General features: G+C 37.1%; 8 protein-coding genes across 11 annotated transcripts; 2 read left to right on the top strand and 6 right to left on the bottom strand.

The window, feature by feature from the left end:
- Positions 1-54,340: 54,340 nt before the first annotated feature.
- gja1b (gap junction protein alpha 1b) lies at positions 54,341-59,538 on the bottom strand. The gene is made up of 2 exons (XM_079583796.1): positions 59,326-59,538; positions 54,341-57,134 (listed from the first exon to the last, which is right to left on the bottom strand). Exon 2 carries the CDS (start codon positions 57,116-57,118, stop codon positions 55,976-55,978), a length of 1,143 nt encoding a protein of 380 aa, XP_079439922.1. The 5' UTR covers positions 57,119-57,134; positions 59,326-59,538; the 3' UTR covers positions 54,341-55,975.
- A 390-nt stretch (positions 59,539-59,928) lies between these two features.
- On the bottom strand, positions 59,929-71,141 carry gja13.2 (gap junction protein alpha 13.2). Of its 2 annotated transcripts, none has more exons than XM_079583798.1 (3): positions 71,006-71,141; positions 62,168-62,232; positions 59,929-61,142 (listed from the first exon to the last, which is right to left on the bottom strand). In XM_079583798.1, exon 3 carries the CDS (start codon positions 61,119-61,121, stop codon positions 60,282-60,284), a length of 840 nt encoding a protein of 279 aa, XP_079439924.1. In that variant the 5' UTR covers positions 61,122-61,142; positions 62,168-62,232; positions 71,006-71,141; the 3' UTR covers positions 59,929-60,281. The 2 variants fall into 2 exon arrangements, with proteins under 2 accessions (XP_079439924.1, XP_079439923.1); XM_079583797.1 differs by lacking the exon at positions 71,006-71,141 and adding an exon at positions 63,001-63,166.
- gja12.2 (gap junction protein alpha 12.2) lies at positions 71,035-71,902 on the top strand (the record flags this gene model as incomplete). The annotated part of the gene is made up of 1 exon (XM_079583801.1): positions 71,035-71,902. The coding sequence occupies one exon, from the start codon at positions 71,035-71,037 to the stop codon at positions 71,767-71,769; it is 735 nt and encodes a 244-aa protein (XP_079439927.1). The 3' UTR covers positions 71,770-71,902.
- Positions 71,903-73,394: 1,492 nt separating this feature from the next.
- Positions 73,395-75,809, bottom strand: gja12.1 (gap junction protein, alpha 12.1). 2 transcript variants are annotated; one of them, XM_079583799.1, is made up of 3 exons: positions 75,699-75,809; positions 75,123-75,188; positions 73,395-74,694 (listed from the first exon to the last, which is right to left on the bottom strand). In XM_079583799.1, the coding sequence occupies exon 3, from the start codon at positions 74,658-74,660 to the stop codon at positions 73,899-73,901; it is 762 nt and encodes a 253-aa protein (XP_079439925.1). In that variant the 5' UTR covers positions 74,661-74,694; positions 75,123-75,188; positions 75,699-75,809; the 3' UTR covers positions 73,395-73,898. The 2 variants fall into 2 exon arrangements, with proteins under 2 accessions (XP_079439925.1, XP_079439926.1); XM_079583800.1 differs by lacking the exon at positions 75,123-75,188 and having other exon boundaries at positions 75,699-75,760.
- Positions 75,810-77,611: 1,802 nt separating this feature from the next.
- gja13.1 (gap junction protein alpha 13.1) lies at positions 77,612-79,774 on the bottom strand. Its single transcript, XM_079583795.1, has 2 exons — positions 79,620-79,774; positions 77,612-78,891 (listed from the first exon to the last, which is right to left on the bottom strand). Exon 2 carries the CDS (start codon positions 78,867-78,869, stop codon positions 78,015-78,017), a length of 855 nt encoding a protein of 284 aa, XP_079439921.1. The 5' UTR covers positions 78,870-78,891; positions 79,620-79,774; the 3' UTR covers positions 77,612-78,014.
- Positions 79,775-80,986: 1,212 nt separating this feature from the next.
- On the bottom strand, positions 80,987-83,368 carry gja11 (gap junction protein, alpha 11). The gene is made up of 2 exons (XM_079583794.1): positions 82,883-83,368; positions 80,987-82,213 (listed from the first exon to the last, which is right to left on the bottom strand). The coding sequence occupies exon 2, from the start codon at positions 82,191-82,193 to the stop codon at positions 81,297-81,299; it is 897 nt and encodes a 298-aa protein (XP_079439920.1). The 5' UTR covers positions 82,194-82,213; positions 82,883-83,368; the 3' UTR covers positions 80,987-81,296.
- Positions 83,369-83,796: 428 nt separating this feature from the next.
- hsdl1 (hydroxysteroid dehydrogenase like 1) lies at positions 83,797-87,783 on the bottom strand. Of its 2 annotated transcripts, XM_079583793.1 has the most exons (5): positions 87,474-87,783; positions 87,339-87,379; positions 85,032-85,477; positions 84,721-84,939; positions 83,797-84,621 (listed from the first exon to the last, which is right to left on the bottom strand). In XM_079583793.1, the coding sequence occupies exons 1-5, from the start codon at positions 87,506-87,508 to the stop codon at positions 84,550-84,552; spliced, it is 813 nt and encodes a 270-aa protein (XP_079439919.1). In that variant the 5' UTR covers positions 87,509-87,783; the 3' UTR covers positions 83,797-84,549. The 2 variants fall into 2 exon arrangements, with proteins under 2 accessions (XP_079439919.1, XP_079439918.1); XM_079583792.1 differs by having other exon boundaries at positions 83,799-84,621; positions 87,339-87,756.
- Positions 87,784-87,799: 16 nt separating this feature from the next.
- Positions 87,800-129,211, top strand: tbc1d32 (TBC1 domain family, member 32). The gene is made up of 34 exons (XM_079583791.1): positions 87,800-88,121; positions 88,629-88,824; positions 88,914-89,075; positions 90,904-91,081; positions 91,218-91,289; positions 91,401-91,526; positions 92,744-92,822; positions 92,908-93,011; positions 93,093-93,154; positions 93,255-93,405; positions 94,140-94,199; positions 94,906-95,008; positions 95,995-96,132; positions 96,241-96,330; positions 97,096-97,238; positions 98,358-98,485; positions 99,201-99,402; positions 102,157-102,236; positions 102,403-102,541; positions 102,894-102,981; positions 103,266-103,384; positions 103,825-103,944; positions 104,936-105,024; positions 109,114-109,236; positions 109,422-109,530; positions 111,319-111,412; positions 111,883-112,008; positions 113,137-113,220; positions 115,591-115,660; positions 117,328-117,443; positions 118,876-119,030; positions 120,557-120,697; positions 124,757-124,945; positions 127,291-129,211. The coding sequence occupies exons 2-34, from the start codon at positions 88,670-88,672 to the stop codon at positions 127,408-127,410; spliced, it is 3,915 nt and encodes a 1,304-aa protein (XP_079439917.1). The 5' UTR covers positions 87,800-88,121; positions 88,629-88,669; the 3' UTR covers positions 127,411-129,211.
- The last annotated feature ends 14,968 nt before the right edge of the window (positions 129,212-144,179 follow it).

The following is a 144,179-nucleotide window of genomic DNA, read 5'->3' as shown; positions in this document are numbered from 1 at the left end:
TTCAAAAACTTGTAATACATTTTTTGTATGGACTTGTGTAAGTAATCAACTGAGGAAGTTTAATGGTGATATCTATTATTTTAAAATTGTACCCTATTCACCTGTAATGTCTCAACTTAAGGACCTATCAGCCTGTGCCATCTAGAGTTTCATGACAGATCTTTGTATGGTGTATACTTTTATGGGCCTTTTGTGCCTGTCTGCCTTAAAAGCTTCAACCCTTGTTAATTGTTATTGCAGAGAGGAGAACATATCTTCGAATGGTCTCATTGCGTTCATGTAGAGGTTTGGGACGTCATGAGGGTGAGTAAATGATAATATAATTTTTCATTTTGGATGAACTATACTGTTAAACTGAGAAAATCTTTCTTACAACATTTTAGAACCGCCTTAGCCCTTAATGCTGGCACTCATAAAGTGGATAAATGTGAGATCTCACTTGAGCTTTGCAGATGTCTTTGTGGATACAGTGTAAGGTGTTAACACAGAGCCAGCTCACAGGTGTTTGGCCAAGACCTCGGTATTTAAAAACTCCTCAAAAATGGAACAGAAAGTTTAAAATATCAGGCACTGTTTTCATTGTGTAAACCTGTAAAAGTAGGATAAAGACCTAAGCTCAGTTCAGTAATTCACCCTGAACAAACGGAGGTCAGCTCAGCATGATAACATGCCTTTCACTTTCCCAGAGTTCCTACACTGACTTCTGAGCAGTTGCCACGTGGCGGGAAAATCTGCCTTTAGTAGGTTAGGATAAAAGAAAGCTACGTAAACAACATGAATGTCAAGCATTGCTCAAGTATAGTGGGGTCCAAAAGTCTGAGACCATGTTGTTTTCTTATTTAATACATTTTATGTGTCTGTCTGTCTGTCTGTCTGTCTGTCTGTCTGTCTGTCTGTCGAAAAATAGAAATAATAAAAAAAAGTAATCTAAGATTTTCAATGTGGTCTTATAATTGATATTGAAATGACTATGGAAAAAATCTAATTTGGCCATATAGCTATACATAAAGGAAAATGGCTTAATTAAGCGTATTGTGTGGATTTCACGTTAAATTAGGATATAATTGTGGTCAATCAACAGCTGTTTAAAATCTGCAAGTGTTCCCCTCTGTCCAATGGCGCCAGGCTCTTAAAGCCTAAGATTGAGCTAAAGCCTATGTTGACCCACATAGTGTACATGAATGTCATGTGAATGTAAATAAGGTCTAACTGCAGGCCCAGGGTCAGTATATTGTCTCACATTTCTCCAGTGTTAGATCATTAAAGCCTCCTAAGCCAGATAGGCAATGCTTTAGGAAGGGTTTCGCTAGGGTTGGCCCCTGGTCGCTCTCCAGCAACCTGACAGCCCTACTCCACTCTCTCTAATACGTGTTAATTGCATTCCCTCTTACTCACTAGATGGGAAAAATGCGCATGTTATTTCTGCACCAGGGACCATCAGCAGATTCCAGCTTTGAAAGTAAAAAAAAAAATGGCTGCTCAGAAATGTGCAGGGAAGGTACAATATGAAGCACAATGATTTTTACCTTCTGAATTTAATTGAGTGGAAAGTCTATTTACTGTTTTGCAATATTTACTGTCTGTCTGTCTGTCTGTCTGTCTGTCTGTCTGTCTGTCTGTCTGTCTGTCTGTCTGTCTGTCTGTCTGTCAAAGGTGAGGTGGTTTCTTAGAGAGTCAAAGAATGGCAATTATTATTTTAATTATTCTGGCCATCATTCATTGTACAGGTAAAACTATCTAAAAGCAGTTGAGTGACATAATCGTATTTTTATGACAAAACATAACTTAAAGGACGATTATAAAAGTTGGGAAAAGTTTGTTTTAAAAATAGAAATGTCATCATCATCAGCTTTTCACTCTTGTGTCTTTTGAAACTTGACTTTTTCTCTGAAAAATGTTGTACAAATTATGAAATGCATGTTATTTAGCATATCCATGCTCCTCTGAAGTAATTTTCAGTGTATATATATATATATATATATATATATAATGTATGTATGTAGGCTATATACTATGTAGGCTTTAATTTTTTTAATTTTAGTCTTCACACATATGACTTCAAGATACTTTCATGGAACTTTATTCACTTTATAATGTAAAGAGCAGCAGGGATGCTTGATTAGTTTTGTGTTTCACAGATTTCACAAATTTGTTTTATTATTATTAATATTTGTATTGTTAATTGAATATATAAGTTAAAACCCACATATTTAAAAAATATTGTATGTTTACTGTATGTATTACCAGATCTGACTGCTTGACCAGTCTTTGCTTTTAACATTTCAGCATATATATTTTTTTAAAGTGCATAGGGACACCAGTTCAAGTTTGTAGATCCAGGGCTATTGAGCTTCACAGCACAGGGATTTTCCAGTTATTTAACACATCTGGTTTACCTGCCTCCTGTGCTTTTTTTAAGTGGCTGGATTTACAGTAAAAGGTTTAAAGATCAAATTTAGATCAAGGGGTAATCATGCCGTTGTTGAAGGTAGGCTTATCTGGTAAAGGAAAGTGTAATCACAAGCTTTTGTGATGTTAAGGCTCACCAACCTTACCATGTTATCATGGTCCTGCAGAGAAATAACGGTTGACAAAGGGGAAACAATTATTTGTATAAGGTTTTGCCATTAGACTGAATCCCACTGGAAAACACAGGATTTTACTATAGGATGTTCAGAAGGAGGTCAGTCAGTCATGTGGTCTTTACTAACTCAGGACGTTATTCTAGAACAGAGATGGACTCAAAGCTCATGACTTTGATTGATGTTAGGCTTGTTATTCTGATGACTTATGGCTTAGCAGATGCTAGAATACTTGAGACTGATATTGAGTCGACAACTTTTCTTTGAGGTAGGGGGGGTCTTTTTTTTTTTTTTTTTTTTTTTTAACATATTCTCCACCTACAGCATACTGTACACTAAGTTCTGAGGTTTTCTGCAATATTCAAATAAACAAGTTAATCATATTAACACCACTGTGACAGTTACAGCTAATGCTGGCACTGTTAACAACTATTAAGTTCTCAGTTTTATTATTTACAGTTATGTTGTTGGCTAGCAATCAACATAGCTATATTTAATATTTTATTAATATACACACCCACTGTCATAGATATGGACTCCATAAATCAGTGTATTATAATTAACTGTTAATGTTTCCATTTAGTCAACAGCAAGCCAGATTTTTTTGTTTTCTCTTTTCTTTTCCCACTAATCTGTATTTTCCCAAAACCTTTCGGGGTGTTGCTAAATTATTTGTGTGTACCTTGAGGCATTTTTTTTTTAAGAAGAAAAAGAAAGTCTCTTATGCTCACCAAGGCTGCATTTATTTGATCAATAATACAGCAAAAAATTATAACAATTAAAAGTTTTTTTTCCTTCTAAATTCTAAAATGTAATTTATTCCTGTGATGGCAAAGCTGAATTTTCAGCATCATTACTATCAATGTTACCATCAAACATTATTATCAATGTTGAAAACAGTTGAGAAGCTTAATATATTTTTGTGAAAACTGTGATTTTTTTTCTTTGATAAACAAAGTAGCAACAGATAGCATTTATTTGAAATACAGTAGTAACAGTAAACGCCAATGCAAATTTGCAATTGGTCAGACAACCAAATTGCAGGACCAAAAACGTCCTGCCCTAATGATGCTGTGATGTTAGCATACAAATATGACACCCTTCACCTTTCATGCCTTATTTTTAGACATTGTAAAAGCAAATTGTCATGAAATTGTTGGCCAAATAAAAAGTGCAACCAGTGATAAAATGCTACGCCGACAGAAGTCAACATTGACTCTTATTCAGGAAGGTTTAACATAATTACTGTGTTTTGGTTTCTTGATTAAGTTTCTAGTTTCTAATTATTTCTTATTTGGTCTACCATGGTTTGGCTCTCATCATCTGCTGATTTGTCATGTCAACAGGATGCGGCAGGGTTTGTCATGTAAAAAATAAATAAAATTGATTAGCCAACTATGTCTCAGATGTAAACGCAAGGAATAAAAGGATTTCTGGTAATAAATGTAAAATACAGACACTTGACTGACTCCCACAGTAAAACAGTCTTGTGCCTTTGGTGAGCATGGTGCCATATTTTGTTTTTAGTGGTCCAACACACAAGCTATCCTCAATAGCAATTTGTCCAAACGCAAGTTTCATATTTTATTTTAAGCGAGTCTAAATTACAGACTGGTCACTGGTGCAGAAACAAAAATGCTGCTTTTTGTGTGGTAGCTGCTTTTTCCTCAAACCTTGGTTGAAATGCATTGCAGTTCGTCTAATCTGGGATCTCTTTGCACTTTCTCCAATCATCTAAGTGAGTGATTTGTACATATGCCAGTTCATTCAACTTCCCATGAAAATGTTTACCGAGCCATTGCTAATCTTCACAGTTAGGTGAGTGAGCTTTATTTAAAACTCGGAGGAAAGCGGTCATGGAACTTGTGAAGGAACGTATTTGCGGATATGTGGATGATTTATATTTTGTAAAAACAGACCATGATTAAATGATTTTCCCATTATCTAATGAGAAATTACGGCAATTTACGCAGATTGTGATTACAATGGTCATTCAAGAATGTTTCTCGAATCAAAACAAAACCATTGTCTGAAGGCCTGCTCAAACATCCCTGAATGCTGAGTACATTGTTTTCATAGCATGGATTTGTAGGAATCACAGCGCTGAAACTCTTCTCAGAAGAGAGGATTAGAGGAAAAATGCGATGGCATTCCAGAGGTGTTGCCGTAGAAACCGAGGAGTTGGCCAATGTAACGGGTCAGTAGCTTCTGGACAGGTGATGTGCTCACCCAGCAGCGAGGCACATTGAGACTCCCAAAGCACACCACAATGGGCCGCAAAGTCACGCTTTTTACACAAGACACTTTAACGCCTTTTCGCTCACAGGGGTGAAGGACTCAGGATCATAGTAATGTTTAATAATGCTACGCAATGTATGATTTGACGGTATTGTTCTCTGTAACCGGGTGAACTCTGTGAACTAGGGGTTCTTTTATGTCCCAGGGGTGGATTTTTATTAAAACTTTTTCGTTTCGTTATATGATTGTCATCTGGGAAACATTTAACCATGCCTTCATCATTTATTTTTGTTACTTTTTAAATGTCTTTTTGATTTAATCTTTGTATTTAATATTATTTATTTAATTATTTCATTTTCAGTTTTTTTTATATATATTTTACTCTTGACCCAGATACAGACTTTCCATCTTAAATTTGGGTTGTCAAATCTATCATCATGATTAATCACATTTAACATAAAGGTTTGAGTGTGTATATACACACACACACACACACACACACACATATATATTGTATATTTACAAACTTTTATGTTAGATGCGATTAATTGATTTGACAGCAAAATATGAAAAACCATCATAGAATTAGATTTTTTGTTAACTATGATAATCTAAACAAGGGGTAAATTAATAATCATAAACCATATTAATATTTATTTTTGTATTATATTAGCTATTATTAGTTTTGTTTTCCCCCCAGTGAAAGTTAGACATGTATAAAGAAAACACAGGAAAAAGGTAAGTAACTTGTGAACAGAATATTTTTATTGTGCATTATTTCCAATCATTCAGAATATGATTCAGTAAAAAATAGTGTGAGAGCATTATTTAAATCTGTGTATTTTAGATGCATAAAATGCTAACTATGAAATTAGATGTAAGATGTGTTGGAAATGACATTTGCTAGTTAAAAAAAAAGAAAGACCACTTTTTTTGAAAGTCCACAGGGACAAAGGTGTCCGTAGTTGAAGAAACACCCAGCCAAAGAGAAAATGTCAAATAGAATAATCTGGGATTATTGTAAAGATGAAGGTGGGGGAAGCAGTTTGGAGTTTTGCACATTTTTTATCCAATTAATATGGATTGTGTGCATGGTGATTCCCTGTATTGTGCTCCCCTCCGGAGCTGGAAGATTAAAAGTGTCCTGCTCATTCAGCTACCGCTCAAGAATCAAGAATACACAGAGTAGCACACAGCTGAGTCAAGAAGAAGGGGGGAAAAGAGTGATTACACTTTTATGGGAACACAACTCTTCAACCTTTTGTTCTCACAATGAAACTTGCCTCCCAAGGTCTGTACCTGGGGGCCCGAGAGAGACGGGGGGAGGTACCTGGAAAAAAAACCCCCAGTATATCTTGGCTAGCAAAACAATAATGGGAAGTCCAATGAGGTTGTCCCCGTGTGGGGTCTCTCAGTTATTTTTTTTCCACAGTGCTAAAGACGTGAAATAACAGAGAAAGAAAACGAACTTTTGCATCCTTCCTGGTGACAGTTCCATATTCACGATAGATTGATTTGAGTGCGAATACGATTCTTAACAGTGAGGGAAATTGAAACAATGCTCATTTACTGGAATTTGCAGATGGGCCAACAGCTCTCAGGAAGCCATTGAGGATGTTTCGACAGCCACTAGAGAGTTTATCGACTGATTCACCATTCCCACGCGGTCAAAAGCTTGGAACAGAACAAGCATGAATCTGTGTTCATAAGTACCTTGGCTTCGGCGATAATGGCCCTTGGCGTATTGCCAATGATTCATTTCGTGTTTCAAGGATAGCTAAATAGATATACTTGAAGATCAAAGGTGAAACGAAGGTTGAACGCTGTGTTTTCGAAAATCCTTTTTGCCGAGTCACATGGCAAATGTGCCAGTGACGTCCGGATCGGAGCTCAGGGAGCACGGGTGCGGTCGGGCCTGCTTATGTTTAGCTTCCTCCGGAGTTGTCTCGATTGTGTACTCATAAACATGTGCTGACAAATAGTCTTGGCTCTGGACACGTTTATGGGCGGTTTGTAGCATTTTATTATAAACAGATTGAAGACGTTTCTGTTAGATCAGGCTAAAAAAACTCGCAAGACCTAAAAGAGATGCACATAAATAAGGTTTAACCTTGGCCTTGAGATTTATTATGCAGTGACCCTAAATGTATTAATGGGTTAGTTCACCCAATTTTTTTTTAATTCTGTCATTAATTACTCAGCCTCATGTTGTTCCAAACCCGTAAGACTTTCGTTCATCTTCGGAACACAAATGAAGATCTTTTTGATGAAATCTGAGAACTCACTGTCCCTCCATTGACTGCTACACAACTGACACTTTGACACTTCGAAAAGTTCGAGAGGTTTAGTCCAAATTTTCTGAAGAAACTCTTCATAAAAGAGTCAGATCCCTTTATATGATGAACAGATTGATTTTATTTACATACAGTATAAACATTCATCCACTAACACATCTGTTGTGGTAAATGGAAGCTCAAGCATGTTCGCTAGATGTGCGAAAACCAATGAGATTCATTCTCGCGTTATACAGCACGTTTGAGCTTCCGCAAGAACCAATGAGGTTTATTATTGTGCGTCAAGCTTGGTTGGTATAGAGTATGTGAGAATACGAACGCTATGTGTTTACTGATACGTTAGTTCATTGACGGATTGATGCTACAGCTAATGGTCATGAAAAACTTTTTTTCGGTAACGTTAAATGTAGGCTTGTCAGTGATGAATAAAACTTTACACTCACTTCTTCTGGAGGTGCAGCAGGAACACGAATAGTTGGTACCGATTCTTTTTCAGGAGCAGCTTCTTAGCAAAACCAGCTTTATACTGACCCTCGGTTATAAAGCAGTCTGGTGAGAAATGAATCGCGCAAACATGAACTATGGACTATGATGACAGCTCGCTTTGAGACGGGAAAACATATAAGGAGATTGAAAAAAAAAACACTGGATGGATTTTTATCATTATTTGATGGTTGTGTACAGGCACTGTCAACACACATTTCTGTACAATCAACTTGTAAAATTGCATATACCATTATTTGACCCCTTGAAAAGATCTTCATTTGTGTTCCGAAGATAAACGAAAGTGTTACGGGTTTGGAACAACATGAGGGTGAGTAAAGACAGAATTTTCAAGTTCATCTTGTGCTCTTTTTTTTTTTCTGTGCCAGGGTTGACTGCAGTGGTTTTCAGAGCGGGCACAGCTTTTTTTTTTCTGAAGGGATTTACAGTGAACTGCAGGTGTCGTGGCCCTGTGGACTGTATGGTACTATTGTGAGAGGAACAATGGCGCAGAAAGCTTGGGAACCGCTGCTTTGCTTTGTTCTCGGCTATTGTCTGTTCCCAGGATGTCCTTCAGGAAAATGACAAAAAAGGTCAAGCTGACAAACTGCATTACCTTCACAAGACGATGAAATGATTGGCAGGGGAAGACAAAGGAAAGGCTTGATTCTTTAATCTTACACAGTCAAGATTTTTGAATGTTGGTTTTAAGATACAGTGATTCTTAGATGTTAAAAGTGGAGAGAAAAGTATACTGGGGAAAAAAATGCCTAGGAAAAATTCCTAGGGAAAAAAATTCCAAGGATGCTAGGGGTTTGTGGATGGTTTTGTCTAAACAACTCAAGAAACATGTCAGTCAGATTAAACTAATACAAGTTTAGCTAAATACAAGTCTTCACTGAGGTGGAAGATATTGAACCAGCCAATCATTACTTAAGCTACATTAGGGTGTTGAGATGTTATCTCTGTGCTTTTCAGGGGCAGTCAGACATTGCAAACTCAGACCAAAGCTGTACAGCAATATTGGCACAAGGTCAGTCAGTCGATGTTATGTAATTCCTTGCACATGCATGCATGGCGGAATATATTTTAAATGGAGGAAATAACTTGTTTATAACCGTTCATAAGATTTTGTTCTTTTTCATTTCAACTTTTATTCCAAAATGTGACAGTACCTTCTTTTTTTTTTTTTTTTACATTGATGTGTGTTTCTTTGGACAGAAATCCAGTGTCCCTTAGTGTGACACTGAGCATGTTTACATCCACACCAATGCAATGATAACTCACAAATCAGCTTATTGAAATAACCCGTTGTCCCGGTTTACATGCAAACCAATAACCCGGCAATCCAAGTCAACCGCGTTTACAAGACTTTATTAATAAATCAGTTTATTTCCCATTTGTGATGTCAAAACATAACCATATGTGTATCTGACTCTGAATATTCCATTTGTTATGTCTGTTGTGATGTTAAATAAAGCATTAAAAACCGAAGAGTGCCAACAAACATGTCAGCGGGAAACTTATGGATTCAAATTATCCTCTCATGCAGTAACAGATGCAGCATTTTGACTCTGGCACTTCTGCACGAGATAAGAGCACATTTGTATCATTTCTTGGGTCAAGAACGAGTCAGAGTTTGGGATGTATTTCCTCCTCCCCTATACAGTGCTTAAATTCACAGTAAGGGCACTTTCCTGACACTTAGTTATCACACATGCACACTCCAAAAAGCAGACAGAACACAGGTTAATGCATTTACATGTCAGGAGAAATCAAAGCTGTGTCGACTGGCTTATGCTTTTATGACTTTACTCCGACAAAGGAAAACTGGTTAACCCGTTTACATGACCACATGCACTGTCGGCTAATTAAGCATAATCGGGGTAAGAACGTGCATGTAAGTGCGCTCATTGAGAAACCCTTCTGGGTGTCCCTGCTTTTGTAGTACTGAGCATTGTTAGAAGACATCTATCTACGAGTACTATTCCTCCATTTTTTTTTCCAAAGGAAATGATGCCTTTCACTCGTCAAAGCTATTTATAATCCGGAGTGACTGTTGCATGTTGGGAAGGCAATTACAACAGGATGTGACCCGTGTCAGCGTTTACAGTTTTCAAAGCAGGGCGGAGAGAAGCACAAATGAATCAAAACATTCCTCCCAAGTAACAAGTGCCTGGTAGCAAAGCTCAATGCTGTAATTCCACAGAGAAAGGGATTGGGGTCAGAGGTCAGATGTTATACTAAACTACTTTAAGAAGCTCATTATGGAAGAAAATGATGAGACATCAACTTCTTAGAACAGCTGACAGCACACATTTCTCAGAATTTTTTTTTTCAGTTAATTTAATCAGTTTATTAAATTTAAACAATAATCATCCTAATTAGTATTTTGTCCTATACAAAAACGAAATCTGAACATACTCAAAACAAAAAACGCAAGAAAGGCTTGTTTTCAGACAATATATCTGCAATTATTTTCTATTTTTTTTACCCCACTGACAATTTTTTTTTCTTGTCTTAATATTATACCTCAGTAATTTTTAAATGACTTCATATATGATTAAACTGAACAATTTGCCCATTTGAAAGAGAAAATGAACCAATTTTTTTGATGAACATGTAAAATATGAAATTAAAATGAAATATCAGTATCTATACTGTTTTGGATCCTCCTACAATTTAAAAACAATCATCCAAAATCTTTATTTGTGTTATATAATGAAAGGTAGTCAATTTTAGTTAACTAATGTATTGTTTTTTTTTTCTTGACCTTTAGCCTACATGCGTTGCTATAGACCGAAAGATGGCTGCCGCTCCTCAGACCGTTCTTATTCAAGCACAAGTCATAAAACCCAAAAACAAAACAAACACGAACAGTTGTGGGCGACTGACCTTGCCAAACTTTTTTTTTTTTTGGGATAGACAGCTGGAACAGTACTTGATGTCATTTCAACAAGGCCGCCTAAGAAACTGGATGGTGACATGAAAAGCAAGCTTTTGTTTATTAAACATTTCCTAGTTTATTTATTTCTGTATAAGTAGCGCTAGTTATTCTTTCATAATTGAAAGGAACACTAACACAACAAAAGCATGATTCCCGAGCGAAAATGTATGCTTCGGCACCAAGGGGTGATTGGGAATGCTGGGATACGCACCTTGAAGCTCTTGTTTGTGTCTGGCTATCATCAGTATCATTACAGTGCTAATCTGGGTGTGGTTGGCAGGAAGAGACTCGGCCCAGTGTACCCATAACAAAGACTGGGGCAGCTAACCCAGCTTCAGCTTCCACAAAGCACAAATCTGCAGGGCTGATGAGTTTAATGTGAGTTTTCCCAAACATTTTCTTCTGAAATGATTATTCAATGCGAATAAAGATGTTGGCCAGAGCATGGATGCTAAGACACAGTTCCACAGTTGGCCATGTTATAAGATAAAATTATGGTAAACCAGTACAAATGCTGAAAATAGACGGGGAGAGGAGTCTATTGCAGATGTGAGATAAATGCTCTTCCTCTGAACGAAACCCACGGGATTAAAAGAGAGACATTTCTGGTTAGATGGCAGAGCCAAACCCTCAGAGACAAACAGCGCACCAAAGGGAATCTAAACTGTAAAAAAAAAAATGTTGGTTTAACTTAAAAAAGCTAGTTGCCTTAAAATTTTGAGTTCATTGTAATTAAAAATTTTAGTTAATACAATGAAGAAGAATGGTTTAATAAACAGACCTCTAAATAGTATGTTATCTTCACACATTAGTTATCGAAGGTGATTTGACAAAAGATAAAAAGTTGTGATAACAAATCATGAAAACATTTTTTTACAGTGTGTTGCGCTGATTCTCAGTCTTTGCAGTGAGAGGGTGAAGTGAAATTATGAATTGAATTTATGCCAAAAAGCAGCTGATTTGATTAGTTCTGCATACAGTACATTTTACTTTTCAACCTTGTAGTATCATACACTTAATAGTTGAAATTATCTATCTTTTGAACCAAAAAAAGAGAAAAAAAGCTGGATTTGTATAGATTTTATGGTGAAGTTGTTTGGTTGTAAAGCTGAAGTGTGATATTTCTGCATTGGACTGCATGATGTATGGAGATGTGAAAACAAGGTAATTATGACTTTATTTATACACTGTATACAATTATATGATCAATAAGTTATGACAACATATGTTTTTACATTGCTCATTTTACACAACTCATCAAAAAAAGTTAAGCAATTTTCAAGATTTATCAAAGTCAGTTTAGTATCATTTAAGTTGAAATGACATACACATCCAAGTTTTTTAAAAGAAATGTATACTTGTATTATTCAAAATCACATTAAATTGATAAAAAGTGATATTTACATTAATAAAAAAAATAATGCTGTTTCAATAAATGCTGTTCTTTTGAACTTTGCAAGATCAAAGAATCCTGAAAAAAATGACTGTTCCCACAAACATATTAAGCAGCACAACTGTTTTGAACATTGATAATAATAAGAAATGTTTCTTGAGCATCAAATCAGCATATTGGAATAATTTCTGAAGGATCATGTGACACTGAAAACGAATGATGCTGAAAATTCAGCTTTGCCATCACAAGAATAAATTCCACTTTAAAATATATTCAAATAGAAAAGATATTTTAAATTGCAATAACAGTTCAGAATATTAATGTTTTTACTGTATATTTGATCAAGTATATTCAGCCTTGGCGAGTCTAAAAGTTTCAAAAGGATTTAAAAAAATCTCTCAATTGCAACATTACTTCTTCAATTTGTATCTTTCTCAAAAAAAAAAAAAAAACTTCTATCTGCGGCAAAGAACCCTTACAAAAATAAAGAGATGTCTGTCTTAAAAATGTTTGTTTCTGATATCACAGAATATCTTGTTCTCTCCGTATAAAGTTTCTTGTAAGCTTGTGTCATTATGAGCAGAGGAATTCCTTGTTCCACTGTTCTCACACAAACAACTCACCTATCAACTTCATATCAGGAAGTTCATATCCTGACAATGTGATAGCTAATGATATACCGGCAGTGAGCACCTCTTTCCTTACCTCTTTGTGATTGTTTTCAGTATGACTACTAGAGGATAAAATATATTTCCCTCTGCTTTCATTGTAATAACAGTGATAACTCTGTATCAACATGATAACATTGACATATTGTCACCCGAGGGAGGCTTGAATCAGACATCGTCACGTCCAGCTTCATGAGTTCTTTGGAAACCTGCCCTGATGTTTCGCACATCATCGGTCATGGCGCTCACTTATTAGTCTTCATTCAAATAGTTTAGACTTGAAATTGCCTAATGGTTATGAGGGCTTTAGAATGATTTAAAAGATTTAGCGCCACGCTGGGAGAAAAAACCCTTAAACAACAATTTTAGTTTGTACCGATCTGCTAAATGACTTTTGGCAAACAGGGGTGTGTGTTGCTTTGCTGTGAGTTGTAAAAACAGAGCGTCACTGGTGGGGTCCGGTCGTGATCTGAACCTCTTATCGTCATAATTACATTAGTTCTTAATGGGCCGAATTTTGCCAATTACTGACGGAACAAACGACAAAATAAACAATGCTGGGTTCTTGTTTATTATATTATCGCACTAGAGATGTCATGTTATTGTGCTATAAACAAATTGAAAAATAATTGAATTTAGATTGTATCAGGGCGGAAAAACTTGTTCTCACCCCACTATCTCATTTCTAGCATTGTTCTGACTTTCCATTGTGATTTACACGTGGCCAGGGGGGATTAAAATGAATAATTCTTGAGCAAAAGTTCTGTTTATTTTATTCGAGTGTATTCAGCATGTGAAATATGAATGGGACCGAGGCTATTTTGTCATGGAATTTTAGCTCATCACATAACACTAGTGTAACCTTTTCTTTTTGGTTCCTGTAAGGAGTGCAGTCACCAAGTTCACAAAATCACATGATTGAACCATTCAATTATACAAAATTACTTGACTCTAATTTATATAGTCATTCTTACAATGGTTAGGAATGTTCCTTTCTCTACAAACACGACACAATGGTCATTTGAAATGAATGTAATTGAAATTTAAACCCTCTGTAATGAGAACAATTAAATGTACACAAACTCTCAGTACACAAATTAACTAATCAGTCAATCAATCAATCAATCAATCAATCAATCAGTCAGTCAGTCAGTCAGTCAGTCAGTCAGTCAGTCAGACAGACATCTGTCTGACTATATCTATCTATCTATCTATCTATCTATCTATCTATATATCGTTCTATCTATCATTCTGTCATTCTATCGTTCTATCTGTCATTATATCTATCTATCTATATATCTATCGTTCTATCTATCTATCTATCTATCTATCTATCTATCTATCTATCGTTCTATCGTTCTATCGTTCTATCTAACGTTCTATCTATCTGTCTGTCGTTCTATCTGACTGTTGTTCTCTATCTATCTATCTATCTATCTATCTATCTATCTATCTATCTATCTATCTATCTATCTATCTATCTATCTATCTATCTATCTATCTATCTATCAAGAAAACCACTCTGAATGTTAAAGAGAACTGTTATCAAACTCAATAACATCATACAATATAAACATTATTTTGGTGATTTTCACACATAAACACTAATTTAATTTAGCTCCATTACAGTAACCCGTCATGGGGATTTTTTTGCACGACACATCTCAGAGTTTAATGACTTTACTCCACCCCCACTCTCTCTTTCTTTCTCTGTTTATCATCCCCAGTCAATGCCGTGGAGCTGTGTACATACAAACGGGAAACGTGTGGTGTCACACACATATGCACACCAAACCTGGCAGAGTGCGTCTCTTTGCTGTGGCGAGGGAGCGCTGACGTGTGTGACACCAGTGTGTGAAGACCAGTAAGGGTGAGTGGGGCTGTTCCAGTCAAGTGCGTACGAATTTGGGAAGGTAATGATGTGTCTGATTGGTGTTTGGTGTGTGCGTGCGTGTGTGTGTGTGTGTGCAGTCCAGCACGTTTAATGTACATTGTCCCAAGTGCACTCTTCTGCACAAGTAGTTCAACTTCCTGTGGCTGCTCCTCTGTGGGAAGAAAAATAAAGGCCCGCTGCAGAAAAGGCCATGGGAGATGTCGGTGTCAACGACAGACCTTCGGGTTGTTGGAAAAGTTGTTTACACTTGCAAAATCAAAGCCAAAAGAAAGAAAATACTAAACATTTGAAACTGTTTTTTGCCAATTAAATTCCCCAGTTGAAGTATTTGTTCCTCTTTTGGTGTTTTTTAACAAGCTTTCAGAGGAGCAATTAAAATATTTGTTTAGCACTCACAATGTAATTTAAAGATGCCAGATTTCTTGTAGTGGTATTTTTGCACAGCAGAGTTTGAGGTTACAACTAATTGTTTGTCTTGAATAAAGTATGTTCAATCTCACAGCCGGTCAAAAACATTGCTGGGTCACATTTCACCCCGAGATTAAAAGGAAAAAAATATATTAAATATAAATATATTTTTTTATATAATATAAAAAAATATTGCTAAAACATGTTTTAGGAAATTTCCATTACAATTAAGTGTTTTTTGCATTATGGTACTAACTGTTGTACTGCCTTTTACAGTATATACTATTTTTAATTGGCCATTAAGTATTTTTGCATGATGGTAGGCTACTATACTTTGGTGAATTTCTACGAATTTAAATATAAAGATCAGTGTATTACAACAACATACTTGAGTAATACATACAAAATTTGTATTATTATAGTAATGAAAAACACATCATCGGAGTTGCAAAAAAACATAAATTAAAATGAAATTCCGGTGGGAAATATTCTTAATTGTCATGAAAATTTATTAATTAATTAATTATTAATTAGTATAAAGATGATTATTTAAGGACAAAATCGTTCACTAATGTGTTTATGTGTTTGTGAATGCAGGCTCGTCGTTGGAGAGCGTTGTCCCGGGACCTGTGAAGAGTGGGGCCCTCTAAATGTGTCCTTCCGGACTCCACGAATTCAAGTGATGGCTTTAGTGAAAGGCCATTTCGGTGCACAACCTTTTCGCAGATTTCTCCAGCTCAAGCAAATGGAAACCGCACTGAACAAAGACCGAAATAGAACACAGAAGAAAGAAGCACTGTCATTTTAAAACCCTGACAAAGCACGCTTTTAAACCTCTTCTCTGAGGCAGTCCAGTAACATTTACACAGACATCCCAAAAACAGTCATTCCCGGCGAGAAAATATGGAGGCTTATTTTGGCGACCAGACGTTCTTGTCAAACAGTGAGCATGTGCACATCCTCACTCTTGAGAAGTGCTGACGTAACAGAGCATTGACACTTCTCGCTCCAGCGACTGTCAGCCATCAGCATTGGCTCTCTTTCCTTCCCATTACTCGGAGAAATCTGATCCCAGGTCAGGTGTTAGGGGGAGGACGTCAGCCAGGGGAATTTAACATGCTGAGGAGATCTTGGCAGGACAAAACAGTGCTTTCGGGACGCACTAAAGCATCAGCGCGGTCACCCTTCTGCCGTGCGACTGTGTTGATGAGCTGTAAAGTGAGATTCAAAAGCCTTCCCCTAGTGTGGCTGTACCTTCATTCTGGGACAGCGCTGTTGTAAGGCCACCCATTAGTCCTGGAGCGCTTCGCCCAATCACGGCTCTCTCTCAGCCGTTGCCGGGAGACGGCGTCTCTCAAGCTGAGGAAGAGGATATCACGCGTGCTGGGGTTCAGTGTCGTACATGAGAGGGAGAACCGACTCCAATCCTCTTCCTGTTGATTCCACTTAGGATTCCCAAACTGCCTCTTCCCACGTTGACACAAATACTCAGGCCCATGTGACATCCTGTGTGGAAGAGGCGAACAATAACGGACTAATACGTCAAGACCTGGGAACTGCGTTGTGAGAGATGTACCATCACACCTCAAACACATCAAGCCAGTTCCGCACTTTTTAGCAGTGTTTATTGTCTCGTCATCACGGTTCATTTCCCTCAATACTGTAAAAAGCGTTTATTTCATCTGTCAATACTTGTAGTATAAAAATCGAACTTTCCATGAATAGGGTATGAAATAATTAATTTATGAAATATAATTGGTGCTTATAATTTATAATAATAATAATAATATTTTTGATATCGATAACATGATAACTTTATTAGCAGTTCTGTTTATTCGAAGCATTTTGCAGTTTTGTGTCCTGCCGCTTTAAATGCTCGTGCTCGTTATGGCAGGATGGATTCTGATTGGCTGTCAATGTTTTTATCGTTCATCAGTTGAAAAAAAAAAACCTCGGGTCAGAGGTCACTCTTCCGCCAAAGCTGGACTTGTGTCCGGAAACCAGTAATTATAGTTTTTAACGTTATAAATATGGATATAGAAGTCCCTTATTAACCACCTGAAGCTTTATGGATTACTTTTATGATTGATGAATGTGCTTTTTTGGGCTTTAAAATGTAAGTTCCCATTCTCTCCCATTAAAAAGCTTGGAAGAGCCAGAATATAACTCTGATTGTCTTTGGCTGAAAGAAGAAAGTCATATACACCTAGGATGGCTTGAGGGTGAGTAAATCATGGGATCATTTTCATTTATTGGTGAACTAACACTATTAAACAACATTTAATGTGTTTAAAAGTTCATTCTAGGTTAATTTTCTTAGAAAATTGTTAATATTACATATCTAATTGTTAAATAAAAGAACTTCGAGCCTCTAAAGCTTAAAAAAAAGGCTCCTGGGACATAGTGTGCCATATTAATGTAAAGTGCCAGGTGCATTATAATCACTGTAAGTTGTACCAACAACAACAACCAAAAAGAACACATTTTACGCCTTAGTGATTGCAGAAAGTATTAAAATTGTGAAAGCTACAGACCTTAAGTACCCCTCAGTTGTTGGTACATTGCTCAATGCTCTAAAAACGTGTTGAATAACAGCGCTGGAGCCAGAGTACTTATGCAGTAGATTTTCTCAGGAGCAATTAGCTTTTTATGCCAGATCTGCAGATAAACAACCTAGCGCTCGATTTGTTTACAGAGGTGGCAGTTTTCTTTCGACCCCTCTCTTTCTCGTCGTCCTTTCATTAAATCTCACTTTCTCTGTTTTGCTCTTGTTGTGTAGATGGAGTGGAAATAGTAGCGCTAATGATGCTTGTGATTTAGTGAAATATACTTCACCTTTGAGCTCTGATGTCACCCACAATAATGTTAAAGGGATAGTTTCACTCAAAAATCGAAATTCTTTCATCATTCACTCACAATTTGCTTCTTTGACTTTACTTTTTCTGTCTAAACAAAAAAGAAAAATGTAACAATTTTCCCCCCCCCCATTAAGAGCGATGCTGGACATTCACAACATTGTGAACAATATCTCAGTTTTGTTTCACAGAGGAAAGTCTGTGAAATGTTCACTATTCCTTCCAAAACAACACATTTAGGCTCAATCGGATCTCTGTGTTTTATTCTATCTATAATAACTGCACAACCTTATGCAAAGGGATTTATTAAAGACAACTTTTTTTTTTCATCATCACAGCATGTCACATCTGAAGAACATGCTTGCATCAAACAGCTTTACTCAGATCTGTTACCCAGATTTCAGCTGGCCCTGAAGAAGTCTTTGGAACATGTGGAAGCACATGTCTTTCCCAGTCCCGTCGGTGCAGAGTGGAGATGTGGCTTTTGGCTGTGATTCAAACCTTTGGCAGATGCAGTTGACATTGTCCCTTTACGTAACATAATTTGTTATGTTAACTGCTTCATATTCACATGCCACAATAAATATACTATACAGTATATGCTCTATATATGACAATGCTGTGGTGGCAGAAATGAGTAGCATTGGCCACGTTCGTAAATTAAGTTTAATTCTAAGAAACACGTTTTGCTTGACTTCACTGACCACAGTTCATTAAATGATTTACTAAAGCTCTTAATGAGGTCTTAGTGAGGTACCACTCAACGCGTTTCCATTACCCTTCAAATTCCGTAAATTGAAATTGCGAATTGAAAATATGCCCAATGGAAAAACGTCAATTGCGCAAAAACTCCCATTTATCGCAAAAAGGTTTTTACGCTCGCATGAGGTTGTTTATCAGGCAATTCGAAAAATAAATAATTTTGCATAAATATATTATGCAAAACTGCAATGGAAACCGTTTTTGCGCATTTACAGGTCACCTGACGTAGATGACGCGGTATGTTGGACAGAATACAAGACAGAGTTCTTTATTAAATTCATAAAAGACAAAAGAATTACAGGAATACTGGATTTAGTGTCCAGATTATCATAAACTGGGTTTCCATCCATGTGTTGTGCACATTTTGCATGAGAAATGCTGAAGCACCAAAATTTGATTAAAATATCAAATTGTCAAAAATATGCACACACACACACTAACCCTAACCCCCCAAAAATTAAAGGGGTGGTTGAGTATGATTTAACTTTTCTAACTTTAGTTAGTATGTAATGATGCTGTTTGAGCATAAACAACATCTGCAAAGTTACAACGCTCAAAGTTCAAAGCAAAGGAAGATATTTGCTTTTAAAGAAAAGGACTACAACAAACGGCTGGTATGGACTACACGACATTCCTCCCAGGTAAGTGACATCACCAACCCTAAAATGTACATAAACCCCGCCCCTGAACACACAGTTCATGTTGAGAAGAGGGAGAGTTGTTGTAGTCGAGCACATTTGTGAGTCAGCTCAAACTTTAGCATCCATCTTTTCACATGCAATAGTAAGTCACTCTGTGTGCATCTCACAACAGTTCCTATACGAGCGATTTATAGATTATCATGACAGAATATGCTAATTGAAGATAGTTAACGCCACATCAGATACATAAATTCATCAACTAACCTTTCAGAGAAGTCCTGTTGCATTCTACATGTTGTCACTTCTTCTTGAGTCTCTCCATCTTTGTATGACTCCGTTTTAACACTAAAGGCAGAACAGTTTCTGTCATTTTAGTGTGTCTGCGTGAGGTAATCGCATCTGCTAACACACGTGAGCTCTTGAAACCCCGCCCTCTGCAGCAGCTCATTTGCATTTAAAGGGCCAGGCACAAAACGGTGCGTTTTTGCAAACCCTCAACAAGTGACAAATTTAACATGCTATATAAAAATATCTGTTTTGGAGGTCTCATACAATAGGTTTACATTCATCTAAGGTCAAAAAAATTTAATTTTCTCATAATATACATTGCAGCGTCACCTTTTTTCTCACAGTGTCTGAAACGGTTCTGTAAAGGATTCGTCTCTATGAGCCCCTCCTTCCCGAGAGTCGACTTGACTCTGATTGGTCATATGGCCTATCCTGTTGTGATTGGTCTACCGCTTACAATGTGTGTCAGAATCGAAACACCCATTACCATATCTGAATTTCAGCTCCGAAGGCTTCCTCAGCACCTTTACACAGTTAATCAAACAGTAACTATGGTGTCGGTTTTACCATATCATTTTGAGTCAAAATCCTTTGGAAGTGCATGCAAAGTTTATTTGCTTTCACAGCGCAGTCAAACTCCCAACCAAACTCTTCCGGGCCTAATCTATACAACAACAGTGTTTAAGAGTCAAAGTAGATGTTGTTTGCTGGCAGCCAATGAAGACCATATGCATAAACTACAATTTACCAACCCGGTCACACTAAATGCGTCTCTATAGCACGCAGTGTGTTTATCGTGCAATTTATACGCGGAAATTTGTTTTTACGTGCATAGGATACGCATGGGTCGGTTAGGGTAGGTTTAGTAGTGGTGTGGGGTGCGTGTGTATTATACGTTTGGTTAGGATTAGTGGTGTGGGGTGCGTGCGTTTCAAAATTCACTAATTTGCGCGTATAAATTGCTCGATAAACACAATGCGTGCTATAGAGACGCATTTTCATGAGATCAGGCTGAATTTACCTATAATAAATTCCTCAAATCATGCGAGTGAAATCATGCAACCATTTTTATTTTCATTTTTCACATGAGTTTAAATTTGCAACTTGATTGGAGGCAATGCTATCAGCAAGTTAGAACCTCTAGAAACCATATAGCAATGCTGAACATCTTAGCATCTGCATAGCGCTATTCCCATTTTCTAAAAAATCTACTTGTCACTTATTGTTGAGCCTTGTGTGTAATAGCTCCTTATGACTGAGACAAATTTCTTACAGTAGTAGGTCAAGTTCTTCAGGCATACTTTCCTCCAATTGAGAATGGACACCAGCCGGGTGGGAACAATGAGCCCAAGCGCTCACCACCACGTTCTTTCTGGGAATAATTGTCAAAGGTTAGTGTCCAGTGTGTATTGTGGTTGTTCAAGAGGCTTGACCCCCTCAACCACAACAGAAAAACCTCAACCACAACAGCTGTTCACTTCAAATATCCCATCATTCCTTCATTCCCTATGGCAATGCGCACGAGCACCAACAACAATGCAGTGCATTTCAGGATACACAGATAATCTTTTTATCCTAAGTACAAGAAAAATGTTGAGCTTTCTCTCACCTTTTCCCAAAATACGAACAAGCTTTGACAAGAGTTTTGAGGAATAACATGCACATTTTTCCCCTCGCAGTTCTTTGTATCCTTGTTCTGTAAACATGGCAAAAATAAGCCTTTGATTTTTAGGTTCAAAGTGAGAGCTGTGCTGGACGAAGTCTCTCAGCACCCACCTCAAGCCCACAAGCTTGGCATTGACAATAAAGTGGATCTACTCATAGCTATACACTTCAAAGATAAAATGCTGCATTTTATGTTGAAAATACCATAATTCATCGTGCAATGTGCTTTTACAGTAAAGGGGAACAGAAGAATACTATGTGGAATTCCTGATTGGATCACATGTTAATTAGTTAGATTTGCTGAACTTTAAATTAACTTCATTAGCTCTTTCTTTGCTGAACTTCAACATCTTTTCTTTTTTCATTGCAAAGGAGCGTGTGAGGAGTTCTTAAAAGAACAGAAGATTTAGTGTCAGTTTATTTCTGAGGATTAAAGCACCTCCTTCTGTCCTCCCATCCCCCTCAAACACACTTTCAGACCGTGTCCGCTGAACTGTTGCTTTCAAGAGGACAGAAGTGGCTTCTATTGCATGCATGGAAAAGAAGCATGACTGAGGCAATTATTGTTGTACACTAATAAACTTATATAATTTTTTATTTTTTAAATTGTGTGAGCGAAATTAATAGCTTCAAAAAGTTAAAAAGTTTGAAGTCGTTAAGATTTTTTGGTGACACTTTAGTTAAGGGTCCAATTCTCACTATTAATTATTAATTAATTAATTAAATAATTAACTTTTAATTCTCACTAAGCAGTTTTTTACTATTTTATAGGTTATACAAGATTCAACACATTTTTAAAAGTCAATTTAATGTAATTTAAGTTAAAGTGTTGATTGTACTTATTTTTTTTTTTTTTTACAATTGAACAACTCTATCAATAAGCAGTAATTAGGAGTTAATTGAGACAAGTCATATATAATAGTGAGAATTGGACCCTAATCTAAAGTGTGACCAATTTTTTCCAACAGTTTCTTATGCTCACCAAAGTTGCATTTATTTGATCGAAAATACAGTAAAAACAGTAATATTGTTACAATTTAAAATAACTATTTACTTATTTGAATACATTTTAAAATGTAAATGGTAAAGCTGAATTTTCAGCATCATTACTCCAGTCTTCAGTGTCACATGATCCTTCAGAAATCATCCTTATGCTGATTTGCTCCTTAAAAAACATTTCTTATTATTATCAATGTTGAAAACAGTTGTGCCGCAAAATATTTTTTGTGGAAACCGTGATACATTTAGTTTTCAGGATAACTTTTTTTTATCAAAAGAACTGCATTGGTTTTTTAACAACGTACATGTGTCTACTGTAACTTTTGATCAATTTAATGCATCCTTGCTGAATAAAAATAATATCTTTAAAAAATCTTACTGACCCCAAAACTTTGAATAGTAGATTGTACAGAGATGACTGATGTACAGATACATTTTTGTTAATTATCACAGCAAGAGAATATCTATTTGTGGAATATGTTTAAAACAAATTATACTGGTAATGTAGGTTACTCAATATTAACTTCTTAACTGTTGTATAAAAGCAATAGACTGTCATATATCAAATAATTACACGCCAAACAGAAATACTTGATTCTCATTGGTCAGTCGCATTCCGTGGTCAAAATTTTTGTGTGTAATGACCTTTAGAAAGCGACTGATTTCTTAGTCACTTTGCGTGGTCCTAATCGCCCTGTCAGTGTTTTTTTATGTGAAAATGACTGTACATTTTCCCTTCCATATTTATAACCCAACAAGACCCAGAAATCGCAGCGTTTGGATGATTCAGCAGCCAGAGGCAGAGCTTTAAATGTTCTCTGAGTTAACATGATACTCTACAGGACATCAACCTCTCTCTCTCTCTCTCTCTCCCTTCCTTTATTTCTCGTTCTCTCCCTCTATTTCTCGTTCTCTCACACACAGAGCTGCTAGAAGGGGGATTACAGCCAATCCACGTTCTTTTTTTTCTGTTTGAACCACAGCCTCCTGTTTTTAGTGACCAATTACACCAAGGCTGGATCAGCACATGTCCAAGCTGCCTTTCATAGACTCTCTACCGCCCGCCTGCTTGGCCTCGCATGTGAGGACATGCTGAACAAACACCACTCTATGCCCAATTATAAGGCCGTCTTTATTAAAGGATGCTTCTGAATCACATAAGAAAAGACCTCTGGTTCTTTAAAATCCCACTCATGTCATCATAAGGGACCCTGGATGCTTTTGAAGGAGAGTTGTAAGTAGCAGAGTCATGGGGACAGGGACTTTTAATTGTTCCTGGTCAGCCACCACAATTACAGTCAGGCTTGTTTGCAAAGCAGTCCTCTTTTTTTATTGTGCAGAAATGTTGCCCTATTGTTCATCTCCACGCTCTAGAAATTTCTGATCAGTTTAGATGAATAAGCTCAGAGCAGCTCTCGCTCGCTCGCTATTGATTGTCGCGTAAGCCAAAGGCAGTTAAAAATAAATCCCTGGTGAACCAAATGAGGTGCAATTTGTTTGTTTCTCTTTAAGCTTGTAAAGTGGAACCATGTGAAGCAGACTTGTATCTCTGAAGACTTTGCAAATAATTCCTGTCTCAATTCCTGGTTGCCACGTTTCAAACATAATTACATGTTGCAGACATAGTTTGTTTTGTCTGATGTGGTTCTTTCATTTGCTTGCTGCCGGTTTCAGCCCCGAAATCACCATCAATAAATTCAGTTTTTCATGTTTTATTTATTTACCCAACATAATGCCATGGCATAAAACTAAAGAGCGAACAAATGCAATCTTTAAAACATTACGTAACTTGCAACACACTCTTGAAATGCATGAATGCACTTCTGTATATGGTTTGCCAAAGAGTCCTTTGGTTGTGCTGAGAGAACCATTAGAGAGTGAAATGCAGCACACAGAACTGCTTTTCTTTTGAGCAGAAATAGTGTGATCAGGTGGTCAGGGCTGACAGTAGTTGGGATGTAATGATGCAGAAGACCTGGGGCGGACCGTTCTCCTTCACATGAGCAGTGTACAACAGCACACACTAACCCACACACACACAACATGACTCCTTGATGAATCACCCAATGCTCTATCTGTATGGCTGCATTTGGACAACACATTTTAAATGATGTATACATTTTTGCACAAGGTCTACAATTCACTGGCCTCATGTCGCCAGTTGTGGGAATTAAAATTACACTGTTATAGTTGATATAGTTGCTAGACTGTGATAGTTTGATTATAGAATACATTTGAGACTATAGGCCCCATTTACACTGCATGGTTCAAGTGACTCAATTCCGATTTTTTCCTCTCATGTGGCACAGATCGGATATGACCGGCAAACGTGTAAGCAAGGAAAAAAGCACATCGATTCCGATATTCTCAGATCGGTTTCAGGCCTCACTCATATACAGTATGTGGAAATAAATCGGATATGAATCGGATACATGCATTTGCGTCTGGCATGTAAGCAGACAAATCGGATATTCCCCATGTAAATGTGAGCCGCACGTCATTAAAAAAGGGACGTCAACTCCAACGGCGATTATTAATGGCGCAATGGAAGACGAAGGCTCCACACAGTGGAGTAATTTTTTCTCCGCCTTACGAGAGCAATGTTTTGCTGACCTATGAAAATAGTGCGAAAAGCAAAACACTGGATAATTAGAAATGCGCTGATGACATCATCCGAATCGCAGCCAAAAACAAATCATCCACCCGCACTAATACTTTTCTCTGATTTAAGTATCCGCACCCGATGGTCAAATTACTATTATTCGTGTTGTTACGCGTGAGGATAAATGGATGATCATCACCTTCAACAGCGGACTCGGCGATGGTTGATGCGCACATGGTATCATAATACACTGATGATTAAATGATTAAATGAGCATTTCATGAGCATTAACACATTTAATTGACAGAATTTCATTTTCTTAATGGCATAAACAGGCTTTACTCCCTTGAAACTTAAACTGGAATGGAACATGCTCATATTTTAGAGTAGCCTAGCCTAGTTAATATTTTCGTTATCCACCCGCGACCCACCCGAAATTAATCAGAACGTTATTTTTATAACTTGACCCGCCCGATCCGCGGATATAACCGCGATCCGCGCATCACTATAATAAATTTGTCTGCTTCTGCATCCATTGCATATCGAGCTGTTTTTACTTCATTTTCCGGGTCAGAACGTCTACATTGGGTTGTTTCAGCAGTGTATAGTGTAAATGCAAATATCGGATACGGGTCACTTTTAAAAGATGATGTAAGCGGGTCGTCAAAAAAATCGGATAGTCAACAAATTGGAAATGGGCATCAAGACCTGCAGTGTAAATGCAGCCTACAGTTTGAATCAATCCCTTTTCTTCGCATGACAGATTGACATTGTAGTAGGCTACAGAATAGCTCTTTCGGCATTATCCTGAACATTGTACAAGCATTCGTTTCATGTGTCGTAGACAGCCCGGTCTCACCCCAAAACGTCATATACTGACGGGTCTTGACCATACGTCAACATACAACGAAAAGGGTACCCCCATGTAATGAACCCCCATCAGCAGCCATATCACCCTGTAACCCAAGACTGGTTTCCCACTGAAGCTAAGCGGGGCTGAGCCTGGTTAGTACTTGGATGGGAGACCTCCTGAGAAAACCAGGTTGCTGCTGGTAGAGGTGTTAGTGAGGCCAGCAGGGGGCGCTCACCCTGTGGTCTGTGTGGGTCCTAACGCCCCAGTGTAGTGACGGGGACACTATACTGACAAAGAGCGCCGTCCTTCGGATGAGACGTTAAACCGAGGTCCTGACTCTCTGTGGTCACTAAAAATCCCAGGATGTCTTTCGAAAGAGTAGGGGTGTAACCCCGGCATCCTGGCCAAATTTGCCCAGTGGCCTCTGTCCATCATGGCCTCCTAATCATCCTCCTATATATACTGATTGGCTTCATCACTGTCTCCTCTCCACCAGTAAGCTGGTGTGTGGTGGGCGTTCTGGCGCAATATGGCTGCCGTCGCATCATCCAAGTGGATGCTGCACATTGGTGGTGGTTGAGGAGATTCCCCCCTTCTATGTAAAGCGCTTTGAATGTCCAGAAAGGCGCTATATAAATGTAATGAATTATTATTTATTATTAATTACCCCTATAACGTCAATATGAGACGCAGACATAAGCGCACCAGCAGCGCCTCCTAGCGGTTGTTATGAGGATAGCAGATGAACCCAAACGCAGACAGTATGAAAGCACACAACGTTTATTATAACAGAAAAACGGGAAAACAAAACCCACGAGGGGGCAAAACAGAGGCAATACAAACGAGGGGTAACTAACTGGATAACACGTGACAAAAACTAGACTATGAACAAACAGCAAACACAAGATCAAGACGTTCTTCTCAGACAAGGTACTCACGGGTAGACACTCACAAAATGTGATACATCAAACAATGAACCGGCACAGGACAGCAAACACATGGGGATAATATAGGGAACACTAATGACGAAGACAGGTGAAACTGACTAGACAATAATCACAAGACGAGGATAACAAGGGGGTGGGGTTACGTAACGAGACAACACAAGCACATGGCCCAAACAGGCCATGTGCTTGCACACAAAACATGGGTCTGTCATGATCCTGCCTCAAGACTAGAGAAAATCAAGGACACGAGGGCAGAATCATGACAGAACCCCCACCTTAAGGAGCGGCTTCCAGACGCTCCTCAAGGGGACATTAAACACGGGACAAGACAGACTGTGACAAAGACACAAACCAACAATACATGACAAATAATAACAAAGGCATACACGAATACACAATGGCAGGGTTAGGGTGAAAAATTAAAAACAACAAACATGGAAGGGGAGGTGGAGGAAACACAGAGTTCATGGGGGGTGGTCCAGGGTGGATAGGAGGACTGGGGGTCTTAGGTTTGCAGGGTGAGGACTTAGGGCGAGGAATCCGGGCAGACTTGGAAGGGGACACATGAGGAGAAGCCCTGGGGGAAACAGTCCGGGGTTGAACAGTGACAGGGGGTACAGTGGAGGACTGAACATTACTCTTGACGGGGGAAACAACAGGTAACAAAACAGGACACATGATAGGGGGTGTAGCAGGTGGCTGTGGAGCGGGAACAGGAACAGACACAGACTCAACGGCGGCCATCTTGTCAGGGGACACCGGCTCGGCAGACGCTGGCTCAGGAACCGTCACCGGCTCAGGAACAGCAGTGCGAGCGGCAGACTTAGGGACAGCGCTCTCTGCAGCAAACCCAGGAACGGCACTCTCCGCAGCAGACTCAGGAACGGCGTCGACAGAAGCTGACTCTGGAACAGCGTTCACTGAAGCTGTCTTGGGATCAACGCTCTCAGACGCAGTTGGCTCGGGGCTAAAAGACATGGCAGTTCTGGTAGGAACATCCAGGATCTTGACAAGACTCGACAAATATTCAGACAAAGTTTTGGCAGCAACGACAACTGGCATCTCTTGACGAGCTGATACAGCCCGCAGTACCGCTTCTGCAGCAGAGTCAGCCGCAGCTCTCTCCTCAGCCAGCTCAGGAACAACTCCCTCCAACGCAGACTTAGAAACTGCGCTCTCTGCAGCAGGTTCAGGAACAGCTCCTCCTGCAGCAGACTCCGGAACCTCGCTCACAGCAGCAGGCTCGGGAACAGCGCTCTCTGTTGCAGCGGCGAGTGGGAGAACTATCGGCCAAACAGGCCATGTGCTTGCACACAAAACATGGGTCTGTCATGATCCTGCCTCAAGACTAGAGAAAATCAAGGACACGAGGGCAGAATCATGACAGCGGTACCCTAACGCATACCTAAACCCAACCATACCCGAATCGTCACACATGGACGTTAAAGGGTACCCTTTTCGTCGTATGTTGACGTATGGTCAAGACCCGTCAGTATGTGACGTTTTGGGGTGAGACTGTGTTAGTCGTAGAACAAAAAAATAGGCTCTCGGGAGCATGCGTCAACGTCACATCCTTTTCATTTTCCTGGCAAAAACACCCTTCACATAAAAATCAGTCTACAGGATTTTAAAAACAGGAAACCGGGGAAGCTCTAGTTTTTTAGGTTTCATTGCAAAGCTGTTCAAGTGTTGGCAATACAAATGTGATTAATAAATGAAAATTATTACATTAAGCTCCTAAGCCGGAATCAGTAAAATTGCTCTTGTAGCGACAGATGCTGGTTAATGAAATCACCACTTTTGCTAATAATGATTCTGAGGAATTACGTCTAACTATGTTCATCACCATTTACCAGGTGACTGCAGCCCTGAGATAAAACGTTCCTGACGGTCACATAGATATGTCTTTTTTTTCCTGAGGTCTCCCTCAACACAGGAAGAGGTTAATGTTGTGTGGAGCAGGCAGCGGCACTTAACGGATCATTTTCTTTGTTTCGGCGCAGTAATGACTGCATGCAGGACAAACAGAGATCGGCTCTATTAAACAACCTCAAGACCTTTAAGGAAGGTGTTCTGCATGAAACTCTGAAACACAGCGATAGGCATCACCCCCGAAATGTTCCGCGTCTCTGTCCTGAAACTGGTGGCTTACTGGATATCTCAGATCTGTACGCTCAAAAGCGCACGCTAAGAACAAGAGCGTTAAATTCTCTGCAGCTTTACCTGGCTCCTTTAGGAGATCTTTATATCAGCTCACAGGGGACAAAGCGAAGATATTGGGATCTTTCTGTTGTCTGCAACATTAGCGGAGATTGCGTGTAATAAGGCCTTGGATGCCTCTGACAATCAGAGCTGATTGCTTTGGCTGGTCATAAGAGTGCCAGCGCTGTTTGATGTGCTGACCGAAAAGGCCAGAGCTGCTCTCTGATGCCTTGCCTCATCACGATATGAGCGTTCAGCAATGTAGAAGTAATGGGGGAGCTCTTGTCTACCAGGCCTCTGAAAGATAGAAACCAAAGAAAAACCACAATAGAAAAAAAAAAGTAACTTCAATGCCATCTTTAGCTGTATCTTTATGTTGTCGTTAAAGATAATATAAGCAGGTCTTTTGAGAAACCGAATGAGAACTTATTGGTGTATACAACTAATTAAAAGTGTCAGGCTATATGGAGAAAACATTTCTATCCACAAGGACAATCCAGGATCTTCGCCAAAACACAATGCCACACAAAGAGCTTGGGGAAAAAAATAAATGCGTAACTGAAAACAGATATTTGTCTCTGTGGCATCATTCAAATGGTCTGCACATATCCATGAGATGAGAATAGAATAAAATAGGATTCTATGAAATTTCATGGTAACGCATTACAATGAGGTCTCATTTGTTAACATGAGTTAATGCAATAACATAAACTGCATGGCAATGAGCAATATATTTATTAACCTTTCTTAATATAAAGTGCCCCTATTATGCTTTTTTAGATATTACCTTTCATGAAGTGTGTAATATAGCTTTTTCTGAATGTAAAATATCCGCAAAGTTTCAAAGATCAAAGTGCTCAAATGGAGTTATTGTCTCCTAAAAGAAAGAACCAATTCTGCGTACAACGAGTCGTCAGAAATTCCAGTTTTACTTATTACACAAATCTATTATTTAGGTTTGTAAAAAAAAATTGCATAATGCCAGCCTATGGTTTTCATTGGCTGCAAGAAAACGACCCACCCTCAAACACTGTAGTTTTAGCATGAGGCCTTGAAGAGTTTGGTTTGTGTTGTCGACATGTTGAAGACACTGTTTTGCGCTGCGAAAGCAAATGCACTTTGCATGCACTTTCAAAAGATTAGACTTGGGCTTGATTTGATACAACCATCATTACTGTTCATATCACTGTGTCACAAATGCTGAGGAAGCCTCAGAGCTGAAATTTAGAGATAATGGACGTTTTGTTTCCAACACGCAGCATAAGCGGTAGACCAATCACAACATACTTGATTGGCTATCTGACCAATCAGAGCGGAGTCGGCTCCCGGAAAGGAGGGTGTAGAGACCGGATCCTTAATTGAACCGTTTCAGACACTGTGAGAAAAGAGGTGATGCTGAATATTATCAAGTCGAGTCACCTTTATTCATTTAAGCAGCTTTATAGTGATAACTTGAGAATAATGCATTTTGGCTGTTGTTAAGCTGAAGTCAGTTCAGTGTAAAGATCATCAATTCATGAATGAGTTAATTTCATATAAAGCAGTTCTGCACAAAATGATGTCATCGTCCAGCTCAGTTCAGTTCTCATTCAACAGCGTCAGTACAGTCAGATCAATAATATTGTTGAATATTAAGTGAATTATGGAGAAAAGTTATTTTAAAGGGTTATTCACCCCCAAAAAAATGGGCCTTGAAAGTGCCAATTACATTGCAGTCTTTGTGGGGGTCAGAAAGCTCTCTTTTTTTTATCAAAAAGATTTATTCCGAAGATGAACGAAGGTCTTACGGGTTTGGAACGACATGAGGTGAGAAATTAATGACAGAAATTACATTTTTTGGGCAAACTAACCCTTTTATCCTGGGATGCATGTAAACCTATTGCAGGAGACCTCCAAAACAAAAGTAGGAACCTTTAAAATGGGCACTTTAATAAAAATACAATTTTAGTTCACTGTGCATTAACTGTTGTTAAGAGAGAACTTTTGCTCGTAAAAATGTATTGGCAAAGCAATGATTTAATATGTTATATTCACTTATGTCATAATAAACCATAACAGAAGCTCTTTAAATAGGGAGAGTTTTACTGTAAAAAGTGTCTTCTCATGGGCTCCCCGGTGTCTATGGTTTCCAAGAGGAATGTCTAAGAAAAAAATGCCCTCTCAAACAACATAATTCTTATTTAAAGGGCATATCTCTTAGAATCACAAGGAAATGTATGTGTAGATGTCCCAGTCCAGTTTACTTTAGTATATAATACAGTAAATCTTCTAGAAAGACTTTGCATCTTTGTATCTGTTGATGGATTGTGCAAGTTTTAGACTTTACTTTTTTTTTTTTAAATCAAGTGTCTAGCTATTGTGTTGTGTTTTAAGCAGACATGTCCTCACTCTCTGCTGACCACTAATTTACAACCACATAAATAATGCTTTTAACGTGTAATCAAGCACAAATAACTGCATTTAAAAAGAGGCAAACTCATCCCAGATTATCTGAGAGGATCCACCCTATACAGCTGATTAACATGTAGGCATTTTCTGGCATATGTAACTATCGAGAGGCTGCTGCTGCTGGTGGTGTTTAACTTCAGTCATTAGTCATGTTGTTGACATCATAGTGCACAATATGCTATTATCCTGTATTGCGTAATTGCATGTTAGTACTGAAGCCAATCCAGGTATAGACATTACGATAACAGCTTTAATTAGTTGTCTGGTGCCCCTGACTGCCCTGATTAACTGACTAACAGATGTGAGGTAAGTTGTGCCACTTTTTACACAGGTTTTCCTAAAGACAAAGGGAAAGGAAACATAAAAGTTAAATTATGTCGCAATAGTTTTCATTCCAATTAAAAATATTAACGTAAATGAGTTTATGCAAAAAACTATCCCATTTAAAGTCTATTTTGACTGCACATTATTTCCAAATGTTTTTATATATGTTTCTAAACCAGCCAGCAAATGCTTTAAAATTCATTTCAAGACATAAAAAATGTCATGTATCCTTATTTGGTACTTTAAAAAAAAAATTTTTACAAAAGAGATTTATTGGACTTTGTTGAACTGAACAAACTGCAAGGCGTTATCATCCCACATTCGACCATCAAGGTTAAAGGGAAATATGAAATGTTGATCTCTGTTTGCAGTTCCCCCTACTGTGTGTGTCAATACACAATTTTGTGGCATAAAAATCTTTGATTATTTTCTTTGAAAGCTGATTATTTTCTTTGAAAGGTGGGACTCTCTTTATCCTTTGGATACTTCAAAGAAATTTGGACCCGGCTTCAAGTTTTTTCAATGACACCTGTAAGCCGCGCTATATTGGTCCAATGAGGGTTTCCAATAACACGGGAAGGTTTATTGCGCGTTCCGTCTTTCCAGCATCTCAAAGTAATTTGGGTTAAATGCAATACATTTCTCATATGTATTTACTCGTTATTTCATCTGACTCCATAAATGAAAGGTTTTGATAATATCTATGCATCACTAAAAGTGAGCGAATGTTTGATTATTACTTTTAGACTTATTAAATGAACAAGGTCAAAATCAGTTTGAATAATCAAATGTAACAATTTATTAAATCAGGTATCAGGTCAATTGTATAATCAATTCAAAGATAATCAATATAAAGCATGAATAAAAAGAAGAGATGCGAACCCAACCTGATGCAAATTACATGAGGCTGGAAGTCTCGGTCACTTCCAGCCATCACGGGCCAGTCTAGATACAGAAAAAGCCCAGATTCTCCTGCTGCATTCCATTAAATAGCCAAAACCTCTTTCATATGTTAACAATGGGAATTTACATTCGGAGTTGACACCTTTTGGGGGTAGGAGACCATTTGCCAGAGACAACCTTCCTTTGTGTGTCAGTTTCTCTAAACTTCTCAAAACCTGATTTCTTTTTGTTTAATCTAGTTGGAAATGAGACATTTGTACCACTCACTCTGAGACATTTTAAATGATACTAAACATAATAATCATTCACATTAAACCACATATATATTCTTGTGTGAGTCTTTGGTGTGAGAGGGAGTGAAACTGTATGGGGGAGGTCAGATGGTAATTTCCAGCAAGGTCCTTTGTCCAGACCAGTCTATCTCTCTAACCAGTTTCTCCAGCCTTACAGTCCCTCCTTGGCCCCGTGGGTCACATTCGGATGAACACTTACGGGGTCACAGTAAGGCGTTTGTTGTAATCCTTGAGATGTAACTCAAAAAGTGTCTTTGCAATGTTAGCATCTGTAGAAGCTCAGCGGGCTGTGTTCACCTGCAGAACACCTGGTCTCACCAGGTGTATGTAACTTGAGTTCAGTAGGTGGATGAATGCGTTCAGTTTTTTTCTTCTTGTAATCCTGTGATGTAAGCAAAGTTCATAGAGTCAATCTGGATATTTGTGACTTGTTCAGTTCAGTGTCATTCCTCCATGGAGAAACTTCTGCTTCCCTGGCACCTTCTCCACGATGATGATCTGACCCTTCTTGACCAACCCTGTCACCTCCAGCGGTACGGTGGTCTGGGCAGACCTCAGTGGATGAAGGGGTTCTCCTTCGATCCACACTGCTTTTTGTGAGACACCTGAAAAGCATCTTAAATGTCCGCTTCACAATTGAGCACATATGAACTTACAGTCGTAGGGAAATGCATAGGAACGCATAATGCAATAAAGCAAAATCATGTCATGTTCAATGTAAAATACCATGTTCATGTCAGCAAATGTGAGTGGTACATCTGGTCTCAAGTGTTCCTCAAGGTCAGGTAGGGTGGTCCCATTTTAAACATCCAATTCTTCACTACCCCCGTGATGATATTAAATGGTAGTGGAATTTAAATATTCTTGGTCTGACTTACTCAACGGAAATGCAGCAAGAGGTCGGTGTAATCTAAATAATCAAATCGATGGTACGCATCAACAAACCTTGTATTCACAGTAATAATATCTAATCAAAATCATGAATCAATACATATATAATAATCATTGTTTGTTCAGTAATCAGTAATCTTACAATGCATAATACAAGAATGGAGATTGTTCATTCCTTGTATCAGTGTGTGTGTGTGTGTGTTTAGTCATATGACAGTTTGGTGTTTGTGTGGGTGTTTGTGTGTGTGTGTTTAGTCATATGACAGTTTGGTGTTTGTGTGGGTGGGTGTGTGTGTGTGTGTGTGTGTGTGTGTGTGTGTGTGTGTGTGTGTGTGGGGTTTTTTTGGTGTGTGTGTGTGTGTGTGTGTGTGGCTGGCTAAGTCACAGGACAGGGTTGAATTGTAATTTTTTGTAATTGATTGAAGCGTTCACACTTCAGATCTAGTTTGTTTTTATAATGTGTCTGTTATTAGAGGCATTGTTGAGAAATCATGGGCCCTATGATTTTCCAACCACACCAATAACAATCAGTTAAACATTTTTGAATTGTAATAGCAGGTCTGCCTCTGCTTTAGAATTTGTATTATCAATTTGTGACTGTAGCCATTCATGTGTACGTTACAGTGTTTTCCCATGAGTTGGTAATGTGTACTGTCATCATGGGTTCAGCTTTGCCATCCTATGTGTGTGAAGCTGTCTGGATCTGTTCAGTGTGATGATGGACAATAGATCATTAGTGAAGTGTCACTTTTGGGCTCTATGCCATCTTTATCTTCTTATGTGTAGTGTTCAGCGGTAATGGAGGTGTGTGTTCAGTGTTCATGCCTAAGAGATGGGTGGAATCAAATATGATAATTGTGTTGTAAATTTGGATCCAGTTCTAACTGGGAGGCCACAGTTATGCAGTAGTGTGTTACTGTGATGTGTGAGTGGCCTCTTGAGTTGTCTGTTCACCCATCTCCAGAATTTCAGGTTATATTCTACAATCCCGCTGTCCTGCTTTTGGTGCAGGTGGAGTCCGGTCCGTCCTCCGGGGAATTTCAGTGTTAAAACCTGAGACAGAAACAAATGCAGAGAAAACCACAGTTAATTCAGATATTTTCAACGGTTTCAAATTTTTAATTCCTGTTTTCACATGAAACCGAGTTTCATTGACCAGGTCTAAATTGTTGCTGTTTCAGCGCAGTGTGTGACACCTAAAGCTGCTCTTGGAGTTCAGTCTTCACAGTCTGCTTGTGTCATGAGCATTAGAGATCCCAGTTCTGCTGGGGAAATCTTCTGGATTCATCTGAGTTTTTATCACTCATATTGTCATTGTAAGTTGCTCTCATTACAATCAGATCTGTGGGCAGAAATTTGTTCACCTGGTTCGGTGTTGCCTGTTTTATGGTGTCATTCACACATTCGGTTAGTGCAGATATTTTTTGACCTGCAAGAAACTGTGGTACCCATCTGCTGTTTAGCATTTCACACCCTCCTCGTAAATTTAGTTCTCTGATCAGATTAAATTTTATTTGGCTGTTACCTGTGCCACACTTCTAGTCGTGTCTGCAGTGGTAAAAGGCAAAAATAAAGATATACCCCCCTCCGGTTTGGCACTGGGGAGCCCACAAATGAAATTCAATTTTAAGGATGATATTATATTTCGAGTTATAATACAATCGCTATATTTAAAAGAATTCAGATGTGAAACTATTAAGCCATTTGCTATTGAGCTGCTACCCGACTAGCAAATGACGCTAATAGCTGAAGACCTTGAGTAATCCAAGTTGTCAGCTCAGTGAGCGTTTTAGATGCTTTTGAGCTTTGGTTATCTGCAGAGTGCTGTTTTCTGTCAGAGTGTGGTTGTCTGCGTTTTTTGAAATAGGGTGGAGGTCTGCCTCTGTCCAGGGACCAACACTTTTCCTCTGTATGGCCTGTTTTGTGACAGGAATTACAGAATCTGCTCAGTTTGCCACAGTGTGGCTTCCTGGATTCTCCTGCAGACGGATGATTTTCATGACATTCTAACACCGCTACCTCACAATGCATTTGTTTTCGTGACTCAATTCGTGTTGCCCAGCCAACTATATCTTCAAATGTATTTTGAGCTGGAGAAGCACCATACGTGAGCGATTGCTGTACACGCGGACCTGCATTTGTAAGCAGTAAATCAAGGAGAGTTACATTGTTGTGGTTAACATTTTCAATTCCAGCATACTCCTCAAAAAGTTCAAACATATTTTCTGCATATGTCTCAAACGATTCTTCAGGATTCTGTTTCCGATTGAAAATCAGTTCCCATCCAACAGGACTACAACCACGCAGATCACGAAGGCATTGTTTGAGTCTATTAAAGATTTCACTCTCAGGCTCATTTTGACACATTGAATGCACAATGGTGCCTGTCATCAAAACCTGTGGTATCTTGTAGATCAAAACATCTGGAATTGAGCTGATAACAATTTGCCAAATATCTTTTGGTTCGAGTTGAAATGCATGTTTTAGACGTACAATGCGTCGCCACCACGGTTCGAATGGCCCTTTCAAAGGGAATGGTCCGATCTGTGCTTTAAACAAGTTACATTCAGTTACCGTTAAAGGACGTCGGATGCTTGACTCTGTGCCGTTTGGGTGCCGTATCACCTTAAGGGCTGAGACAGGCACTCTTTTCAAAATTTTATCACGTGCTTCATCTGTCTGAAAAGATACACGATTGTTAGAGCAGGCTGCCTCATCTAAGAAGTGCACATTTTTTGTCCCATCGCTGTTGAGCGTTATGGGAGACTTGGACTTTTTAGCATTTAGCTTAGCCTTAAGATCTGCAATGGTGTCTTTGTGATTTTTACACTTTTTAGTCAGGGCTAACTGTTCAGATAGTAATCTATCTAGCTGTGTTTGAAGATCTTGAATCTTTGCCTCTGACATTTGTGCCTCCGCATTTTTAGAATGCACTTCTTCACATTTAACCTCCATAAGCGAAGATAGAAATTTGGTTGACTTATGTAGCTGTTTATAACTTATGAAGTTTAACGCCTCAATTATCTCGCCATGTTTTGATTTCTTCTGCTTACTACCCACTGTTTTCCACCAAGTGAAAATTTCATTGTCAATAGTGTCTATGTTAAGACCTTTTCTACTGAGTTTGCACAGTGTAGGCTCGACCTTTTCGGCCCATAGTTTAAACAGGACATGTTTATTATCCATGTTCCAATTTATATTTGCTTAATTTCACAATGATGGAAAGGGTTTTTCGTTATAGAATTAATGAGAAGCGCGTTCGCTGTTTCTCTTTTTAGATTTCAAATGCCTATTCTTTCATTTTTAGTCTCTTTAAAGACTACGTGTAGGTAAAATTATTATTTTAATGTTTAATTATTCTCTTTTGACTCTTTAATAATATTTTATCCGCTTAGATTTAGGAGACTATATCACTTAGAGGTCCTGGTCTTTCGCAGGTCTCTCGACACAAACTCGCCAGTCCTGGTCATCAATCAGAGGTAATTGGTTATATATCTAGGATTTGCCGTAATTCACACGTACACAATAAAAGATACTTTTTCATAACCTTCTTGAATGCCCCCTCAGGAACTTAATCCAATCATTTACTTTAGTAGACAATTATCTAAAGTAACATTAAACTAAGAACAGAGGTATGAGCGTACCCACATTTAGATTGATCAAATAGCTTTTGCTATTTCTAAACGGAAATTAACCCGCTCCTGCATTCAAGTATACTTGCAATGATGCCAGGTCTCAGCCTGTTGCTGATCTGGTCGCAGAATTGTGGAAATATACGAATCCAATAATATATTTAGGAAAAAACAACCTCAGAGTCATTTAGAATGAATTCAAACGTAACAATGCATAAATTTTGTTCAAGATTCAGAGTTACTGAACCCTAATGCGCAACGTTCTCTGGAACTTTGAATATGAGAGTTTTGTTGTTTCAGGATTAATAAGATGCGCGTTCGTTGTTTCTGATTTTCAAATTCATTGCGAATTACATCATAGCATGGCATAGACACACGTGTTTAATTCAGTTCAACACAGGACACATGGCCTAGAGGATATCTACAGCCTTTACCTAAGTGTTTCAAGTACACTTACAGTAAAGCAATCCCGTGTTTAAAGAATAAACTTAAATTTAGCCTATGCACATTGTTGTACAAACGACTAAATTGTGTTCTATGAGCATAATGCGTTCATACAATTTCCAATTTGAAAATTAACAGAATTATTGCATGCTTTTTAATCTCATATGTGTTAAAGTTCAAGCTTTCAAATGTAGTTTATCAAGATTAGTTTAGGTTTAGTATAGGATATTAATGCTTTCAATGTGACTTTGGGCCTAAACCGGTGGGCCGGCAACACAAAGGGTTAAGCGTTTGGAAGCAGCATGGACATATTTAGCTTAGCCTAAAACTGATTTTTAGCCTGTAAATCATGTCATCCTATTTTTTCCAAACTTCTTTGCTTTTCATAAACAATTAATCGACCTGCCTTTTTATTTATAAAACGCGTTTTTCGATCGTTTATAAACTTAGATTTTTATTTCTGTTGTTTGCTCATTCTCTGTGTTGCTGGTTTGTTTACAAGCCAATGCAACAATGGCAAAAAACATGCGGCTGGTTTTAAAACGTTTAGGCTTTATTTTTTCGGTTCTTCGTCGAGTTTCTCATTATTTGGAAGATGTTATTCCAATTTTAGGTTTCGTTTCTTGTTGCTTAGGCAAACAAGGAGATCTTTCAAATCTATACAAGTGTTTTCATTCTTCATCTGCGCTGCCGCTGCTAATCTAAAGAGCCTTCTGACCCGTAAACAATGCAAACATTTTCTTAAACACTTCTAAAAAGGTAGAAAAAGTTGACTTACCACAGCGGCGGAAGAAAGAGAAGATGTTCAAACCTCTGTGTTGATTTTAGATTCCCAAAACTTTTCTGGAAAAGACTTTGCTCGCGAAATCCATCTGAGATCACGTCTCGGGGTCACCAATTTGTAAGCCGCGCTATATTGGTCCAATGAGGGTTTCCAATAACACGGGAAGGTTTATTGCGCGTTCCGTCTTTCCAGCATCTCAAAGTAATTTGGGTTAAATGCAATACATTTCTCATATGTATTTACTCGTTATTTCATCTGACTCCATAAATGAAAGGTTTTGATAATATCTATGCATCACTAAAAGTGAGCGAATGTTTGATTATTACTTTTAGACTTATTAAATGAACAAGGTCAAAATCAGTTTGAATAATCAAATGTAACAATTTATTAAATCAGGTATCAGGTCAATTGTATAATCAATTCAAAGATAATCAATATAAAGCATGAATAAAAAGAAGAGATGCGAACCCAACCTGATGCAAATTACATGAGGCTGGAAGTCTCGGTCACTTCCAGCCATCACGGGCCAGTCTAGATACAGAAAAAGCCCAGATTCTCCTGCTGCATTCCATTAAATAGCCAAAACCTCTTTCATATGTTAACAATGGGAATTTACATTCGGAGTTGACACCTTTTGGGGGTAGGAGACCATTTGCCAGAGACAACCTTCCTTTGTGTGTCAGTTTCTCTAAACTTCTCAAAACCTGATTTCTTTTTGTTTAATCTAGTTGGAAATGAGACATTTGTACCACTCACTCTGAGACATTTTAAATGATACTAAACATAATAATCATTCACATTAAACCACATATATATTCTTGTGTGAGTCTTTGGTGTGAGAGGGAGTGAAACTGTATGGGGGAGGTCAGATGGTAATTTCCAGCAAGGTCCTTTGTCCAGACCAGTCTATCTCTCTAACCAGTTTCTCCAGCCTTACACACCCTTGTGATACTATCACCTATCACCCTTTTACCCACCTTTTACCCAGATGCAACTCTGACACACTTTAGATACAAATGCAATATACTGTACTGTATACATGAATTTATCTGACATTCTATCTATCTATCTATCTATCTATCTATCTATCTATCTATCTATCTATCTATCTATCTATCTATCTATCTATCTATCTATCTATCTATCTATCTATCTATCTATCTTATATCTATCTATCTATCTATCTATCTATCTATCTATCTATCTATCTATCTATCTATCTATCTATCTATCTATCTATCTATCTATCTATCTATCTATCTCTCTACTACCGACAGAGGCCCTTATTGACTCATTGACAAAACATTAACCTAAAATCACCTGATTTGCAGCAGATCAGTCGCACATGAATGGTTTTAAGATATATTTATCCACATTAATTGATACTTCAAATGTTATCTGTAATGTTTATGTGTCTATTGCACACCGCCGACACAGGTAACTGAAATAGATTTCTTTATGAACGTAATTATGCTGGAAATATTAACCATGAACATATATCAGCAGAAATTGATTTGAATATACATTAGATATTACAATAAATACAGTCGCCTATTACTATATTGCACTGAATTGTATTAAAATCCAGGGTTTACCATGCATCATCTTGCTCGAAACGACATAAATGCTTGGAAGTAAAACTTCACATCTTTAAATACATACGCAGCCAGCGTTATTTCTCTGAATAAGTTGTGAAGTATATTATTTCCTGATTTCTTTTTGTTGACCAACATATACACTTCACACTCTTAGAGATCTAGGAAACCGAAAAAACGACAGGTTCTAAGGCTCTTTACTAGCACGACAGTTTGCATATGAATTAAGTGTTATTTGTGTATTGTTGAGCTAATTATTCATTAACCCAAAATTCTAAATCGTCATGTTTATTGCTTCGGGAAACATGCTGTTAACCAAAACACAGTTGAGTCATTCACAGTTACTGCACAATTAAAATCAAATTATATACATAACTACAGTGAACTACAAGGAAAATTAAGTTGTTTGTACATGCCTTACAAAGCATAAATTCATATAAATTTTGACATGTGTAGAACAAAAAGGTGTCTTGATCCTTCAAGTCTTGTAGGTTGTGAGATGGAGCTGCTGTGGATCGAACTTGCCGGTCCATCACATTCCTCAGTAGACCTTCTGTTGGCTCGGACCAGATGGGATAGCCTTTGTTGGATAGGGATGGGATAGCCTTGGATGCCCAACACCCTGTAGCCATTATGAGGTTTGTCCGTCCTCGGACCACTGTGTACCAAACATTTTAACCACTGCTGACCTGGATTAACCCACAAGCTTTGCCATTTCAGAGATTCTCTGACCCAGTCGCCTTCCCATAACAATTCAGCCAAAGTCAAATTTGCTCGGGTCTTTATTCCTTCCCATTTCTCCTGCTCACCTTCTAATCTACCCAGACCTTAATATGGCCTTGTTAGGAGATTATATATATATTATATATATATATATATAAATAAGCCTGAATTTGTTCTAGTTTTACTGCATTTGAGTTCAACCAATATTTGCTGGATTTGTTTTAGTAATTGTTTTAGCCACTGTTTACTTTCACAGAAGCATTGTATTCTGTGTTTATATATTAGTTTTGAAAACCATTTCCTTTCGCACAAATAGCGTGTGCAGACAAGAATAGCATGTAAGACAACCGTTTTAACAGCCATCCGGTTTGTAAATGGTTTATAGTTTTCCACCAGTTCAGCTTTCAGTCCTTCGCAGCTTTTTTTTTCCAGTTGATATTAATTTTACATTTCACACTTTATGGCCATTTTACGCAGACTAATTCTGCAACAGCTGCACCATTAACTCTTCAATCACTCATGGCGTTCGGTCCAATAAAAAGAGCTGTGAGGCGAGACGCGCCGCGGGCTTGCGGTGAGGGTGACACACGGGAAGACCCGCTGTGGGCTGATGGAGAGGCATTCAACGCTCCCAGGCTTGTTTCTGGCTGGCCTGCTTTTCCAAAAGCCCAGCCCTCCCAGCAGGTGATATGGGTAGCTACTGTTTATTAAGCTGTTTTGTGGGCAGTAAAATGCAAGAAGTGGCCTATTAGGCCTTGTCCATGTCTGACAGACTGTGGCCAAGCAGTTCACTAATTACTGCTTATAAACGCTATAATTTCATTACTTATCGCTGAGCCCAGCAAAAAGGAAAGACATTATTTGTTCAAATCGACCAATACCACTCATGCAAATCACAGTTTGCTCTCCATCCATTTGTCCAATTATGCACTCCTGGCTTGTGCTCAAATGACAACCTCAGACACATATTTGCCTACTAATGTGTTAACTTGCTAAAATTAAATGAAAGTTTGACCCATTCTTTCAGAAAGATTTCTTTCCCACCATATGATGACATGAGACAGCACCTATTAGCTCTGTTTACCCATATTTTTTACTCAATGCATGGGAACAGCCACTGGCTGACATGCTAATACCATGTGTATGCATTTAAACCCATTTAAATGTGTTTTTGTCAAAACATGGAACACCCAGCAAGTCACATATCATATAATTTAGGAATTATAACTCATTTAATTTTGCCTGGGTTTAAGTGCTTTTACTTAATTGTTTATGATTATACCACAATAGCGCTTTACTATTAATCAGAATCAAATGTTGTGGTTATTTAAGGGGTTAGACATCAGCAAATCTCCAGAAACCTCAAGGTTTCATATGGCATATTATATTCCAATAATTACAGTAGAAGTGTGAGGAACTTAATCTCTTCTGTGCCAGACCATTCTGGGTTGACTGAAACCAGATCATGCTTCAAACTGGTTTCCTTTTATTTTCGTATTTATTGGATTGTGGTTCAAACCATAACCACACTTCTTCTTTCTTTTTTTTTTGGACTGACAAAGTAATATCAACCACATTTTATATAGGGGGAATTCATACTTATAATGATTTAGTTTGTATTGACAGTCATATTTTCTTAGGTTGAACATTACTATAAATTTCACAGCACAATTCCCAATCTTGTGGACCAGTTCTAAGTGGTTGTTTGCCATTGAATTTTATTTATGTGAGGTAAAAGCGCAACATTAATTAGTGAGAATACAATATTTTTTTGGGAATACAAAAATTTGCATAGAAAGGTGCGATGATTTGCCCTGAAAAGAGCGACAATGACAAGGTTTACTTAAAATAGTTATGGCACAGCCTTATATAAGCTTATTCAGTGCCTGGAAAAACTACTGTGAGTGGCTTGTGCTGCAGGTTTTTACCAATTCATAAGCCATAAACCATAAAGCAAGTGTAGTGAATTTTTGTATGGTCATATGGTGATTTGTCAAACCAAAAAATGACAAACTCATTGTCCAGATTTCCAAATAATGTCAGACAGTATAAAAGTATCAAACTTTGAAGAGATCCACACCAAGAATTTTACAGACAGGAAGGAAGGACATAACATTGGAAGTAAAAGAAGAGCCAAATTAAACACTTGTCTGGCGCTGTTGGATTTTGCTATGGTTACTGCTTGGTAACCGTTCCAAAGGCTTTAAGACCATATCCACAAAAATGAGAGCTTGATAGGCAAAAGAGAAACTGTGCACGGTCCGTTCACACTTAACTCGGATGATGAGCTTGTTTCTTAACGGGAATCTCAATGGAGGTTCTTCATTATTAAAAACGTTCTCCCAGGTGAGCTCATAGCTTCAGATCATCATGACTCAAGCACATCACTTCGGGCATCGGCATTTAAATGATGTCAGCTTCATCTGAGTATCGAGCGGACTTCATTGCTTCTGGGTTGCCTGTCTAATAGCCTCTTTAGCAGAAATAATTGCAATATAAATAGGCTGTGCTGATGAAATACATACTTTTGCATTTAAAGGTGTTTCTTTTAAAGCCTTCATAAAAGCATCCAGAGCTTGGCACTCTGTTTAAGTATGTGTCAAACTCTTTGTTGCCAGTATTGCAGAGCCAGACTCGGAGACGTGCAAAGCAGAATTGGGTTGCATAGGAACTGAATTCCTCCCACGGACTCATGTGGTGAAAATTTGAAAAAGCGTTTAGTTGTGTGGGTTGGAGAGCGTGTCTTTTTGATGTTTTTCTCTTTGTGTTGTGTTTTGCAGCATTTCAAATGGGAACACTGTGTCAATGCTAACGGTAGACACAGTTCATTTGTCTACTATAACCTTTTATAAATACAATTTTTTTCCCAAATGTACAGGTTCACCGCGAGAACAGTGACTCAAGTTCAACTTGTATTGTAGGTGTATCGCTATTGCTCGCATTCGGGCGCATATGAGATTTTAGAAGTTCATATGAGTCATAAACCTTGTGATCAAATGAGGGGGCAGCTGAGGGCAGCCTCGCACTGAAGGCATTTTCTTTCAACTGTTTGAGCCCATTACCCCGTCCTCACCTCAAGTCAACCCCGTGCAAGTGTTTACATCAAGCCTTAATCCAATGTGTGCTGCAGCAGAAGCTAAGAGTGGGTCAAATACCACCCCCTTTCTTGTATTTCAAGTGGGGGAAATGGTGGAATTTGTCTGTTTTGGCTTGGATCATTAGCTTAGCATTCATTCTAAACATTTTCTCACACCTTTTGTCCGTTAGTAGCTCTTAAACATCACAGCATTGCAGATTAAAAACAAAAAGCTAGCGGGGGTAGCAAAGTCCACTCTGCTTAGCTCAATGTTGTGCCATGTCCAAACTCCTACTAAGAGCAGCTCGTTCCGCTGTGAGCTGATTTCTAATTAGCACCCTGTTCATTTTGTTTGTTGTTTTTGCTTGGCATGCTTACTGTGAGTTCTTTCTGCTTTGACTATGCAAAAACGTTCCCAAAATCTCTTGTTTGGTAGTACCTAAATGTTTGCCAGCTGACAACCTCAGAACATTGCAAGTTGATGTTGATGTTTTATGCTTCAGCTTTTATTTAATGATCGATTCTTTGTTTTAATAACGGGATGACAAGCTGATGCAGTGTGAAGAAAAGCCAATACGCTTCTTGTCATAGATAGATCATGCGTCAAAACTCCAGACTGACTTTGGTATGTCACATGAAATGAACATTTACATTTTACTTTTTTTTTTTTTCAAACATATTTGCATACTTCTCAATTGAATTATTGAATTAGATTTATGCAGAGAGCGTCCAGAAACTGATAAGTTTAACAATCTGAGGCACCTTTTCACGTTGGCTTGGAGAAAATCAGTCCAGACCAGAAAAACTATATTTTAAAGTCCATACATACCTCACTTTATTTTTCATTTCCTCAATGAAATAGTTATTTTTTCAATCTCTCTTACTTATTGCCTGTCTTTAATGTAGAGGGCCCTTGTTTGGTTTTATACAGAATGACATTTGGCCCAAATTCTTTCAATCAAATAACTGAAAAAAAAAAAAAAAAAAAAAAAACACATTTGGTTGATCATCATTTGATTAAACTGAACATATATCAATACAGCCTTTACTTTATTATTATTTTTTTACTGGTTGTGTCAGTTTACAATGCAAAGATTTGTAATATTACTCGGTTAATTAATATATATATATATATATATTTGCCAGTGTTGCTAAGTTACAAACAGATCATGATTTAAAGTATTTAAACTAAAGTCAAGCTCTTATGAAAAAATGGTTAGCGAGAGCAAGACTGAACTAGCTATTAACGAAAAGTATTTTAGACTGAAGCTATTTAAAAGGAAATATCTCTCTCTCTCTAACAGCATTCAACTGCCATCTGAGATTTGAATCAGTGAATCATTTCTTTTTGATTCGGTTCAAAAGTTCAAATAAGCAGCAGCTGTATCACCCTGTAGCCCAAGACTGGTTTCCCACTGAAGCTAAGCGGGGCTGAGCCTGGTTAGTACCTGGATGGGAGACCTGAGAAAACCAGGTTGCTGCTGGTAGAGGTGTTAGTGAGGCCAGCAGGGGGCGCTCACCCTGTGGTCTGTGCGGGTCCTAACGCCCCAGTGTAGTGACGGGGACACTATACTGACAAAGAGCGCCGTCCTTTGGATGAGACGTTAAACCGAGGTCCTGACTCTCTGTGGTCATTAAAAATCCCAGGATGTCTTTCGAAAGAGTAGGGGTGTAACCCCGGCATCCTGGACAAATTTGCCCAGTGGCCTCTGTCCATCATGGCCTCCTAATCATCCTCATATATATACTGATTGGCTTCATCACTGTCTCCTCTCCACCAGTAAGCTGGTGTGTGGTGGGCGTTCTGGCGCAATATGGCTGCCGTCGCATCATCCAAGTGGATGCTGCACATTGGTGGTGGTTGAGGAGATTCCCCCCTTCTATGTAAAGCGCTTTGAGTGTCCAGAAAAGCGCTATATAAATGTAATGAATTATTATTATTATTATTATAAACCGATTCACTAAAGCGAATCAGACTTAATGCTACATACGAGAAACATTCTAGGAGAATGTGTTTGATTTTTGTGATGTGACAAGAATGCTTAAAAGTAGTAGGTGTGATAACTTCAAATAAATTGAGTTCAAAAAATTAGTTCCTACATGTTTTAAGTATAATCAATTTGGCTGTGCAAGTCATTTCAACAGCTACCATTACTAAACTGAACAAATTTTGTTGATGATTTACAGTAATGTAAAAACACAAGTTGCAAAGACCTACTGATCATAATTTATAGAGAGCAGGTACTTTTTGAAACAGGAAAAAGGGGAAACTTTTTCCTCTCAAGGTAGCAACAGTGCCCGATGCCTAAAGTTTTTCCCGATCCTCGAATATATAAATTTGAAGAAGAGCAATGTGATCTGCAGATGGAGCAAATGTGCACCTGTGTGCAGAGACAGTTCGGCTCTGAGATTACACGGATTTTAGAAGACAAGGGAAACTGCCATCCCTCGCAAGCTAAGCAAGCTGCAATGTTACACATAAACGAGGAAACCCTCTGTCAGGGAATTGCAACCATCCTCAGTGCTCAAACAGCCATTCATCAAAGTCATTTTATATTACAAAGCACACTATATAATCATACACACAGGCGATGTTGTCTGTTTTTACAATCACCTCGATTTGAGAACCTTGTGCGTTAGCAGGGAAAATCAAAGAAGAATATTTTAGGAAGTTTGTGGATATGCACTTAAGTTTGTTTGTTGAATGTGTCTATAGCAGTTAAATGAGTGCTGTGTCATCCTGCCCTAGTACTTTTTTTTTTTTTATGTCTTAGCAGCTCGAATGCGCCTGAGGAAGACGTGTTTTTGCTGATTTCAGAGTTCCTCAGCATCTGAGAGCCACTACTGCCTTGGCAAGTGTGCAGCCAGCAAAAGCTAACATACAAAGCCTTGTTTTTAACAAGGTTATTAGCTGCTTTAGCATTCCTGATGCGATTGTAAACATGCTTGTGAATTTTCTGGAGATGGAGAGCCAAAGCAGTGGAGGTACGATCAAGAGCTGTAGCTTAGAAGGAAAACCCAAAAGCGTATAGATTCTCACAGGGTTCAGATGTCCTGAACAGCAGTAGTGCGGCATGTCAGATAACAAGAATCACATTACTCTAAATACTGAAGAGGAAAGATCACTCGTCTGTGCATGGTGCACATTTTGAAAATCCTCATAATTTGGCATGCTATTGCTGGAGCAAATGTGTCCATTTCAACACTATAGCCATGTTCGGAATAGAATACCAACAAAGCTATTAAATAAAAAACAACTAACTACATTGAATCTATTTAATGTTTTAAACATAAATAGCTATTTGTTTAATCAGTGCAGCATTTCTGTGGTTCAGAACAATTCGATTTTTTTTGGGGGGGGGGGGGGGGGGGGGGAATGGGCTTTTCATAAATACAATAATTTTTTATTTTGATCCCACTTTTAATTAAATTGAAAGTTTTGGTTTAGTTAAACCAGAGCTGTTCTGCAGCGCAAACAGTAGAGCATTGTCAAGTCCAGTCACCTTTATTTATATGGCGCCTTTTACAATACTGATTGTTTCAAAGCAGCTTTACAGTGATAACAGGAAAATAATGCAACAAAGTCATGGGTTAGTAGTGCCAAGGTCATGGGTTCATGAGTTCAATTCTCAGGGAATGAAAGAGTTGATCAAATGTATATTTTAAAATGCAAAAAATAAATAGAAAAAGGTGTCGGTAACACTTTACAATAAGGTTCATTAGTTAACATAAGTGTATGTATTAACTAACATGAACTAACAATGAGCAATGCATTTGTTACAGTATTTATTAATCTTTGTCAATGTTAGTTAATAAAAATCCAGCTGTTCATTGTATGTTCATGTTACTTCACAGAGCATTAACTAGTTAACAAATACAACCTTTGATTTTAATAACACATTAGTAAATGTTGAAATTAATATTAACTTAAATTAAGTTTAATAAATGCTGAAGAAGTATTGTTCATATAGTTCATGTTATCTAAGGTAGTTAACTATTAACTAATGAACCTTATTGTAAAGTGTTACCAATGTGTCTACCAAATGCATAAAATGAAAATAACCAGGGTTAACATTACTTCCAGTTCATTTGTCACTCTAGAAATGGAAGGTTGAGTTTAGTGCATTGCATCAAGGGAAATTTTTCATACAGAGTGCATGCAATGCATATAAACATACTACTGTATATATAGGATACTGCAGAAGTAGTAAGAGTAATATGATAGTATGCAATTCTGATCAAAGCAAAAATGTCACTAACTGTATTTAGAATAGCATTTACATTTACTGCATGCATTTTATCCAACGCGACTTGCGTTGCATTTAAGGTGTACATTTTATCAGTTCATAATAATTATAAGAATTCGTTACATTTATATAGTGCTTTTCTGGGCACTCAAAGCGCTTCACATGGAATGGGGAATCTCCTCAACCACCACCAATGTGCTGCATCCACCTGGATGATGTGACGGCAGCCATATTGCGCCAGAACGCCCACCACACACCAGCTTACTGGTGGAGAGGAGACAGTGATGAAGCCAATCAGTATGGGGATGATTAGGAGGCCATGATGGACAGAGGCTAATCTATTCATGCAATTCATGCAATCTAACCCATGACTTTGGCGTTTTTCTGCTGTCTGAGAACGGCACTGGCATTTGTACTGGTGTAAAATACTGTCCTAAAACACGTTTAGCTGCCTTGAAACAAGAGTGCTGCAGTAATGACGTATTTTTGTTGGCCAACCCGGAAGTTAGCATCAACCTCAACAAAAACCCAATAGGATTTTCCCATTGGCTTGAGCCGGGCTCAAACTACAGGTGTTTAATAACCGATTGTGAAATCTGGTTGCATCACGCACATAACAAGAATCTTCAAAGATTTTCTTCTTTCAAATCTCAAACCTGCTCACTCCACAAGAATTGAAAATCGTGATACATCACAAACTATACGATACTTTTAAAATTATAATGCCAGATTTAGTACCTCTCGTGATCTCACAGGGAAGCAGATGTAAAGAAAATGGATACTGTGTCATTATAAAGACATTATAAAGTCAGTCGTGTCGTTGCAACATTTTGACCAGCCGTTCCTCCATCTATACAGCTGTTTGTTGTTTCGCGGTCGCCATTTCAAAGGTGGTGACTTCCGTCTCCTTGTAGACTTGTCTCTCATTTGCTGGTGTGGAAGTACTGATGTAATCATAGTTGTAATATTTCCAAATTAAAATCCTTAACGGCCGTACGCACAGCCGATTTCGATACGCATGACGTATTAATGAACACGAAAGCGCAGAGGATAGAGAAAAACAAAGCACCGATCACAAATTAGAAGTCTAAAATGAGGTCAGAAATTTTTTTGATGTGGGAGGAGCTTGAGTTTGTTGCCCAGCTCTATTTGTTTGAACCGCAGGAGGCGTCTACTCTCACTTAAGCTTACGCTACTCCTACATCCTATGTCATGCATCGGGTCAGAGGTCACTCTTCAGCCGGAACTTGACTTGCGTACAGCCATTACCAAATTTATAAATATGGATATTTTTCTTACAAAAACAAATAATTTGCTTCTGAAGGCCTTTATTGGCCGTATTGATTACTTTTATGATGGATGGATGCGCTTTTTGGGGCTTCAAAATTTAAGTTACTACTCACTACAGAACAATAGTACTATATAGTATTCAGTACTATTCACTCTAAGTTACTATTCACTATTCATACGACAAAGTCGTATACACATATAGGACGGCTTTAGGGTGAGTAAATTATGGGATAATTTTCATTGTTGGGTGAACAACAACTCTTTCAGTCTTTGTTTAAAATCCTTTTTGCTGAAAGTTCGAGTTATAATAGTTTGTGAGAGCGCGATTATAAACACAGATTGTATGCACAGATTCTCACTTCTAAGAGCCAATGCTGTTGATGCCACTTTATTGAGAGTTAGGGGTGCAATGGATCACAAAATGAATTGGATCATTTTTCGGATCAGGAACACTTCAAGTACTTCGATACCACAGTAAAAGCTACTAGCCTTACTAATAAAGTTCAAACATTATTATGGATAAGTGAACAGTCAGTTATAAAATCAGAGCAAATAAACAAGCATAGATAAATACAGTTCAATAGAACAAAGATAAATAGTGCCTTAAGTTTTTTTGGTAGCTTACAAAAGCTGCAGAAATTGAATAATCAATCATCTTTTTCACTCAGCAGCTGTTTAAGCAACCCTTTAAAATGATAGCTATTGCAAATACATATTGCCAGAAGAGCAGTGCTGAAAGTGATTCAGACTGCTGCATTCTTTGAATAGATGCTGGTTACAGTCAGGCGAATGAAATATATCTTATTCCCCATTCTTAGAATACTCCTGGCTTGCTTTTCCCGATTTGGACCTCTCAGTGGAAAACCGGGGTGCATCTGGCTAAATTTAGAGTAATGACCATAGTCGACATATTGGACGTTTTGCCGTAAGTGAGAGCCGGTGTGGAAGTGAGGGGAAAAAACGCAGAGCGCCGTTTCGGGGTGAAGCATGGAAATATTTTGCCTATGCCAGTCAACCCGCTATTGACTTTGGATGTGGGCTGCATACTTTCTTCTCTCCTGACCTCTCCGTAACCGATGACAAGTCTCGTAATTTTAGCTTTGGTATGGACCCAGCGTGCCCTATAGTCTCCAAACCCCATCCACCTCAATTAGAGGTATCTTACAGAGTCCCGGTGAACTTTAAAGTCTCTCTTTGAGACGCGCAGGATCCGGCCACATTAAAGGTTTTATGGCCTTGACACTTGGACGAGGGGAGCCGAAGAGCTAGTGCTATCAAAACAAAGGTGGCGCTGGGTTGCAGAGAACAGAGTGGACAGTGGCAGGACCGCCGTATAATGCATCCCACATGGTCAACATCCTGCTCCAACTGCGACACATATGGAAGAACCTCAAGTTCCTTAAAAAAAGAGATGCTGTATCGAGGCCTTTGCTGATTCACCCCGACCAGGCACAGAGCTTGCTATCTGGAATATGCTGCATGTGCGCATACGTCATGCAATATTGTTGTTGGGTTTTGCTGCTCATGTTCTGGATTTGCACTTCATTCCTCCTATAATTCTCTTCATCTGCCTCATTTAATTTGCATGCATTCCTGTGCGCATCTGTCTGCTCTCTGAAGTTGTGCTCTGTTCTTGATATCAGCTAAATAACTTTATTTTTCTGCTCTTCCCTGAGCCTGATGTTTAGTGCTTGTGCTCATTTCCTGTCTTTCATTTCCTGTGTCCGTATTGTGAGTGTCTGTCTGTGTTTTGAGTCAGTCTCTGTGTCTCTTCCTCTGTCTGCAGTGCTATTAAGGAAGCAGCCTGTGAACTCATTCTGTCATGTGTTGTTCTCTAACTTTAAATGTCTAGGAGACTGCTTTTAACAATAAACTTGTTTGCAGGGCATTGCTTTAGTTAAGGTGTTCTGTAGGTTATTGCCAGGGCATTGCTGTGTGGTTGCTAAGGTGTCAGAGTGTCCTTGGTAGTTGCTAGGGTGTTGCTTACTCAAAAGTCAAAAGTTATTCTGGTCACTCCTTCAATGCAAGGTCAATCCTTTTTCTTTTCAGACGTTTTGTTGCCATTACAAATGTCAAATTGGTAATTCTACCAGCTTAGAACAGTAATAGAACATCTCTCCTCAACAAGTCACACGATTTAGCAAACTCCACTAATAACACAGATGCTTCATATTGACGACTTTTGAATATAATTGGAATCGAAGTGAAATGAAGACAAGGACAATTAAAATGACAGAGCTTTTGGGTGTAGCGCTTGCTTATCAGAAACTCCAGGCAAAATTGCGGGCTTTAATACTTTGCGTTGTTTTCCACGGAAGGAATTGGCAAAAGCCTGGGGTCACATGCCTCAGGTCTTCCTGCAGACTTCCCGTTGGTGCCGCAGAGGCCTAACCTAGCAGGGAGGAGCTCACATGGCCTACAGGCAACATGAACTCACTTGGAATAAACAGCAAGGGACTAAAACAAGGCAATAAATGAGGTGAGACTGAGACTGACAGTGCCAGGTGATGATATAGTGAGAAATGAGAGAAAGAGAAAGTTAAATCCTCTTGCTGACAGAGAGAGTCTATTAGTGCTGAGTTCCTCTGACTCTGTGCGTGTTCTTCAGCTTATTAGGCATGTTTGGGAGCTGCTCTTCCATGTTTAATAAAACCACAGCTTTTCTCTCAGCAGTCCCAGACCATCCAGCAGTGGAAAATTTCAAAGAAAAATGCGATGAGGACGAATCCAATTTCTAACCGCACGGAAAACTGAGACACCATTTGGGATTGGCAGCTCTCGCCATTGTAAAATTGGAAGCATCCTATTGTTTTGCTTTGCTTATGCTTATATAAACAGCAGGGAATGGGCAGATCTCTCAGGAAACATGACTGTGCATGATATCCACAGTGCCTGGAGGTGCAAAGCGGTCAGTCCGTGTGTGTTGACCATCTACAAAGCATTGCATGTTTTTCACACCCTGCGTGCTCGATAGTCGGCATTCCACCGCTCTAGCTGAGCTCCAGGAAGAGTCGTACCATTTGCGGGAATCACATGTGATGTTCTCGTGCACCTACACTTGGAACCGCTCCCATATAGCAGCAGGAGAGAGATCAATTCAGAGATTTAATAAACATGTTGGTCAGGAAGATGACCATCACAGAACCAATCCTTTTAGGAATTGTGAATAAAACTCCCCAGAACATTTGTTGCAAACTTTCTCTACATGGATACAGAGGGGGAAACGGTTTATCAAATTGTGAAAGACGTGTCATTAGAAAATAAAGTCAGGCGGGTGTCCAATATAAGATTATGAGAGAAGCAAAGCAGCTGTTTAATCAAACATGGGCGACGTCATAATAAAACGTCCATTGGACATTTTTAGTCAAACTTAGCAGCTTTAACATGGATTCCCAGCACCACCCAGGAGTTGTGGTCTGGGTGGCAGTATGGGCACAGGAAATGTAACTCACACACTGAGGTTTCCAGTAGTGTGGGCAGAAGCCTGCTGTAGCCTATATGCATTTCCAGTGACTCTTTACTGACGTCCCCATCTCTCTCTGCAAAATAAACTGCACCTCAGACATGTTCACCCATCCCTCGAGTGGTTTCTCTGACGTACATTCTGTTTCATTGCTGACATATTTTGTGGTATGAACGGTGACTTAGCATAAAGTATTTCAATTGAAAATGCATAACTACCATTCAGTTTGGGGACAGCAAGACTTTTTTTTCCTGAAAGAAATCAACACTTTTATTCCAGAAGGATGCATTAAATTGATAAACGGTAATGTTAAAGACATTTATAAGGGATGCATTGATATCGGTATCAGGCCTGATACATGTGAAAGATAAAATATGATAGAGCAATAGAATGAACAGTGAAAGTGACAGAAGCTTGTACAGTACATTTTAACAAGCATAATTAAGCATGAAAATAACTGAAGGAAATATATATAGAAAATACAGGTATCAGTATCGGCCTCATTCTGGAAATCGAGGGTATCGGAGCATCCCTATTTATAATGATTGTCATTTTAAAAAATGCTGTTCTCTTGAACTTTCTATTCATCAAAGAAGACCTGAAAAATAAAATGTATGATGGTTTTCACAAAAATATTGGAGTAATGATGCTGATAATTCAGCTTTGCCATCACAGGAGTAAATTACAAAATAGAATTTTACAATATTACAATTTTTTACTGTATTTTTTAAAAATGCAGCTTTTTTGTGAGCATAAGAGACTTCTTTTAAAACATACAAAGCTCTTATAGACCCCAAACTTTTGAAAGGTAATGTATATGTGTATACAGAAGACACTGGACTTCAAGGCCTATTTATTTGTGCACCAGCTGATTTCTTTCTTTTATCTTGTTCTGATGAATAGCTGCAGAATTTATCAGTTCGGCCTCTGGTATATGCAATAGTATTGTGTGATAAATCTGGTCTAAAAAGATCTGCATTAATTAGCATTAGATCAAAGTCTCCTGCTTTTTTTTACGTTCTTCTGCTCTAGCCACATGTGGTCCACAGACTCGGCCCAGGCATATGGTTTTATTTAGCTTTGTGGAAAGGTTAAATAGGAAACTTGGATAAGAGAAAAGGCTCTGAATCTTTTTATATGATGAAATTTTGAAAGTTTCTGGGGCATTTTAAAACATACATGTAAAAACTTATCAGTCTTTCAGTTTGCGAGTCAGTCTTGGCGTAGACCGATCTTGGCCGTTACACTGCGTTTGTCTCTATTGCCTGTTTAAACACGGTGGTTTGTGTAGGGCTAATTCTCTTGGATAAAAAGCCTGCACCAGACTCCTTTAGATACTGGCACCAGACAAATTGCAGTGCATTTTGTCTTCTTTTTTTTTTCTTTTTTTTGATCATGTGCATGTCTCGTTGGGTGTAAACAAAAATACTGAAATGAGTAAGTGTATATTGGAAAGCATTAGTGTGGTCATATAAAAGAGTCTGACTGAGACACACAAATACAAAATGACAAAGAAAAAATCTTTATTGGTTAAATTGCTTTTTCACAGATTTGATTAATGTCCGTTTTTGTTTGATTGCTCGGTTTTTCCACTGTCATGCACACCGTGCGACAGCGGATTCCCATGGAATGGCATTACATCAGTGTTGTTCTGATTTAAAAACCCAATATGCGCTATTTACCAGATGCAAAATCTTGCCTTTAGCCACTCAACGGCCCAAACCCAAGGATTCTGTGAGAGCACTGTTAAAGTGTAGTGATTTTACGCCTCGTAGTGTGTTGTAAAATAAATTAGTTACGTGCATAACAGAGAACTTCTCGTCACTTTTGCATCAAATAACACCCTAGCCAAAATCTCAGTGCAAACACCATTGTAGCTGAAAAATCCATGAGCCTCTGCAAATGAGTACCAATACTATGATGCACAATTTGAAAAATCAAAACAAAGAATGTCCATAATGAAATTTCATCTACTAGTGTTTGGTAGTTGTGGAGCTACGCTGGCATATATCTCTTAATATAACTGACTAAATATTAGTCCAGCTCTAAAAAAGCAGTCTTCTAAAAAAAAACAACAACTCACATTTGTGACATAGTTAGCTTGATTTACAGTACTAAAACTCTATCTCTCAAGCAGCAATGATTACATTGAGTTAAAAAGGTCATTCACTCCAAAGGTAAGACATTAATTCTACTCATTCTAATTCAAAACTAATTCATTCCGTCTGCCCTCCACAGAGAAAAAAAAAGAAAATAAAATGACAAAAAAAAGAGAAAAAAGAGAATCTTTCTCTCACACACTATTTAGGACAATTTCAGTAAAAATGCAGAAAAGAAAATCAAGCCGTGTACCAGTTGGTACAGCAGCTCAGTCCACACATAGATATTTTCAATTCATACCACCACCCAAAAAACAACAAATATAATCAAATAACAAAAACCGACACCACATAAATTCAAAGTTTATCAGGAAAATGACAGTCCACTGTGATTAATAAAAACAAAAAAAAGTATTTGCTGATGAATGTATTGCTGAAATTTGGATTATTGTCAATAAATATGCACTTGGATGGTATTAATTATGTAGACATGACCTTGAGTAGTAGTCAATCTTAATCTAGTGGTGGATATCCTGTTAATTTTTATGAATAAATAAATATTAACACCCTGTTGGGCAACAGGGATTTGATGTCATGCAAACGAGTGACGTATAACCGTAGGGGGGGTTAGAACACAAATCTACACGTACTGTAGGAGTGCAACATGTTAAAGTGGAATCATTGTGTGGCATTTTAATAAACCCAATACGAACAAGCAAACAAAATCAATCACATCACCAAGGCATATTCTGGTGGGCAGAATCGAGAGGCGCCCCAGGTTTGGCCCCCGCTTGTGCCCCTTTGAGCCCCCCTATAGCTGTTCGGTTGTTAGGGCATGTTAGCTCTGCTAGTTTCAACATCATTATTAATGAATAGTACCTCCAGCAGTGTGAGTAATTTTATGTCTCTGTATCGACTAGAGTCTAGAGTGAGGATCTTGTGCGGATGAAATCCCGCCCCCCCTCCCTCAGCACAGGAGTTGAGCGCGTCTCACTGCCTGTGTCAGTCTTTTAGCGTCGTGACGCGGCACCAAGTCGCGCGGCTAGACGTCCAGGTCGTCGGGTCTCGCTCGACTGCTCATGCGGCTGCTGGTGCGGCTGCACGGCCGGGCGTCTATCAACGCCAACGGCTGCAGCTCGTGGCCTGGCGTCAGTTTCTTGTGCTCGTGCGTGTCGTCGGGGAAGTCGAAGGCCTGAGCGTGCGAATTGGAGATGGTGCTTCCGTTCTGGCCCAAGCGGTTCTGTTCGGCGCTGTAGTTGGCCCAGTTCTGCTCGTTGGCCTGCTTGTTGTAATTGCGACAAGAGTTGGTCCGCTCGCCGGTGGCTAGTTTATAGCCCGGAGGCGACATGGGCGAGAGCGGTGCGGTCGGCGAGGAGCAGCCGTTGTAGTAGGCGTATTTGGTAGTGGACAGTTCCTTCGGTGTAGGGCTCATGGTGCCGGTGTGGTACTGGTTCTGTTGGCCTTTCACACGGTCCTTGATCCGTTTGAAGAGCACGTAGAAAAGCTCTATGATGTTGAGCAAAAGCGAGACGAGCGAAACCACCAGCATGAAGATAATAAAGATGGTCTTCTCAGTCGGCCGAGAGAGGAAACAGTCCACCCGATGGGGGCAGGGCGAACGCTCGCACGTGTATACAGCGGACAGGCTGATGCCATAGATGTACCACTGGATGACCAGGAAGCCCACCTCAAAGACGGACTTGAAAATGATGGTGACTATGTAGGTGCGCAGCAGGGCGCCTTTCATCTTCACCTTGCCGTGCTCCTCTAGGCCGTGCTTGAACTTCTTGTGCTCGATCTTCTTCAGGTGGACCTCGACGTCGCCGCCGTCGTTCTGCACGGCCTTCAACACCTCCTCTTTGCGGTTGAGCTTCTCCTCCTTGCGCATCAGGTAGAAGACGTGCGCCAGGTACAGGAGCGTAGGCGTGGACACGAAGATGATCTGAAGCACCCAGAAGCGCACGTGCGAGATGGGGAACGATTTGTCATAGCAGACGTTCTCGCAACCGGGCTGCTGGGTATTGCACTTGAAAGCCGACTGCTCGTCACCCCAGGCCGACTCCACTGCTGTTCCCAGAACTAGGATCCGGAAGATGAAGAGCACAGAGAGCCAGATCTTCCCTCCGGCCGTGGAGTAGGCCTGCACCTTGTCAAGAAGTCTTCCCAACGCACTCCAGTCACCCATCTTGAGGGAGTTCTAGCTGAAAATAGAAACGCTCAGATGTAATAAAACGTATTCAGACAGTTTCGGACACTTCGTGACACTTGAATAAGTCTGAATGTCTTTGTTTTAGATGCAAAATATCAAAGTGACATCTCTGAGCAAATAACACAGTGATTTTTTACTATTATTTTTTTAAACAAATAGTCCATCACTTTTAGTGAATGTATGAAGTCAGTTCCCCTCAAGTTCATACCAGCATAACTGCTATAACATAACATAAATATATATATATATACATTTGGATTAAAAAGTCACCTGGTTTTAGTAGTTGTTGTGTATTGCTAAGACATTCGTACATTATGAAGTGTGGCTTAAGTGTCCAAATACTTTTTTTTGAGGCCACTGTAGTGTATTTTTTTCTGCACATGAAGCACATGATGAAAGTGTTAGTTTCAGGACCTGCTGAGGATGTTATTATGAAAATAAGCATGAAAACTGACCTCAAGATTATCATAATATAAACTACACCTGGTCTCAGAAAGCTCACATAACAAACATGTGGCTCACACACACACGTAGGGGTTAGGTTTAGGGTTGTAAAGATAACTGCCAGCACTTGCTGTCTTATGCTTTGTGAAATCAAAGTTCTCAAGCGAATGCTACCATGACAGTTTTGCTATCATCTATTAAAACATCTTAAATGCCTCTTTAACATGACTACGAAAAGACTGACTGGGGAATTTAAAGACATGTTTATTTAGCAAGATGGTGGTCCCTCTAGTTACATCAGCAATGTTTAAATGCAAACAATAACATTCACTTGAAATCTGAATTGAATTGGGAAGCAAGTCTTTGATTAATTCCCCCGTGCAGCATGGAAAATCAAATATCATAAGGAACTGTTTAAGAAGTTCTAAAGAATTTCCTGATTCATGTGGTGCAGGCATGATGAAGAGCATCTCTTCAATATCCTGGACAATTTGTGGGTCTCGTGGCACTAATAAAGTTTAAATGGGGTATGTGGAATGTATATTACGACAATTACAGTGTGAACATTTATAAGAGACATCAAGGGGGGAGACATCAAGTATGATCATGTTTAGACATCCAATAGGCAGAAAGTAGGCTTGTCTCTCTGTAATGTCGCATTCAATTAACTCTTTGATAAGTTTTAGTATATAGTATAAGACTGTTTATATAAAATTGACATGTAGGGAATGCTTGAGAATTACAGGTTTAAGTTTTGCTACAGAAGGGATATTTAAAGGGGCAGCTCACCAAAAATGTAAATTCTGTCATAATTTACTCACCCTTGAGTTGTTCCAAACAACACAATGAATTTATTTCTTCTGCTGAACACAAAAGAAGATATTTTTGAAGAATGTTGATAACCAAACAGTTGAACAGCCCCACTGACTTCCATATGTTTTTTCTTCTTCCATTCTATGGCAGACAGTCAATGGGGCCCGTCAAATGTTTGGTTACTGACATTCTTCAGAATATCTGCTTTTGTGTTCAGCAGAAGAAAGAAATTCATACAGGTATGGAACAACTTGAGGGTGAGTAAATGATGACAGAATTTTCATTTTTGGGCGAACTATCTCTTTAACTTTGTAATACGGGACTGAACAGCGCCCTCTACAGCGCATTGACGACGCATGCGAAACCGTTTTTCACCATAAAGTCGTATTAGAGTTAAACAAAAACGAAGGCAGGAAAAAATAAAAGTTTTTTCCACTTATTCTATAAGAAAAATACCTGTTATAATTTGTTCCAATTAAATTAATGTATTTGATTCCTGCTTACATTTTTCTTCAAAACTTTATTCCAGACACACGTTAATGAAGTTTCTATTATTTCAGTTTTTGTTTTAATTATTGAATTACTGAAATGTCTATTAAATGTCTTGTTTCTACCGGACATGTCCTCCACAACAGACGTGAATAAATACTAAACTAAACCTAAGTATGATATGCTATAATAATGAACCATATACGTTTATAATATATTATATGAATCATATGTCGATCCATATCGTTTCATAAACTTCTAAACTCACTGAAAAGTTTTTCAAAATCAAATAAAATATGACAAAAGCCTTTTAAAATGATTAAATTCATTCTTTAAAAGTAACTTTCCACTGTGATGCTCAGTTATGAATATTAGTGCTGCTATGGAAAAAAAAAACTAAGTTTTGAAAAGTTGAAAGACTTTCTGTAAAAACTTACCTAGATAGAAGTAAAGAGAGGAGAGCCCCGAGAGGACTTACTCCGTCACCTCTGAAGACCAGTCACCAAATCCAAGTAAGCGACTATGGAGAAACTGAGGCACACTTGTCAAACTTTCCCTGCTTATAAGAGAGACTCGGAGGGAAGAAAGTGGATAGCAGACGCACAAAGTTTGGCAAAGTCACATGACTGCTACGTCAGTTTTTTTGGGTCCTCCTCATACACTCTCTCGCTTGATGGGCTTCTTCAACTCAGACGAAAAAATATTTCGCTCGAAAACTTTATGAAATTGACGAGAATTTAACAATTCACTAACAGTCATGTATTATAAGAACGTTTTCATTGTACATAAGTGATCTGTAAATCAGCCAGATCATAAGTGATCTGTAAATCATCTATATATCCTATGTGTGTGTGTGTGTGTGTGTGTAGCCTAATATATAGGCTATATATATATAGGCTATATATATATATATATATATATATATATATATATATATATATATATATATAGGCTACACTATATATATTTTTAACAATATTTAATAGCTCAATAGCTGATCCCCGTCTTTATAAGACAATAATTTATACACAGTCGTTTTTCATGTAAATATTTATCCCATATTTATTCTTGGTGTATATAAAACGTGGTTAAACATCTTTCAAGTTGAAAAATAAAATTAAAAAAAGGCTGTAGAAACTATATAAACGGACAAAAAAATCACTGGCCTTATTGACAAGAAGTAAGGAGTTAGTGAGTGCAACTCAAGAAGATTACAGCGCCATCTAGTGTTCAGTTAGCAAAAGTTACAATCAACAATATTTTTCATAGGCTAAGTTTGATCATAATTTATTATATTAATATTTCTGAATATGAAGTTGATTATATTAGCTATATGTATTTTCTTACAAGTGTTACCAGAAAAAGGTGCTAGAATAGGACACAAGGACTTGTCTTATAGCTCAGGTTTGGCTCCATCAAGACTGCCTTTTCTTTGACCGTACCTGTTCTGAAAGGCCATGTTTAACTCATTGTGTCTCATTCCATTAACATCACTGGGTTTTACCATAGAATGTGAAGCATATTGGAAATCTTCAGAATACAGGTGCATATTCTTAGATTTCTTATTCCTCCCACTTATCCTCTTACAAAGCAAATATAATATTTCTAGAACATTTAAGGCCAGAGACACACAAGCCACCACCAGCATGAAGATAATGAAGATGGTTTTCTCTGTGGGTCTAGACATGAAACACTCTGTCACCACCGTACAGGGCAACTTATTACAGTGGAACTTGTGCTCCATGACAAATCCAAACAGATAATACTGTCCAACGATGAAAGCCACCTCTAAAAGGATCTTTGCAAACAGCTGGGTCAAGTAGCTACACAGCAGGTTTCCTTTGATTGCTACCTTCCCGTTTTCGTCTGTATATTTTGGCTGCTTCGACATCGGGTTGCTTTTCAGCTCCTCTCTCATTTTTTTCTCTTGGTGGATGACGTGCACCACGTGGCCCAGGTACAGCAAAGTCGGAGTGGAAATGAAGATGATCTGCATGACCCAGAAGCGAATATGCGAGATGGGGAACTTCCAGTCGTAGCACACGTTCTCGCAACCAGGAGTGTTGGTGTTGCACACTAAGTTGGATCTCTCGTCGCCCCACACGTTCTCCACCGCCGTGCCCAACACCAGGATCCTGAAGATGAAAAGGACGACCATCCATATCTTGCCGACGACGGTGGAGTGGGACTGTACTTTGTCCAGTAAAGCTGAGAGAAATCCCCAGTCTCCCATGATTGGTTGCTCAGGGCTTCCCTGGAGGATAAATAGGAGATTTACACTCAATTATACACAATTCGTTTTTATAGGAACACATGGTGATCATCACAAATAGGATTTGGAGGTTAGCAGAGTGAATTCAAGGAAATTAGGCCGGAGGATTATCAAAGTTTATATCTGTCAAAAGATGAATCATGATTAATCGCATCCAAAATAAAAGTTTGTGTTTACATAATATGTGTGTGTACTGTGTATAATTATTTATATATATAAAAAAACACACAATCATGTATATATTTAAGAAAAATTTATATATATTATATATAATATATATATAATAATATATTATATATAAAATATTTATATATAATATAAATTATATAAATGTATATACAATATATAAATGCAATTATTTATTAAATATATACATGAATGTGTGTGTATTTATACATAATGATTATACACAGTACACACACATATTATGTAAACACAAACTTTTATTTTGGATGCGATTAATCACGATTCATTTTTTGACAGCCCTAATATATATATAGGCCTATATATATATACATTTCATAAGCAAAACACTGAAAATGCTGTTTCTAGTATTTTTGTCTTGTTTCCAGTCCAAATATTAAAATTCTTAAATCAAGATGCATTTACTAGATGAGTTTATGACACAAGATATTATGCATGTCTTGTTTTCTGGGGGGAAATTTGTTTTTGCTTAAAACAAGCAAAATGATCCGCCAATAGGGTAAGAAAAATATAGGCTACTTGTGTCCGTTTGGATTAAGATTATTTTTCTGACCCCATTGGCAGATCATTTTGCTAAAATAATTCTAAAATAATTTTTAGATATTTGTACTCGAAACAAGACAAAAATACTAAGACAAACATTTTTTTGCAGTGAAATTGTCACCTAGCCAACATGAATAGATAACAACAGCGACTGAGATTTTACAACACATTGGTCATTTTGCTGTAATGGTCTCACTTCCCAAAGTTATTTCCAGTTTATATAAAGCATTTGTATCTTATCCAAGAAATGTCATTCTCACCAAATGATATGGGGAAGAAAAAACGTTGTGCCTTGTAAGCTCAGAGTAGCCTATTTGTCGCCAACCTGTAGACGTATAAAATCATACATTTTAGGACACAATCAAAAAGACTGAAACCTTTCAGGGAAAGTAATTTCCTAGTTATGTTTCTAGAATGTTTTCTGTAAGATTTCGTACAGAAAAGATGGGAGAGCAAATTAAAAAAAATATATATATAGGCTATTCAAAATGTTTTATATATATTCAAATTATATTTAATTAAGTGGTCACACTTTATATAAGGTCTCTTTAACTATGCACTTGCAGCAAAAAAATAAAAATAAGCACAACATGTATAGCAAAACACTTTTGCTATTGAAGTGGGACAGGTAAGGTTAGGGAAAGGTTTGGTGTTTAAAGGTATGGAAATTATAGAGGTAATTACAACAGTGTAATAAAGGCCTATGTAATTACAGAAATTCATTACAGATGTAATTACATGCAGGTATTCATAATAATAAAAGTACAATCACTGTAAAAAAAAAGTTTCTGCCTTAAACTTTTAAGTACAGTCAACCTGGATGTTTACAGTCAACTTAAATTACATTAAACTGACTTAAACAATTTGTTGATTCTTGTATAACTTGTATAAAAAGAGTTGAAAATTGCATTATTTTTTTTACGTACTTAATAATAAGTGCATTGTATCAAATTATTTATTTAAATGTTAGTTAAAGACACCCGTGGGTCTAAATAGTTAACAATAACTTATTTAAATACATTTGATATTAAATCAATATATTGAATATGTAACTGTTAAAATCATACTCCAACCAATCCCAAAATATTCTGACCTGAATGAAGGGTCCAAATGGTAATTTCCTGTAAAACAACAACTACTAATAATCGAAAAAAATATAAGATTTAAAGACTATTCTACAATAAAACATCTGTATCGCTTTCGATGAGGTCACAAACTCTCAGACACGATTCAATCATTCATCTGATTTATCTATAACTGAAGAAACACGGAAAGCTCCACCCAACGCCGTGATAAAGAAAACGAGTTTAAACCAGTCATTCTTTCACTTCTCTATTTCTGTTCTTCTTAGAAGTATAATCATGAGTCTTGTATCACACTTTCGCACATTAGCGAAATTTGTCTGAATCATCAGCCTTGAATATGTTGCGAGGTGGAAGCAGTGGTGGAAAGAGTACTGAAAATCTGTACCCAAGTACAAGTACTGTTACATTGCTGAAATAATACTCAATTACAAGTAAAAGTACGGTGTCAAAAAAGTACTCAAGTAAAAGTACAAATTACTCTTCTCAAAAACTACTCAGAGTACTAGTTACTAATTACTTTTTAGCTGGCGATAGTTAATTTATTACCAATAAATATTCAATCAAATCATAGATCTATGTAGAAAATAGCTACTTTTAACACATTTTTACCTTATTGACAAAGGACATTAATTAGTGGTCGTGATACTGGAATATCAATCCACACGAGCGGCAATCAGGTCAACACTAGTTGCAAGCGCTATATAAATGCAGTCTGCCGGAAGCTAGTTATTTTAGTCGATAAAGTTTTAAATATGGATATTTTGACAACACTACTATAGTATAGCACTAGTATACTAGGTTGTTGTATCTCCAAACTTTCAGTCCAATAATCACTCTGAGCTCCTTGCCTTCACTTATGATCAGCTCTTCACTCAAAAGCTCTTCACTTTTTTCAGTCCAAATATCAGGGTTTTTATTTGTCCGTTTACAATCTGTTATTTTTATTGGCTACCGAAATGCCGGTCAAAGATTTGAATATAAATTAAAATTGTACTCAGTAACGAAATGTGATTTTACAAGTAGCGAAGTAGATTACTTAGCTTAAAATATGTACTTGAGTACAAGTAAAATTAAAGATGTAAAAATATACTCAAAAAAGTACCCGAAAAAACTACTTAATTACAGTAACGTGAGTAGTTGCAATTCGTTACTCCCACCTCTGGGTGGAAGCAACATCTATGTGATGGTGGTGCGGTGTAGTGAATAAAGATCAGGGCTGGTAGGGTTGCTGGGTTTGAGCCCATATGACAATCACTGCTGTGTCTTTGACTTAAACACTAATTGTTCCAGAGGTATTGTCCCTATGAGAAAGTTTCAGCTTACTGAATACAACAAAACAATATTTGGTAACACTTTATTGTACAGTGTCCTTGTAACACGTTATATAGTTACTGTAGTAATTATAATTACACACAACAAACCTAAACCACACCCTAATCCTAAATCAAGTGAAGTCAAGTTGTGGATCGGTAGCATTAACCCTAACCCTATGTGGTTGACTATTATTACTCAGTACTTAAATGTATAATTACACTGTTAAAACAGTTTTTGCATACATTAATAAAGCTTGATGAAAACTTACACACACAAAAAACAAACATAGGCCTATTTACCGTAATCTTAAACTCTGTAGTCTCCTTGGTAAATAAGTACATTGACTTTTAAGACAACTGCTGCCAAAATTGTTAGATTTGGCGTCACAACTGAGGGACGGTCATTATTTGTGTTTTTTAGTTTAGTTTATTACAAGGACAATGCATATTAACATGACAAGTCAAAATATGCCAGAGTTAGCCAAAAGGCTAGTTTTCATCTGCAGTCCTAGGCCAGATGTATAATGGGCAACCTAAAAATACAATGTCAATACAACAATTTAAGCAAAACATAGATTATACAGAAATACAACAAACCCTACAAATTCTAAAATCAGCAGAGAGAAGAAGAGAAAAAAAGAAAGAGAGAAAAATCATTCAATGTTGACATATTTGCATACTAAAAAGCCAAATTTTAAAAGAAGAACGAAATCCATAATAACTATTTACTTCTCTAACTGACGTTGGGATGTCATTCCATTCTTTTGAGGCTTTAATAGAGAAAGCAGACTGACTAAAAGCAGTTTTCCTGAAATGAATCACACAGTCCCTTCTAAATGTACCTCTAGTGAGACGACTGTTTTCTGATCTTAAGCTCAGAAACTCACTAAGAGGTGTAAAAATTCATGGGGTTTTTTTCACACAAAGGGCATTTAAACATGATTACTTCACTCTTTGTTTAGATAATTGTGGTTTTTATGGAATATTATTTTATGATGGATGACTGATTTAAAGTTTATGTATTTAAAGTAATAGCAAAAGGTTTAAAAATACCCTTTATATAATACGAAAGAGCTAAGTTTGAATACAAATCAACCCGAGATTTTAAAAGTTCTTTGTGGTTGAAAAAACTCTAGCCGTCATTTCCTAATCTGAAACAAGCCTTTATAAAACATGAATCCCAATTTGAATGCATGAAATGAGGACAGACAGACAGACAGACAGACAGACAGACAGACAGACAGACAGACAGATACACAGACAGACAGATACACAGACAGATAGATAGATAGATAGACAGACAGACAGACAGACAGACAGACAGACAGACAGACAGACAGACAGATAGATAGATAGATAGATAGATAGATAGATAGATAGATAGATAGATAGATAGATAGATAGATAGATAGATAGATAGATAGATAGATAGATAGATAGATAGATAGATAGATAGATAGATAGACACAACCTTTAAAAGGAAAAGGAGTTTTATTTCTCAAGGATTTAAATTTTTGTTCAATGTGTAATTGTGGGAGAGAGATCATGCGGACACCCATCCTGGCAATGAAATTGAGTAATCTCTGCTTATAAAACACGGACACAGACACTTTTCATATCATACGTGACAGAGGTCCAAATAAGGGGGCAACTGAGGGACAGCAAACATTTGAACTGACATTTAAACTGATAATCAATAACAAATATTTTTTCACCATAAAACTTTACCATAGATTGTAACTTAAGTGATCAAAAAAATATTGTCTCAGGTCCTGACAGAAAAGTCATCTTGCAGTGACAGATTAACTAAGCCCAAATTGATGAATGGACCCTAATATTTGTTCTTGTTGCCATGTAGAGGACAGGAAATTACATAAGAACAGGGTCAGCGAATTACGTCAAACTCAACATTTTATAGAACACATGCTTACTACCTCTTAGCAGCTTTAATCACCCCCATATTGTGATGTCAGATCAATAAACTGTGGACTGAAAACCATATATTACAAATATAAGAACAAATCTTTTCAAACAGATTTGGAAGGAAAAATTAACATTGGTTTAGGGATAACGATGCGGTGAAAAGAGTTTAAAGAAACCATAAGATGGAGGGGAAAAATAGAAAACAGAAGTAAAGAAGTTTTGCTTCCTAAAATGTATGTTGTTTTAGACATTTGATCACTGGAAGCTGCACTGGTCTCTGCACTTCCTTCCAAAGGCTATGTGTGACATTATAGGCCAGGCTAAGATGTTTTTACGATTCTTACTTAACATTTTCAATTCATTAGTGAATCTGTTCGTCTTAAACAGTCCTCTTTCCCTCTCGTAGATAGTGCTGTAAAATCAGATTGATTCTAATGATTCGGTTTGTCCGAAATGGCTCAGTCTGGAAGGTCCGATTCATTCTTTTGAATTTGTTCGTGCCAAACGGTCCACTCTCTCATACGAAACTCTCATACGTTTTTTTTTTCGGACGGTTCTTATAAATGAACAGATTCTAAAAACACTCGAATCACTTCATTTTTGTGGACTATTCATCAGATATATAAATGAAGCAGTATTTTAGGATTTTATTTAGTTATAGCCTATTTAGGGAAAACATTTATTTGTGCAAGTTTGATTTTGACATGTCATCCCAATTGACCCTTCGCAGGGAGCTTGATTGACAGGTGATCTGACCAATCATACTTCGCCATCCGCCATTTTGTCCAACAAAGCAGTCAGGAGAGTTAGTAGATTAACATGGGAGGATTTGAACTTGAAAACGGAGTGTACTGATGCCTTTCCGCGGTTAAAACAACTTTCCTTCTGATGTTCATTCATGTTTATTTGATGCTATAAATTAACTAGACGGAAGAGATGATTGGTTCATGAGCAGCTTTAACTGAGGCTCTACAGCGATGTCACGACACATTAAATAGCCACAAAATGGTAATTTTTGTTTAAATTTCTTTTTAAAAATGACCAAATTTGAAAGGTGAGACATTGTTTAATATCAAAATTAGCCCAAAAGTAACCTGGTCTGTCCTGTACTGTCAGCGTCAGTGTCCTCTCTGCTTGGTGTGCAAGCATGGTGTGGCGTGAGAGCGGCGTAGCTTGTCGGACATAGCGACAGTAACTAAGGGGGGCAGGTCTTTGAGAAGAGTCAATTGGGTTCATTCATTCAAAAACCCTCTAGTAAAATCTCTAGCCCACTCACAATGACCATAGATACACATATACATCCACACAACTGGACATATTGGTCTTCTTTTAGTGGGTTGCATTATAAAAATACTCTCAAACATGACAGTCTTTCAATTATGACATAAAAGGGTCTGATTTAGTGATCTAAATGGATGACGAGGATAAAAATTGTGTCCAAAATGTGTGTCCTTTCATGTGGTGTTTCTGTGTTTTATCATTGAGTGAGAACAACCATATTCTGTCTGCACTGTACACTTCACAGAACCGCAAGTAAAAGTAATGTTTGCCAATTTTCTCCCATAATTATGGTTTCTGTGGAGAAAAGCTGCGGTGAAATGTACACGAGAGCTGGACAAAGTTCAAACATGCATGCTAACATACATATTTACACATTTGCTTTTTCATTTATTCATTCATCCTTTTACCCAAATAAATCCTTAATTGGCTTTTGTACCACGGTCAGACATTGATATTAAAATGAATATTACAGAAATGTTCTCTAAATAATATCAAAACACTATATTGTATAAACCCATAACTGTACAAAGACAAAAACAGCATAACATATTGCAATAATCATGGTCTGCATCTTCAATGTTTTGGATTACATGAGATATTTTAGCAAAAATGTATGAAATGCAAAAAGTCAGACCTTTGATTTTAACATTGAGAAATGGCAATTTCATCACATTTCTCATGATCATGACTTTTGGGAAAAAATGTTGGTGTCATGTATTGCAACATCTTGAGGCAATACTGGACAATGTAAGGGTTGGTGTGATTTAAATCTGAGAGTGTGTGATTTTGTATGTGTACGTGCTCATTGACCCGAAGTGAAACCCGAAGATTTTTTAAACTTTTTTTTTTTGTGGGTGGACACTAAATGAAAGAAAATTACAAAACTGGTTGAAGATCAGATCTTGAGACCTCTGATATCATCTTTTCGCCTGCACACAAGAAGTCTGTCATAAAAATAAGGTAGGTTAACCTTGGAAATAGAATTACACTCTACTTTGCGCTCTAGCATTTACTGACGATTGGAATGATTGTTTTTATTTAAAACAACATTTTCTTATTGCTGACAGGCCACATATTTTAATGTTGATGTTGTACCAACTTTCCTACGGTATATTATAGAAAAACCCATACATTAGCTTTTTTCTTTCGTCAATTTTACAATTTAATTATTTTAAATGACCGTTATAAACTTGAGGGGAAAGGACATACACCATTAAACGTGATGCTGATAACTAAAAGACCATTTAGTTAAAAATGATAGAAAAAATATCTAAATATTATTTGTTCCGAGTCAAATATGTATGTCCATGTAATTCCTAACCCATTAAAGTGTGTATGTCAGGTAAAATTTTTTTTTTAGATATATTAAATAAGGGTTAGATGTCTGAGTGAAAATGTAATTAGCATTAAAATTATTACTGTAACTGCCCTGCAATAAGATTTATAGCCATTTCTGTCAAGATCATATTTTTAAAACAAGGGCTGAGCTGTGACGTCATACAAGGGAGTCGCGCCAACAAAGTTCTATTGAAGTATGGAGAGTTTTGAGTCTGAGGAGATCCAAAATCCCCCTCAAACCTATACGATGGCCCACAGCCATACAATTTTGAGCCTCCCAGGCGGGAGACATGAGGAGCCAAACAGAAATGTAAATAATTCATATCGAAAAAACATAAATATCTGGTGTGAAGAAGAACCAGTGGAGAGTTGGTCAGGTGTCTGGTAGTATAGGCATAACTTAGCGGTGGAACGGTACATGTATTCGTATTGAACCGAAACGGTACGGGCGTCACGGTTCGGTGCTTGAATATACACGGAGAATACACGGTATGAAAATAAATAAAACTCGCGTGCAAATTAATTCATGCGGAACTAACGTTGGCTTACTGTTATACGCGGGTTATTTAGGGACACCTAATCTGTAGCTCCGCCTTAGCTCTGAAGCTCCGTGGCTATAATGAACAGCCTGCGGTGTCAAGATTGAAATGCTGGAATATGTTGGTGTGTGTGTGTGTGTGTGTGTGTGTGTGAGTGTGTGTGTGTGAGAGAGAGAGAGAGAGAGAGAGAGGCGCGGGCGCGATCGACTGCTTCAGTAACACCGTAGGCACCGCATCAGCTACCAGTCTCGGTTTTAAATCCCATTTTATAACTCATGAGATCTCCAACCGCGTAGTCCTTCTCAGTGAAATGGGCGCTGCAAATGACTGAAGTCTTGGATACCGAGGCAGCACTGAAGTCTTGGATACCGAGGCAGCACTAAAGTCAGCGCGTTTGGTCCGAACAAAGTTGACCCAGGCACGGAACACAGTGGACTCTGTGACCGGTTTTAACGGTGTTTTTGCACACAGCACAAACGCAGTAATTCACCATCGTGAAAATACGCCTGCGTATACTAACTACCTAACTTAAATAACTAACTAAATAACTAAATAAATGTCCTAATCACAAATTCTCTCGCTCTATCACTCGTACAATTATCAACACAGCTCAGCGAGCTGGGGAGACGTCTCCCTGTTATGACGTCAAACGATTCGTTTGGGGGGATGGGCAGTTTTAAGTGAGGACTGAAAATAACGAACTTTTTCATCTTATATTCTGCCTTTAGGTATCGAAAAACATACAAAACAATACATCAACTTGTCAAACGTGTATTTCCCCTAACTATTTTGTGTCAATCATAATTAAAAATTTAACCTGACATACACACTTTAAGCGGCTCTCCCTTTTTTTTTTAATAGACATGAAAATGCACATTCCGAACTTAAATGGTTGTAATTCAAGAATGCTTTGGAATATAAATTGGTCTTGTTTTAAAGAAGACATTTTGTAGAAGTAAAATAAATTGATATCTAAAAAAAAAAGCTTTCAGTAAGATTTTGTTTGGGCGCAGTACCAAACTCTTTCACTATTTGACATTACTAGCCAAGGGCGCCTCCATTTCCATATGTTGTTTGAGTGATCTGAACCATTATTTTTACAATTTTCATGCAATTTATGAAGTAGACATCCTATTCAGAAGTAGTATTGGAAGTTTGGCAGATTTTGAAATGCATTCAACCTCTAAGAAACACAAAAAGATCACGTATGTGCATTATAGCTCGCTGCCACATCACAAATGGTGAATCTATTATTTTTTTCTTTATATTTAAAACATTTTTCAGACCTTTTTTTTCTAAAAGAATTGAATGGATGCTATCTTTTGAACTCTTGGCATGAAAACAAACTGAGGTTTCCATTCTTTCATGATTTTTCATGTTCATTACTATTTCAAAATAAAGGTCTGAACATGCCTTAGGAGTATGAAAATATACTTGTTACAAATTGATAAATTACGGCTCCTCTGTAATTTATTTTGAAAATCAGTCACCAACTATGTAAACTAGAGATTGTAAGCTTTCAAATGATATATAGTTTGTCAAGATTAGTTTAGGTTTAGTATAGGATATTACTGTTTTAAACATGTAATGGCTGTGGCCAATTGCCAATTGTACGTTACCTCAGAAGTCTTCTCATTTGCAGGTCAGCATGGGAGACTGGGGACTCCTCTCTAAACTTTTAGACAAAGTGCAGTCTCACTCAACCAATATTGGGAAGGTTTGGCTGACGGTTCTGCTGATCTTCAGAATAATGGTTCTTGGGGCTGGACTGGATAAAGTCTGGGGAGATGAACAGTCCAGTATGGTCTGCAACATCAAGACTCCTGGTTGCTTGAATGCATGCTACGACCATGCCTTCCCCATTTCCCATATGCGATTCTGGGCGCTCCAAATCATCTTTGTGGCCATCCCGAATCTGGTCTACCTCAGCTACGTTCTGCACGTCATTCACAAAGAAAACAAACTGAGACAGCATTTACAAAACCAGGCAGGGAAAAAAGGCGTCAAACTACCCAAATACACTGATGACAACGGGAAGATTTATTACAAAGGAAGTCTGCTTGGTTGCTATATGTCGAGTCTCTTTGTGACTATATTGTTTGAATCAGGGTTCATTGTAGGCCAGTACTATTTAATTGGCCTTTGGATGCCCACGCAGTTAGAATGCAACGTAGACCCTTGCCCTAAAATCGGCCTGCATTGTTTTACATCCCGCCCAACTGAAAAGAGCATCTTCATTATCTTCATGCTCGTTGTGGCGTGTGTGTCTTTGGCTTTGAATCTAGGAGAAATATTCTATCTGATGGGTCGTAGGAGCCAGCACAAGACGAGGCCACCTGCAGTGGCTGAGATGGAGAAATTAACCCATACTACATTTTGCTAAATTAAACAGTCTGAAATGACATCATATTTACCTAAGACCCATGTCTGGAGCTCAAGCACTAAAGCACCATTTCCTGTTCAATTTAAAGATTACAGACGAACAAAATTCCACGTGGGAAAAAAAAATCCACATGTTCTGTGAGAGATCATTATTATCCCTGAATGTGCTCTGTCCCACTTTTTAAACAGTCTCTTTTTTCCTTTTCTTTTCAGCTGAAACCAGATTTATATGTAAAACAATAAATAGTAAATAAAATGTAAATAGTGTTTACATTGCTTATGTATGCCATTGTATCTGTTTTATAATAGCTGACTTGGTAGCTAACTGAAGAACACAGTTTAATTATTATGAACATTAGCCTATTATTTTAGCAGTATAACACACCGTTCAGGGATTATTATGAACAATTATTGTGAATATGTCATGTGTGCAAATAAAAATACATATAAAACAACAGCAAAAATAGTGTGTTGTTTATATGCAAGATGAATGGTTATGTCTAAATATTACGAGTGGCTGGGTATAGTGTCAAAAAAAAAAAAAAATGTTGGCTCTCATTGCTGTTATGTCTTTCCATCACAGGGGGGCGTGTGAAGAGCACAAATCATCGCATTTGAAAATCAGGACAATTAGATACCAATGCATGAAATAACCTATGACTGACAGAATAGCCTACATTAAATTGCTGTGAACAACAACTAATGCACTTATAAAAACAAACAAACACAATTCCGTTTTTTCCCATTATTATTATAAAACGTGTTCTATTTAATTTAAAAAACTAGCTTGAGACCACCGCAATTTAAAAGGATACTCCACGTGCGTTTTTATAGTAGGCCTACATCGCATTTAAGTAAAGTATTCCCATTAAACTTCATAGCCTAAGTTCACCCAAAAATAAAAGATCGTCTCACCCCTGCATTGTTCTTTTCTTCTATAAACCACTAAAGGAGATTATAGGCAAGTAAAAAGACACCGCTATGTGAAACAACCAAGTCTGACACGTCAGAACCGGACATTCAAATTGAAAAGATTCCAGCAGCTCGTGAGACATATGGACTACTTCTATGGTATCTTTATCGTGCTTGTTTTTTTTTTTTGGAGTCATGTTTGGAACAACATTTTGGTGAGTAGCTAATTGATATTTGGATGCTCCTTTAAAGGGAATTGTTTACCCCAAAATTAAAATTGTGTTATTATTTAACGTTACTCACCCTAAAGTTGTTCCAAACCTGTAGCTTATTTGTTTCTTTCTTCCGTTGACCACAAAATACGATATTTTAAAGAATGTTGGTTACCAAACAGTTGACGACGGTAGCCATTGACTTCCACAGTAGGAAAACATAGGCCGGCCTAGTAGCCTAATGGATGCCGTCAACTGTCTGGTTATCAACATTCTTTAAAATATTTTGTGTTCAACAGAAGAAACATACAGGTAACAGGTTTGGAACAGCACGAGGGCGAGTAAATGATGACAAAATATTCCTTTTTGGTAAAATATCCCTTTCATTATTTCTGAATTAATGAAACTCTAACAATTCCCAATATACATTATATTTTCCCCACACATCATTAGCTGAGCAATAATTTAATTTAACAAGAAAAAACATAGGCTTGTTACATTATTCACAGTTTTTATTTTCCACATTTTACTGGTAACTCTCATAGAGTTCCACGTGGTTTGCTAACCAAATGGGGAGAGAAGAAAGTATTTAGAAAATTATGAAACTGCAGTTTGTTACATAAACTATTACCCCTATCTAAGTGAAAGTATTTAGAAAATTATGAAACTGCAGTTTGTTACATAAACTATTACCCCTATCTAAGTGTAACGTCAGTTTATGACAATTCCGTTGTCAGACCAATAGAGTATCACAAAAATGTAATAAAATGAGATAAGTGATAGATCATAGACAAGTCATTACCTTAAGGTTAGAAGTTATACAAGTTCATATAAAATTATCTTACATATCATGCACCAACATTCATTCTAGTGCAAACATTAAATACATGTACTCATTTCACAGCAAAACAAAAACTGTGCAAAACAAATTGATCACAAAATGACATTAATTTGAATACTAATTTATCTATGTACAAGCTTACAACACCAAACAACCTTTTCACCCTTAAGTTTTGCTGGACTTTGAAGTTCCTGTGATGTACACCTTGGATCCGTTTAAATCTTTCGAGAATGCAGCCGTCCGTTTGCCACGATGTCTCTTTGACCTGCGGCATATCAGGTAGAACATCTCAATCACGTTCAGAAGCAGAGAGATACACGCCACCACCAGCATAAAGATAATAAAGATGGTTTTCTCTGTGGGACGAGACATGTAACACTCAACCGTATGAGGGCAAGGCGATTGGGAGCATTCTATCTTAGGGATCATTATGAAACCGTAAATATAATACTGGCCTACAATAAACGCAGCCTCCAGCAAGATCTTAACAAACAGGCTGACGAGGTAACTACCTAACAACTGGCCCTTGATTATAAGTTTGCCATGAACGTCGGTGTATTTGAGTTGATTGATGCCTTGCTTTTCAGCATTGCTTTCAATCTTCTGTTTCAGTTTCTTTTCTTTGTGGAGGACATGCAGAACGTGGCCGAAGTATAGAAGCGTTGGCGTGGACACAAAGATGATCTGAAGTACCCAGAAGCGAACGTGGGAGATTGGAAAGTTGTGATCGTAGCACACGTTCGTACAACCGGGCTGCTTAGTGTTGCAGATCATTTTTGATTGTTCATCGCTCCACACCTTTTCGGCCCCGGCCCCGAGAACCATGATTCTGAAGACAAAGAGGACAGTGAGCCACACCTTCCCTATGACAGTGGAGTGAGACTGCACTTTGTCCAGCAGCTTGGAGAGAAAGCCCCACTCTCCCATGCTTGTGCCTGTAGTGTCTTCTCTGCCTGGAAAACTATGGAGAAAGAGAGCATTTTTGAGTGGTTAGTTTTTGATCTGCCTAAAATGCTGAAAACAATCTCACTATTTACTTGACATCATGTCTTTCAAAACCCATATGCTATACCTTTTCAGTGAACACACATAAGTAGATATTTTTAAAAAATAATTACGTGGCTCATAGAGCAGCGGCTAATCCAAAAAGGAGAGAGATAGAAAAAAAAAAAGTCTAATTTATGGACTATATTCCAAGAATCCAATACTGTACAAACTTTGTGGGAGGAACAGAGTAAACATTTATGTCATTATTCATTGATAATGTTAAAATAATGCATGAAATAGCCTACTTCATGCATATTAATACAATATTTACAGCTGTGAAAAACTATTGTGCTTAGAAAACAAAGAAAAAAATGGATTACATTTACCACTTAATCACATTACCTTTGTGGACTGTGACAACAATTCAATGTTCAGAAGATAAGAGCGTCCAAGGTGCACCGTTAAAATCTGATTAAAACAAACTATAATTTAAAAATATGAATTTGAATTGAACATAAATACATTTACTTAGTTAGGAATTATGAGTTGCACTTCAGTTGACAGAATCAAAACGCAACATTGATTGCTGTCTGTATTTATATCCTAAATACACTGTATTTGTCAAAAGAAACAATTCTAGGCATTTAAGTAATTACTTTTGTGGTTTAACGACAAAAAGGGAATATGTAACTAATTAGCAAGCAAATCTTTCAACATGCAGTTTTCAAGATACTCAACAACGTTTTAACAATGTGAATGACTGACTTTTCCAATCTTGCATTCAGTTCGAAACAGTGAACGGTTAACATTCAGCAATCACCAAAATCCATCCGTATGTCAGTACCAAATAATATTATTAGATTATAGTCAGTTTTGTGTTTAGAATCCTGAAGGGAACTTAACAATACATAATATCACATATAAATGAGCAAATAGAGTCATACAAAAATGTAAAATACGAAAAAGTTACATTTTTACCTGTGACAACTTGCGTCTCAGTCCGGTGCTGATTGACTCTATTGCTCAATGTTGAAATGCCATGTGTCAAGATTGAACTTCAGTGCACTTGATTTCGCAATTTTTTTTTCTTTGGGATGTCACCTTCCTCTTGACGTCTGATTAAAGTTCCATTGCCATATTTGGGATAACAGGATAAAATTGAGTCCAAAGTTAATTATTAATCATGTTAGAATCTAGGATAAGTACATACACATGAAACAATATCTGTGCCTTTGTATTCTCACGTACTCATACTCCCATAAATACACATGCAATGCAATTCACACAAGTTTAGCACGGTATATTGATTTGCCATCAGTGTGATTCATAACATTGCAGGAATTTCTGAACACAACTAATAGTAAAAAGTAAAACCACTTTTTAATGTTTCACCATGAGAGAAGAAAACAGAATAAAAATTATCTTGGCATCCACCACAGGAGGAGCTTTTATAACATAATGAATCCTTGAGGTTTAGTGCTTTAGGGTTTTCATCATCTGAGCAGTAGTTATTCTATGCTGTAGTCAGTAATAAGAACAGTGATAAAAATCAGCAGCGTGGACATATTTGAGATATACGAGAACAACATACATCAACATAAAGATAATACAAATGCAACTTGCAGTGCAAAGCAAAGAACAGTGGAGCAAAAATGTATAATTTTTTAAAATAAATGTGATAAAGTAATCCAATTAAAATTTGATAAAACTATATAAAATGCATTCATAATTGTAACATTTTAACATATTGTGCGGGCAAAAAATGTTGATACAAAATGTCTTCATTTGTTAAAAGAATGTTTTTTTTACTGGAAACTGGAAATCACAGGAAACTACTTGATAATTCTGAATCATATTCCTTGAATAAACAATAATGCACATATAAAATATGCAATTATTGATTTAAAATAAAATAAATACATGTTAAAATCATTCTCCAACGCTTTACTATGTCTTTAAAACATTTACCCTTAAATGCATGAATGTCTCGCCAATCATTATTACATATTGGGGTCTTTAGCGACCCAGATCTATATCTAACGTGGATGGATCTCTACCTTTCGTGATAAAACACAACTCTCCTGACATTAGAATAACAATTACAGAAGAATAAAAAAAAAGCATATTTTGTTACCTTTTGGAGCTTGGAGGGGTTCAGTTTGAGCAGAAGTTTTATACCATCACCGCCGTCCTCGTCAGAGCTCATTTCCCAGTACATTCAGCATCTGGCTTATATTCACGATCTCAGACATATTCTCAAAACTATTTTTTTCAACATCTTCAAAATCAACATTTTGATCGCTGACAGCTTCCTCCCCAGATCCACCATCAAGTGACAGTGACACTAATATTTGATTGTGTTCAGTATGCAGTAAAACGCTGAGCCTTATTAAGTTTTGCTGATGATACTTCCTATTCTTTTGTTTTCTGAATGCGATAACACTTCATCATTGTGTATCAGACATCAAGATTCGATTATTGTGCAGGAAAAACACTTACTTACAAATACTTACACTGTTACACACCTCGGGACGTTAGTGACCCTATACAATTTTACCAAAAATAAATGGAAAAACAGGCATTCTTTTATAATTTTATAATTGTTTTCTTGTTATATTGTTTATAATTAATTCATTGAGGAATACTAAGAAGGTTGATGTTTAAAAAAAAAAAAAAAAGAATGAGGAGAAGGGTGATTGATGTGCTGGGTCACTAAAGACCCGAGGTATGCTTTTAAGGGTAAACGCATGTCTTTTATGATTAGTTATTTATCATTTATAATGATTTTTAAATAAATCCTTTGCCACTTCATGAAACTGCATTCATTATGTGCTTTTGTACATACGTGTTTTGAAACGGGATTAGATATATCGTGAAATAAGAAACTTCGGTTGTTTTAAAAGTTTTATTTTAAACAACAAGGATATTGTCATTCTGCTGTCTGTTTTGTAACGGGAAATGTGGCCAATGGACAACATCAGACAAACAAGACATGTGGACACCAGTGCTTAAGTCAGCTACTGACTCTTTAAAATATTTACACACATTATATACAATTGTATAACAATAAGCAGTTTTTACCATAGTATATCAAAACTATCCAAACATGTATTATGCACAAAATAATCATAAAATAATTAAATAACACAATCCATTATTTTAGAGTACCATAACAATATACTTTCTTTCTCAAGTGTGTGAAATACTGGACAATCAGTTAAGGGGTTTGGAAAATGAACTGTAAATGTTTCTCTTAAAACTTGGCAGATTTGTTACATTTCTGAGATACAAAATCTAATGGTCTTCCATCAATTGTTTTTCTTCTTTCGCCCCATCCAGGCTTCCTCCAAGACTCTGACCGCTCTCATACTGCTTGTTCATTTTGTTTTGCCTCAGAGCGTCTTCCGAGGTCATCTGCCAGGAAGATGACAAACTGGCGGGGTTTCTTGTCGAAGTGATGTTATGTGAGCGTTTCTTGCATCCCACCCTGGTGAACAGCAGGTAAAACACCTCTATGACATTCAGTAGCAGAGACACACAGGCTACCACTAGCATGAAGATGATAAAGATAGTCTTCTCTGTGGGACGGGACATGAAACATTCTACGGTGTAAGGACAAGGAGATTGGGAACATGTAAACTTGGCGACCATAATAAAGCCGTATAAATAATACTGTCCAACGATGAACGCGATCTCGAGGATGATTTTAAAAAACAGCTGGGTCAGGTAGCTGCCGAGCAGGTTTCCTTTAATCTTGACATGGCCAGTTTCATCTGTGTATTTGGGTGACTTCAACTTGTGGCCCTCGCCGATGCTTTTTATCTTCTCCCTGAGTTTTTTCTCTTGGTGAATGATCTGCACCGCATGGCCAAGGTACACCAAAGTTGGAGTGGACACAAATATGATCTGCAAGACCCAGAAGCGGATGTGCGAGATGGGGAACTGCCAGTCGTAGCACACGTTCTCACAACCGGGTTGCAACGTGTTGCAAACCAAACTAGATTGTTCATCACCCCAAACGTTCTCCGCCGCCGTTCCCAGCACCAGGATCCTGAAGACGAAAAGGACGCTCATCCATATTTTGCCGATGACAGTGGAGTGAGACTGTACTTTGTCTAATAACGCTGAGAGAAATCCCCAGTCTCCCATGTTTGCTGATGCTCAGACTTTCCTACACAAAAAGACAGAAAGAATAGGAAAACAGATGAATTACAAAGTCCACTTTAGGTTTAACTTAATCAATAAGCCTTTAAATGAGGCTTCATTAATGGCATACTCTTAATAGATGAATATACTTAATAATTAATAAGTCCTTCAAACAAGTTTAGTTATTGTGCTTAGATTTGCACATGTAGAAAAACGCCAAACGAGAAGAATATTATAATGGTTCAAAAAGAGGTTTTATTAATAAATGTTACATTTTATAAAACCAAATGAATAGCATTAATAATTGTAATACTTTAACATGTAGTGCAGGCAAAAAAATTAATAAGAAATATTGATTCAAAATGTACAGTGGTGTTCTTATTCAATGAATCTTATTCATTGAATAAACATAAAATAAAGTGGCTACTGGTAAATATAAAATACGCAAATATTGATTTAAAAGAAATACATGTTAAAATGATTTTCTAAATTTGTACTATGTATGTAAAATATGTACGGTCTTAATCAACATAATATGTATTTAAGGTAAAGAACAATTACTAATAGAATTAATTAGATATTAGCAATAAGCACTTTGCCTGACTGCAGTCAGACTATAATTAATTTTATTTAATATATTCTTAAATATTCTCTTTTTTCACCACAAGGCAAACATCTTTCATATTTGTGACCAGAAACAATGTATACATGAACAGAAGCATACAAGCAATGTAATATTGATTTCACACTTACCTTTAGCGAGTTGCACCTCTTCCTATTAGAAACTAAGCCGCATACCAAGTGATAGCCGAGAATAGTTGAACCTTGATTTTTGGGCTTTGCTAAGATTACGTAATAGCTGGAAGTGTCCTAGTCTGTCACGTTGTCCAACGGTAAGCAATGAAAAGAACTAGATTTTGAAAACAGATACACAGGAGTGTCACATTAATGATTGAAAGGCTCTGACAATGATATGTACCACACTTAAGTGCCTGACCCACACAACTAATATTATGACTTGTATTTAATAATACTAATCATTCATTTTATATATATATATATATATATATATATATATATATATATATATATATATATATATATATATACACACATATAATGAAAAACTGGAAAAACTTGAGGTCTCAAATTTGATATAGCGTACCTAGAATTATTTATGAGAAACTTTATTTTGAAAGTAGGCCTATAACGTAGAATACATCCATAAAAAGGCAAGACAACCCCTGGGTCTTCTTAGGAAAACTGAGGAGTTTTAACGTTAGCACACACACTAACTATATATCAATGATTAAAAGTATTCTTCAATATAATATTGTTTCATGGTATGGCAATCTAACAGTTAAACAGAAGAATAAACTTTCACAAATAATTAATCAAATCACTGGACACAAACAACACCCACTTCAGGGCTTATTTGATTGTTTTATGGAAAAAACGGCAATTGCGATTTTTAAAGATCATACTCACCCCCTTCATTCTACTTTTGAAATGCTCCCATCTGGGCGTACACTCAAAAGATTTTTTTGGCCAGAAGAAGCGTGTATAAAAAATAGTTTGTCCCAATGGCAGTGATTATCTTAAATCATACTATTTTCTAATGTAATAAAATAGAATGGCTGGCATAATAATATTTATTTTTATGGATGGGAACTGTTTAATTGCATATTTTGTTAATGTGTTTTTTTTTTGTGATGTCTTTTTAAGCATTATGTGTTTATGTCACCGTGAAGTGTCAAAGGCAAATTTCCGCTCTGTGACAATTTCAAACAGAATATATATAATATATTGTGGACACAGGCCGGGGACTGATCACCCCCGGCAGGGTCGCCCGGGCGAGGGTGTCTGTTGATTTAAGACCCGAAACACCTGTTGACCCCGGGTTCATCACTGATGACGTGTCCAAGTAGCACCTTAAGGTGTATGTTAGAACGTTAGAACATATGTGTGTGTGATTTATCTGATGTATATAAAAAATGTATGTCCTAAGTGAGGACCAGATCAGTACTTTATATGATTTATGAAGGATCATGTGACACTGAAGACTGAAGTATTAAATTATAATAATATAGGTCACAATATGACTGTTTTACTGTATGTTTGGTCAAATAAATTTTAATAAATCTTACTGCCCCCGAAATAAACAGAACAGAAATAACAGAAACACAAAAACAGAGTTTACATCAAACTGTTTTTCTTGTATTGAACCTTTCTACAAAGTACAATTTCAGACTTAAATCACAGAAAACAAAAACAGAAATTTCAGCAATACATTATTGATTTGTTAAACAGAGAGAGAGGGTCATAGTGTGCTTGGAGTTGGGGGGTCTTGACCATGCACGAGTTAGTTGGATCAGTGGATGTTTGCTCAAGGTGACCGTGTGAAAGACTTTGTGTGCAGAGGCCTGCTGATCAGATATGGACCTCTTGCATGTCAGCACTATGGTCCTCTGAAACCACGCTCTTGGTTGCCTCATTGCCAAGCTCCCTCGTCTGAAGCTCCAGGTCACAGTTCACCCAGTTCTGGATCACCGGATCTGTATTTTTGACGTCCTTCCTGTTCACAACCGGGGTCACAGGGGTGACGGTGTAGTCCTTTCTACGGCTGAGACACTCGTTGATCTTCTTGGCGCACAGATATAGGATCTCAATCACATTCAGGAGTAAAGAGACACAGGCCACCACCAGCATGAACCAAATGAAGATGCTTTTCTCAGTGGGCCTCGATAAAAAGCAGTCCACCTTGTGAGGACACGGAAAACGGGCACAGACATATTGGGCCTGAAGGGTGAAGCCATAAAGATAGTACTGGCCCAAGATGAAACCCACCTCCAGAAGTATCTTACATAGCAAGCTCAGAATGTAGCTTCTCAAGAGACGCCCCCGAATGTTGACCTTCCCATTGTCCCTGCTGTACTTGGGGAATTTGTAGCCTTTCTTGAGGAACAGACCGATTTGCTCATTCTGAAGCTCTTTCTTCAACATTTTTCTCACTTTCTTCTCGACGTGTATGACGTGGACGACGTGGCCCAGGTAGGCCAGAGTAGGGGTGGACACAGAGATGATCTGCAGTACCCAGAAGCGGATATGCGAGATGGGGAACGCATGGTCGTAGCACACATTTTCACACCCCGGCTGCTCGGTGTTGCAGACGAAGTCCGACTGCTCGTCGCCCCACACTTTCTCCGCACCAGCACCGAGGACTAGAATCCTAAACACAAACAGGACGGTGAGCCAGATTTTCCCCACCACCGTTGAGTGTGTCTGGACTCTATCCAGCAGCCTTCCTAGGAAGTCCCACTCACCCATCTTTAATGTAAATCAAATTCCTGAAAGAAAAAAAAAAAACATTATTAATTGGACAGAGCATGTTCGGCAGCAATTAATGTGCAAAAATGCCCATAATTTGATTCCACATATTTTATGCAAGCACTGTTGATGGGATTGTCAAGTCTGGAGAGAAACCAGGTTATTTTACAAAACATACACAACAACCAAGGTTTTTGCCCTGAAAACCCAAAACATTGATAATGACAATGGTAATACATCTTCAACTCAGCTTGTCGCTTTTTTTATAATCATAGAAAGACATTTTCAATATTTGTCTGCTCTGGTATAAAATAAGCCTTACATTTCAGATCACATTACATATAGTTTTTTAGAGGCTTTATTTTTTTTACATTTTACTGAAATGTCATTTATTGCAGGGCCATTAGTCCAGTTTTCAGTGTCACATCTTCAGATATCATTCAAATATTCTGATTTGGTGCTTGCGAAACATTATTATTATCAATGTAGCAAACAGTTGTGCTGCTTACTAATTCTGTGGAAACCGTGACACTTTTTTCACGATTCTTCGATGAATAGAGCATATATTTGAAATAAAAATTCAAATTTAAAAAAAGTTACTGACTCCAAACGTTTGAACGGTAGTAAAGAGAGAATCATAAACAAGCATATAAATTACATAAATACAAATAATTATTCTTTTCACTTACCAAATTTAAGAAGACTGAGGAAGAAGGCTCACTCGCTCAGTGAGGACTCGAGATAAATGTGTGTAACTGGATTTCTCAAAGCCATCCACTTCCTATCGAAGAGGCAGCTTTTGAACCAAAACAAAGATTGTCACATTATCTGTGTGTAGATTCCAACTTTCAGCCTTGACATCTGGAATTGGAACAATAAGCTAGAATATCAGTTGTTCAGTTGTGTTTCTCATACATGATTATACGCCATAACATAATATCCCTTCATTTATGTGTCATACTTTAGTTCTGGCTGGGCCCTGTTGTATAACTGCACAACTGCTGTCTGAATAGCAAAACAATTGTTTTCAAACAGGTTTCCTAAACTTCTTCCATTGGTCATAAACAGATAGTCCCACCCCCAAACGTATACCATGTTAAGCCAATGTTTCTGTGGCATAGCAAACTGGGAAAAGTATTTTTGGAACAAAAAGCCACACACTTTACCTTATAGGATGAAATAAGTAGTATTCATACTTACGTGTTATTCAATGTATAAATCATTAACTATTGACTCTAATTCCGTCTATTTCTGAAAAATATATATTCTCCAATAGCTCCAATAACTCCGACTTATTTTTCAAGATTTCTGTTTTGACTTCACTGGAGGAATCCTGTGTTGAAAAAAACATCCAAAGTATGGTACGGTTGTTGTGTTGTACTTTTGTTAGTGTTAATGCAAGTGAGATTAAGTGAGTTATGTGCATATGTGTTCTTGGCAGACACAACATTTGACCTTGTCAGCAGATAATACTGTGTCAGCATGACTGGAGTTTATACAATGGAGAAAATATATACATTTCATTTTGAACATTGAAAATCAAACAATTTCAAACAGTCTTTCACTAAACGTCCACTAAATGAATAAAATAAAGCAATAAAAAAGTATTTTTATAGACATTCAGGATTTTTATTGATAATTTCACTGTTGCAACAGCTATGAGATACACTGCAATAACCAAACACTGGCTAAGGTACAATGAAGATCTATAAATGCGGAGTATAGCCAGTATACTCAAAAAACACTTGGAATAAAAATAAATAAATAATTTACAAAACCTTTTTTTTTTCTAAATATATTGCTATGAGCTTTGCAAAATGCACAAGGAGGGGATTTTTTAAAAAGGGATAGTTGGGATAGTCACCCAAATATTGTCAGAATTTACTCACCCTCAAGTTGTTCCCAAACAGTTGATGGCACCCATCGACTTTCATAGTAGGGAAAAAAAATACTATGGAGGTCAACGCGTGCCATTAACTGTCTGGTTGCAAACATTCGTCAAAATATCTTCTTTTGTGTTCAACCGAAGAAAGAAACTCGTACAGTTTTGGAACAACATGAGGGTGAGTAGATGATGACAACATTTTCATTTTGGGTGAGCTATCCCTTTAAGTCAAAAAACAATAGTGCAAAAACATTATATAATTGTCATCATGATCCAACCATTCAAACCACTTAGAAAAAGTTTTTTTTGCAAACATAACTCAGTAGGAGGGGTTAAAAGAACAGTAGTTGATTTTAAGTTTCAACACTTTAATCACTCATTTTGTTCTAAGATTGGTCAAAGTACTGTAAGCTCTGCAACATCTCTCCATTTGAAAAACCAGGTATTTTACATGGAGGGGAAACATCCCTGTCAGGTGGCCCTTGTGAACACACGTGATCCCAGAATCCATACCCACTCTGGCATGCACTGCACCAGTCCAAACTAGAGAAAAAGTGAAACAGAAAAGCACAGAAATACTAAATATACTGCACATACCATGTTCCCTAAAGAGGAAACTCACAACAGGGACTTAAAATGTACCTGTATGGTGTGAGGCCAGTATCCTGTGGTTCTGTGAGAGATGCCAAGAGTTAAAAAAGCATTCCTGGCATACACTTGTGGGCTTGGCACCAGCCAGCCAGCAGAACCGTAACCCTCAGATCTTTGAGATGCAACTCTAAAAGGCAGCAAACTCTGCACGAAGACTCCTCGATTACCATATTCATAGTGCAGAGAGCGACTGAAGTTATCGAAAAAGGCCTGTGGGGAATTGAAAACGCACCTGAATCATAAGACAAAGTAAAACAGCATATATTTGGATGGAAAATTGGTACGCAAACAGACAATCTGACCGTGGATGCAGAGAGAGGAGCCTTTCTAGGAGTCGGACGCAAGCAGCGCCCAGCAGAAATGTTGACCACTGCTCCTTTTCCCCTCTCCACCATGGCAGGCAGTGCCAGGCGGGTGACAAGAGTGGCAGCTACTACATTTCTATTGATAGTGTCCCACACTGCAGATTCAGAGAGGTCCGTAAAGTCTTGAGAGGTGTCCAGAGACCCGTCCAGACTGTTGATGATGAATCCAATATCTTTACCGGCGATGGCATCTCTTATAGGTTTGCAGGCCGTGGACCCCTGACTGAAATCAGCTTCAATCCAAATGGCCTCTACCCCGTGAGCGTCTGAGATGGCTTTGGCAGTGTCAGCCACATTACTGATGTCATTACTGATCAGAATCACAGAGATGCCATGCCTGGCCAGTTCCTCTGCATATGCTTTTGCTATTTCCTCTGAAGCTCCTATGAAAAAGTTGTCCATGCAAGTTAGGCAATTATCTGTAAAATATCAGTATGCTATTGAAGCTCCTTTCCAATAGGCCTACGGAATTACGTAATAAAAATGGTAGGCTAATTGCGTATTTTTATCTTACAAGTTTTTCTTGCAATTGCTAGTCTATATCTCACATTTCTGACTGTTATTCACATAATTCTAAGTTATAAACTCGCAATTGTGAGTTAACATAGCAATTCTGACTTTTTCCCCAAGAATTCTAAAAACAGAAAACTTTTTTATGAGTTTTGGCCGATAATTTAGGCCCTGTTTACACGAGAACGCTCGCGGGTGAAAACTCAAAAATATTTTATCGGATGTGCCTTTCGTTTACACGGCGACTGCGTTTTTGGGGCTTAAAAATGCAAAAAAGTGAAACCACCCTCCAGAGTGGAAATCTTAAAAACGCTCCACCATCGCGTTCCCGTCTAAAGGGTAAAAACGCAAAAGTCTGCTAAGACAGTGAAGGCGTCGCGTACGCGTTTACGTCACAGGCATGCGCCAGAAAAAAACAAAAACATTATCAAACTAAAATATAGCATTAAAGGTAGGGTAGGTCAGAATTGTCTAAAAAAAACTTTTATTCAAATTTGTTTAAACTGTCTTTATATACCAATGCATAATTAAAATGCAAGTACTCTGAAATAGAGAGTATAAAAAACCGAGTGACTCTAGTGTATTTAATCTTCAATAAACACAGCTCATTAATTCCATTCACTCCCACCTAAAAACGGGTGCGCGACTGCGCGCACGTGGGCAGAGCCAGTAATAACGGCGGTAGTCATGGCGACGGAGAGTGACAGTCGCGCAAGCCAATCCTGTGATTCGTGCCGAATGGAAATAATGAGCTGTGTTTAATGAAGATTAAACGGTCTAGAGTCACTCGATTTTTATACTCTTTTTATCAGAGTACTTACATTTTAATTATGCATTGATATATATAGAAAGTTTAATCAAATTTGGTAAAAAGTTTTTATATAAATCCTACCTACCCTACCTTTAATTTCATTGACAAAAAAAAAAAAAATCTGTCATTTTTGAGCGACACGCGAAGAGCACCGAGGGTTAAAGCAGCAGCTTTACCATATTAAACATGAAAAACTGTGTCAGTGTCTCTTTCACTTTCAGTGCTTCACATTGCCACCTAGCCGCCTGGAGTGCACACTACATCGAATTTCACACACTTTTGTGTCACCATATGCATGCAGATTTCCCCCCCCCCCATAACGCTCGTCTAAACGCAGAATAAAAAGTGATAACGCCACGCCACTTTTGCGTTTTCTCTTCTGATCGTAATAACGTTATCGTCCCTGTGTAACTACAAAAACAGGAATCTGTGAAAACGGCGTGTAGTGTTTCTTTACAAAGTGACATCGCCAACTACTGGCCTGACAAGTGTTTTTAATCGTTTATCTGTTTGAACATCCGTTTATACAACGTTGTCATCTGTACAAAGTAAATACTTTTCTGTTTTTAGTACATTGTCTTATAGGCCTAAACGTACCCTGAGTTTACATCAAGCAAAATGTTTATTTTTTTATTTTTATGCCACTGATAGGCAATTGACCTTTCATTGATCTCACAATTCTGACTTTTGTCTTAGCAATTGCGATTTAAATCTCATAATTCTGACTTTTTTAATCAGAATTGAGAGAATTGTTCTTCTGAGATAAACTTACAAAAAAAAAAAAAATCAGAACTGTAAGATAAAAAGTCGCAATTACTTTTTAAAAATCTATTTATTTTTTATTCCATGTCGGAAAAAAAAGCTTTCATATTATGCAGTATTATTACATATCAGTTTCAATGCATAAATTAGATGATACCTACCACATATGACAGCCCATTGTCCATATTGCTGACTAAGATCTCTATGGCACACAAGACGAGGAATAAAATGAAGCCTTATCAAACTATAGCAGTCCCTCATAAATATAACAGCCTTGCTGGCTGTGTAACACGCACCCACGAGCGCCAGCGTTTCCACATAACAGCTGCATGATCTGGCAATTTCTCTATACAAAAGCTGGAAGCTGTCAACAGCGGCCATTATAAGCTGAAATCTCTACAACTATTCACTCTATATTAGCTGCCAATAATCTTTTATATTCAATGACTTAGTCTGCACTCACAAGCCTGACTATGTTTGTTAATACACGCACTATTTCACCAGATTCTCCTCTTCAGTCTTCTTGTCACATCATCATGTGTATCAGGAAACCCGGAACATTTAAAAGTCACGTGATACACTCCCCTCACGTGATCAACACTGGCGTCTCTAGTCAGCGTCAAACAAACACATGAAAACATCACCCTTCTTATTATTTCTTTGGTTTCACCGTCTTAATTTGTATTTTTCGCTGTTGAAAATATTGATAGATACAGAATATATTCATACGGTTGTGCCGTGAATCGTATTTTTGCATCTGACAAGTGTTTTGTAAGCGCTTACTGCGGGTGCTTCATCTCAGCTGTGCTTGTTTCCATAGAAACGAGTAGTGCTGCTAACGGATGCTAAGCTGAAAACAGCATCTCTGTGCGTCCGATTGTGGATGATTTCTAATGTTATGGAAGCGATGTAACTCATCTGTTTGGACATTGAAATTATTGAAGGTAATATTTAGAACTAACCTACTCGAGCTGTAGATGCAATGTTAATGTGTTAACGTTAAGCTTGAATTCTGATCGTCTTAGTTTTAATATTTAATGACATATAAATTAGCTAGCCTGTGATGTATTACTCCGATGTAGGGTAGCCTAAATGTTATTAATAATGTATCTATATTTCGTATTTTTAGCTTTATTAAGTTAGCCCTCTATACAGGGTATGTAACGTTATCAGATTTAGGCACACTTGACATGAATCTTTGTTTCTCATGATTTAGAAATTGCTTTTATAGACACATCATTTTATTTGTTTGTTTTATTGTTTAATGGGTTAGGTCAGATACTGAGCGGAAAAGCAGGCAACACGTATCCAGCATACATACTGTTTTAAAAGCATTCCAGGAATCTAAACTTTGTGGAATATACTGTGTAGCTAACTGTGTTAACGTTACTTCCCACCACTGTTACTATAAGCCAAACACACCTTACTTAACACCTTGCTTCTCTAAGCAGGAGATCACCCGTAGAGAAGAGATCACACATCCCGAGGAGCGATGTCTCAGTTCTCCAGCGAGGATGAGGCAGAGCTCCAGACCCTGCTGCGAGAGCTCCTGAAAAGTGTCAGAGACAGAATCTCGGGAGCACCATCGGTAGAATGTGCCGAAGAGATCTTGCTTCATTTGGAGGAAACTGACAAGAACTTTCACAAGTGAGAGATCTGCCTCTTCCAGTACCTGTTAAGCCTGCTTGTGATTACTAATTTTTTACCTGTTTTTGTGCCCTCCCTCTGTTTTTCAGCTATGAGTTTGTGAAGTATCTGCGGGAGTATGTGGAGAGCAGTTTGGGAGCGGCTATTGAAGAAGAGACTGAGATTTTTACCAGGGGTGATAGTCATGCTATTGGGTCCGGACAGGACAGTCTGGTTCACGCTGTTACCAAGAGGACTAGGGAGTCCACACAGTATGTGTTTTTATAATTCCCCTTACCATGTGTTTCTTTATGATAAGATGATTTTGTGGAAGTTTGATCACTGCATGATGCAAACGAATCTGCATCAATGCAATGAACAAAGTAAACATTGTCAGGAATATTTTGAAACTGAAATTAATGATGAAATGCTGTGATGAAAGTGAAAGTACCTTGTGTTTTCATGTAACTGGATGCTTTCTCATTGCATGATGCAAAAATATCTGCATCAATGCAATTTTGAAAGTAGTTTGGTAAGTTCCCATTTAAAAAAATAAAATAAATAAAAAGCTCTAAGCCGTGAACCGAACCAAACCAACCATCTCCAGGAGAAATCACAATATTACAACCTCTAGCCTCTTTCACACAGTAATCCCGGTATTTTCCGATAAATGGGCAAATGTGCTGTTCACACAAGCAACAGTGTTCTGTCTTTAATGTAATTTATGATCAAATCAACTACATATCCCATAAAGCTTTGCGAATTACATAACTGAATTAGAACAGTAGAATATGAAAAAATATATATTATAAGTCATTATATGAACAATGTATATTTTAACTTTATTTCAAAATACACTATCCTTCAACAACTTGGGATAGGTAAGATATTTTAAAATATTTGCTTTATTTTGCTCGCCAACCATTTAGTTAAAACAGTAACATTTTGAAATATTATTACAATACAACTCAATCAAAATAACTCTTGAATTTTTTTATATATTTTAAAATTATTATTATTACATTTTAAAATATGTGTGCTGCTTAATGCTTAATATTTATTTAAAAATGTTGGCAACCATGGTGCATTAGTAGTCAATGCTTCATGTGAGTGGTTTCTGGTTTCTGTTTTCATTGTTACAGCAACTTTTCTGAGTATGGGTAGTTTAGTTCATCACCATAAATTTAGTGAGATTATATATCTGTCTTGATATTGTTATATTTTGGTTAAAAATCAATGATATGTGGTGTGTGCAAAAGCACAAACTGTAGGTACTACATTTGACTTTGAACTTAATTCACGACCTTTAAAAAAGTATGTTCTATGTAAAATGAATATGGGAAGTAGGGCTGTAAACGATTAATCGCGATTAATCGAATCCAAAATAAAAGTTTGTGTTTACATAATTTTTAAATGTTCTGATCATAATGTGTGTGTATTGTGTATATTTATTTTGTATATATAAATACACACACATGCATGTATATATTTGAGAAATATTTGCATTTATATACTGCATATATATTTTTATATGATTTATATTATATACAAATATAACTATTTTATATATAAATAACACATTTTGAAATATATACATGCATGTGTGTGTATTTATATGTACAAAATAATTATACACAATACACACACAAATATTATGTAAACACAAACTTTTATTTTGGATTCGATTAATCGTGATTAATCGTTTACAGCCCTAATGTTAAGTATGAATTAAGTATCAATAATCGTATGTACATCCACCATGTTGCTACTGTCACGTGACCTACCAGCATCAGTTGCGTCGCTTCACTGCCATTAATAGATCCTCTCCTGTGTCCTCATGGGATAGTAAAGTGCCCATTGAATGCATACTTCAGAATGTCAATGGAGGTAGTAGGTCATCCAAGTACTTTTCACCTGGTGTTTTTCGAATACTATGTATTCAGACATGCTACTCTGTTGGTTTACTGTTATTTCACATATTTTATAGTAGGAAAGTATTTGATTTCGAAAGCAGCGATGATGTTTACGGTACTTTTAGTTCCTCACAGACTTAAATAGAAAATTATGATGTTAACATGACCTTTTTTTATATATCTGTAGGTATAAACAGATGATGCAGACTCTGAAACAGACCATGATGGTGGTTGTGGAATCACTAATCAATAAATTTGAGGAAGATCAGCTTAAGAAAGAGGAAATGGACAGGAAGATCCAACATGAACAGTCAAGCAACCATTACACTGACAACTGCTCTGACAGTGACTCTTCATTCAATCAGGTTGTTGTTGTTGTATTAATTTAAATAAGTTACAGGGGCTCCAGTGTTTTTTTGACATAGCATATCACAGTGTTTATCTCAGCTTTTCATACCATAGACTGAATCACTAACTGATGTCTTTGATTTCTTCACGTAGAGCTATGCATTTATCAAACATGAACAATTACAAGTCATCGCTGAGAAGCTTGACCCCGGTAGACCACGAGAGGTGAAAGCTCCTTCTCTGATACACCCACTTGCCATTGTTTCAATTATAGAAAGGAGAGAGCTGTGGTTTTAAGTCAGCATGAATCAGCCATCCTGATGTGTTTAACTGCAGGTTCGCTGGGAAGCTTTGCAGTCTCTGTGCTATGCCCCTCCCTCTGATGTCCTGAGCTGTGAAAGCTGGACTGGTCTGCGCCGAAACCTCTCTGCTGCGCTCACTGACCCTGACCCTGAGCTCAGCGTAAGAGCTAAGTGCTAAATAAGCACTGACCTTTGCCATGGTCCAAACAGCAAAACTGTTTCCCTAGCTGTTTAATGCGGAAATATGAGGGCAACATTTTCAAGCAGTTTCCAGAGAAGTGGCTTCATGTGGAACGGGAGGCCCTGACCCGTTCCAGTGTTAGTATTGAATCCCACAGTATGTGGGAGTTTATTAAATATTTTGAATCAGGGTTATTATAGCTAAATAAATCCATAAAAAAACATGTTCATCACTTGAAATAAAATAAATGTGAACTGAAATAAAATTAAACATGAATAACTTAAGGCTCTGGAATACACTACACAACTTTTAAAATCTGAAACACTAGGTTTCACAGACTAGGCTTGAAAAATACACTTATTTCTAGGCTTAAACCTAGTCCCAGACTAAAGTGCAAGTTTGAGCTGTTTTAACTGAAAGCAACTTGCACTGACACATCTTAAAATATGTCATTGTCATTGTTTTGTCTCAAGATGCACACAAGTGATGTTTTTTTTAATGACCTTTATAAAAACTACTTAAATGTCTTAATTGAACTAAGGCCTAATCCTGGCTTAATCTAAGCCTTGTCTGTGAAACCAGCCCTAGGCATCATGACCACAGTAGTTGTAGTGTATGTGCTGAGTGAGTCAAAAAACAAAACGAGCCAAACGCATTTGGATGCGGTCTTGGGTGGGTAGATGCGGTTGTAATGGACTCTACAGATTACAACGGGAGTTAGAGGTGAGTGGCGCATCAGTTGTTTTATCTGAGCTGATGAGTCAAATATTGAGGCTAATTTGTTATCGTGTTCTGTTAATTTGCTTTTGTATTGTTATTGTATTTGTATTGTATTTGAATGCTACACTGGTAGATAGAGGACAGCTTTGGTTTCAGTAGCTACGCATCATACAATACGATATGTATTCTAAAATCAGCTCAAGATCTCAAACGTACTCGTAAATCTGCAAATCTGAGCAAAAGTCGTGCAGTGTATTCCAGCCTTTAGACATATTTTCTGTCAGCTAGTTGCCAAGCAACATTTCTCATTTTAATTTAGTTTAATTTGTTGTACTAAAATAATTAAACTAAAACTGAAATAAAAATGTGAATAGACAAAAGCAAAAAACTAATGACAACATAATTACTAAAACGAATTAATTAATATCTCAATGATACTAAAATAACACTGTCATTAACATACTCTGTTTTCACAGGATAAAGTCCTCCAGTTTTTTGCAAAAACATTTTCGTCTTCTCCATTAAATGTGACCAAGGATATCTACGCTAGCATCGGTAATAGTTAAAACTTATTTTAGAAGGATTTAATATTCAGTATATATGAGAATGAACAGTCTGTCAATTCGTTCTCTCTTTTCAGCAAAAAGCTTGGAGGCTCATTTCCTGTACCACAAGTTGAGTTTTCCCAGCGGTTCTTCAAGTATTGATGCGAACAGAGCAGATATGGCCCGTCTCCTCAAACAGGTATATGTCATTTCTTTTCTCCTTGCATAAAGTTCAGGTTGCTTGGATATAGATTAACTTGTTTCTTTTTGGTCGTTCCAGATGCGATTAATGAACGACTTTCAAAAGGAAGTGACAACATTTTGGATACGACATCCTGAGAAGTGAGCTTTCACGTTTCAATCCCATTTCCCAAATATTGTATACTATGTCTTGATTGTGTCAGATTCTTGAAAATAAATGAGTTTTCATCCTGTGCTCTAGGTACATGGAGGAAATAATTGAGAACACCCTCTCTCTTCTCGCTCTGCATTCTGAACAAGGCATGAGCAGTCCCGGCTCAGAGAAATCCCTAGAGCCTATACACTTAATCTCTCTGCTGGATATCAAAGCCACCTGGTTTAAGAAATGGATGGTGAGCCAAGTTTTTATCAAAGAATAAACAAAAACACAAAACACACGAATGCCATTTTCTAAATTAAGCTGTCAGCGACATGCAGCAACAAAGCGACATGATCCCAGTCATTTCAATGGAAAGGTGGTGATTTCCGTCGTTATGAGCGACAGTGACCATTGGCGACAGGATGTAGTAGTGTACAGCAATGCAAGTGTGAAGAGCGACAACCAATAGGAGTGTTGTCAGAAGACCGCACGTGATTCATCACTGCATCCTGTAGTGGAGAGTGTCGGCGGCAAGATGGAGAAGTTATTTTAGCGGTTTATCGACAAGAAAACTGATTTGGTGTCTACAGCATGGAATAACATCCATGAATGTCACTCGTAAATGTTACTAGGCAACCAGTAGTGAGAACGCACACTAGGCGTTCAGCAGTGTGAACACAGCTTTAGAATTTTTGTTTACTTGTTTTTCCATGTCCAATGTCCAATATATAGATTGATATTGATTGACATTGATTGATGTTATTGGTGTGAACAGGCCTTTTACACTAAAAGCAAGTAAAACGCAATTCAAGATATATTCTCTGAAATTCAGAGAATTTAGTTTTGCTTCTCAAGTAAATGTATCCTCTTTTAAGGATGTTTAGGTATGTTTACTGAAAAATATGACCGATACTGATTTAAAAAATGATTTCTCTACTCAAACAATCAGAATACCATTAAAATGTATGTCTAAATATTGTTTTCTAGCATGGCTACTACAGCAGAACCGTTGTCTTAAGACTTCTTGAGAGGAAATACAAGTCTTTGGTGAGTTATCCTACGTGATATACACAAACCAATGGTTGTGAACGCTAACTTCTAGCCTTAACCGTAAAATCCATTGAGAATGGAATAGCATACTGAAAACTGGATATTTTTTTTTTATTGATAACATGTAAAGCAATACAATGGACAATTTCAAACAATATTATACTGCATTGTTGTCACATGATGAGCACAGGATCCCCGCGGCTCCTTAAAAGGTCTTAAATTCAGTTTTATTCAATTTAAGGGCATATCAAGTCTTAAATATGAATGTTTAAATGCTGAAATTAATTGTTTACCATTTTATAAAACTTTTTTTGTCAAAACCTGTATTTGAACTAGTTTAAATTTAGTTTTTTTTTTTATCGTCATTTAATAGTTTAGTTTAAAGACATTGATTGCCCTCTCATAAGTTTTTTTTAATTTGTCATAAGTCATTTCTCATACGTCATTTAATTTGAGTAGGTCATAAAAAGCTTTGCATTTGATTTTAAAAACATTGCAGATACTCTGGAGCATGTTTAGCGGCATCAAACTAAAAATATTCATACTGTACATTGCAGAAATTGTTGTATACTTTGTAGTATGATAATATACTATTCTGAACATAATCAATATTTACTGGCTGGTTTAAATAGGTAAAATACACAGTTTTTCAAGTGTCTCTAATAATAGTATGTTCAAGTGATTATTAATCCTTTTTTCCCAGATTGTTAATGCTCTGCAGCAGTGCATTTATTACTTCGATTCCTGTGATTCAGTAAGAGAGGAAACCTTGGAAATTATCCACAGCCTGGAACATCAGCAGATTGGTACGGCTGAACTTTTGCCCACAATGTTCACATGCAGTATCATACTTTATCTGACAACCTGGCTTATGTTTTCCCCAGTGTGCTGTTACAGACTGTCCTCTCATGGTCAACTAGTTAGATTATCATTGCCAGAGATAATTCCAAGAGTTTGTGGACTTAAAGTGAAAAACTTTCCCAGAATTCGGGTACTGTATTGTAGCTGGAAGATTCACATGGAAAAAAACAACAACACCCAAACATACACACAGTATTGACTGACTGTGTTATCTTCTGCTGTATACTCAAGTCATAGCTACCAGACTTTTAAACCTCCCACAGCTGTAAAATATTCGTAACACATCAGCTGTATTCAAAAGACGCTTATCTAGTTTCTGTGATCAGGGTCAGTTTATGATTCTTCCACAGAATTCTCCTTTAAGGTCACTCATGTAGTATTACTATAGATTTCAGGTGTCATATTTTGGTGGAATCAATCTACCTTATCTTTAAAAGGTCAAAATACTTGTAAAATTGCTTACTGGGTGAAAATCACAGAAATATGTACTGGTGACATGCTGACATTTATGTACATTACATTAAATGTACTTTTATGTATATACACTATAAATATTAATTTTTCTTTGTTCCAGTATTTGGCATGGCAAATTAGTAGTCCACCCACAAAAACTGATGCAAAACTGAAGCTCAAACTCAAAATTATGCGTGCTTGTTTCTCTGGTGCATAAGGTCTATATAATTTAATATTTCTTTCTTTTTGTTATGGGACTTGGACGTGTATTTTACGAGTTTTGAGAGACCCAGTAAATAACCCAGACTACTTTCTCCTCTAATGCTTTTTAAATATGCAACCTTTCTGCACTCAGGTTTGTGTAAAGATTCAAATTTATATTTCCGTGCTAATTTAGAAACAGGAGGTCACATGCAAATGAATGAATCCATTTAGAGCATGCTCTGCGAATGAGACGTTCTCGTGTTTTGCCCCTCAGGCCCTGCTCGGAGAACTCTCTACACTTCTAAAGAGCTGGAGTTTGTTTATTTCGTTCACTCGCTGTGTGTGCTCGGGAGGCTTGTGATGTACACTAATGGAAGGAAACTTTTCCCCATTAAAGTGAAGAAGCGGAGAGGTAAGTTTGGAGGGGAGGAAGCAATCATTTTTGAGAATAACAAGTCTGACTCACTAAATGATCTCTTAAGTGGTAAAATCTACGTGTTAAACTTGTCGTCTGTTTCAGATCCGGTAACTTTGACCGACTTGGTTGTGATTCTGATCAATATAATATACCAACACCCAAAACCATCCTGTGGTGAGACACCACATGCAGGTGCGTCATAAAAGTACCAAAGTGATAAACTCTGATTAATTATATCAGAAACTCAACCACCCCTGCATGTAAATGTTAGTGCTAATATGGGTGTGCCAGATCATCCTTCTCACAGTGACACAACTGTATCAGAACAAGGGTCTATTATGTCTTCCTCGGGTTAATGAACTTACACTTCCCTGGGAGGATAACTTATTCAATCTTATCAAGAAAACGTACAGGACTGCACTTTATACAGTTCCAGTGATTATCTTATTATGTGGAGCTGATTATTGATTTAGATGTTTATTTAAAGGGAAACTGTAGTTCACCAAAATAAAAATAAAAAATCATTATTTTCTTACTCTCATGTTGTTCCAAACCTGTATGGCTTTCTTAATGTTTTGAAATTGTATTAAAAAAAGTGACCATCAGATTATTCAACATTTCTCATTTTGCGGTCCACAGAGGAAAGAAAGTCATAAGAATTTGGAGTAAATGATGACAGAATTCTTATTTTCAGGTGAACTAGGCTTTAACCAGGTAGCGTAAATCACTTAAGGCACACAACATTTTTTAAAAGAGGTAGACTTTTTTTTTTTTTTTTTTTACACTGGAAGAAATACTACTTTTCTCTTGGTTTGTCTTTGGCGGACATGTTGTGCTGCACTTTAAATCATTCATTAACTGAGATCTGCAGTAAAGCTAAAGGCCAGCAACAGAGGTGTCGGAAAGCTCCCAACTAGTTATCACAGGTATGAATGTCTGTGTTTGTGTATTCTCTAGACTCCCTGTCTCCCACTCATCTTGTGATGGAGGTGTTAAGGACCCTGTGTGACCGCACTGAGTGTGCTGAGGAGTGTCTCTACCAAATCCCGGTTATAGAGACTCTGCTGGCTCCCGTTATCACCCTGCTTAAAGGAAAGCTGGTCAGCTGAACATGAACACTTCCATCAACACATGTGTAATCAAGAGTCTAGACATAATTATGAAATGTGAATTCTGCTTCACTACAGGGGCCCTAATATACTACTCCTACTAGTAGTATTTTACTTTTTTCATTGAATTTATTTGTGATGATCTTCTCAAATAGTGCGCATTCTCGTCCATTATAGCGGGTAAAGTTCCTGAATACTGAATAGGCATGCTAATGTGGGTAGTTTTATGTTAATGTGTTGTTGTTTTTGACATCAATTCTATGATGATTTCTTTCTTTTTTTTCCTTAAATGTATTTATTTATTTAAAAAAACATATGGTAACATACTACTATACATGCATCACTTTATACAGGGTTTGTACAAACATGACAAAATTTCAAAACGAGCCATTTTTTGCTCTTTATATTCCTGCAACATTATAATATGTATATGCAAAATTTTGTGTAAATTTATATGTTACACATAAAACATGTGTAACATAACTTTTGCAAAGTTTTTTACATTTTTAAAAAAATATTTATGCTAATCAAGGCTGAATTGATTTGGTTAATATACAATAAAAGTAGTAACATTTTAAATATAACATTAAAATATTAATATATATGAAATATTTTTTTCTTGTAATGGCAAAGTTGAATTTTCAGCATCATTACTCACATGATCCATGATCCTTCAGAAATCAGACATTTTAAATTATTATCAATCTTTTATTATCAGTCTTTACTGTCATAAACTTAATGCATCCTTCCTGTTAAAAAAAAACAACCTAAAACATGCTGACCTCAAACTTTTGAATGTTAGTGTACTGTACATAGTACGTTATTTTATTTCAAAAGACCAAAGGATACAGTATATAGGACAAATGGATTTTAGAGCAACTCTATGACCGTACATATAAGAGAGGAATTGATGCCATTTCCATGATGCGTCATCATTGAATACGTAAACAGAATATTTTTACAGTTTCACTACAGAAGAAGCCTGTTAATTTAAATCCTGAAATAAAACTGCAAGCTTCTATATAGCATCTCATCAGAGATCTCATCTGCAGCATTTTATATGCATTATACTGTTCACCCCAAGCATTTTCAATTTGTCTTTTGTTGCAGCCCAAATTAAATTCCCTAGAAAGTGCCCTGACTCACATAGCAGACACCCTGGCGAGGATCGCTACCACTGAACGAGGTTTATCACTCCTGCTTTATGACAGAAATCTCGTCTCGGCCGAGGGTGAAAGGTAAGTAAATCTAATTTTGCTCTCAGGTTACATTCATTATTTTTTCTTCCTGCTAGTGTCATCTCGAGCTAGTCAGCACTAGCGCCATATATATCATCAGCATGCATGGAATGAAAAGATGAGCTTCTTAATAAAAGAAAGGACCCTTTGACACCAGTGTCTTTAGTGAGATGAGCTGTAACATACATGTAAAAGAAACAAAAGATGAATGCCATTAAAATAGAATCCACCTTATTTTGCAATGCGAAAGTAAGCTTTGAGAATTCCGATTTATTAGCTACTAAATGTGAATAACTAGAAGAATAACAAAGTGCAGTAAAGGGTATAAGTCATTGCGCTTTAAACCAGTGTGTTTATGATAACGATAATAAATACAAATAATATGATAACAAATACCAGTTTGCAATATCAAGCAACAAAACAGACCGTGTCTGTACAGCTAAAATAATTAGAAACCGATGACACCAGAAGCCTTGCACATTCAAGTTACAAATGTCTGCACCTACTCTTACGTTTAATATAAGCTGAATAATATGGAATGGAATTGCCCAGGTTGTTATCCACTACGCTATACCACCTTTCATTTGATCACACTAACCCAGCAGTTAAAATCACAGTTTCCATTTCTAAAATAACATTCACAGATCCAGACACTTTAATATTTTAACAAATTGGAATAACACGGTACTAATATGTTGTGCTGTTATTTCCACAGTATTTCAGCTGCACATGTGGTTATGCAGTTCACTCAGAGGCTGTTGGCAAAAGAGCTGCATGTGTTCAGTGAGCTGGAGATTTCTACTGCCGTGAGCGGGGCCTTTATCTTCGTCTGTCGGCAGATGTACAACACCTGCGAGGGGCTGCAAGTTCTACGGCCCTACACCCTGCATGAGTGCATCGCTAAAGCCTGGAGAACGGTGAGCTTTATACTCATTAGCCTCACTAGTTCAGTTATTACCAATGTACTCTTTAGCTGACTGTTTCATCCAGACTAACAATATAGTAAATATAAAATTGTGATGACCTTGTGGGCTTTAAACCAGTTAAGTTACAAGCCCAGATCTTTAACCACTATGCCATAGCGCAGGGGTCGGCAACCTGTGGTACACGGAGGGATGTGGATGATCACTGCTTGCGAATGGTGTGTCGGGTCTTTGTGTTTGCGCAGGTGCAAATAATCCACAGCTAGCTATGCATAAACGATTTTTAAGCATGACGTGGAGGCAAAGAACCAAAGGTTGCCCCTGTGAAATGCATTAAAATCGTTTAACGAGTTTGTTTAAACTTATTTGGCTTGCTGTCCACTGAAGAGGGGCTTCATGAAGCAGCTTCAACTCGAGCTCTGAGTTCAAAACAGCGCATTAAAATACATGGTGATTCAACTGACTTGGATTCAACTGATTACCTGTGCATGAAATGGTTTTATTGAACAGCCAATCAGAATCAAGTATTCTGACAGACCATAGTATAATAGTATGTAATTTATAGCTCCTAACTTAATACAGCTGGCTGTGTGACTATGAGGATTGATTGCCTCAAAATATTAATCTGTGTGCAAGTTCGAGGGACTTGATCTATTCTAAATGAAATCCATACCCATCTCGTGTCATTGGCCGACCCTTGCCATAGCACCTTTGAAATAGGTTGATATTACGGGGTTCAAGCACGTAGCGTAGTGGATTTTTTGAAAAACCTCCTAGGTTGTTGGCCCAATCGGAACCAAACCTATTTGTTTATTCTATTTGTCAATAATTACCAAAAAAAAAAAAAATTCCCATTCACGGTCTCTTAAGGGCCAAAACGTTTGAAGTGGACAAAGCCACTTTTACTAAAGTGGCTATAACTCGGTATGAGATATTTTCACCAAATATACTTGTTAGAGCTCATTCTATGGTCGCGTGAAAAAAGGATGCTTCGACTGGCCACTTGCTGGCGCTATAACATGGATTTTTTTTTTTTTATAGCTATAACTATGATACTTGAAAATCAGCAAGCGGTGTCTTTGTCCTTGGTGCCAAGACTTGCTTTAGGACATTCACAAACTGTATCTCGAAAAACGCAGCCGGTGGCGGCCAGAGAAATTTGAGCAGCTATCAGACAAGGTTAATGGAGGCCGATCGGAACGAAAGTCGCTGGGACTGTTTGACTCACGGCCCTAGAGGTCTGTGAGAAATTCGAAAGAATTCGGCCACCAGGGAGCGCCTTCGCTTAATAGGTTATAACTGTTAAAAATCTCTTAAAAGTATATTTCCTATGGTGAATTGCTTGTATTGGCTGTTCTTCATGATTTGAACAGCACATGATTTGTATTTCTTCTATGATTTAAGTGGTTACATGCTTGCTAAATAAATCATAATATTGTTTTATACATGAGCTTAAAGGCCTTAAAATGCTTGAACCCCGTTAGTTGCTGCTTGCAGCTACTTTTATTATGAATGTTATATACAGGTACAAGAAATTATATACTATATATATTCAAACGTAAACCAATGAAAGGTAAAAGCACACATTTAGAGTAAGTTTTATCTTAATCATCCTATCAATGATTATATAAAAGCCAGAATCTAACTAGTCTAGATGGTTGTAGGAGTGTCATGAACTCACAGAAATTTGGTAACATTAATTAGTAATCCTTTAATCATAGATAAAATAACTTGTATGTCTATCGTTGATGTTGTAATGTTTCTGATGAGTTTTTGTCTGGGAATCTGACCCGTCCCTGTCTCGTACTGCCAAATATATTACCCTTCAAAAAATTTGGTCAGGAAGACTTTTTAAAAATGCTTTTAAAGAAGTATTTTACACTTACCAAGGAAGCCTGCAGTTATTTGATTATAAAAACAGTAATAATTGTGAAATATTATTACAATTTAAAAATAACTGTTTTCTATTTGAATAAAAAAATTAAAAAATATTCCTGTGATGGCAAAGCTGAATTTTCAGCAGCCATTACTTCAGTTTTCAGTGTCACATGATCCTTCAGAAATCATTCTAATATGCTGATTTGGTGCAAGAAACATTTCTTATTATTATCAACGTTATATGAAATAGACATCTTTTCTAAAAAAATAAAAATGTATTTACTGTCACTTTTGATCAATTTAAAGCACCTTTGCTGAAAAGTATTATTTCTTTTAAAAAAATCTTACTGACCCCAAACTTTTAAACCACAGTGTAAGTCCTGGCGTACCACAGAAATGACTGTATGTCAAGAAAGTTTTTTATTTATGGATAAACTATAATAAAATTTCAGTAAACATGTTTTTTCCAGTTGCCTTTTAACAAAACAGAATTATACTTATTGAAAATTTATTTTTTGTTATTATCAGTCCTCTCACAGCCAAAATCAAGCATTTTTTTAGCTTATTCTGAACTGCTGCTTTAGAGCCTGCAGTGTCTGTTCCCCAAGCAAAACAGTATTAATGTTGGAAGAAATGCTGAACGTCCAATCTCTGGGCTGTGTGAAGAGGATTTGTAGAATACATAAGCAGCAGTAAAGTGCTGCGCCGTCAGTAATGAAACCTCCCGGGGGTTCCCCTGCCTTCAAAAAGGCTGAGTTCGAACGGTGTGAGGAATCAACATTGCATTCAACATGTCGTCTCATTATTTAGCCAATGGGTTCGAATGCCGTGTAGCAGTCCAGCCTGACGGTGAATTCTCTTCCCCCGCAGACAAGCTCAATGTCAGAGAGAGTTCCCACTCCTGTTCCTGGAGCTCCCCCAGTGCTGGCTTCCCAGGAGCTGCAGAGCGCGTGAGTATCTCTCCATCATGCCTCCAGTGATCTCCTCTTCCCGCACAAGCTGTTTGTTTCGATGCTAAACTCGAGCTTCGCCTGCCAATATTTTTTTGTAGGAATGAATCAACAAGAACAAGAAATAATTAACATTCTTCCTGAATCTTTTATCCTGGTTCTACAGAGTGGCATGGGAAGAGATGCTGTTGGACAACCTGCTGAATTTTGCAGCCACACCAAAAGGACTGCTGCTCCTCCAACAGACTGGAGCCATTAACGAGTGTGTCACTTACATGTTCTCAAGATTCACCAAAAAACTACAGGTAATATAATCAGATGCCACTTTCAAAAGCATTTTATTCTGATATTAGTGGCTAGTGATACTTACAGTATATTTAAGGGATTGTTCACCCAAAAAGTGTGGTCATGTGATCTCAAAATGGTGGCCACCATAACTTTTCATAATATAATATATTAATACCCTTGTGAACAGTATAAAAAATGTATATAAAATCAATTTGTAGAGTACATTTATGCACAAGTTTTCATTATCTGAGTCTACTCGCTTGCCATTTGGGACATTTTTTTAGATATTGTAATATTCTAGATATTACAGATTTCCAGACTCTGGAATTTGAAGGATGTGTATTTCCTCCATTCTTTCTCTTATCTTAGGTCAGCAGGTGTGAGAAGTTTGGTTACGGTGTGATGGTGACCCAAGTGGCTTCCACAGCCCCAGGCATTGTGGCCTTGCAAAGCTCAGGTAGCTAGAAGTATTATTTATGAACACTTTCATCTACATCAAGAGAGTTAAGAACAACATCTTCCATATTTTCTCCTGACAGCTTCAGACAGCAAAGGTCATGTTAAAAAAAATACTGAATTACATTGTTAGTGTTTCTGCAATCATTACATTTCCTGGCACTATTGATTAAGGACTCATGCACGCCGTTAGTCACTGAGACGACGTTGCTCAAGGGAAATGTTTTAACATGGAAACTAGGTTTTCAGGCTGTTAAAGGAGTTGAACTTTGAGTGGATTTGCAGGATTTTTGCAGACAATCGTGGTGGAGCTGTGGTCAGCCTTGGAGTGTGGTCGAGAGGATGTGAGGGTGGTCCATCCGAAATCTACTCCAATGGACCCTATTGACAGGAGCTGCCTCAAGGTTCTGACTCCCCAATCATTTATCTTGCAATTAATATTCAGAAATGTTTATCTATTTAGTTATTTAGAAGCAAAAGCTATGCTTCATTCATTGAGATTCTACAGTATGGATAAGGCTTTTATTTGCCAGTTTCCACAGTCTGCCTATAAAACCTACACTGAATAATTCCATAAATAAATGCAACAGTGCGCACAATGACCCACCAACCACATTAAAGTTAATATAAAATTACATTCACAACCCATTTTACCTGGTTAACATTATCATGTTGCAAATTATTACATTTAATAAAAGATTATGAAAGCTGACCTTTTTCATTTTGTTTTGAACAATCCATTAAGGATGAACACTAAAAATCAAATACTTTTTGACATTGTTTTGACCCCAAATATGGGTGATATATTTCTGAATGATTTTGAGTGAGTTTTGTGTGTGTGTAGTCCTTCCTTTCTCTAGTCAATCTGCTTTCTTCACCTCACGCTGTGTGGGAGCTGCTGGGACATCGAGCGCTTCCTAACAAGACAGAGTACAATCTGAGAGAGATGGCCACATCAGTTTTAGTGAGTATAATAGACAAACCTAAACTGGCCTATATAATGTCTAGTCTTATTTCACAGCCATGAACCGCCCACAGTCTGTTCACTGATCTTCTGATGCCTATTGTTCACATAACTAACTTGTATTGAGTGATTTCTCAATACAAACAGTATAAAAGTAGGACTTTTTCTGTGAGCGGTATGATCAGTATATACAGTATATACAGGGTTGTTTTATTCTAAATGAATAAAACTTTGTTTCTTTTTTTAGCAAGGATTAATTAAATTGATCAAAAAAGACAGTAAATACTTTTATATTGTTCGAAAAAAAGTGCTGTTCTTTTGATCTTAAAAAAAAAATCCTGACAAAAAAGTACATATTAAGCAGCACAACTGGTTTCAACTGTGGTAATAATAATAACTTGTATTAATAAGAAATGTTTCTTATGTGCCAAATCAGCATTTTAAAATGATTTCTTATCCCAACAGTAATGACTGCTGAAAATTCAGCTTTGCATCACAGGAATAAATTAAAATTTTAAATATATGAATATATGAAAATATATTGGTGAGCATATAAAAAAATCGTACTGACTCTAAATTGTGCAACGATAATATGTATATTAACTAATAGTTTTACAGAGTCTCTACACATTTCCCTCCATTTTCCTGTTTTTTTGTTCAACCATTCATAGAGGACTGCTTTATCATTATTTGTTAATAAATAGTACATAAAAACAAAATGATCTGTGGTTGGTTACAGTACATGGCCAGAAGGTGTCTTCCAGTCTAAGTTTTGTCTGCTGATAGAACAGTATTGATGAAGAGACAGGTAAATCTCTCAGAGTTGTTGAATATGAAATCCAGCAGCTCAGATTTTCTTCATTTGCAGTTCAAATCATGATCATTGGAGGGCACACTTTGACTGGTGTGTCTTTGAACTCGCTGTGGTCTTTGTCACACTTATTTTGAAATCATGCATTTTTGATAATGACTCACTCACTCTTCCCGTCAGGACCTGATTGACCGCCTCATCATTATTAACTCTGATGCGAAGATTCACTCCCTTTTCAACTACGAGCAGTCCCACACGTTTGGCCTGAGGTAAGATCAATAGTTCACTTCTCTCTACCAGTAAATGGACAGGAAGAGCACAGAAGTGATATTGGGTCCTTATAGAGGTTTATTATCTGATTAGCCTTTTTTCTCAGTTCATTCTTCTCTGGGGATCAATGGCTGATTGATTCAGCTCTTTGTGTTCTCTGTACTATGATTATCCTGAATTAATGCCAGACAGGGTGATACCAGGATATGAAAGAGTTCTCGGGCTCTCAGAGGAAGTAGAATTGACTGGTGTAATCCACCTACTTATTAAAAAGGAACACTTTTGATGCATTTTGTTCACATATAAATGAATTACCATAGTTTAAAAATAAATTCTGGTTTTATTTTTTATTAGCTATCAGAAACAGAATTGGTTCAGCACTTTAGATAACTTTTCCGCAGCTTGAGATCATAGATGCATAGTGCTGTGCCAGTTATTTCCCCCACCGGTGGTATTTATATTAAAAATGATTATGTCAATATTATCATTATGAGTATAACATAACGTAACCCTCCACATTTCATAAGGAGCCTTTTTTAGAGACTTTAATCTAGGTTTCTGAAAAGGGCAAAATAATAAGGGGCATTAAGAACAAGGTGGTGATAAAAATCATGTATTAATATTGCATGAACAGACCATCCATTTACAAATGTATATTCAGTGGTTTCACACTCTCAGCAGCTAATAATTCACCGCACAATACACAGTGTTGTTGGCGCACACAATGTTTATGCTCACTGCAAGTGAACTATTTATTTTATTGTGTTTTATTTTGTCCTGTGTCGTTTTATTGATGCTTTTCACGGATGAGAAAATGTCAAAGCAACCTACCCATTTTGGCATCTACCTAGTTAGGTTAGTGCCAAAATACTGTAGAGGTCAATTGGATGAACAGCCTTTGATACAGCAAAAGATATAGGAAGCTTTTTCTCTTCCCTTATAACTTCTCCTAACTATTTGATAAAACGGTTAGTTATTAGTTGTTATTTGCATGTGGCATCGTTTTTTTCCAAGTCCAGAACCAGAGTTGGAGTTTGGCAGGAGATTAGGTTCTATTTGAGCGTAAACATTTATAGATATGAAAGTGTGTTCAATCATTTTAATCCATACATGACCGCTAAGATTGAAGTGTCAATTTTGATTGAGATTTTAAATAAACATTCTGTCTTTCTGTGAGTTTCTTAGCGTGTGTTTGTCTTATTCCGCCTGAATCTAAATCTTTATATGGCATTTTGCCTCAGTGCAAAGGAAGTTGCCTTTGGCAATCCTAAGTTCAATTGTGATGATGAAACCAAGTGCTGTTTATTTGTTGCTGTCATGTTAGGTTTGCTGTATTTACCTTAATAAAGTCAAGATGTAAGTTGTGGCAAAGAAAAGAGTGAGATCCTCAGGCATATTCTGGTAAAAATATAGAAATGCCTTATTTTCATCATTATCCAACAGTTCATGCTAATGGTTTGAGTAGAAACATTGTTTACACCCTTGAAAATTTGCAGGATGAAATAAGGGAGATTAATAAAGATAAATAAGGAGAAACTACCAATTAGTACGACTTTCTGAAGAAAATGTGCGTGGTTGCCCTTGTAAAACTCCTCTTTTTGAAAGTTGTGAAAACACTATTGTGGAGTTTTTCTTTTGGGATTTTAGCAAGTGGGAACAAAATATATTGAATGTAGTCTCTCATTCACTACTATTGATAACTATGACAACTTCCGCTTCTGAGAAACCCGGAAATGTGAAAAGGGTCAAATGGTTGCATGTCAAACGAGCCCTGATGATGTTCTGCATGAGAAATCTTTCACCCCTACCTGATCGGGTGGGATTCCTATAAAAAATTGCCTGCGGAAATTTGCAGAACAAAGTAAATCTGACCACACCCTGAGTCTTAAGTCCCCACATCCATTAAGTTACGTCATCCTAGAAGACCATGAAAACAGTCATACAATGCTTGATCGGTACACCGTGTACAGAAGCTTTACCAAACAAACTCTTAACTCAATAACCAGGAATTATTCAAGGTTCAGTCTTTTTAATTCTTGTCTCCTTATCTAAGATACCAACTCTTAAAGTAACTCTAAATCTATGATTTCTACTAATAAGTTCAAATGGAAGACATTCTATGGAGTACAGATTGCAATAACCAGCCAGAGAGTGCAGCATATCTGTGATTTGATAAAATGACTCATTAATAGATGTCTGGCTGTTGGGATGGCAGGGCTCAAGAGGTGAACAGGCACATAAAGCAACAGAATTTCCTGGGTGTGTATGTGGGAAATGACAAAACGATGACTCTTGTGTTTGTGGAGGGATCCACATGCTATATGATCAGTCCCACACACTTGTGTTTACATGGAACATGGTCCATTTGCGAAATATCAGCATGCAGTTCACGCCCTCGGTCATTTGATGTGTGTTTTGAAGTCCTTCAGCTCAAGTATTTATCTGTAGATGTTACAATATCACAGTTGTGTATAGATAAATCGCCCTCTTGTGTCAGATGTGAGACTAAGCATTATTTAAAAAATTCAAAACAAAGGAGGTTAACCAGGTGTTTAATTTTCTTAGTCAAAATAAAAATCTGGGTTTTTTTGCAACCTTTTCAAAGGTTTATTCAATAATTACATGTTATATTTTATATATATTATCTTTTATCAGCCCACAGACTTTGAAGAGCTGAGTGCTGTTAGGATTATCTGTATCCAAACATCTGACAGTTATTATGCTTTGGATAGCCCACTCGGCCTTGTGATCACAGTCACATTAGCAGAGAACAGGCTGCGTCCAAAAGCTAAGGCTGCTGACTTCACAGCCAGCGTTTTTGAATGAAGGAACATCGTTAGTTAACTGATTTCAGACAGACTTCTAAGGCTCTATAATATCTATACCGTCATGTCTAATGATCGAGAACAAATTCATCTGAGCTTTAGACATTAGTCTACTAATGAGTTATAAGTTGAAAATAATGGGAAAAAAATTACATTTATGAATTAATTAACACCTACCTAGTACAAATGCCTTACTTGTTGTTTCTGCATTCTTAAGCTGGGGTAAGATAAATTATTTTAACATAAAAAAATATGAATTTTCATTTTTGAATTTCCATATCATTTTCCAACTCCCCTAGAGTTAAACAGGTGAGTTTTACCGTTTTTGAATCCATTCAGCCGATCTCTTGGTCTGGCGGTAGCACTTTTAGCATAGCTTAGCATAGATCATTGAATCTGATTAGACCGTTAGCATCTCTCTCAAAAAAATGACCAAAGAGTTTCAATATTTTTCCTAGGCTATTTAAAACTTGACTTTTCTGTAGTTACATCGTGTACTAAGAACGACGGAAAATGAAAAGTTGCGATTTTCTAGGCCAATATTGGCCTATACTCTCTAAACTAACTATACTCTCATTCCTGCGTAATAATCAAGGAACTGTGCTGCCGTACCAGCAGGCGCAATGATATTTAGTGAAAAATTAGTGCCGTCACGTTGGAAGTTACCTAGCTGGGGACTATTTTCAGACGCTGCGTAATATCATTGCGCCTGCTGCGCCCATGTTACGGCAGCACAGTTCCTTGATTATTACGCAGGAATGAGAGTATAGTTCCTAGTCATATTGGCCTAGAAAATCGCAACTTTTCATTTTCTGTCGGTCTTAGTACATGATGTAACTACAGAAGAGTCAAGTTTTAAGTAGGAAAAATATAAAAACTCTTTGGTCATTTTTTTTTGAGAGAGATGCTAACGGTCTAATCAGATTCAATTATCTATGCTAAGCTATGCTAAAAGTGCTACCGCCAGACCCAGAGATCGGTTGAATGGATTCGAAAACGGTAAAAATCACCTGTTTAACTCTAGGGGAGTTGGAAAATGAGCCTATTTCCCAAAAAAGTGGAGTGTTCCTTTAATGATTATGAATTGAAATGTAAGGTAATGTAGAAAAGTTGGAACGCATACATCAGGTCAAAATTTTATAGTGCTAATTTAATACTGAATGCTCCATCCATCCATCCACCAGCTGTGTACAATTAAAGTAATGTTGCTTGTTCTTTGCTTTCCTTTTTAAACACTTCTGTATCCCATCTGCGCTCTTCCAGGCTCTTGAGCGTGCTGTGTTGTAACCTGGATTCTTTTCTTCTGCTGGAGTCTCAGTATAACCTCACCGAGTTACTGCTGCAGGGTCAGAAGGACAATGTCACAGAGCCGCCCTCGGGTGAAGGGTGAGTGACTAACTCTGACTCTATAGTTCAACAAGACACTAATTCAGGGTCAACCAGTCACTTTACAAGACTGTTTTATCATTTACCATAGACTTAGATATCCTGTATGTACAATATGAGCATACTGTGGAAACACTGCATTCATTCTTTATATTGTTTGTTTATACTGTCTTCATCACCCTCAGGGAATTCATCATCGATGGACTGTCTGTGGAAAGAAACCATATCCTTGTTCGAATCTGTGCAGTTGGAGGCCCGTCAGAGAGGAGACTTCCTCGCAGAGGCCTGGAGAAGGTGAGGGCACAGTTGTGTACAGTTTTTCACATTGTAGATACAGAACCACTGAAGCAAAGTGTCACAGTTTGCAATTTGGTTGCAAGACACATTATTTATTTACACTGTAAATAAAAAGCTGTTTCATCCTGGTTATTCCGTTTGGAAAGGGGATAGTGAGATTTAATCTGTTATTGAACACAGGATGCTTTTGCACAATTTTACATCATTGTAACTGTGCCCAAGTTAATAATCTAGATTTAGATGCCTCTGCATCTTATGTTTAGAATTTAAAAAACAGAAATGGGGTCTTAAATATCAGCATTCATACATCAGGGGTTTATTGCTGCTTTGTCAGTTGTTTATTAAGAATGTACTGTATTTCAAATGTCTCAGAAATCCTTTAAGTGGTGTAAAAAGAAAATATTGTTCTTCTAAATAGAGCTTTGCGGATCCTTTGTTGTAATGTAAAGAGGATTTGCGAAGTCTGGTTACAAAAATAGATGCATATGTGACAGTTTAAGTGATGACTGAATATGACATTATAGTGTGTGGCTCTGGTCGCTGATGACTCAACGCATCTTTAAGTGATTATCACGACTGGATCTAAAAAAAAACTGCAGCCTTTTGTGTTTGACAAATAAAGCCCTTATGTATTATTCTTTTGTTTTTCATTTGTTTTATGATAAAATCAGACTCCTGATTTGAAACTGCAATAAATATGTATTATTGGAGCAAAGGAAAAAATGTGTTTTGGCACAGTGAATGGAGATGCTTAAGGTTTAGAAAATTGTGACCTCAGGAGGTCAGACATCATTCAGTACGAGTGGCTAGCTGGTTTCAGACCAAAGGTTGGTTTGTAGTTATTGATAAATGTATATTTCCCATATATTAAAGACAACAAATTTTTTTTTTTTTTTTCGTTTTTCTTTTTCAAGAATAAATGGATGAGCTTGTTGCTTTTTTAATATTTTTTTGTAATTGCGAAAACCATGTAATAATAACAGTGTTGTGGACACAGCTGTATGACAGCTAATTACTATGTTTTTACTAATTAAAATGAGTGGATAGTCAAAAATACAATACTGTTCAAAAGTTTAGGGCCAGTAAGATTTGTTTTGTTTTTAAAAGTAATTTTGTGAAATATTATTACAATTTAAAATAATGTGGGTTTTTTATAAATAAAAGAAAAGAAAAGAATTGTGAGGACAAAGCTGGATTTTCAGCATCATTACTCCAGTCTTCAGTGTCACTTGATCCTTCAGGAATCATTCTTGATTGTTGCTTAATATTTGTGCTCAAGAAACATTTATAGTTATCAATGTTGAAAACAGTTGTTCTGCTTAATATTTTTGTGGAAACAATGATACATTTTGTTCAAGATTCACGTGATGAATAAAATGAAAAAGAATTGCATTTATTTGAAATATAAATATTTACATAATTAATTATGGTACACTGTGGTGTCATACATTTTAAGCTGTAGGAGGCAAAACCCCATGTTTTTTTATTTTGTTTTGTTTGATAAACTGTTAAAGGGATAGTTCACCTAAAAATGAGAAATCTGTCATCATTTACTCACCCTCAGGTTGTTCCAAACCTGTATGAGTTTCTTTCTTCTGTTGGACACAAAAGAAGATATCTTGAAGAATGTTGGTAGCCAGACGGTTGTTGGACCCCATTGACTTACATATTTTTTTTTGTTCCTATTGTGAAAGTCAATGGGGTCCAACAACTGTCTGGTTACCAACATTCGTCATGACACCACAGTGTACCATAATTATGTAAAGTGTTCCATCTGTCCCTTAGGGAAGTGACCCTTACCCATGGCCAATGGTGTTTACCTACCCTCTGCCCAAGTTTTACATCCTTGACGTGCCCAAGACTCTCCGCACTAAACAGGGTGAGAACAATCTTTTAAAGCACTAGGCATTTTATGTGTTATTTCCCCTAATTTATGAAAGCAATCTTCTTATTTAACAGTTACAGTTTGATTCAGTGTTTTACAGGGTTCTACTTTGTACTAGTAACTTCAAGGACACTTTCTCTCTTTATGACAGACTCATTTCTCTTCTTTACTGTCACGGCGATACATCTTTATTTCAATGTGACAGCTGTTTCCAGCTCAGTAAATAGAGACTAGAGGTTCTTAACGCCTAGTAAACACTCTTCCTTTAGGAACATGCGTCAGTATGTGTGTGTGAAGGCCTATTCAATGTCTCAGTGAGGTTTCTTTAAATGTTTACTAGGCTTGAGTCGGTGTATTGTCCTTTTGAAGGCCAAGTAGTTATACAGTCGGTAGTTACAAGTCAGAGTCACAAAGTAAGTGCCGTAAACCGTCATAGACTTTGAACACTGCATATTTCTTCTCAGAGTCAGAGATCAGTGCTTTCTTGGCCTCTTCTAAAGAAAATGAGAGAGATGCTAGCTGGATGGATGACTGCAGGAGACAGTTCTGCAAGATCATGTCTACAAAGTCAAACACTCTGACTGGATACGGTATGAGACACATGCAGCTCTGTCTGAAATTCACAGCAAGATGCACAGAATCTCTAATCTTTTTACAGTATTTAAAGCTGTTAGTAATGAGAAGTCAAATTGCTGGGCAAACAACATGTCTGCCCAGTCACCTTGAGGTAATAAGGGGTGTGATGATGTAGGATAAATACTAAGAGGGTCCCAAGCATAGACGCTTCTCCTAAACACCAGAAGAACTAACAAAATCCCATCCTTTTTAGTGGCAATCCTATCCTACCACAGTCCAATCCTTTTTCACATCACATTTCAGTGCAGATTGTTTTGTGATCCTATCACAGTGTAATGCAGGCTTTGCAAAGAGGCTGTTATTGAAGGCCCGGACATCACAAACTATATTAGGCTCGACAGCAAAGCTGCAGCTCGTGAGTCAGTGTTGTTACTCATTTCACATGCAAAGAGGGCATTTACATAGAGGTCCTAAAGGCACAACAGCGGCCTGTTTAATTTGAAGGATCAGTGAGATAGTGGAATATCATTTTAAAAAATAAAACTAAATATGACTGTTTTGGCAAATTAAAAGTGAACCGGAGGGAAAAATACTGTGAACGTGGATGTACAAATAAAATAATGGAAAAACAAATAAAAGATTAAAAGAAATGCATGAAATGACCCTTTTAAATTCAAAACAAAGCTCTTTTGCATTATATGTTCCAAATTGTATTTATTTTGGAAGAGAAAGCTTATTAAACTAATGTATTCAGGATCTCTAATTCTGCAAGACCAGTTTCTGTAAATGCGGAAAAGATCGTTTACAATGTGAAGTGATTGCAATTGACTTAAGTTATTGGCATTTATTTACAACACACCTTATGTCTTTTTCTTTCATTTTACGGTCTGATCTCCGCAAGAAAGACAATAGATTTTTACATTAAATGTACAGTATTAATACATGAATGATAAAGCTGTAAAACCCTGCTGTGGATTAAGAGTAGAATATTTCAATATATTATATTGTAGCTCAAGATATTCTTTGATTTCTCTAGCATCCACTCTTTATATGACAGAGGCTCTTTAGCAGGAGATTTGAGGTTTGATTCAAAGGGTATTGCCTTGACAGTCAGGTTTCCTCTTTTCTGTTTGCTGCTCTAGTACTCGCTGATCTGTTGGAGAAGGTCGTGCTGCATCTCTCTTCTTCATCTACCGACTGCTTCTTTCCACCGGCTGAATATAAAGGTCAGTCAAAAGCACTTCAATGTTTAATAAAATAATATTATTTTTATATTCTTGCAGCCAGCTAACAGAGATATCCTTCACTTCTGACGGAATAAATTGAATAAGAAAAACACCAGCACTTATGTGAATATACCTTTGTGTAGTATAGCCCTGCTTCTGTACATTAAAGGGTTAGTTCACCCAAAAATGAAAGAAAAATCAATTGAATCAATTACTCACCCTCATGTCGTTCCAAACCCGTAAGACTTTCTTTCATCTTCTGTTTTTAGCTGAAATCTGAGAGATTTCTGTCTCTTCATTGACAGTCTACGCAACTACACATTTTTGACTACCCTTCAAAAAGTTCTTAAAGAGATCGTAATATTAATCCATATGAATCGAGCAGTTTAGGACAAAATGTCTAAAGATGACTCGATTGCTTTATATGATGAACAGATTGAATTTAGGCTTTTATTCACACATAAACAATGTTGGTTCTTGCATAAACTCAAATGTGCTGTGTAACACACAAGAAGGAACCTCATTGGTCCTCGCACATCAAGCAACATGAGTGTGAGTAAATGATGACAGAATTCTCATTTTTGGGTGAACTAACCCTTTAAACAACAAATATTTTATGATTGGATGTGATAGTGTCACGTTGCACAGCAGTACCGGTAATTAAAAGACAAATTGCCTTCTGCTGGAAACTTTCAGCATCCCACCTGGTTAGCACATGCATGATCACCATGGTAAAAATCCTTCTGGAAGACATTTTTCAGCTTTCTATTCATGCAAACAGAATCATTTAGAAAACAGGTGAATAGTTGAGGCTCTGTGGCTTTTATCATTTATTATCAACTGTATAATTTATTAAACATAATGGTTCTTAGAAATAATATTGGACATATTAATTAATATCTGCAGGCTTGAGCTTGATTAATGTGACGACTTCAAAGAAAGATTTGACCAAATTCAGTAGAATTTTAATCCCTCTAAAACCTATTATTGTTTTAAGAATTATAATTAGCCATGATAATTATAATTGTTGCTTTGTATTTGACTCCATGACATCAATTAAACATCTTTCAAAACGTCTTCTCTCTCAAAACATACATTTTTCTTTTTAATCTCAGAGAGCTGAAGTTTTTTATTCTTTGAAATACTTTTTGCTAACTTTGTTTGAGTATAGTAAGGGTCAGGGGTTAGTTAACTGTGCAGATTATTAGTGGTTTGGGTTCTGAGAAGTTTTATGAACTTTCAATTTAATGACAAGCATCTCTTTTCATTTATGTGTGAAGTCCAAAGTCTGAGACTACAAGTGAAAATGCTTGTAGTATTTTTATACCTTAATGCATTTTTTTTTAGAAACTTTTATATTATAACTATTATATTATGTTATATTTCTCATTTGTTATAATGTATTTTCTTTATTTTTTGAATCCCACAGTTTTTGAATTTACTTGATCATGATTGTGATGTTTTATTGGGAAACAAATTCTTTTGAAACAGTTCTTAATGATCCAGTTGAACTGATTTGTCTAAGGAAATCTAAGGAAGAGAATTAATCTAGGAAGAAAACGTGTATGAAATTTTGGAAGCAACATTCGCCACAACATTTGCCATCTATATAAACAATTTGAATACATACTGATGAACAGTAGTATTTAAGTAAATATGATTTTGCTTCAACAAGACACAAAATGCAGCTTCTGGGCAAACTTTTGAGTGATAAATGAATTGGTGGGTTCATTCAAATGTGAATTTATATGCCTGAACCAATTGCAAATGCCCAAACTTCCCAAATATGATATATGGGTACATACAGATGCCTGACATTGAAAGGATTATGGTGTTATGTTACATTAGCATCCGTGTCCTCTGTATCCTCACCTCTCATTTAGCAGAGCAGTTGGAGCGAGTTGTCACGCTTCATCTCACTTAGCTGTTCGTGTCATAATCGCTGAGGGAAGTATGATTTGTCATTCAGTCTTAGCCCTTCTCCCCTATTGGTTTGTTTGCCAGCCAGCCAGTCAAGACCAGTCACTTCACAAGGTGCACATCTATCTGCATTATGTCATCATTACAATCCTGACATTGTTGTTATATTAATGAGGATGGAGGAATGGTCCCATAATTATATCAGTGGGCCCATTTCCGTCTCACCAAGGGCATTCACTCAATTAAGGCGATTCTTAAGCATGATGAATGTAGATTACGCAGCTGATGCTGATTTGTGGGTAAGCCGATGCTGAGATGAAAATGTATTATTTAACAGCACATTTTTCAGTGTTCTTTTGCTACTCTCTGCTCCATTTACCAAAATGAAATGGGTATTTGAAGAGGGGGTGTAAATGAGGGTTAATTTCTCTTCTCTTTTTTTGGTTTCAGTGGTGGACCACAGTGTAAAGACTCGAAGCCTGTCTTCTGTGGAGCAGTTAGGTGTGGGGATATCCCTCAGGTAATATATATGCCATAACAAGGATAATGGTTTATGAGAAAATTAACCAACTTTGAAATTATTTAATACACTAATGTACTTCAAAAACTAATTTTATTATTTTCCCATAAAAACAATTCCTTAAACATCCTTAAAACAAAATTAATTTACTTAGAAACTTTATTATTATTAATAGTATTAAAGTAAAACATAATAAGAACATAAAACATAATTAAATTATTCATAATTAAGCATTTATAAATGAAGTGCTTTTCATTGCAAGGCAATCTCCTGGTGCTGTTTAGAGCTTTTTTTCTCATCTAAATATATTCTGATTTAAAGGGCATGACATTTTAACGTTCCTTGAGATTCACTTATAATGTTAATATATATATATTTTGCTACTGAAATTACTTTATTATCTCTGTTTATTTAACATTGTTAACTGTTGTTTCACTCTTAATAGTCTATTTATAAATGCATTCTATCCACGCATTACAATCACGACTGATAACAAAATCAACATTCAATCTGTGTCACCCTAAGCCCGTCATCGAGCACCTAGGACAGTGTCATGATCAGGCCATGAGAGCCAAGAAATCAAATGAGAGAACAGGGATTAGATAAGTGATTTAATACAATATGAATATGTATAAGCTACATCAAGCGGAAAAGTTTTAAACTTAGGCTACTCTGATTTTGACATTTAAAACTGGACTTTCCGATAACGGAGTGCTGCAAAAGCTCGGACAAGTTTATCCGTATCCAACAGTGTCATAACATCATGTTCAATTGACATCTCGGCAAGTGAGGACAGTTATTCTTGTAGCATGGTGGACCGCAGGTATGATTTTATCAGCCGCAGGCGAGAGATATAAATTTAACTAAAGCTGGCAGTAGGCGGCAGCAAAACATTGTTTTAACGAGTGAGTCGTTCAATCATTCAGTCAAACGATTCGTGGACGCTGACTCATTCAGAACTCATTTGGAGAGACCGCTCTGGAGGCAGTCATATGCAAATATATTTGCCCGTGTGATGTCACAGATCGCGCAATATCAATATGCGCCTTTTTTGGAGCTTGATTAAATAAATGCTCTGTTTATAATAAAGAGGACGTTTTTTGCTATGAAACATGCAGGATATTTTAATGGTACACAGACCTATTATATGTCAAAAGATAAAGGCAAATTTGACCCCTATAAAAATGTTTAGATGGTTAGATAGAATGTTTAGAAACTGCAAACCAGGGCAAAAATACAGATTAAGAAAGTGTTGCAGTGTTTTTATTCAGATTCATTCTCTCTGTGGTGTCAGCACACTACTGTATGTAACTATAATATGAACCCATTTAGATATTTTGTCTTAAGGCAGTCCACATTGACTGTAATCAGCCAATGCATTCTAGTGCTCAGCACACTGGGATAATTGTAACACTCTGTTAACCTTCATTTGGTGCTGTGTTTCCCAGGCTGTATGTGCATGATAAAACCAAATTTAATTCAGTAGTGAGATTTGTTCTTATTAGTCAAGAAATATTGCCTTGAGAAAGTTCTAATTATGTAAATGTGCAAGTTGGTGTTTTGGGAAGAACATTTTTAACAATGTCGTTTCAACTTTGTTTAGCAAGGCCTTGAATGGCGTATTAAATGAAGCTGCCATGTAAAACAGTGTGTGTTTGTGTGTATAGGTATGGCAAGTTCCTGAAGCTACTGAGAGAAGATTCAGAACAGGATCTGTGTCTTTTGCTTAAGCACTGTCAGGAGTTTCTCTCTCAGCAACGAGTCAAGGTCACCTCTGAGCTCTGTATCCTTCTCAGATTAATCAAGCGACGCAACTTATTGCAAGAATTCTGATATTTTACTTTTGTTTACACAATATTGTATATATATATATGAAGACTTCAGATGCAAAAGCCTCTAAGTGACATCTGAAATTTTCTTCTAGAATGATCATTTTTATCAAGCTTGTATGTTTATGTTCAGTTATTTCCCTTTAATGGCAACGAAAATTAGCTATTAATTATAATTAAAGTGAAATTACTGAACTTAAATATACGAGCTTGATAAATTAAATTTTAGAAAAAATTTCAGATGTCACTTAGAGGCTTTGCATCTGAAGTCTTCATGTGTGTGTGTGTGTGTGTGTGTGTGTGTGTGTGTGTGTGTGTGTGTGTGTGTGTGTGTGTTAGCAAAATTTAGCATGCATCTGTACGCATCTGTACCAATGCCCATTGATAGGACACATTTTCTGTTTTCAGTTATTTTGAGTGAATTTAGCCCCAAAATATTGGATACACAAGCCATGCTTTAAAAATTATGAATGTCAATGCATTATATAATAAAATATCAAACCAAATCGCCTTTATTTGAAATAAATATAGCTAAAGTACACTTTTGAAGAGTTTTTGTACGTTTAAAATAATGAAACAATACATACACAACCGTTCAAAGACTTTGTTTAAGATATTTACTAAATGTGTTAAGTCTCTTATGTTCACCAAGACTGCATTTATCTTAACAAAAAAGTAAAGAGTATTACAATATAAAATAACTGTTTTATATTGTAATATAATTGAAGAATATTACTTTATTCCTGTGATGGCAAAGCAGCCATTACTCCAGTCTTCAGTGTCACATGATCCTTCAGAAATCATTCTAATATGCCGATTTGCTGCTCAGGAAATATTTCTTATTATTATCAATGTTGAAAACAGTTGTGCTGCTTTATATTTTTGTAGATAATAGAAAGTTAAAATAACATAATTTATTGGTAATATACATCTTTACTGTCACTTTTGATCAATTTAATTAATATTTTGTGAATAAATAAAGTCATACTGAACCCAGACTTTTGAACGTTAGTATTTATTGTTTTGAAGAAGCAAGAAGAAGAAAAAAAAATAGCATTTTGACACTTTCTGGTTGTCAAGCATTAATGCAACATGTTCGCCCTCTGCTTGGCTGCCTGTGAACTTCACTTACTAAAAATCAGTTGGTTTTAAGTCATTGCAAAAAAAGCTCAGAACTTCTAAGAAAAGCTTTAGCATCTTTTGTTTGCAGATGTTTCTTTGTTTGTATCTAATGATGTGACATTCTTACATTTCTTCAACAAGTGTTACTTATGTGTTCAAATAGTTTTTGGGGCTACTATATCACTTTTTTAGCCATCAGGTCCTGCTCATTGTCAATAGCAACATGTACTGTAGGCTAGAAGATTCCTTGACCCCAGTTGCCAGCCTATTTTCAGGGGGGTTATCCTGGTCACGATTGGTTTGCCTCCACAGTTTTTTTGCTCATGCATGGCGACGTGGGCCGTTCTCTGAGTCTGCTCTTGCGTTTCTCCCGTCTGCTGCCGTCTGCCTTCCTGTGGCCCCCGAGACTGCACAGCTCTGTGAGTTACAGCTCATCACATTAGTATGGGCTTTTTTATCATTTCTCTTTCTTCTCATTCATGTCAACCTTCAGTATGTGCTGCTTGAGCAGCTATTATCATGACTGGAGCAACAAAACACACACACACAACGCATTAAAGGACTAGTTCTCCCCCAAAAAATTCAAATGTTTCAATCAATACTTTTATTCAGCAAGGAGACATTCAGTTGATTAAAAAATGAAAGAAAACTTTTACATTGTTACAAAAGTTTTCTATTTTAAATAAATGCTGTTCTAATGAACTTTTTATTCATCAAAGAAACCTGAAAATATATGTCATGGTTTCCACAAAAATATTTAGCAGCACAACTGTTTTCATCATGGATAATAATAATAATAAGAAGAAATGTTTTTGAAGAATCATGTAACACTGAAGACTGGAGTAATAATGTTGAAAATTCAGCTTTTCTGTATTTTTGATCAAATAAATTCAGCATAGGAGACTTCTCTTTTTTTTTTCTTTTTTTTTTTTACTTACAGACCCAAACATTTTGAACAGTAGGGTAAATTTTGACTGAAGTTTAGCCTAATTTTGGGTGAACTATTCCTTTAAATGTCTCAAACAGCCCATGGTGCAATTTTGTAAACTAATAACATCTGCATCCCTCTCATGTTTAGTAATGTTCTGAATTGATATGCATATTCTTGTGTAGCTCCCATATTCATGTGCTGTAAACAAATCTGAGCATTTTGACCTGCATTATCATTCTAATCTCCATTTGCATAGGAAAAGTTAATACTGGGAGGAAATGCTGGATATCGTGATATTACTGGGGCATAGTCATTACCGTGGTCCCCATAAAATGTGGATGGAGCAATCTCGCTCTCTTTCTCGGAACAGCGGATAGTAAACAGAGCTCAGTTAATAGAGTTTCAGCTGTAGAAATATGTGCGGGATATGATAATGCTCCATACACATGAGTTCGTCTGATTACAATTCCATATTTCTGTGCTGTCAGAGTGGCCGTGCATGTAAATCATTCAGAGACAATGATGAGAATCAGAAAAAGAGAAGATGCAGTGCCTCAAAACAGGAAAACACAGGCAGCTAATACAATCTGGGCATGTCATTAGCACCTGTGGCGTTTTGTTGTTTTCTGTGGTGGCCAGTACCCATGGAGGAAGCGTTTAATTTTTTTTACTCTACTCCGTAAATACAATTTTCTTTCAGCTGAAGAGCACAAAAGGAATATTTTGCATAACATAATACTCTTTTCTAATAAAATGAAAGGGGATTTTTTACTTCAAAAATGAAAAAAACTGTGTTATATGTAAGTCTTTAGAAATCAATGATAGTTTTTGTGGAGAACAGACTATAATCAAGAAATTATTTACTGAAAATCTTGCCCTTTGCAGAGTTCTCAAATCTCATTTGCTCTTCATGATCAGTTACGACACGCAAGAACCAATGCAGCTCAGCATCATTTACACTACACCTCGTGCACTGCATCATAACAGTTTCTTCACATTTTGCCCATGTTTTAGGTGCATCTCCCTATAGAAATCGCTCAATCGGGAATACATCCGATCTACTCCTGCACCGCTCATTACGTTGAGATGTTGCTCAAGGCCGAGGTTCCTCTGGTTTATTCTGCCTTCAGGATGTCTGGCTTCACTCCCTCTCAGGTGCTGTATTTTAAGTCTTTTATTAGGAATTGTTATTTTACATTTTTAATAAATCTCTTCTGTTGGTAGACTTGCCAACCTTGATGCATTTTGCATCGCAGGAATGCCTTCTGGTGGTTGTAAGTCTGGTTGGTTATAAGTCTGTTGTCAACAACAAAGAAGCAATAAGGTCTCCTCTGTGGTTTTCCACCAAAATTAGTGTTGTTTGTAAATGTTTGAAAGAATTAAGAAATTAAGCCATGAATATTAGTATTGTTATTTTAATGTTAATCACTAAATGTATATGTATTATTATTGCTGCTGTTAAATATGCAATTGTTGTAATGTACAATATAATTATTACTATAGTAATATATTTCTTTAGTGGTTTTAGTTTTTATAAATTATTACAATAGAAAATATTTTGTTAATTATAATACTAAAATATTATTAAACATCAATAATAATAATTTTGTCTATGGAACATGAATCATTTTGTAAAAACCTTTCCATACAACAAAAGCATATAGTCATAAAAGCCAAATATGGTACTGACTTATCTGAATTTACTTATGAGGCATAATAATAATAATAAGATGTAGGGATGTCCTGTATTTAAGCTCATCACATGTTACTTTGTCACGAATCTCTTTGGGAGTCACATCACTTATGATGTGAATTGTGAGCGCTGGGTGAATTTGTGTGACTTTGCCAGGCTAGAAATATAAAGATGCAAGGACATTCTGTTATGACCTGAATGACTGACAATCTTCATAGACAAACGCAGTGATTATTCAGCGCTACACTTTCTCTGGGGTTTATATGCATGATCTCAAAGCTCTGCCTCAAGTCTTTTGTCAGATGAAGTCAGATATGACCTTTTCTTGCAGTCAAGGACATGCAAATTACAGAGTAACTGTGTTTTCTGCATTTAGTTTATTTTTATATTCTTTATTATTTGCACACTCTCAATAGGACTGGATCTTCCTTAATTCCTATGACCTGACAAAAAAAATCTGTGCGCCCAGAAATTTTATACTGTTATTAGAATGGAAGATGTTTTTTATTGGTAGCTATATTTTCTGAACATTCCTGGTGCTGTTTTGCAGTTTCAGAAAACAATTCCGCCACAGACCAGGAAAAACCTAGCCTAAAGTCAGTGGCGCGTTACACGTGTTATTCATATGCTATTTTAAGGGCGCATGCTGTGAATGTAGCGTGTGAACAACAGACGCAGCAGTTTTAATTTTTGAAAGTCATACATTATTACAAGGAAAAATATTAAAACACAAGGGAAATCATTGTTGTGTCCATGAAGATGAAAAATAAATCTAGCTTACACATTTACCCAAATTATTATACGCCCGTTTAACTGAAGCTAATTTGGGTGGGTTGCTGGCGTGCGCCTGGCAAATCCGCCGTTATAATAGCAATCTGCCATGGAACAAGCGTGCCTGCTCTTAAAGGGAATGTGATAGGGCGCTCTGATTGGTTTATTTCACATTACGCCAAAACCACACCTATGAAGCTTCTTCAGACCAACCCATTTTAGATTTGCGAGATCCACCCACAAAATTACTTGCGTTTTGCGTTTGATACTTGCGTTTCAGATCGTTAAAATAGGGCCCATTGAGTTAGGCTATGTTTACACGGTAAAGAAAACGCAAATGTGGCGTTGCGTTATCACTTTTTTTTTTCTGCGTTTAGACGAGCGTTATGGGGGGGAAATCTGCGTGCATATGGTGACGCAAAAATGTGTGAAATTCGATGTAGTATACACTCCAGGCGGCTAGGTGGCAATGTGAAGCACTGCCACACAACAACACCAAGTCTGCGCGCCTGCGTACAACCTTCCTTCTACTTCTCTCCCTAGTAGCGCGAAATCAAAACACAACATGGCGAAGCGAACAGCAAAAGCTGACAATTTTGTCTGGACAGACGAGAAGGTGGAGTTATTGCTCCAAACAACCTTAAATTACAAAGGATTCCTGCCAGGCAAAATATTTAGCATATGTATAGCAGACTTATGCGTTTTTACCCTTTAGACGGGAACGTGAAGGTGGAGCGTTTTTAAGATTTCCACTCTGGAGGGTGGTTTCACTGTCGCCGTCTAAACGAAAGGCCCATCTGATCAAATATTTTTAGGTTTTCACCCGCGAGCGTTCTCAGGGCCCTGTGTAAACAGGGCCTTAGAAGCAGGGTGTTAAGATTTTTAGTATAGTGCTGAGTAGGGATGTTAACGATTAATCGTCAATTAAGTAGGTTCATGCGTGTGACATGTAAAGCAGACACGAGGAAAAATTTATGTTATGTTTGGGACCATTTTACAGTTTGCGTGTGCATTCGAATCTTTTTGTTTTGTGCAAATGTAAGTTGTAATATTGTGTAGGCCTATCTATTCATTCAGCACTCTAGCGCTCGCAGCTCAAACAGCAATGCACAACTAATAACTATGATTGGGACTGTCATATTACATAACATTTATGAGAACACTATTTTATTATTTATATACACACACACACACACACACACACACACACACACACACACACACGTGCACATATATATTCAGTTCATACAGACAAATTTTATTTATACCACACAGAAGTATTGATTCGCTAAAGGCTGCAGTTAATGATTGATGGTCATCAGTGTGTTGAGTGTTACGCAGCTGAGTAATAAAAAAAAAAAATAGCCAAAGTTGTGAAACTAGTAACTAGTTTTGAATTGACAGAAACTGAAGGTAAGAAGACTTTCTTTTTTAAATTGAGTGTCACCTCCATCACAGAGGGCATCCGTGTCTGCGCACTCGGAGAGAGTGTTTCGAATTCTAGACAAAGCAGGAAGAGTGTCTGAAAGAGAGACACAGATGCTGTATAAATTGCCTGCTGGAGTGGTCTGAATGTATGCATACACGCTTGGGAAGACTAGAACGCCTTTCTATGATACCGTAGAATAAACGAACAGCTTCTGAGGAGGATTATATGACCTGAACGCAGTTCACCACCACAGAAACAAAACAGAAATACGTCAAGCTTGCGGATGAAAGGGATTTCTGCATATGATTCAAGAGACTTGATTTATTTCTGTGTATGAGTTCAAGGAACATTCTTTCAGTGTTATTCATACACTGCAAAGAAAATTAAAAATCATGTTCTTTTGAGGAAAAAAATATTTCAATATTAACAGTTGTGTTAGATGTATACCTAAACAAGATTAAAATATATATTTTTTTTTACTTATGTAGTTTTCAGAAATGTAAGATTTTGTAATGTTATTGTGAAATATTAAAATAATGTTAAAATTAAAATAATAAAATTAGTACTTTTGTGGAAATTGTGATATTTTAAGCATTCTTTGATAAATAGAAAGAAGCATTATTCATTAGAAGTGTCTTTATTGTATTCAATATTTTACTCGCCCTAAACTCTTGAACATAAAAGGGATAGTTCACCCACAAATGAAAATTCTGTCATCATTTACTCACCCTCAAGTTGTTTCAACCCTGTATGAGTTTCTTTCTTCTGTTGAACACAAAAGAAGATATTTTGAAGAATGTTGGTGACCAGACAGTTGATGGACCCCATTGACTTCCATAGTAGGAAAAAAAGATACTATGGAAGTCAATGGGGTCCATCAACTGTCTGGTCACCAACATTCTTCAAAATATTTTCTTTTGTGTTCAACAGAAGAAAGAAACTCATACAGTTTTGGGTGAACTATCCCTTTAACATATTCTCTAAACAAATTTGAACATCATGCTGTTTTGATTCTCAAATAAATGTTGATGTTTCTTTACTGGAAAATGACAAAAATACTAATTAAAGAAACGGACTATTTTGTGTGTGATGATTTGTTTCATAGTTAATTATGATTCTAATGGGTAATGTACAGTTGACTGCATCAGAACTCAGTTCTTGAGGGCATCATGTTAAAATTTTATACTCATACGTTTTTGATCTCTCATTTATTTTTCCAGCATTTCATATTGATTGATTTAAAAAATGTATGGTGCAAACGTTGCATTTTCTCTCTCTCTCCTTCCCTTGCTCTCTGTTCCTCCCTCCACTTGCCATGTAGATCTGTATTCAGTGGCTTGGCCAGTGTTTCTGGAACTACCTGGATTGGCCTGAGATCTGTCACTATGTGGTCACCTGTGTCATCATGGGACCAGATTACCAGGTGTACATGTGTGTTTCTGCCCTCCGTCACATGCAGCAAGAGATCCTCCAGCACACACAGACGCAGGACCTGCAGATCTTTCTGAAGGTGCAGTATGACTGAATGTTATAGTTAAGCTGAATGTTCACGCTCTTTTCCCTACAATGAAAGTGAATGGATCTGGGGCTGTCCAGCTCCAAAAAGGACCAAACAGCACCAATAAACATTATTAAAGTGTTCCTCGGAGGAAAGAAGTTCTGGAATAATGACAGAATTGTAATTTTTGGCTGGACTAGTCCTTTAAAGTAAGAACACACTGAGGCGGTGTTGTTTTAGGGGACCATTGGAGTGTGCAAGCGTGGCTGCAGTAAATCAGATTAAGCAGACTCTTGTCCTTGGTTCACCCTTAAAACTTTTTAGTGTTTGTGTGTGCGTCAGTGTTCACGGTTTACCCTGTACAATAGAGAAACAATTTCAGACAATTCCTGAATGGTTTCTGAGGATTTGTACATATCCAAGATTGCAAAACGTATCTGTATTTCATCTAAATTAAAGATCGAGAATGGAAATTACTCGTAACAATCCCTCCCGATGTCACTCTGAAGTCAGAGTAAATGTACAATGAATCCATTTTGGATGATTCAACAAAGGGGAAATCAAACTCAACTAAAGTCATTCTTTGTTTGGAGGATTTCAAAAGCAATTGTCTGTCACTACCGAATCGTTCCAACACTATAAAAACCATGACACAGTCTAGCTAGTGAGTTCAAAGCATCCTGCAAAACCATTTTAGGCTTTTTTTTCCCCCTTCATTTTTATCAGCTACAATAGATGGTGGAATGGTTTTAATGTCTTTAGATAATGGGTACTTGTAATTAAAATGTCATTTTTATTGTTTCATTTTGAACACACCAGCGTGCATCCACTTTCTGGTTTTAAATGGCTTTGTAGGCAGGAGACTTTCTTCAGCTGGAAACATCTGGACTTTTCACAATAGTCCCTTCTTATGGCTCTGTGGTTTTATGTTATAGATTGTTTGCTACTCCACAGCTATCATCAGTGGTGTGAAGAAATTCAAATAACCTTCCACACAATAAAATGGAAATTATGTTTGTTTTTTACTCACCCTCATGTTGTTTCAAACCTATATCACTTCTTTCTTCTATACATTACAAAATAAGGTATTTTGAAGAATCTCCAAGCTGCTTTTTGACATATAACAAAATATTTCAATATTCCAAATTCATCACACCATGTTTGAAATCAGTGATACTAAACACTACTGGTTCTGACTTGTGACCGATTGTGACATGCCAAGTTTAAATATGGAATCAGAGTAATGTGAATGTTTATGGTGCTTTTTTTCCTTCAACATCCTTCAAACCATCTAATTTTTTGGTTCCTTGAAAGAAAGTAATTGGAACAGCTCACCGCTTGATGGTGAATACGTTTAATTTTGGGGTGAACTATTCCTTTAAGTTCACCAAAGACTGTAGTTGAATGAGGTCTCATTTTACAATACGTAATTTAATTGTACATTTTAAAAAATGGTGATGGAGAAAACCTACCTTTTTTCCATCACAGCAGCGAATGCTATTTCACGATCTTTATCTATTCTTCTTAGTTTACTTTTTCACATATTGTCTGTTATTATCTGACTCTATTCGGTTTTATTGAAAGACGCTCCGTGTTTATATTTATGACATATCTAGCATTTATCAGCAGTGGATAAAATTGGTTATAGTTTGTTTTATAATGGACTATTTCAGTCGTCTTCTTTTTTTTAAGCATTGTGAGTTTATCTATTTTGTTTGTCATTGCCAAACCGACTGTTGTCATTGCCAAGCCGTCTGCAGTTATATCACAAAACTGCTTACACTGCAGGCATGTTTTATTTAATGCAGCAAACTCATAAAGGTTTATTATCCCTTCTCTCATTTTCTTCTCTTCACGATGAACTGAAGTGTCCTTTTGTAACTTCAGGCATAGCTTTTGGTCTTGCATCCGCTGACTCATCGTAAACAAAATGTAATTAATTTGGCTTTGTCTAAATGATATTATTTATCCCAAGCTAAATGTCAGAGTGTATTAGGCGGTGCGTTGTTTATTTAGCACACGGACGTGTAGCCATTCCTCACACAGTGCCAGTATATGACCTCTTGTTTCATTAATAAAGACCTTTTGTTACTGTTGGCAGTGAGATTTGTCACGATATTTATTATGCATAAAAGTTTGCATGCTTTCGTGCAGCAGAATACAATTGTCAGGGTCATTTGAACCACTCTGTGTCGCACATAATCAGGATCTGCTCAGACTGGAATAAGAATATCAAAATCTCATCGGATCGAGCGTAATCTATTCTAAAGCTGTTTTAAGCCCGTTCCACCTCTTTTCCACAAACCGGCTCTCTCAAGCGCTTGCTCATCAAATCTGTGCTTCTTTTATGTTTGCAGGAGGAACCAATCCACAGCTTCAGGATGAGTAATTACCTGGAGTACATGGAGGGGCTGGAGCGCAACTACAGATCCATGGTGCTCTCGGACATGAGGAGCATCTTACCAAGGAGCAGCTAGAAGGAAATCGGAAGATCAGCAGGGACTGAAAGTGCTTGTGGTACAGAATGAGACTGAAAATGTTGCATGGAATTGAGGCTGTTTTTGTAACGCGACATGCTCGACGTGCAACGAGGCCGCCGTTTTGACGGACGCCATGTGAATATTTCCCTTTTGCTTTCATTCTCTTTGATTTTTGGATTCTTATACTGCAGTATTCTCACTCAGGGGGTCATAAATATAAGAAAACAAACTCTTCAAAGGCTAGTAAATAAGTAACTGTAACTGCATTGACTGGTACATTTTGTAAAATGATGTGTATGTGTGTGTGCGTGAGCTTGCGCGTGTATACAGTACCAGTCAAAAGTTTGGATGCATTACTATTTTTAATGTTTTTGAAATGCATTACTATTTTTAATGTTTTTGAAAGAAGTCTCTTATGCTCATCAAGCCTGCATTTATTTAACCCTCTGGGGTCAAAAATACAGAAAAATCAGTAATATTGTAAACTTGAATTAAAATTTTAAATAATGGTTTTCTATTTGAATGTCATTTAAAATATAATTTATTTCTGTGATGCAAAGCTGAATTTTCATCAGCCATTACTCTTCAGTGTCACATGATCCCTCAAAAATCATTCATACTCAAGTTATTATCAATGTTGTAAACAGTTGTGCTGTTTAATATTTTTTGGGAACCTGTGATACTTTTTTCAGGAATCATTGATGAATAAAATGTTAAAAATAACAGCATTTATTCCAAATATGAATCTTTACCATCACTAAATGTCAATTTAACACATCCTTACTGAATAAAAGTATTATTTTCTTTCAAAAAAGAAAGAAAAAAAATTACTGACCCCAAACTTTTGAACTGTAGTTTGAAAATGTAGTTATTTAGAATAAATGCTGTTACATTTTTTTTTTTTTTTTTTTTTAAATCATCATCAAAGAATCCTGAAAAACGTATCAGGTTATATATAAAAATATATTAAGCAGCACAACTGTTTCCAACATTGATAATAAATCAGCATATTAGAATGATTTCTGAAGGATCATGTGACACTGAAGACTGAAGTAATTACTGGACGTACCTTCATGGTTGCTGACCCAAGTCACTCAGCCTGTTACATGACAACAGTATATGAAAAAAATCTAAAATAATTTTTAATGGAAAATCAAACATGAAGTATATGTGAAGTATATGTGATCTACTGTACTAACATGTCAACACTTGAGTACAGGAAGAATTGCAGGCCATTCTTGTTGTGTAGTGTGTGTTTTTTTTAAAAGTATGCATTAACATCTGTAGTCTCTTATTCCCATCCTAAGGAAGCTGTATAGAGAGGCAGTATCACGTTGACAGGCCGTCATTAGCACATAGATGCAATCTTTCACCCTCGCCATCTGTAACTCACACTGTGAATAATGAATTAGATCATTAGAGAGAGGTGTCTTTCTCCTTCACAACAACTGCTAAATATTGCATACGGTTTACTCAGTAGGAGGCAGACGCAGTTATAATTTTAAGCTGTAAAAAGTTCCCTCAGAGTGCATTTTTTTGCACTTATTTTGTCTTTTACACCTATATAACTTCCATGTATATGCTCAGATACAACCACTGCATTAAAATCACTTGTGCGTCGTCAGTTGATTTTATCTTTGTGTAATCATAACAAGCTGTACGCATTAATCAGGTTAATGATTTAACGACTGATTGTTTGCCAACAGTCATCTGGAAATCTGGAGTGTGTCTTGCTTTGGCTTGTTATAAATTGACAATACAAGCCTTTTGTGACGTGGATGTTGATGATGTATCTGCAGACCAAAATGGTAGGATAATTAGAAAAGACTAATTATGGGTAATTAAACTGATTAACTGATAATTAGGGTCTATCTGTCTCTGTATTAGGCTTGAGGAGTTGCATTAGCTTGATTTTCTCTGGTAAATATGCTTTATTATTCTCCTCCACATTAATTATCCATGTTATGACTGCCAAATTCCACTTCTTGAAGAATCTGCTTGATGAATGGGCGATTTTAATCAAACGTGAGCATCACTGTCCCTTACTCACTCTGAAGGGCACTTGGAATTAGTATCTCCCAAGGGTGCAGGGCATTAAGGGCCATTCACACTAAGAATGGTAACTACGTTTTCATAATCATTTTAATTTTATGAGAATAGGGAAGTCCACCACTTACAACCAGTGTTAGGTGACTCTACATCTGTGTTGTTCACCTATCATTTCCTTCTAATTTTAGGGATAAGTTATGGGGTTTAGTAGCCTGGGTGCCAGCCCGAACCCGCACACAACATTTTTTGGTCGGGAAGTTCGGTCTGGACTCGATCCGTTGAGGAGAAATTATGCTCGGCTCCCAGAAGGCAGAGCCAATCAAATTGCCATGGCGCGCTTTAATCGATGATGGACAGATGATCTGCGGTTACGTAATCACCACGTCATCATTGGGTTGAATTGGTTTTCAACAAAGATGACTGCAGCTGGAGAATTGAGATGTTTAGATTCCGCTATCGCGTCGGTTCGACAGCGCATTAGTTTTAAAAGACGAAAAGAGAACCGCAATCAAGGCATTTGTCGATCGGAAAGATGTGTTTGCCGTCCTTCCTACGGGATTCGGCAAAAGTTGAATTTATCAGCTGGCTCCGATGGTCGCTAAGAAGATGGGACGCAATAAAAACCAAATGGAAGGGATGGGCTCACGATCTCTTTTCTCTGAAGCCTCAGATGAACACGCTTCTTCAGCCTGGTCTCTTTCGTCGTCTTTCCATTTTTTTTAAATCAGTCAAGTCGCGTTGCAACCGTGTTATAAAGTTGAGACAGGGCCGACAAACGCGAGAAGATTTATTTGCTTTATTGATCTAATCCTAAACGGAGAACTTGTTCGTATATAAATAAAAATGCTATTCATTCTTTTAAGTACTCCGCAAATTCTTTTTACAACAACGGCAAAGATCGTTTACACATTAATTTACTACTTCTTCCAGCATGCGTGCAGTTTAGTTCTGTTGACAACTATGTGTCGCTCAACATGCGTTGCTCTGATTGGTTGTAGGTCTATCCAATTGAGTGCAGAGTTTTTTTTTTTCCTGGTTCGGTTAAGACGCCTCATAATCAAAGCCCTATGGAGCAGTATCAGACTCACATTCTGCCTAGAATATGAGTATGACAAAGTCAGGCTAGGGGTTTAGGGTTTAGGGATAGGAATTGTTGGACAGGAATGTCCAACGTGTTTTGGTTTCTCTTTATGTTGATGGTCCCTTTAATACATTCAGTTGAGTACAAGTTGCACCTACATGTCTACTAACTCTCATTAGAGTGTGAGTTGAGTATTTGTAAACTAAAGTTAGGGTTAGAATTATTTGACATGTAGTTGCAAAGTTACTTATAGTCAGTAGAATGTTTGTTAGATGACAGAATGTTCAAAAGAGATCATCAAAATAAAGCGTTACCCATGTTTACTGTCAAAAAATGTGTCTTAATCGGTAAAATCATGGTGACCTGTCATATGTCACTTTGCTCACAGCTGATTGGTCCAGTTTTAGTTTGCAATCTCTAACCCAAAAACCAGAGCAGGTTAGCCGTGTAACCTAAGTAACATTGTGACGAACGAACATTTGTAAAAACCTTGAGCCTGAAAAACCAGAGCTTGCTCAAACTATTCTCAAGTAAGTTTATAAAAAATACTTTTTGTTTTAGTGTTGCTCTACACTGCTAACAGCCCGTTTGGAATGTGTCCTGTATTTCAGGTGAAGCTAAGCGGTTTTCATTTAGCATTGACGTTCAAGTGTCAGTCATCGGATACCTACTTACTGTGCATTGATGGACATACAATCAATCTGAGAGACTTTGAAGAAGATATCACAAGCATTATCCATCTCCATTAAACTCCAGAATCTCAAGGGGTGAGGGGATGAATCCATTTTCTCTCTGTATCAGTTCTAATCTGGACTGATTAGCGTGTGATTAGAATGCATGACTTTAACTCTCCCTGTCTGCTAACCCAAAGCCCAGTAGCATCAACGATAGGTCAGTTTCTACAGCAAATGGATGAGATGGAGGGAGTCGATTCTTATTCCTTGTGGAACAGAGGAGGCTTAAGGATCAGGCTCAAACTAAAGAGAGTTAAAACAGACAGACTTTGTGTGGAAAGTACATTTCTTATGTTCAAAGTAGGCTCTGGAGAAAGGAAACGAAGAGAAGAGCCGAGAGGCAGAAGACGATTAACACGCGGGCATAACTCATCCATTCCCTGTCAGAAGAAGCCAATAATTTATAACACGCATTGTGTATTGTACACACGCTTCCTCTGTCAAGCTGGAGTCCCGCTCTCATCACACAACATCAATACCACCCATTTGAATAGCATCGGCACATTGGAGTAGCGCGACGGTGTCCTCTGGCTCAGCTCCTAATTTATTTAGAGACCATTCTTTTCAGATATTCTCTTTTCGCTGTGATCTAACCCATAATGACATCATCAGCACAATTCCCCCCCAGGCCCACCTGACGAGACCATCAGGTTAATTGCAAAAAGTCTCATTAGCGTTATCATACAAGCAGCCATTTGAATTTCCAGAAACACAATACTTACCCGAGCACAGAGGGTGTTCCATGAATCGAATATGAGAGCTTGATGATCAACTAGTGCAGATAACCCACCCGGGCAAAAAGCAGCATTATTCTCGAATGTCTCTGTCTCTTCGAATTACAGGAACAGAGATTGCAGATAGTGTTGGAGTGAAGATATCACAGAAGAAGTGCACAATATGTCAGAGTCACGACACCGAGGTGAGGCTCTTTTATTCTGTCTGTTGTGTGACATACCATTCATTCAGTGCATCCGACCATCCATCCATCCGACCATCCATCCATCCATCCACCCAACCATCCATCCATCCATCCATCCATCCACCCACCCATCCATCCATCCATCCATCCATCCACCCATGCATCCATCCATCCACACATCCATCCACCCATGCATCCATCCATCCACACATCCACCCACCCACCCATCCATTCATCCATCCATCCATCCATCCAAAAGGCATTTCTAAAATCAAATTACTCACCTATCTTTATGACCATTATTATCATTTGTATTCCTTTTGGCACACATTTGTTGGTTTCAGTTAGCTTGATGTTAAACTCCTATGCCACCACTTAACTGTGAATAAAGGAAACGGCAAAAAAAAAAAAACGAAACAAAAATACATCTCTACAAAGAGCAAGCCAAATGCAATTGTGGGCGTTGAAGGGAAAAAAAACCTGTACATTGCGTGGACAGCTGAGATATTTTTTCTCATTGTCTGCCTCCTTTTCACTGTGAAGTGCCTATTATTGGTTTTGATTTTACATAATGTATTGACATCTTTATAGCTCATACAAACGTGGCAATAACTGATGAAACCACAGTTGGCATCTTTCCTGGCAAAAGTTAATTTCATTCCTGCAGGTGAAAATACAGTCAAAACACACTCCAGGTGTTACTGAATGTGTTTTGCACTAAATGGATCTGCTAATTTATTGCGTTTTGACTAGAGTAACCTATAAATATATAGAACAGCTGGACTACAAAATACTATAAAATAGGAGATAAATGTGACTGGAACTTGACTTGCTGCCATAATGATATGGTGCTGATAGACGGTTGCTAAATTGTTTTGAGTGTTTGCTTACAGACCCAAGTCAAAAGAGCCCATCACCCCAAGACCTCATATCAGCTACTGTATATATATTCTAGATGTGCGCCATGACTATTTTTATTAATGTTTCAAATTTTGTAACCGACTAGTGTAACAAATCCAATGTACTTATGCAATGCACTTCTTTAATTTATGTGATGCTTGCCTTGCATAATGATCATTATACATTAAACCTAAGTGTTCACTTAATCAACATTAACCAATATAGACATATTAGTCTTGCACTGCCTAATGATAAATTACCAACCCCTCTTATTATAAACAGAATTCCTCAAATAAAATGTAAAAGTTAGCCGTAATAAATCAGCACATCAAGGTATTGTTGTTCGTTACCGCCACTCGCGTGTCCATTTTTTAACATGCTTTGAGTGTATGAAAAGTGCATATAGTCTTCTTATATTATATTAGTCAGTTAAAAATAAACATGGACTGTTTAAGTGCTTAAAGACAGCATGCAAGGAAAGATAAATGATGGGTGTAAATTGGTATGCCAGCAGTTTATGTGGCTTCCTCCACTGAGCAGATCAAACAAGCTTCTGCTTAATGCTTTTCATTTATCAATACGGCCCCATCAGTAGACAAGCAACAGTCTGGATTCTCTCGAAGGAGCGCTTGAGCTCGGAAACATTAATGACAGACATCACCGCAGAAAGGTCTGAGGCATGGCAGAGAGGGGCTAACAGAGATCTTAGGGATCAGATTGACGATTAACCCTGGCAAGTGCACACACATGCACACATACACAGATGTACAATTCAGTGTCAATATCAAACGGGCATTGATACTATACTATTTTATTTGAGTATGTTTATAGTCTTAGATTAAATTAGCAATTAAAAATAATTGTGAAATTAATTGTTTTTCCATTTATTGCTTCAAAAATAATAACTGCAGCAATACAGTAACACTATTTTCTGTCTGCACTTCATTACCACTAACTGTTGTTCTGCTATTATTATTAATAGTCACCTTCTTTTCAGATCATTAGTCTGCAAATTGCCCGTTAGCACTGCAGGTGTCATGATGGTCGCAGGCATGCAGATGCAGCTCGAATTTCACCAAGCTGGGGAGTCACTCAGTGCAGCTAAACAGTTCAAGCTCGTTTGGATTAGAAGGTAATGGTGTCAAGTGATTCAAGTTGTTTCCTTTGTAATTAGTCCATTCTAACCAATATGCCACTTCCGGGATTGTTATGAACATCATTATTTATCATAGCTTTACCCATCATAAAACCATGGAGATAGATAGATAGATAGATAGATAGATAGATAGATAGATAGATAGATAGATAGATAGATAGATAGATAGATAGATAGATAGATAGATAGATGGATGGATGGATGGATGGATAGATACCGCTAGATGAATGGATGAATAGAACAGAGATAGATGAATAGAACAGATGGATGGATGGAACAGAGATGGATCAATGGGTGGATGGAACATAGATGGATGGATGGAACAGATGGATGGATGGAACAGAGATGGATGAATGGAACAGATGGATGAATGGAACAGATGGATGAATGAAGGGATGGATGGATGGATGGAACAGAGATGGATGGATGGATGGAACAGAGATGGATGAATGGAACAGAGATGGATGAATGAAGGGATAGATTGATGGATGGATGGATGGAACAGAGATGGATGAATGGAACAGAGATGGATGGATGGATGGATGGATGGATGAATGAAACAGAGATGGATGGAAGATAGATAGATAGATGGATGAATGGAGGGATAGATTGGATGAATGGATGGATGGATGGATGGAACAGAGATGGATGAATGGAACAGATAGATGAATGAAGGGATAGATTGGATGGATGGATGAATGGATGGATGGAACAGAGATGGATGGATGGATGGATGGAAGATAGATGGATGGATGGATAGATAGATAGATGGATGAAAATATACAAGCTGGGACTCAAGATGTTTTTTTAATGCTCCTAAATTCTTACAAATGGCCTCTTTTGTTATTTGTGATATACCGGCATTGTTGTTCATTTCCATTTATGAACGCATAGTCATGTTTCGTAAATGATTAGTTCATCATTTACTAATCACTTGTAAATTACTTGTAACGGAATTTACAAAACATACATAAAATGTTAGTAAATCACTTGCTAATCATTTATGAATGTTTTGTAAATATTTAGTTCATCATTAACCAACCACTTATAAATGACTTGCAACTGAACGTTATTATAAAGTGTTATCAACTGACTTTAAAAAAAAAGCTGAATCTTGTATAAAAGAACTTATCAAAATAAGTTATTCATTTTTTCACTTTTTTACGAGTTAATGTCAAATATATTAATTGTGTATATACTGTATATACTATATACACTGGGTTATTTTGCTGGGTTATTTCAACCCATGTTTGGGTCAAATATGGACAAACCAACTATTAGTTTGAATTTTTTTATTACATTTTTAAACCCAATGGATGGGTTTGTCCATTTTTGACCCAAACTTGGGTTAAAACAACCCAACATTTTAGTGTATATTGCCATGACTTGATCATATTTTTACACTGAGGTAGTTACTATAAAAGTTAAGTACATATGCTTTGACTTTCATAGCCTTGCCAGTAAATAACTCATAATCGTACTTTTATTTAGTGCATAATATGTTTTATTTAATTGCTTAACATTGTTGTAATTGCACTTGGGTCTCTGGGGGTTATTAGTTGTTTTTATGAATATTTTGCCAGGTGCATGTAAGACTTCCTGAGATTTCTCATTACATTCTGTGCAAGTGCTGCTTCGGAGACTTTTTTTGCATTAAACACAACCCCTTTTAACAGATCTCTTGTTGTCATCTGCAAAACAACTGCATGCAATAGACACCAGACCCCACTGACATCTGACACCCAAAGTGTTTTTACTCGTTATTCTTTGTTGTTTTTGCTCTTTCCTTTGCACCATTGCCAGAGCTTTTCCTCCCAAACGTTGTCCTCATCTGTAATTCCAAGCACATTATATGCATTGCTTGTGTGGATATACACTGCCCCCAAAGAGCATTGGGACACTGAAGCCACAAAAAGTCTCAAGCAATATTTAAAAAGTTCTGAGAAAAGTTCAAGTTCATCTTTTATTTGCAGATGGCACTTTGATATTTTCTTATATTAGGCGATGGAATTCTACGGAGACCGGGAGAGGACATGTTCGGTGCATTTAGTTTTGTCCTGGCCACACCATAAGTCTTTCTTATGAATGTGACAATGTTGTGCCCTCAAGATATTAATTCATGGGACCGTGATCCCGATCCCTTTACACGCGATTTGAAGTTGTGAACTTGAGATCCTATGTTGAGGGGACGGCATATTTTTTCATGGCCACGACGACTTCTTACTGTTGCTTTAGAAATGAGCACAACTTTCACGCACATGTGATTGACAGATAAACCGCACAATTTTTTTTCAGTGTTGCTTTTAATTTTGTCAATATTTCTGCTAACATTTTGCTTCGTACATTCGGTTTAACAACATGAAGTTAAAGTTTATCCTTGCATCCTGTAACAAATCCTTCCTACCTGAAGCCCAAAAATTATATATATATATATATATATATATATATATATATATATATATATTGTCCAGAAAGCTTATTTCATTTGATTTTTATATTATTTTTTTTGTAGATTTTATCAATAAATAATATAATTTAAGCACATTCTTCACCTTCTCTCAACTTAAATTCAAAATAACTCTTAAATACTTGCAATAACCAGCTCCAAATATGTATCTCACATAGGGTCAATTTGGGTGTCTCTGCCGAAACTATAAGCTCTATATGGAGAAAATGAGCTGTTCCGCTGGGTCCTAAAGTCAGTTTTTGAGTTTATCTCTTCAGTATGCATTCAGATTCACATGTAGATATTATAAAAATAATTTTTTGGTAAAGTTTTAGCATTTTAAGTTTTAATTTTGAGTACTTTTTCATACAGTTTTTTTTTTTATGTATACTGAAGCAATCCACTCATTCCATCCATTCCTTAGGGTGTCAAATTGATCCACGAGGAAAGGATTTTATACTTTATTTTATTACAAACACATAAATTCCTGGAATCCAGTAAAAAAAAAAAATTATGTGTGTGTGTGTGTGTGTGTGTGTATTTGTGGTTAAAGTGCAACAAAAGTCATAAGGTCTTGGACCACTCCGATGAATACTAAATTTTTCGGTCAAAATGACCCGAGGGAAGGATGAAGATTAGGTTATACTGAACTGTTCATGTATGCTTACTTTACTCCGTCCATGCACCAAATGCGTGTCTTTAAAAGAGCACAGTTTTAAACGCATTTAGTTTGACTTCTCAGGTATCAATGGAATGACACATTTTAAATGCAGCCAAAATTACAACAACAGTGTATGTGTATATATATATATATATATTGTCTGGTGAAAATTGCTAGGGCAATTCAGGATTCTACATATTGCTGTATGTCCTCAATAATGAAGCCCTTTAAAGTTCACTAGCTTCTTTTCTCATTAATCATATAGGGCTAGTTAACAGAATAATTTCCTAACATATTATGAATTATGGGCTGATATCAAAAAGTACAGGATAAATGACCATATGAAATGTAATCATGTCAAATCATGGCCATCATCAAAGGAAATATTAAGCAGGAAGAGCCTATTCAAAGCACACCTTCCTTTTGTCCTCTTAATCACATTTCATGAAAACATAATCATCAGTCATTTCAGACAATACTTATGCACGGTGGAAAAAACATGAAATCTGAAATAATTGACATCAATTTCGGTGCCAGCAACACAAACCTTGGAAGGCCTGAAAAGGTCAGAGCGGGACACGAATTATGCCGGTGTTAATTAGTGACGTGCCCCAGTGACTCCATGGTCTGTGATCAGGGTGTCAATGAGCTTTCATTAGCACAGCAACAGGAAGTACACACTCACACACATAACACAGAACAGGATAATAACTAGGCCTGTTTCAAATCTGTCTGTGGAGCTAAACTTCTCCTCACCTCTGTGTGCTTGATGAAATTGGTCATGTTTTTTTAATGCATTTGCCATATATAAATCCTATTAAAATGTTTTTTTTTTTTAAAAAGTCGCCATGCATCAAATCTAAGGGATCAGTTGCTGGTCAACATGCACCATTAGCCCCTGCTGGTAGATGATGTAACTACACCATCTGCCTGCAAAAAGCATCTTTCTCCATTGACGGCCACTCAAAAGTGTGTATTCTGATTTAAGCTTTTTTCATTTTTTTATTTAGTTTTAGTAATTTTATTACGGTATGTATATATATTTTTTTATATATATATAGCTTATATTTTTATTTCAGTTTTTAGTCATTTTAGTACTTCAGCTTATTTCAGTTAGTAATATAATAGAATATTTATTATATTTAAGTTCATCTCTATTTCTTAATATAGGCCTATAATTTGTTTAACTTTAATGCAATATAAATTGTTAAATAAAAGCGTTGCCAAATGTTGAAGTAGATATATTGCTAATATCCATTTTGTTTGGTTTGTTTTTAGGCAATTTTTTACATGATATGAAATGCTAACAGATCACTTTCTACCGGTAATATAAACTTTCTTACATCAGTAAATGGACTGTGTTTAAAAGTAAGTATTTTCATAAATGTCTCAATCAATCAATCAATCAATCAATCAATCAATCAAAAACTTTGAAACTTTTACAAAGACATTAATAATGACATATTGAACGGTCTATTGTCCCTCGTGTTTCATTTCTGCAACGTAAATATCTACTCTGACTAAAACTCTATTGGTACTAATTCCAGTAAAGTGTTTTGTCTTGAAGCTCATGGATCCTAGAAGTACTCCTCCATTTCAACTTAAAAGGAATTGACACAAGATGGGGAAGAAAAATAGGAGCTTTGTAATTGGACTCATTTAAATAATGCGTTCAATGCACAAATTTGCATTTGCACAATGTAATTATTGAGGAACCTAGGTGAGCAGATCATAATTTCAGCCTTTCTTGCTGAATGACATCGCTCTCACCTAGATGTGAAACACTCATCTCGACGCATACCCGCGTAAGTACGGAGCTTTTCTTTATCTTGTCAGATCAATAATTATGCCCTGAACAGACGCTCACACATTCATGGCTGAGTCTCAAGGTCTCAGGGTCTCAGTTGCACAGTAAAAAAGCCCATATGCTTGGAGAGTGTCTAATGAGGGTCTTTCAGTCATTTTCTTCCGTGTTCCAGGCAATACGATGGTTGACTGCAATCTGAAAACCAATTACGCTACCGAGAGCGAGAATATGTATTTGTGCGGAGGCGGCTTGCTGAACCGAAAGTCAAAAATCACTATTTGATATATTTAAATATGGTTCAATAAATCTTTGATTCAATAAATCAGAGATTTACTTTGTTTCTCTGCTTTGAGATTTGAGAACTGGGCGTCGAAATCTATGACAAGATGGTTGAATGAATGTTGCTTTCTGTTTTCAAATGAGTTTTTTATTCCCTCTGTGTATGTGTGTGTCCAGGTGCAGTTTTCCTGTCTGCCGGATGGTGAAGGCTGCACTTCCTGTGATAGATGCGTTTCTATCACACCAAGAGTTTTTTCTCCCTCATCTGTCCTTACGGAGGTGAAACCGCAGGTCTTTATATTACGCTGAGAGAGCGGGTCAGGGCCGCCAGCTCAAGCTATTATCAGTGCACTCTGGTCTTTACGGAGAAAAATGTTAACCACTATTTTGACAACTGAAATGTAATTTTTTTTTTTATTCAGTTGACTCGACTTAATGATCTTTACCAGCAAATTAAACTAGAGATCTCATTAGCAAAGCTGTCTACACTGCAAGTTCATGATTTTGTTTATTATTACCAGGGCTGGGTACAGGGTAACACTCTAATTTATGGTCCAATCCTCACTATTAACTAGTTGCTTATTAGCATGCATATTAATAGGATATTGACTGTTTATTAGTACTTATAAAGCACATATTAATGCCTTATTCTGCATGAGCATATTCTACACCCCTTAATCCTTATCAATACCTAAACTTAACTACCTTACTTACTATTAATAAGCAGTAATTAGGAGTTTATTGAGCTAAGTTCGTAGTTATTATTGAGAATTGGACCTTATTCTAAAGTGTGACCAAAAGCTTTTCTTACTCAGTATTTTTGGACTTTGTTTTTTACTAAATTAACTTGGGGCGTGTGTCCACCAAAGCATTTTTTTTTTCACGCGGCTGGTGTGTTTTTTCAATTGGTTTCAATGGGAGCGCAGCGTTTTTAAAACGCCATGAGCGTCTTTTTCACGCTGAGGCGTTGAGCGTTCGCTGTTTTTTACAGGTCGCCGAGAATTAAAGAATGTTCAACTTTAGGTATTAAAAAAAAAAATCTAAATCCAACTGCCAACTTGTTTGTTGCCGTTTGTCGGTGCGGTGTGAATTGGCCTTTATGGGTGGAGAGTATTTAAATAATCATGCAACGTGATTTACTTAAGTTACTAAAGTAGCCAATTAAGTGGTATTTCCCTCCCATAATCCATTTTGCACTTGACATATCATTGAATTGGCGCATTGTCTGTAGAGCACCCATAGAACCTTCCACTACCATGGTCATAATAGACTTTTCTACGGACACTGTAACAGTCGTGATATGATGTCACACTCCGCGGCTTCTTTTTTATAAAGAAATCAACATATAACAAATAGTAACACATTAAAAATGTAAAAATATACAATCTACTTGACTTCCCTGCAAAAATATGCGTACTTTTAATCAAGCCAAGAGATTACGCAGCGACCTATAGATCTTCAACTGGTTGAGATTGGCATGGTTTTATTTCAGTTAGCCTAATAGCTGGTTTGATTTGCATTGAGAGATGATCTTATGGAAAGTAGCCCATGCCAATCTCTAGGTATGGTGAAGGGGATGTGATTTTAATTCCAAAGGCCACGGGAACTTTATCAGGATTCATAGTATCCTGGAGCCATGAAATAACTGGCCTTAAAAAATACAAATCTGCCTGCCTCTATGGGAATTTAACATAGGGGTGTCCTGACTTATGCACCCTATATTTTAAGGAAGAACATTTATTTATTTACAATACATTATTCATTCACAAAGGCAATTGGTGTCCTTAAAGGTAGAAGTTTTCCTCATTTTTTTATTCTTCTTTTAAGTCAACTTTAACATGGGTGTGTTCACTTATGCTAAGCACTTTATATAATGGTTCAAATCAATGCCATAAGAAAAATAAATTTAGTTCAAAGTGAAAATGGGTTTTATTGATTTCATTTGCAGTTTTTAGCTTTACTTAAACATATTTTGATACATTTCTCATAAAACAAGACTTTATACCATATGTCATTTTGATTCTCAAGAAAATGCATCTTGATTTAAGACACTTTGGATGTTTTCCTGAAAAACAATACAAGAATACACATTTTTATAGTGTAATTGCTGGGCAAGCAGAGCCAGTGTCCCAAACTGCCAAAGAAGTCATTGAGCGACAGTGATCGAACAGGGTTCAGCTTTGTGTGGATGCTTTTGATTACTGCTGGAGTCTCTAGTGTTCAAATATTACTAGCGAGACGGGTGTAGAAAACAGGCCGGCTGTGATTATGGTGGTTGGGGAGAGACCTCCATTACTGCCATTAATCTGGCTGACACTGACATAACAATACAAGAGTCAGAGGAACGTCTGGCCAGCAGCAACACCGCTGAGATACGGCCATTAATTCACACAACTGCGGACCGCTGTCTGTAATCTTTCCACGTTCCTCTGTGTCTGTGTGGTGAAAGCAAAACAAAGATGTACACGTCTTTGGTTTCATGGTTTATTTTGAATTAAAAATACATCATCACAGAGGTATGACAATTATTTTTGGAACGCTCAGGCTCTGTGAGACGTATTACCCGAGGCAAAGTTTCAGAGAGGTATCATCACTGGCAAATAAATAATGAATCGTGATTCTGTCAGAGATGTAGGCTATAAAAAATAAATATAAAACTTTTCCACTGTGTGGACTGATGAGTTAGTCGAGGTGGTTTACCCGACAATGCTTTCAACTAAACACTGAAAACTTTTTTATGCGATTTGGCCGTTTATTTACATGACAACAGTGTTTTGGGGTCCTGAAAACACAAGCTTTTGAAGACGGGATTCAAAGTGAAAGATTTGAAAACGATTATCGTCTCTGTGTGAACTAAAAAAATAGAATTTGTGAAAACAGTGACGTCATGCTCAAGCGTATTATGTGTTTAGTTTATAGTCTATAGGAGTGTAATGTTTCTTTACAAAGAGACATCGCCAACTACTGGCCTGGCAGCAAAATACAGCGTTTTGGTCGTTTTCGCGGGTCCATCTGAACGGAGATAGATTTGATAACATTGTTAACATCCTTCGGATGAGACGTTAAACCGAGGTCCTGACTCTCTGTGGTCATTAAAAATCCCAGGATGTCTTTCGAAAGAGTAGGGGTGTAACCCCGGCATCCTGGCCAAATTTGCCCATTGGCCTCTGTCCATCATGGCCTCCTAATCATCCTCATATATATACTGATTGGCTTCATCACTGTCTCCTCTCCACCAGTAAGCTGGTGTGTGGTGGGCGTTCTGGCGCAATATGGCTGCCGTCGCATCATCCAAGTGGATGCTGCACATTGGTGGTGGTTGAGGAGATTCCCCCCTTCTATGTAAAGCGCTTTGAGTGTCCAGAAAAGCGCTATATAAATGTAATGAATTATTATTATTATTATTGTCATCTGTACAGGAAAATAACAAAGAAACATTTTTTGTTTTTAGCATATTGATGTTGTGTAAACATATGTTTGATGAATAGTTTGTTAGTTTACTTGAAGATAAAAAATGTATGTTGTTTCGAACCCAAACACAAAAGAAGAAATTTTGAAAAATTTTCAATTTTTTGTGTGTGCCAGCAGCACTTAATGGCATTTTTTTTTACTCGATTGACAAATGAACAAGGCATTTGACCAAACGACAAAGAAAAGCTACTAGCAGTGTTTTAATTCAATTTAAAATGTGCTTTGTATTGTCTTATTTAACTACTTAAAATAATAAATCAATAAATCATTTTTAAATTGAAAAATAATTTGATATATTGAATTATCTTTTTAACCACATTTAAAAATATTCAATAAATATAGGCCTATCTATTAATATGTCTATTTAAAAAAAAAAAAATATTTACATTTTTATGTTTGTATTATTGAAATTGATTTCTTAATTTTAATCTTTTCTTAAATTTCTTAAATTTCTTTTTTAAGTGCCACTCCATGACGCTCTGCTCTGCTCTTTATGCATTAAAGCTACTTTGAGGCAAATACATTAATATGTTTTTCTTTCATTCATTTTTAACTATGGTCTCAATCAGAAGATATGCTTAATCATGTATGATTCGGCATCAGGCAGACTTTTGCTTCAAATGTTTCAGCCTTCATTTTCACATTAAACATGTTTCTTTTATAAACTCATGCATATTCAGTAACTGGCATAGGTAATTAGATAATGTGAGTAAATTAGTTTTTGAGAAGCTGTATTTTGAAAACTCAGTAATTTTGCATGTCATTTTTCAATAGTAGGTGTGAATGGTAGTAGTTTGAATGTTGTTTAAGTGGAAAAGTCCTCACTATATTGGAACTTTATTCATTTCAAAAAGGAGTCAGATATATTCAGAGTAGTGGATAGAAAAAGAGTGTGCTCTCAGAGTTGATCTGTTTTTCATTAAGTTTCACTTTTTTCCTCTCTCTGTGCAGAAGTTTGAGTCTCAAGAGATCTCCAGGTACTGATCCAGGAATCTCCTTGTTTGAGCAAAAACAAGATGGATGACTTTGAAAAACATCCCAAGCGGCCGACCTAATCAGTTTTCCCCCCTTTGAAGCATATGTTCACACATGAAATATTAATCCAGGGTGCCTTAAACATGTTTTTAGGTAGTTTGCAGCACATTTAATCTGATATGTTGCCAAAAACCTGCATGCATCCATATCAGCTCATGTACATGATCTAAAACACACAGCTTTATGCATGAAAAATCCATCTCTGTTGAGAAAGGAGTTTACTTCACA

This window comes from Phoxinus phoxinus, assembly GCF_949152265.1.
Source record: "Phoxinus phoxinus genome assembly, chromosome: 16".
NCBI classification, from domain to species: Eukaryota; Metazoa; Chordata; class Actinopteri; order Cypriniformes; family Leuciscidae; genus Phoxinus; species Phoxinus phoxinus.
The sequence above is the reverse complement of the archived record's forward strand: the minus strand, read 5'-3'. Positions and strand labels throughout refer to the sequence as shown.

Bases quoted from the DNA above. Each gene is read 5' to 3' on its own strand.
- gja12.1 (XM_079583799.1), bottom strand. From the start codon at position 74,660: ATGGGAGAGTGGGGCTTTCTCTCCAAGCTGCTGGACAAAGTGCAGTCT.
- gja1b (XM_079583796.1), bottom strand. From the start codon at position 57,118: ATGGGTGACTGGAGTGCGTTGGGAAGACTTCTTGACAAGGTGCAGGCC.
- tbc1d32 (XM_079583791.1), top strand. From the start codon at position 88,670: ATGTCTCAGTTCTCCAGCGAGGATGAGGCAGAGCTCCAGACCCTGCTG. The intron at 102,237-102,402 runs GTGAGTATCTCT...CTGGTTCTACAG, and splicing joins TCCCAGGAGCTGCAGAGCGC to AGTGGCATGGGAAGAGATGC. The intron at 109,531-111,318 runs GTGAGGGCACAG...TCTGTCCCTTAG, and splicing joins CTCGCAGAGGCCTGGAGAAG to GGAAGTGACCCTTACCCATG.
- hsdl1 (XM_079583792.1), bottom strand. From the start codon at position 87,558: ATGGCCGCTGTTGACAGCTTCCAGCTTTTGTATAGAGAAATTGCCAGA. The intron at 84,940-85,031 runs GTCAGATTGTCT...AATTCCCCACAG, and splicing joins CTCCTCTCTCTGCATCCACG to GCCTTTTTCGATAACTTCAG. The intron at 84,622-84,720 runs GTACATTTTAAG...CTTTTTCTCTAG, and splicing joins ACTGGCCTCACACCATACAG to TTTGGACTGGTGCAGTGCAT.
- gja13.2 (XM_079583798.1), bottom strand. From the start codon at position 61,121: ATGGGAGACTGGGGATTTCTCTCAGCTTTACTGGACAAAGTACAGTCC.
- gja13.1 (XM_079583795.1), bottom strand. From the start codon at position 78,869: ATGGGAGACTGGGGATTTCTCTCAGCGTTATTAGACAAAGTACAGTCT.
- gja11 (XM_079583794.1), bottom strand. From the start codon at position 82,193: ATGGGTGAGTGGGACTTCCTAGGAAGGCTGCTGGATAGAGTCCAGACA.